At 46.6% G+C, this 136,256-nt stretch overlaps 13 protein-coding genes across 24 annotated transcripts in view; 6 read left to right on the top strand and 7 right to left on the bottom strand.

The window, feature by feature from the left end:
* LOC148334591 (galanin receptor 2a) overlaps window positions 1–46 on the bottom strand; it is a 2,563-nt gene extending 2,517 nt beyond the window's left edge. Inside the window, exon 1 of the mRNA XM_088299582.1 lies at window positions 1–46. This exon is cut by the window's left edge and continues 100 nt beyond it. The gene's annotated coding sequence lies outside the window, so the exon portion shown is untranslated.
* Window positions 47–2,935: 2,889 nt separating this feature from the next.
* LOC148334590 (parathyroid hormone-related protein-like) lies at window positions 2,936–5,766 on the bottom strand. Its single transcript, XM_088299189.1, has 3 exons — window positions 5,675–5,766; window positions 5,155–5,274; window positions 2,936–3,367 (listed from the first exon to the last, which is right to left on the bottom strand). The coding sequence occupies exons 2-3, from the start codon at window positions 5,256–5,258 to the stop codon at window positions 2,983–2,985; spliced, it is 489 nt and encodes a 162-aa protein (XP_088155315.1). The 5' UTR covers window positions 5,259–5,274; window positions 5,675–5,766; the 3' UTR covers window positions 2,936–2,982.
* Window positions 5,767–42,237: 36,471 nt separating this feature from the next.
* Window positions 42,238–49,324, top strand: tmpob (thymopoietin b). The gene is made up of 6 exons (XM_088298380.1): window positions 42,238–42,839; window positions 42,926–43,040; window positions 44,440–44,598; window positions 45,005–45,114; window positions 45,203–45,306; window positions 45,809–49,324. Exons 1-6 carry the CDS (start codon window positions 42,606–42,608, stop codon window positions 46,170–46,172), a joined length of 1,086 nt encoding a protein of 361 aa, XP_088154506.1. The 5' UTR covers window positions 42,238–42,605; the 3' UTR covers window positions 46,173–49,324.
* A 701-nt stretch (window positions 49,325–50,025) lies between these two features.
* On the top strand, window positions 50,026–54,991 carry ldhbb (lactate dehydrogenase Bb). 4 transcript variants are annotated; one of them, XM_088298377.1, is made up of 11 exons: window positions 50,026–50,275; window positions 50,428–50,558; window positions 50,650–50,814; window positions 50,890–50,998; window positions 51,708–51,816; window positions 52,106–52,238; window positions 52,307–52,424; window positions 52,734–52,907; window positions 53,499–53,790; window positions 54,273–54,396; window positions 54,535–54,991. In XM_088298377.1, exons 1-11 carry the CDS (start codon window positions 50,218–50,220, stop codon window positions 54,700–54,702), a joined length of 1,581 nt encoding a protein of 526 aa, XP_088154503.1. In that variant the 5' UTR covers window positions 50,026–50,217; the 3' UTR covers window positions 54,703–54,991. The 4 variants fall into 4 exon arrangements, with proteins under 4 accessions (XP_088154503.1, XP_088154502.1, XP_088154504.1 ...); XM_088298376.1 differs by having other exon boundaries at window positions 50,371–50,558; XM_088298378.1 differs by lacking the exon at window positions 50,026–50,275 and having other exon boundaries at window positions 50,512–50,558; window positions 50,650–50,737; window positions 50,808–50,998; window positions 52,101–52,238.
* On the top strand, window positions 54,274–76,090 carry LOC148334586 (plasma membrane calcium-transporting ATPase 1-like). Of its 2 annotated transcripts, none has more exons than XM_088298370.1 (20): window positions 54,274–54,396; window positions 63,497–63,751; window positions 64,830–65,027; window positions 65,238–65,495; window positions 65,844–65,969; window positions 66,030–66,221; window positions 67,580–67,726; window positions 68,589–68,803; window positions 68,886–69,128; window positions 69,435–69,676; window positions 69,883–70,117; window positions 70,802–70,981; window positions 71,044–71,131; window positions 71,501–71,607; window positions 72,121–72,312; window positions 72,394–72,607; window positions 73,351–73,562; window positions 73,782–73,889; window positions 73,957–74,145; window positions 75,192–76,090. In XM_088298370.1, exons 2-20 carry the CDS (start codon window positions 63,577–63,579, stop codon window positions 75,558–75,560), a joined length of 3,690 nt encoding a protein of 1,229 aa, XP_088154496.1. In that variant the 5' UTR covers window positions 54,274–54,396; window positions 63,497–63,576; the 3' UTR covers window positions 75,561–76,090. The 2 variants fall into 2 exon arrangements, with proteins under 2 accessions (XP_088154496.1, XP_088154495.1); XM_088298369.1 differs by lacking the exon at window positions 54,274–54,396 and adding an exon at window positions 61,335–61,594.
* On the bottom strand, window positions 55,529–60,018 carry gtse1 (G-2 and S-phase expressed 1). 4 transcript variants are annotated; one of them, XM_088298371.1, is made up of 12 exons: window positions 59,797–60,018; window positions 59,645–59,695; window positions 59,490–59,547; window positions 58,205–58,820; window positions 57,970–58,134; window positions 57,777–57,903; window positions 57,176–57,559; window positions 57,033–57,102; window positions 56,553–56,771; window positions 56,305–56,482; window positions 56,122–56,238; window positions 55,529–55,749 (listed from the first exon to the last, which is right to left on the bottom strand). In XM_088298371.1, exons 2-12 carry the CDS (start codon window positions 59,664–59,666, stop codon window positions 55,660–55,662), a joined length of 2,046 nt encoding a protein of 681 aa, XP_088154497.1. In that variant the 5' UTR covers window positions 59,667–59,695; window positions 59,797–60,018; the 3' UTR covers window positions 55,529–55,659. The 4 variants fall into 4 exon arrangements, with proteins under 4 accessions (XP_088154497.1, XP_088154499.1, XP_088154500.1 ...); XM_088298373.1 differs by having other exon boundaries at window positions 55,529–55,746; XM_088298374.1 differs by having other exon boundaries at window positions 58,006–58,134.
* An 812-nt stretch (window positions 76,091–76,902) lies between the features above and the next one.
* Window positions 76,903–78,867, top strand: bet1l (Bet1 golgi vesicular membrane trafficking protein like). Of its 2 annotated transcripts, none has more exons than XM_088298524.1 (4): window positions 76,903–77,003; window positions 77,308–77,393; window positions 78,158–78,214; window positions 78,286–78,867. In XM_088298524.1, the coding sequence occupies exons 1-4, from the start codon at window positions 76,982–76,984 to the stop codon at window positions 78,451–78,453; spliced, it is 333 nt and encodes a 110-aa protein (XP_088154650.1). In that variant the 5' UTR covers window positions 76,903–76,981; the 3' UTR covers window positions 78,454–78,867. The 2 variants fall into 2 exon arrangements, with proteins under 2 accessions (XP_088154650.1, XP_088154652.1); XM_088298526.1 differs by having other exon boundaries at window positions 76,961–77,003; window positions 77,282–77,393.
* Window positions 78,868–79,778: 911 nt separating this feature from the next.
* deaf1 (DEAF1 transcription factor) lies at window positions 79,779–89,888 on the top strand. 2 transcript variants are annotated; one of them, XM_088298523.1, is made up of 13 exons: window positions 79,779–80,230; window positions 81,654–81,748; window positions 81,810–81,936; window positions 82,330–82,479; window positions 83,200–83,339; window positions 83,410–83,475; window positions 83,656–83,691; window positions 83,786–83,909; window positions 83,993–84,124; window positions 86,258–86,478; window positions 86,707–86,808; window positions 87,109–87,195; window positions 88,414–89,888. In XM_088298523.1, the coding sequence occupies exons 1-13, from the start codon at window positions 80,050–80,052 to the stop codon at window positions 88,585–88,587; spliced, it is 1,635 nt and encodes a 544-aa protein (XP_088154649.1). In that variant the 5' UTR covers window positions 79,779–80,049; the 3' UTR covers window positions 88,588–89,888. The 2 variants fall into 2 exon arrangements, with proteins under 2 accessions (XP_088154649.1, XP_088154648.1); XM_088298522.1 differs by having other exon boundaries at window positions 87,106–87,195.
* Window positions 89,889–90,245: 357 nt separating this feature from the next.
* On the bottom strand, window positions 90,246–95,825 carry LOC148334583 (dopamine receptor D4-like). Its single transcript, XM_088298738.1, has 4 exons — window positions 95,144–95,825; window positions 94,384–94,496; window positions 92,538–93,115; window positions 90,246–90,603 (listed from the first exon to the last, which is right to left on the bottom strand). The coding sequence occupies exons 1-4, from the start codon at window positions 95,387–95,389 to the stop codon at window positions 90,380–90,382; spliced, it is 1,161 nt and encodes a 386-aa protein (XP_088154864.1). The 5' UTR covers window positions 95,390–95,825; the 3' UTR covers window positions 90,246–90,379.
* A 1,268-nt stretch (window positions 95,826–97,093) lies between these two features.
* Window positions 97,094–100,244, bottom strand: LOC148334582 (cytosolic 5'-nucleotidase 1A-like). Of its 2 annotated transcripts, none has more exons than XM_088298739.1 (6): window positions 100,042–100,244; window positions 99,349–99,456; window positions 99,107–99,242; window positions 98,875–98,997; window positions 98,523–98,632; window positions 97,094–97,771 (listed from the first exon to the last, which is right to left on the bottom strand). In XM_088298739.1, the coding sequence occupies exons 1-6, from the start codon at window positions 100,075–100,077 to the stop codon at window positions 97,478–97,480; spliced, it is 807 nt and encodes a 268-aa protein (XP_088154865.1). In that variant the 5' UTR covers window positions 100,078–100,244; the 3' UTR covers window positions 97,094–97,477. The 2 variants fall into 2 exon arrangements, with proteins under 2 accessions (XP_088154865.1, XP_088154866.1); XM_088298740.1 differs by having other exon boundaries at window positions 97,094–97,714.
* Window positions 100,245–100,508: 264 nt separating this feature from the next.
* On the top strand, window positions 100,509–109,937 carry LOC148334581 (GRAM domain-containing protein 4-like). 2 transcript variants are annotated; one of them, XM_088299585.1, is made up of 19 exons: window positions 100,509–100,719; window positions 101,287–101,475; window positions 101,969–102,071; window positions 102,152–102,287; window positions 102,809–102,997; window positions 103,079–103,104; window positions 103,393–103,484; window positions 104,312–104,403; window positions 104,501–104,549; window positions 104,885–104,956; window positions 105,025–105,068; window positions 105,147–105,256; window positions 105,377–105,531; window positions 105,971–106,079; window positions 106,179–106,272; window positions 107,762–107,846; window positions 107,966–108,034; window positions 108,370–108,438; window positions 109,652–109,937. In XM_088299585.1, exons 2-19 carry the CDS (start codon window positions 101,371–101,373, stop codon window positions 109,811–109,813), a joined length of 1,761 nt encoding a protein of 586 aa, XP_088155711.1. In that variant the 5' UTR covers window positions 100,509–100,719; window positions 101,287–101,370; the 3' UTR covers window positions 109,814–109,937. The 2 variants fall into 2 exon arrangements, with proteins under 2 accessions (XP_088155711.1, XP_088155712.1); XM_088299586.1 differs by lacking the exon at window positions 109,652–109,937 and having other exon boundaries at window positions 108,370–109,240.
* On the bottom strand, window positions 109,751–119,684 carry cdhr5b (cadherin-related family member 5b). The gene is made up of 15 exons (XM_088299589.1): window positions 119,606–119,684; window positions 118,632–118,801; window positions 118,497–118,550; window positions 117,554–117,643; window positions 117,397–117,486; window positions 117,212–117,313; window positions 116,414–116,599; window positions 116,156–116,246; window positions 115,982–116,079; window positions 115,186–115,389; window positions 114,878–114,988; window positions 114,734–114,800; window positions 112,739–113,044; window positions 111,591–111,766; window positions 109,751–110,628 (listed from the first exon to the last, which is right to left on the bottom strand). The coding sequence occupies exons 1-15, from the start codon at window positions 119,682–119,684 to the stop codon at window positions 110,134–110,136; spliced, it is 2,319 nt and encodes a 772-aa protein (XP_088155715.1). The 3' UTR covers window positions 109,751–110,133.
* A 1,665-nt stretch (window positions 119,685–121,349) lies between these two features.
* On the bottom strand, window positions 121,350–134,035 carry LOC148334579 (ceramide kinase-like). Its single transcript, XM_088299587.1, has 12 exons — window positions 133,698–134,035; window positions 128,931–129,080; window positions 128,433–128,555; window positions 128,237–128,362; window positions 127,417–127,483; window positions 127,209–127,354; window positions 127,008–127,082; window positions 126,671–126,929; window positions 126,362–126,441; window positions 125,291–125,511; window positions 125,000–125,217; window positions 121,350–123,904 (listed from the first exon to the last, which is right to left on the bottom strand). Exons 1-12 carry the CDS (start codon window positions 133,831–133,833, stop codon window positions 123,817–123,819), a joined length of 1,689 nt encoding a protein of 562 aa, XP_088155713.1. The 5' UTR covers window positions 133,834–134,035; the 3' UTR covers window positions 121,350–123,816.
* Window positions 134,036–136,256: the final 2,221 nt, after the last annotated feature.

Raw genomic sequence — 136,256 nt, 5'->3', positions numbered from 1 at the left:
GCGGCCTCTCGGCCCCTCGCTCGTCTCGTCTCGTCTCCGCGTGCGATTGCTTAAAAGGCGGAAGAGCAAACATGACTTGGCTGGCGTTGCTTCTGGATGAGCGACTTTAAAGAGGACTGGCCAAAGAGCAGCTGGCGGAAGCAAAGACAAACACCTCCTCCTTCGCCGTGCTTGTCGCATCGCACGGGTCGTTTCGTAAGACGATAAGATTGCGCGGTCTCGTCCATCTCAACTCCATTTCGAGACATCCCGTCCTATCGTATGGTAAAGGTGGCCACGTCTACTCTTGTTCCCGTTCCCTGAGAACCTTTTGGGATCGTTTGTACTTCCTGCAACAAACATCCTTTTGGCCCCCGTCCGAAATCGCCACTCCAGCGTGTCATGCGTCCTGATCCACACCGCTTATCCTGTTCAGGGCCGCAGGAGGGTTCTGGAGCCGATCCCAGCTGACAACGGGCGAAAGGCTCACTACACCCTGAACGGGTCGCCAGCCCGTCACAGGGCAGACGTAGACACCGTCACTGAGTGGGAACTGAACCCAACTCGGGCGGGTGTACCACTACACCATCAGTGACCCACTCCAGCGTCTAAAATTATTTTCTTGATGATCGCTCTAGACCTCAGCGGAGCCGTCGCTGCAACTTCTCCGTCAATATTTCACTTAGACCCAATCGGGGAAGAGCATCGTTGGCATTACACGGGCCGGCAGTGCCGATTGGGAAGAGCCTTGCCCGATTTGAGTGACACACGGGCTGACATCCGATTGGACGACTGCATCAGCAAACGCTAACTTGAACCTCCTCGTGCAGCGAGAGAATGGTGACAGCGGCCTGTTGGGAATAAATGCAAACCATCTTATTGAAGAAATGTTTGAATTTTTCATCGACAAAGAGTTTTTGCACCGACCAGTCATTGAATTTCATTGACGGCCTGGTGCGTCCATTCTTGTGAAACTCGCATGCACTTCCTCCAGCGGCCTTCATTGATTGTCGCTTTTATTCCCTCCCCCTCATTATGGTGTTTGACTGATTGATTTTTTTCCCCCTTCTTCCGTTTTGCAAAAGCACTGTCGAATGAGCAATGAACCAAACGTTGACTGAGTCAACTTAAAAGAAAAAGTTGACACATTTTGCCCCGACGCATTTCTGGCGTTGCCCCCTGTTAAATACTCGAGTAATCGACGGACTAATCGATGGAATATTCAAACAAAGAAAAAAAAACCATACAATGTGCAAGGCATTCCCAACCAACCTTTGCAAACTGAAGAAGAAAAGCACAAGAAAGTCTTACGGAGTACATATTTAATGCTTGATGAATAACTGGACACATGACGCTCTCAGTGCAAGTCAAGAACATGAAACCACAGTGCGTGGCACACTTGTTCTATAAAAAATAAACTATAGCGCCATGAGAGTGGCTTGGACGAGTTACATCCAATAAGTTACATCCACGAGGAATATTTGGGCGGCCGACAAAAAGAGAGAGAGAGAGAGAGAGAGAAAGCAGGACCATGGAAATGACCTCATCGGCCACAAAAGAACATGTCCTCGATTCGGCTAAAGTGCATTATGGGATTCAGTCAGCAGCACGGCAATACATTCACCACAATAAATATACACTTTCAAGATGAAATAAATGATGGCAGCGCAGTTGGAGCCCGTGCTTTCGGTCAGGTCGGCAGTTTGTGGAGATGCTCCCAATAAATATGGAACTGCGAGGTGTTTCCGGATGCCAGTTTGCCATCGAACGCTCAAATACAAAAACAAGGCCAAAGTCTTACAGCGACTCACGAGGAGCCCTGCTTTGTGTCTTGCAGGTGGAGCCCGCATCCAATCGCACAGACCCTGGCCCAACACACAATTGGAAATATTGAACTCGTTTCATATTTACCAGCATCGGCCCTGACTGTTTTCCAAGCGGATCAGGGGGAGGGGGGAATTGGGCCAGTTAATAACTCACTCAACACACACCGCACCACATCGTTCTGACTTAGGATAAGCGTTTAGAGCAGGGGTCCTCAGTCCTGTTCCTCGAGGGACGCCGTGGCCGTCTGTTTTCCATCTCTCCCTGCTGCAGCACACCTGATTCAAACGAACGGATTGATGAAAATCCTGATCATTTGCGGCTAGAGCAGATGGAAAACAGGCAGGACAGAGTCCCTCGAGGAACAGGATTGAGGAGTCCTGTTTTGGAGACACGGACACCAGGAAAAAAAACACGCTTAACCTCTAAAGCCCAAGACAGAGCAGGAGACACGAGACGTTGGAGTTGCTCTTTTGTTTTCCGAAGGGAGGCAAAACGCTCAAATTCGACCCGATTGTCAGAATGCATACTCTCAAAATGCGAAAAAAGGGCACACTCATCTGATGAGGTCGTAAAATATATAACAGGCTTAACATTTACCGTTATCGGCCCAAAGCATTTTCTGACAAGATCAGGGTGGAGGGGGAAAAAAACCTCTTCACACCACATCATTATCGCTCACGATAATTTCGATCTTTTAGAGAAATACGACAGTCGGAATGAAAAATGCCCGATTATCATGAAGGGTGCATCCCGCTTTAGTCGTTAGGTATACTCAAAATAGGAAAATAAACTTTCATTCTTTGATATTGTAAATATTTCTCACGTTTAACATTAACGATTGACCATTTTCCAAAACAGCACGCTTTGGGGTCATTGTTTGAAAGGGAGGAGACATATGCAAATCAGGCCTGAGTATCGGTACACGCGTCGCCCGAGTTAAACATCAGATTTGTAAAACTGAATTTGCGTGAACACACAAAATGAAATTGTGACTACTGAACAGGTATCATCCCCGACACCACAGGACTCGGGGTCATCTTTCATAGACACCTCATAATCGGGCCTTTGGCATGATTGATGGCAAGAGGGAAATGAGTGAAATTGGGCCCGATTGCGGGTCAGCGTGTACTACGCCTTAGAGTGCAGCGTCGCGCCGGCCGACGCGTCCAGAGTCCGTCAGTCTCGAGTTTGGGTGGAGCGGGTCCTCCTCCGCTTCTTGTCACCCTCTCTGCGCCGACCCAGCCTGGCCTTTTTTTTCCTCTTGGTGGCCACCTTGAGTGGTTGGTCCTTGTAGGCCAGCGCCTTGTTGGTCTCCTGCGGCAGCACGGGGCCCTCGCGCTCCGGCCCGAACCTGTGGGGCAGGTCCTTGGTGGCCTCCGGGGGCTTTTGGTGGAGGTCGTTGCCGCTGAAGTCGAGCGAAGTCCTGCCGTGCGCCGGCGGCGCCGGCTGCTCGGCCGTGTGCACCTCCTGCAGGAGCTCCTGCAGCCACAGGCGACGCTTCAGCTCCTGCATGCTGCGGCCTTTGTCGTGCATCAGCTGGGCGTGACTCACTGACCGCCGCCTGCCGGCAGAGGGCGACATTGGACAAAACGGTCACAGAGGAGACTTTGATGCCTGCTGACGTGTTTTAACCTTGCGTCTTTGTCAAAATGTACGCTCCGATGTCCGTCTGCAGGTTTGACAGCGACAGTCAAGTGGCACTTGGTGGCAAAGTGAGCGTGACGAGGCTCAAGTCATTGATCACCACACCAAGTTCAGGCACGGTTTGCTCATGCAATCAAGCCAAGAGTCAACCAATGTGTGAAATAAACCCTTCTGCAAAGCAACGGGCACACAACAAACAACTGCCCAATACCAAAGCAATAATGGGGGAACCATTTGAAGCACGAAGCTTTATGGAATGAGGTCATCTACGCCCTTTCGCCTGACGGTATTGTCGCGTTGTTCTTGAAGGATTCGTTCAAAATGAAATCAAATGAATGAATGGAGGCGTGGGGGGCCTGGCGGAAGCGGTATGATTCGCTGAACGAATCTTTTTACCGATTGTTTTTGTTGACCTGATTTTAATGAATCGGTTCGCTTCAAAGTACTGTCGTGCCCATCACTATCTTGCAGGGAGCGTCAAGTCACATTTTCGATGGGGAAAGTCACTAAGTTACCTTTGAAATCAAGTCAGCGGTCAGGTAACCAAGTTACTTTTTCAAGGTCACTGTGGCAATGCTGCGAACGTGGGCAGAGGCGGCAAAAGACACAAGACAGAAACGTCAACAAAAGAGTCCTTAAAGTGGAAATAAACGTGTATTGTAAGAATTCAAAGAAGGGTTTTGTTGACAAAATTAGAAAAAAAAATTATATATATATATATATATATATATATAAAAATCAAATGTGCTGTCACTTTTTTACCTACAGTACTCACAGCGCTTCGCGCTATTAAGACTGACCAGCAAAAATCTCATCTACACGCAGGCTGTTGCGAGAGACTTTTAAAAAAATGTTTTGCCTCACCCCTTTGGCATCTTTTTGCACTCACTGACAACGATGACCGACTCGAACGTTTCCATGACAGCCCGAATCCTCCCTCAACACGCCGGCTGTCAAGTCAAACTTGCAAAAAAAAATCATTTGAAAAATAATTCAATCCTCTTTGCTCTTCCCTCTTTCTGTGATTTGCGCGCACTCACGGTCAACAATGAGGCGCTCTAAAGCAGCCACTGCAGTCCAAAAACTGACATTTGAAAAAACTGTATAACACGAAATTTCCTCAAGTGAGCACAATAACTCTCATCATGTTCCCTTAACTTCTCTGCTCTGTGTTCCTTCATGTCGTTCTTGCTACTGTCCTTGTTCAAATATTTGTACTTGGTCAAATAATAACGGACCCCGGCAAAGTTCCTACTCGCTAATCTCCATTGCTACTTTTCTATGGTGGACAATATATTTCACAAAAAGGCACTCTCTAATGGACTATTACGAATGCGGGGGTCATTTGCAGAGCTTTAAAAAAAAATGCAAATAAAGTGTGAAGGATGAAGCACACATCGGTTTACAAGAGTAGGGAGTAAAAGTGTCTGAAAAATAAATGCTCAAGTCATGTACCGATTCCAGGAATTCGACTTAAGTGCGCTTCCCACCAACAAAGTTATTGGTGGTAAAGTTCGGTTGAGTACAGCAGAGGGCAGCAATAACCACTTTGTGCTTGAGCCCGTGACCACCAAACAGTGTGGGAATACTTTTGCCTTTTCGGAATCAATTCCAAAAGCGAGTAAAGGAAAATCACGTTTTGTGTCAAGCGGAACGACTCGACCTGAGCGAGCGACAGGCAACTTTCAACACTGACAAACTCACATTCTGCCACTGAGGGCGTCCACTGGCCTCCCGTAAGGCGTCACAGGAGAACACAGCAAGAACACAGCCAGACTCCACTGATGAAGTAGCACCACGGAGCACATCCTTCCACACGAACAACTGCAAAACACACCGTTTTTGTTAGGTAGTCAGATCGTTGATTTCCAAAAAAAGATCTGCATGTTGTCACTGGCTTTTCAGTTCAGACAAGTGAGAGAACAACCAACTGCTACTTACATGATACTTTTGTCAGTGACCCCCCCCCCCCCCTTCAAAAGATCCAGCCGGGAGCTCCTAAAGATGAGCCCCTTGTTCATAAAACAATGTGAAATTATTTGGGCCAATACAAAGCAGCCCGGTTAAAAGTTCTGTGCAGATCCATTGACGTGAAGGCAGCCTGGGGAAATCCCCCGCCAGTCTTTTCCATTCATTTGCCTCCCAACAGCGTGAGCAGGGCTATTTATTTCTGCCCGATGCCCCAATTAAAAAACAAAACAAAAAGCAGGATAAAGATAGTCACCCTGCAGCAGAAGCAGTTGAAACGGCAGCACTGGCTCGCAGCCCACCAACTGCACTCCAACTTGAGGTGGTCTCACGAAGACTGGAGCATCTTCTGTGGTGGTCCGCACTGTGGCTTCTGAGAGGCTGCTTCACTCTGAGTCAGCCTGTGTGGCTGGGAAAAGGTGGGGAGGGGGGTGGCTGAAGATGCAGGCACCACCTCGGCTCCGACCCGCACAGTTCAGTCCTTAGCACCCTCCCCGCCCTCAAAAGCCCACCACCCCTTCCCCCAGTTTGCACTCACCTGCACTGACAAGAAGGTGGCGTCCGTGAAATTCTCGCAGCGTACGACTTGTTTGGTCCACAGTCTTGACACAGGTTGCAAAGTCAAAGATTGAAGTCTTTTTGTGGCCTTTGTTACGACAGGTTTCCTCCGGCCCAAAAGTCAAACGCAATCGACCGTCTCAGAATTGTAAGCAACAGATAGTTTTCATTCCCGTCATTGCTTTTGAAACTGAGACACTCGATCGACGTCATTCTCCATTCTTGACGCTAGCGATTACATTTCTCAAGATGCACCAGAAGAAAACAATGCGACTGCCGCACTGTTGTGACGTCACGGCAAAACTATCGCTCGCTGTCAGGGCACCGACACGGGTGACGACCATTGACCTGAACTGAACCAGGACAAACATTGCATTTGGGTCGCTCTAAAGACACCTTAAAAAGCTTTTCTCAAGGGAACCAAAAGTCTCATCCTCGGGATTTGAGGCATTTTCTCACAGGTATATGTAAAAAAAAATGACAAACTTGTCCTTCTACGGTGCGCTTTCCATTTCATTGTCAAAAGCCATTCATCCAAGAAACAGAAAAGCCAGACCCCTGCTGAGCATTTGCGAATATCTCAAGGGGTCTACAGTTTAGTCAATGGTGTTTGGTGCCAGTAGCCCTTCGACAGGTCCACCACCACTGACGTCTTGTCTAAAGCCAGCGGTCTCGAACTTGGCTTTGAAATCGGACCAGCAAATCTGTGCGGTTGTCCGATCCGACTTCATCTTCACCTTCAGGAGCCGTCTTAAGCGAGACCCTTTCTTTCTCAGCAGCACTTCGAAGTAGTCGGTTACATCTCGGCTAGATTCCTGTCATGCACTTGACTTTGGAGTCAGCCAGCCCTCCAACCACCGAGCACCTGCCCGCTGCCTCAGGTCTGCGGACCAAAACCAAACGTCTTCTGTTGCTGGTCCTTCTCTCTGAAATGACCTTCCGTTAAATGTCAGGCAAGCCCCGCCCGCTATCGCCCCCTTTTTTTTTTTCAACTTGTTTTTGACCCAGCATGAAAACTGTTCACTCCTCTGCTGTTTTCTGGTGTCTACTGCATTTGTGTTTGCATTCTTAAGTTGTGCTTTCATTGGCAGCTTTCACTGTGTTTGTTGTTGAATTCTTGCGATTTATGTTGTCCTGTCTGTGAGGTGCTTTGTTAGAAATGTGCCACTTGTGAAATGCGCAATATAAATCAGGTTGCATTGTATTATATATTGGATTGGGTGTTCTTCTCGGGCGGGGCGGGTTACTTAAAAATCAAAGTTCTTTTTTTTTTTGTACTACAGGTCGTCATTTTCTCGACAGATTTAACAAATCTGGCAAAGAGAAAATTGGGAAAAATGCACACCTCCTAACTGCAATAAAGTGTCCGATGAAAAAGGAGGTCAGGAGTGACAGGTGCGCGCGCGACCACCACGGTGGTCATGTGTTACCGTACAAGTCAGCGGGGGAGGGGCCGCTTTGGTCCAAAGTACACAGCAAGGTCCTAACCACTTGCCCAGGGGAGAATGACCAGAACCTCAGAGAAACCCAAACCACAGCCTCTCAGTGTGCACCATTCAGTGGATTGCACCCCCCCCCTCCTACCTGCAACATCCCCGCCTCTTGTCGCCAATCCTTACCTTAGCAAAGAAGCTCACCGCCGCTTGGTTACGGCGGCTTCTGAGGCCGCTTTCCACCCGGGCTGGGCAGGAAAGTGTGGCATTGGGCAAGAAAGGGCAAGAGTTGAATTGGAAGAACTCAGAAGCCCCAACCAAATGGTGGACTTTCCTCTCGTCAGGATCTACCGGATTACAGGCAACCTCTGTTCCGTTTTAGCGCGGGGTTGAGGGGGGAATGTTTCAGACCCTTGTTGCGGCAAACCCACAAGCCGTACAGTATGTACACGAAAACACAACCGGAGCACTGAGCAATTACATTCTCTCTTTTCTAATCTCCTTCCATTTAGATGCCTATAAAAGATTAAAAATAAGAGCTATACGACAGAAGGAAAAAAAATCAAACATTATTTTTGTCCAGACAGTTCCAAAAGAAAAATGGATATCGCTTGCGAGGAAAATATTAATTTTGACCGACTATTTTTCAGATCAGAATTGAGTTGATTGAAGTCAATTTTTAATGAAGGGGGGGGGGGATGTAATGACATGGGATAGTTAAACGTTTATGAACATTTTAAATATGAAATAGGATATTTAATGGAATCGTTTGTCCGGGCGGTCGTGGTGACGACGCCTGCCTAGCACATCCGCCTACAGTGCGGAGGTTGTGGGATCAATTTCGTCTCTGGCCTTCTTGTGCGCGAGTTTGCATGTTCTCCCCTTGCCTGCGTGGCTTTTCTTCGGGTACTCCAGTTTCCTCCCACATTCCAATAACATGCACGGCGTCTTGATTGGACACTCGAAATTGGCCCACGGTGTGATTGTGAGCGCGGATTGGTCGTTTGCCTTTGCGTGCCCTGCGATTGGCTGGCAACCATTTCAGGGTGTAGCCCCGCCTACTGCCCGAAGACAGCTGGGAAGGGCGCCGGCGACCCTCACGAGGACAAGCGAAACAAATCATTGACGTCGGGATGATTTGTCTAGTTGGGTGGATTTCCTTCAACGCGAGGGCCAACTTTCTCATTGTTTTATGCGTGGTGGAGGTTTGACGTGGAGGACCCAAATGCAGGGAAGCGAGGGGAACTTTCAGGGTATTTGATTTAAGGAAACGGAAAAAGGCAAACAAGGCACTGGCAACATAAAAAAAATAATGAAGTTGAAAATAACCCAAGAAGTCGACTTGACAATTGACATCCAACACTGAACCGACAAGGACTGAACGAAAAGACGGAACTAAATACACACGAATGACAGAGACAACAAGGAACATCCGGTCAAGGCTTGGAGGGAGCCGATTGGCGAACACAAGCGACCGCACGGGCGGACACGAGACAAAGAAACCTGCAACTAAATACGAAACCAAAAGAGATTTTTTTAAAAAAGTAAACATTTCTGCTCTGTTTTTTGCAGACTACGAAATGCCGAAAATTCCCGTTTGATTCCTCCAAATAAAAGCGAGCGGCATGCCAATGATGACGTGAATCTTGATTTATGATGGCGGCCACTCCCATAAGTGCAAAATTGCGACGTTGACATCAGCTCCCATCGGCGAGCGCCACGCTCGCACTGGGCGTCCACCGGCAGCATTTGCTGGAAAACAGCCCACAAATAAATAAATATAAAAAGAATACAGTGACCTTTTGTAAGCTCAGCCGTCCCGGTCACCTCCTGTGCAAATGAGCTTCGGACCGCCTAACGGGCGGAAAATTGAACAAGACGAAGAGGAGAAAAAGTTTGTGGGCCGGTTGGCTTTCACGCCGCGTGCCAAGTGATGTGTTGTTTTGTTTGGTGCGTCATGGCGACCGCCCGCCACCTACTTTGCGCTTCTTCGCATGAATGCGCCCAACACGCATTTGACTAAAGTCACTCGACACTCGTCGCACGTTTTACTTTGGGAAGGTTACTTGGCGACATTTGCATTCTGACACTTGCGGCCAAACGAAAAGTCAGCAAAGTACTGCTTAGTGCCGCATTTCACTTTCTGGCGGTCAGCGACGATGAGATAACATCACTTGAAGGTGAGGAAAAGAAGATTCTGGCTTGTACGCTTCCCTGAATAAGATGAAAATTTGTCACTCCCAATTGAAATTTACCGTCGGAGAAAATAGGTCGATAGGCTTAACATAGTCGTCATATTAAAGACACCTTTGTTTTTTGGTTTGTTTTATTTTTATCTTTTTTTTAGAAAAAAAAATCCAAAAATCAAGAATCTTTTTGAGATTAAAAGATGAATTTTTTAGGGAAAAAAACTTTACAGTTATAGTTTTATGGGAATTAAAAGAGATTTAGCCCCCACAAATATATCATCTTGCAAGCGTTTATGAAAAACCAAAGTTTGCTTTCAAAAAGAAAAAGATTCATTTGCAACACTTTGTAAAATTAAAATGGATTTTTGCTTGCAAGCACAAAGAAATTGTGAAATTGAGCAAGGGCGCTTGTGAGCCTCTTCCCTGAAATGCAAATTGGCAGCAGGTGCGACACATGAAAATGAAGCCAGCTGCACTCAAACGCTCCAGCAACTTATTTGGCGCTCAAAGAAAATCAAAAGCGAGGAAAGGAAAAGAAATCAAATACGCTCGACACATCTCATGAAATTCGAAGCTAGATTCATTTCGTGACAAAAAAAAAAAGTTTAGCGCCTCCTTCGCGCTTTGGAGATTGAAAGGAATGGAAGGGGAAAAACAAATAATTGCTTGCGTTAAAATCAATAATTACCAGAACAGTTAAAAAAGAGTTGAATTCTTGTCAAAAGGAAAAATGTTGTGAAATAAAAAGGACAAACTTGACAAACAACGTGACATGAAGAAGATGGCAGATATTGGGATCATATATATATATATATATATATATATATATATATATATATATATATATATATGCAGTGAACCCTCGGTTATCGCGGTTAATGGGGACCGAGACCACCTGCGAAAACTGAAATTCCGCAAAGTAGCGGCGCCCCTTCAAAAATGCTTAAAAAAAACGAAACAGGTATACAGTATACCATATAGAATATGGGTAGAGAGAGAGAGAGAGAGAATGAAATTCATGTTATAACAAAAAAAAAAAATTATTATTAAAACTTATTATTTTTTTATTCCCCAGCCATTATTTTTGTATTTATTCAATTACTTCTTTTTGTATTTATTCAATTACTTCGACTTTTACCTGCTGGTACGCCGTCCGGTGTGCCCTGTGAAATGAAAGGTGGCATTTTTCATTTATTTATTTATTCATTTATTCATTCATAACTGACTGCGCTCGTGCCCGGGCGGAAGAGGTGCTCCTCTCCGGCTTAATTGTCACGCACGCCGGACCTGCTCCCCCGAAGCGTGTCTCCGTTCGGTTGAACTCGGTTTCATTCCGCCCCGCTCGTGCCCGGGCGGAAGGTGCTCCTCTTTGGCGTAATTGCCACGCACGCCGGCCGGAGCTCTGGTACGGTCCCGAACCGCGCGAAAAGTCGCCCCCGATCGTGCCCGGCGGAACGTGCTCTTCTTCGTCCACTCTCCTCTTCGCCCACGCTCTTCTTCGGCGCACGGCGGCCGTCTAACCGCTCCAGCGCCCCGTCGTGCCACTCGGCGAAACTACAATGCCCCCGCGGAGCGGAGCGAATGGAGAGCCCCGATCGTGCCCGGGCAAAAAAGTTTTTAATTTTTGAATATTTTTTTTAGACCCGCGAAGCACTGAACCCGCGAAAGGTGAACCGCGAAGTAGCGGGGTTTCACTGTATATATATATATATATATAGTGTGTGTGTGTGTCTTTTGGATGTATTTCAGGTGTGACGCTTTTTTTGTCCCCTCAGCAATGATGAATGCAATATTTGAGGCCTCGTTCATCCATTTCCATCATAAGACATGACGCGCACGTTGAGTTTGCCGGCATTTTTTCTCGGTTACGTCGTCGACGGTTGGAAATGAGCACATCCTGCACATGACCTAACTCGTGTTCAGGGTCGGCCAAAGCTTTTTCGGCATTCCTTTAATCCGAGAGCACCTCCAACATTGGTCTGCCCGACTGCGTGTCATATCATCATTCTTCTCCTCCTCCTCCTCAAAACGGCTTCTGGGCCCACTTCCTTATTTACAACTAAGCGTTTTTTTCTTTTTTTTTTTTTTCTTTCCACGTTAACCATAAATGTCAGGCTCCTGGAGACAGAGAGTCGGGGAGGTCCGAAGTGGGACAAAAGCGTGTTGTCCAAACTCAGTCTAGAGTTCAGGTACATTAAATGATTATTTTTCAGACAGGAAATATCTGCCAATGCACATTTTGCCGGTGAAATATGTTTCGAAGATGAATTGATTCCAGCTTGGCAGAGTTGTGCTCACATCTCAACAGGAGAGTGCTTTCAATTCCGTTCCGCTTCGTTTTAAGCAAACGCTGAAGCGCAAAAAAAGAATTTTTACCTCCATGTCATTCCACCTCTCGCACGGACTTGGAAGTTCGAAAGTGCAATACTCGCTTACTCTTCGGGAGTATTTGCTTTGCTTGATTATTCATTTCAGTCTTTACGTTCCAAAACAGACATCTGCTTTCACGACTCCTTACTAGTCTCGTTTCCAAAGAGGTCACAATGCAGAAAGGACCTCAATAGCGAAATCCTCCGTCTTTATGGGAAGGGGCAAATATTTTCTCCGTGCGCGTGTGCGTGTGTGCATGAATAGTCCCAAATCGGAAAGCGTCCTCCAGAGTGGACAAGTGGAATACGCCCTGCCGTTACGTTCACATTGACATGGCCCGAAACTCGAAATTCTGCTCAGCTCTGCTGGCGTCACACACATGGTCGTGTTCAATGAACAAGGTTCGTATATCGGCGCGTTTTGTTTGGCAAAACCCCCATGCGGTCAATGTCGGTTTAGGTTTTGTTGACTTTATAGTCTGAAGGCTCTCGTAAAAGTAAGTCAACTTGTCTCGTCTTTTGTTTTTTTGCGGCACCGATCACTGACGTAAGAACGCAGATGAGAGACGAAGGGAGACTTTGCGCATGTGCGCGGACATGGCGGCGTGACGTCACCGCGCCATCTCGCCGCCTGGCATGCATACACGGTAGAATTGCGTCACCGTACACACACGGGATGCGTATGGGATGCTGAAAAATTGAACATGGATGTCGCTCCAAACTGAGTAAGAAGGTTGTGGGTAAGCGCAAGCTCCACATCTTGAAATTAGCTCTACACATGAATGGAACGCGCGTATTCATTTTGAACAACAATTTTGGATTATGCAGCCATATGAATTAGTGCCGGGTTCTGATTTCCGCAATCGATTTGATACAACAAGGTCCTGATTCAATTAGATTTTCGATTCACTCGCCGATTTCTCGCCGTACCAATTTCACTTTGGTTTGGAAGGCATTCTCAGAAGAAGGCACGCTGCAATCTGCACAAACTGTTTGCCGTAACCAGGTGCGTTTGTGAAAATAGGAATATTTACATTCTGCATTGAAGCCAATGCCGTTCCACGAATCATGTGTGTTCTCTTGAACATAACTTGATCAAAACAATAAATATGTCTGCCTTCATGCGCGTTGGCGCTGACTTGACTGCTTCCGCCATTTTGTTTTGAGACGCTACTTTCGTGATCTGGCGTGAAGTCATGTCCATTTATGGGGAAAAAGTATCAATATATAGTTGTATGAATGAAAATAGGAAAATGTCATCAAATCCATGTAGATTTTATTATTTTTTTTTTAATCCCAGCCCTAACGTGAATGGTCGTGCAGACGTTTGGCGCCGCATTTTTATGAAACGACATTCTCATGATGTCTAAAACCAATCCATCACTGTCAAATTATTTGTCATCGGTGCCGCAGAAAATACTCAATGTCAATGTTCTACAGAACCATCGATTATGTGAGCCGCTTATCTTTACGACGGTCGTGGGCGTGCTGAAGGCGGGGCTACACCGTGGACTGGTTGCCAGCCAATCGCAGGGCGCGCAAAGACACACAACAATCCGCCCTCACAGACATGCCTCGGGGCAATTCAGAGCGTCCAATCGACTTGCCGTGCATGTTTTTGGAATGTGGGAGGAAACCGGAGTACCCGGAAAAAAGCCCACGCGGGCACGGGGAGAACTTGCACACCCCACACTGGAAGGTTGCAATCAAACTCTGCGCCTCTAAATTGTGAGGCGGGCTTGCTAACCATTGCACCACCGTGCCGCTTTTTCAGACAAGGAGCGGCACGGCTCAGTGGTAGAGTGGTCGTTTCCCAACCAAGAGGTTGTGGGTTCGATCCCTGGCCATTGTGCCTGTGTTGAAGTATCCTTGGGAAAGATACCGAATGTTGTTCCCGATGGCATGTCATCAGGAGGTAGGTGAGGAAATGCTGTGAAGCGCTTTGCGTACCGTGGGTAAAAAAAAAAAGTGACAACCCGTTTACAAGAAGAAAATGGGCTAGTCTGATGCACCTCTTCTTTTCATGCCCTCAAAGGCAGCTCGGTGTCTGCAGAAAACCCCCAGGCAGCCGCGCATCACCGCGTTCTGCCCGCGACCCGTCACCCAAAACATTTGCATAAACCTCAGACGGCCTGCCAAGCTACACACGCTCACACACACTCACAGCCGAGCTTCTCGTCCCACTGCAAAGGCAGCTCTGTCTGAAGGTGGTGCGGCTGGGGGTTGCGCGGATTGCGGGTGCGGGTGCCGGGGGGGGTTGTCATGGCATTTTTACGCGAGACGTAAAACCCTACTGTGGTATTTTCTGGCTTGCGGCGATGCCATGGCATGGCCGCTGGAACACTTTTCTTCCGCCTGCTGCAACTCGCACGCTGTCCACCCAGAAAGAAGACTCCCCCCCCCCCCACAAAAAAAGGAGGTATCCGTCAATGTGCATTATTTCAAATGTGCCACACGGCCATCTTTTATGTTACACCACATTTGACATTTAGCCGCCACCGAAAGCAAAGGCCTACTTCCTCTTTCTTACCCGGTGGGTTGCTTCTTCTCATTTTGGCAGAAAATACGGAGCAAAGTTGCAATTGTGGTGCGCTCTTTACCGATACTTTTTCTTGTGGCTTGCTAGCCAGCTAATAGCCAAGCCGGAGACGGAACAGTCAAGCCGGACGGGAGCAACTTTTAAAAAAGGGTTTGATTACCAAAGGTTCCATTTTAGTCCCGCCCACGAATCCTTTCTCGTGCGGGTGATGTGTTCTTCCCGCCATCATAAGGGAAGCCGATTTGAATTGTAAACTAGCCAGCTAATGATATTTATAGGGTTTGCGGCATTGCCCCCCACCCCCGCCTTCGCCTCTTGTAATGGAATGTCTCAATAGCAGGTGGGCGGCGCGGGTTCCGTGATGTCAGAATAAGGAAATACAGTCTCACTGGAACGCACACTGCTGTCTCCCGTCTCCGCATACGCAAACCCCTCTGCCGTTAGCATCTCTCCTGCAGCGACATCATGCACGGACGCTTTTTTTTGGGGGGGGGCGGAGGCAGACCATTTTTATGAATAAGTTCGGAGGGTCGAGGTCGGAACGGTACCGAGATCGCGGCCGGAGGGCCGGGGGACTGACTGGCAAAAAAGGGTCAAGTGCCCATCTCTGCTAAATAAGCCGTCGCTAGCTGTCTGTTCTGGGTTGTTGCTATTTTCACTGACTGGATTGATGGTTTTTGGGGTTAAAAATCCACACAAAAATGACATGCCGGGGGAGTTGTATATTTGCAAATCATATGCTGAGGGGATTTTGACATTTGTGCCTTTCACTGTCCAGGCGGCGCTCTGAGGAAAAGCAGAAGTACGCTAAAATGGAGTCGGAGACCACTGCCGCCTTACACACGTGAGAGCTGCTCGAGGGATATTTCACACGCTCGTAGCGGAGATCCGCTTCATGTATTCTTTTCTAACTGCATCGAAGCTGTCAAATGAGGAGACCACACGCGTGCGTCGTTATGGTAATGGCGGCCGCAGCGCTCTGTTTGTTGACACGAGCTAAGAGCGGGCTCAAATCGTTAATGAGTGCCTTGCGTCCAGCGTGTAACCACAGCTAAGCCGGTGGGTCAACAAGGTTGGCCAGACGAACCACGTCTGCGTGACGGTCCGACGGAAAAAGATGTCAAGTCAGACTGTAGAATGCAACTTGTGTCGACATTGCATGTTGAACACGGAGCGGAAACTTTGTGGAATGATTTGACACACTATTCAAATGAATTGGTTCACAAAGGGGGGAGCAAATCTGTCTTCTTTCACAAATGTGATCAATAGTTGCCAAGCTCCACACGTTGGAATGGTGAGCGTTTGACTACATTTTGCCCATCCGTCATTCATGGCTTCTCATTTTTTGGGGTGACGAAACAAAGTTTGTCAGTCCTTCCGCGAGCGAAATCCAACCTGCATGAAAATGGGAAGCCAAAAGAAAAATGTATTCAAATATTTTGCTTCCATTCTGCTTCTGAAGTTCTTGGTCTCGTCTTTGTTTGTACCGATGACCGCTAATGCTGATCGAAGGCTTTCCCGACTTCTACTCATTTATTTTTTTTGCTGTTCAGCATCGGCACAAAGCTCGTCATTTCCCTTGTTTTCTTCAAGGCCGTCTTCATGACACGAGCCATAAACACGTTCTATATTTAACGGCGCGCTATATATTCGGACGAGTGAGTGTGTTTCCTTTCCACCTCGCCGGATACCTGCTGAGACCTTTCGACTCGACTGGGACTTTCCAAAGGCTCCTAAATGCGCGTGTGTGCGTTGGAAATGAGCTGCTCTCTGCCGCTTTGCTGGCCAATTACGGCACAGTCAACTTGGTTGCTCTGTTGATTTCTCCGTTGCTTCTTTTCAATTGAGTGCAGTCGGCGCAGCAGAAACCTTGTTGAGCGCCCTCGTCGTCCGCGGGACACCTGAATTTTGGACGCATTGATGCCGCGTGGGCCACCCGCTTGCTGCTGGAAAGTGGCGCGTCCAAAGCGTGCTTTTTTTTTGGTTGTTTTGTTTTTTGTTTTTTTCAATCATCCGTTTTTGCAGTACAGCATACCTCAGCAACGGTGTTCTGAAATTCCTTCCTGCCCGTCGGGATGTCCTCCCGATGCCTAATGCGTTTTGCGCACGCCTACGTAGCGAGTTCTCGGAAACTTTTAGTCGTACTTGATATTTTCCTTGTTTGACTTTTTCATTTGATGATTTTCGTGTCTTTCTGTTGACCGCATTCACTTGACAGCGCCACTAAAAGTTGCGCTTGTAAGCCAGCGGCGGGCGGCCTTTTCTCCTGGCCTTGTGTTATTTCATTTTCCATCACATTCTTCACATTCATGTCGTATGATGTTCTATTTTTAGGTGGGACTTTTTAGCTTGTGTTGCCAGGCAGATTTCTTAGTACGCCTTCAGAATGAATGGCGCTGGCGTCTGTCCTGTACGAGCGAACGGGCTCTTCGAGTAGATGGACACTTGCGATCGCGACTTGATGTCAGGAAGGCCTTCTCGCAGGGCTTACGTCTGCATGTCACCCGTGAACAAATATTTCCGCCAGTCAGGAAGTAATTGCGAACGTCTATTTTTAAATAGTCTTTGACTTGAGATGCCGTCGCCTCCATCTTACGGCGTGTACGCCCTTATGCTAGCGGTGTACTATTTTTTTTATTTATTTGTCTGATTTTCACTTGACGTACGACAGTTTGTTTGCAGCTGCGGTCGTTTTGAAAGTGTTCCACAAATAATGATGAGTTGACTTGAGTCGGTATGTCAGGACCGAAGGAAGTGTGCGGGCAAAATACAAAAAATAAGCATGGAAACAAGTCAGTCAGTTGCTGTGTACGTAAGTCAGAAAGTAAGTAAGTGTGGATGTAAAGAAGCACAAAAATAAATAAGTCAACGAGTCAAAAAGTGTGCAAGTCAGTAAGTACACTCTGTGAGTGAAAAACACGTCTTTGTGTGAGTGAGTGAGTAATTGTGTATCAAAGTGTGAAAGTCAACAAGTATCGCTAAGTATTGAAACATTTTTTACGACCTTAGTGAGCAAGCACCTGTAAGTCAGTACGTGAACGAGCGAGTGAGTATGTACTTTTTCATTTTTTTTATTTTGATATCGTCCTTTTATATCGCGAGGACGGACGAAATGCTTCTCATGGCTGGAGAATAGACTCAGGTCTGATACGCGGAAAAATGACCAAAACGGCTTAAAAACCTCAAACAATGGAAAATACTGAAGCAAATGTTGACAAACAAAGTAAAAAAAAATGAAAACCGTGTTGCCTTTCTGGAATAATTGCCTGAACAAACATGTTTTAAAAACAACCTTTTTTGACGCTTCATCCGCCGTCATCATCAACAGAGCGTCTGCCAGCCTGCATGCGTGCCCCCGTAAATCAAGACATTTCTAATCCGTTACACGGTCGGGTCGTGTTTATCCAAAGTGTCCTGTTGAGTTGCCTCCAAATTGATGGCAATTTGAGAGCGCTGAAGGAGGAGGGCAGCGAAAAGCGGCTTTCCAAACCACCGCCGCCTTTCCAGGCGGGAGATGCGCGGCGGCCACGGCCATAATCGGCTGCGACGGCGCCCTCCGCCGTGTTCCCACGCTGACCCCGGCTTGCCCAAAACAGCTGGCGTAACACCATCCTATTTGTCAGCGCAAAATATCCCCACCCTATGAGCGCAACGCTAAAATAAGCTTGGCATTCGCCAATTGAAAACACATGCCGGGGCCTCCATGATGTAAAAGTTCAAACGTGTGAATTCACTCATGAACAGTGAGTCCATTAGACATTGGATTACACACTCCGGGCAGGAGATAAATCAACACTGAGTGTAAGTCAAACACGGTGCCGGGGCCGGGGCCGGGGCCGGGGCCGGGCGGCTTGTTTTCTGTCCGCCTGCGGTTTTCCAACGGTTGCCGCGCCTCCGCCGCCCGGCGAAGCCTGTTTTGCCCGCGACGGCCAACGTGCGTCTCCCATCCGCATCTCCTTGGGAAAGGCGGCCCGTCGAGGCCAGCGTTTGCTTTGTGCCGCATGTGCGCCGCTCACGGGCCTGGCTTTCATTGCCAGGACGGCCCGGGAAAAGTAACCCAGTCCAAATACTTCCGCAGTCCATTCAAGTAAAACACTCACAGGTAGTCAAGTCAATTCAATTTTATTTGTATAGCCCTTAATCACAGACAGTCTCAAAGGGCTTTCCATAGCCACAATCGACATCCCCGATCTTAACCCCCAGGAGGGCGAGGAAAAACCTCACAAAACCTCATTAGGGGAAAAGTGAGAAACCTTGAGAAGGGACCACAGATGGGGGAATCCCCCTTCCAGGATGACCAGGCTGCAATGGATGCCAACTGGGCAACATTTGACACATACAATGATGCTATGCAATAATAGATAAGATAATATAAGAGTCAATTGAATGAAGTGCTGCAGGAAGATGACTTCAGTGGAGCGGGTCCTCATCCAGGGCCGTAATATCCATGGCAGCATATCCGAAGATGAGCCTTCGATCTTGTACCGGTCAGTTGGTGTAAATTCAGTACAGCCACTTCCAAGTGAATCGCCATCACCTAATTCGGGGAATTGGGAACAGAAAAGAAAGAACAGAAATAGCAAACAGGCATGTAGCATGGATTTTTTACACAATCGGCGAGGGGGGGGTCTAGCAATACACAGAAAAGTAAAAAAAAAAAAAGAATGCCGTGCCTTTGGTCTAGTACCGGCAGCACTGAGCTCCAGTGGAAGAGAAGCTGCAAAATTAACAAGATGAGGAAGAAACAAGCCAATGTGGTTAGAATGTCACTATTAATGATATTCTACTTTAGAAAAACATAAAGCGAGAACAATCAAATAGTTTGTGCATCATATTAATTAATTCACCCCTGCTCTCTATGATGTGCACGATTTGGCCACCGGGAGCAGTATAGTGCAGTCATGTCAGCAAAAAATGAAGAAGAGTTTCATGGCTACTGTCGGTGACTCAGAATGTAAGTAGCGTCCATGCTAATTTGTTGGCCTGTCAATGTTAATTTGCATTATATTAGCTTTAGGCTTGTGGATTCTAGTTAACACTGTATATTGTTGCGTTTGTCATTTTGGTGTTGAAATATAAATAAATCAATAAATTCTCTTTTGTTTGACAGTACGCGTCCGTTTATACAAAAATAAAGCAGAGTTGTCCACATGCCGTTATTAGCATAAACTTTGTCGTCATAATCCACGTGACGAAAAGCATGCGTTGTGTCATGATTTGTATTTGTTATTTTTGGTTTCGTATTTGGTTTCATGTTCCTGTGTCTCGTCTTGTCTATTGTGTCCACCTGTGTTCGTTCCACCAATCCGGTCCTTCCAACCCTCCGTGTCTTGTCCAGGTGCTCCTCGTTGTCTCGTCAATTTTTCCCTGGTTGCTTTCACTTCTTGTTGGTTCACTGTCATTTTCACCGTCATTGTCCCTGTCGTTGGTTTCCCGTCGTTGTCCAGTTTTTCCAATCCCTCGTTTGCCTTTTGTTTTCTGTTATTAAATGCCCTTTAAGTTACCCCTGCCTGGCTTCCCTGCGTTTGGGTCCTCACCTACCTCAACCCGGACCGTGACACGTTGTTTCTTATTTAAAGAAGGGCAAGATGAAGAAACTTCATTTCAGTACTTGAGAATAAATTAAAAGGTGTGTTTTAATGGAGGGGACAAATTGCAAATATTGTCTTTTATGTGCTCCCAGTTTGGCAGGTTTTTCACTTTACTGCTACGTGAGCAAAAAATACCCCCCCCGTAAAAAAAAAAGAAAAACAAGAAGGAAAGGATGAACCTTTTGCAGTTTTTGTGAGTTGCAAATCAAGCAAGCGTCTGCGATTCAGACGGCAGATCTCGTTTCGCGCTTGCTGGTGTGGGTGGGTGGCTTCTGGAAACGATGAGGCACGCACGCTGACTATGTTTATGTTACACTGTCCCCAAGGAGAGAGGAGCCTTGTGGTTCGGTTGGATTACGGGGTGCGGGCACGGGGTTGGGACGCGGCGAGAGTGTGTGTGTGTGCGCTGGTTGCAGAGCTGCTTTCAAGTTCCGTGTTAATGGCGGGAGAAAAGTGGTGGCGTCGGTGTGACGTGTTTGCTTTGTGTGCGCTGGCAAGCTTGAAGGCCAAAAGAAGGCATTTTCCGCGCAATGTATCACGGCATTCATCGGAACTATCGTGTCGAGCTGACAGACGGGCAGATGCTTCAATCAAATGCGTGTGTGAACGGACAGACGCCGATGGCACGCGCACATTTGTGGCCCACGTGCGAATGTCATTTCTCGTCCAGGGGCGAGGAAAGCGTCCGTCCGTGTTGCCGCTTCCTCTTCCTTGGCCGGCCAAACGGTTCCGATGGAAAAGTCAAGCGTAGCGGCCGAGCTGACCGTCGCCAACGTGCAAAAAAGACAAATGGCAAAGAACAGAGCCACACACGCTGAAGCACGCCCACGCACGGCGGCCGATGACCGTAAAACACGTCCACACATTTAGTGGACAAGATCGACCGTGACAAATTGGAGTCCTTCTCCCAAAATAAAGTGACTGTGTATTGTTTGCGCCGTTGTGCTCGACGTTCACGAGGACTTCCTTCCTGGCAGACGGAGGCAAACACCTGATGACTTAGCAGGGGGGGGCGGGAGGACTCCAATAAAAAGGATTTGTGTGTTCTTTCAAGCTTCAAAGCATTTGCTGTCAAAGTACAAACAGGCCCAAGCTCACCAAAAGCTACTTGCGCAAACCCCCCAAAAAGAATCCCAACTTTTGAAGCTCACTCGTGCGTTTGCATGTTTAAAGTGTCACTTTTATCGGTAAACAACGCAGCGCCACGGCAACGGCGTTCCAGGAAAATCAAGATTTCAAATTCAAGTTCACCGTCAACCGCTTGAGCCCGTTTGAAGTCCGTCGGAGGCCAAAAAAATGGGCGCCGATTTGAAAGTAAATCACATATTTTAAAATGGCATTACGAAATGTTTCAAACAAAGTAGACGTGTTTCAACACTTTTAAAGTACATTAAGCCTCTGAATTCTCGCTGCATGCTGTATATATATATATATATATATATATATTGGGGCTGCCAAAATGAAAGCGTTAACTCCGGTGATGAATCCAAAATATTTTAACTCAGTTTGGGTGACTTCCAAAATAATTTGCATGCTTTGCAAATATTGTGCCGCCATATTCGCTGTTGATCTTTCGCGCCTCTCAGAACAAAACACCGCGTTCAAGTTACCACTGGGCCTTGCAAAAAAAAAGTGTGGCGCTTGTGGGCACTTTTGAGAAATGTTTCGGAGAAAGCAAGCCTGTAAAGCATTTAGATCGTATTTGAGAATCAAAGAACGCGATTAGAACTTCTTTGAATGAAATGGACGTCATCTTTGGTGAGTTTGCTTCGATCCCACGATATTGGAACGCGCTCGTCTGCTAAAAGGAACAAGAATAATCGACGAGCGTGTTCCACGGTCTGCATTTGAGAGTTGGACAGCAAAGAGAATGCTTGAGTTCAAAGCGTCAACGAGTTTGGTCTGAAATTGGGAAGGCTTACTGGGGCAGGTAAAATCGGAGAAAAGAAAGATTTCCGAGGAGCGCTGTCAAACGAAATGATATGAAGACGACACCTCGCAGATGACGGCTTGCGATCGCGTGTTAAGATGAAGCTCAAATAATCGGAGAGAAGACTATGCCCATCGCGCGTCGACGACGTTTTTGGTCGTCCGCAGGTGGTCATTGCCAGTTTGGCTTTGATTTCGCTTCAGCTCCCGCGTTTTCTTTTGTTTTTTGCGGGTGACGCGGTCCAAATGGCTCTTTGAGTCTTTCAGGTGGCCGACGGCCGGGCTCGCTCGGCTCATTTGGATTTATTAGGCTAAGCGAAGTAAGCAAAGCCGAGCAAACGAGACAAGTGAAGCTCCGGCGCGGGCCTCCTCGTCGGCTTTGTGACACATCGGAGGGGGAAAAAAAAAAATGGAGCACACGAGTATCAGGTGTCGTTTAATAAAAGGCTGTGCTTAAATATTAAATTAAGTTCACTTAAATCACTTGTGCGTGTTATTAACTCAACAGCCCGACTTTATTTGCTTTGTGGGTGAAAAAAAAAAAAAAGGCTCAATGCAAAAGTGGAGCTGCACCAAGGGCCACTTTTCATTTTCACCACCGCAGACTGTCTGCTCTTCTCCACCTACAAAAATTGAATGTCGGAATTCAACAAGGGGGAATTTGGGATTTTTTTTTTCCCCCTTTTCCAGCGAGTGAGAGAGACGCTCCCATTTTATTTGGCACATCGCATCACGTCGGCAACGCGGCGTCACGGATGATAAAAGTGTCGGCTGAATTACGAGGCCTCGGCGTCACATGATTTCCATCGCGTTGGCAAATCTTCACTTCCATCTTATGAGTCGTATCCTTCTGCACCGATTGCAAAAGTACTCACACCCTGTGCTTGAGGATAGGGTAGGGTAACTCCAACTCAAGTTTTCTTTTCTCTTTTATCTGCCATTCCCCACTTATTCACTATTTTTTTTTTTTTGGATCTAATCCCGTGTAAATGACTCTTTTTAGTTTTATTTTCATTTCTTTCCCCCATTTAAGTTCTAAGCTTGCTCAGTCAAGGTACACGATTGATCGTGAACTGCTCCCGATGATGTTTGAGTTTGCTGCTTGCATTCTGAAAAGTCGTGTTGGGAGGTGGATGAAGTCACCACTCAAAGCCCAGGTAGCAAGCGCACGGCCTGCCGCCACCGCGTGAGCGAGCGTGCGTGCGAGAGAGAGAGGGTTTTCCACGGTTCCTCAGTTTGATTGGGCCGGCGCACACAGGAGGTCCACTGCGCTGCCACACTGTTTTCTTTCCCTGCACCCATAACTCTTAAAAACACACAAACACTTGGGTTGTAAATGACCTGTTCATCACACTGTGACAGCAGAGGTGATTCTGGAGTCTTGGTGGGCCAGGTGCGCGGGTCGGGACGGCGGCGGCATGCCAAAAACCCGTTGGCATGGCGACACAGCACCGTGGAAACTTCTGGAATCTGTCGCCGCCTGGCAGGGCCCCGAGGCTCTCCGAGCCGGGCCGCTGTTGGCTTTGCCTCCGGCTGTTTCTTTACAGACGGCGGCGGGCCGCGGCCAAGATCAGCCCACACGCGCGTACGCGCACACACGCACACACGCACGCGCAATCATGCTGAGCCAGGGTTACACATGCAAACAAAAATACAAGCATTTTCTGTAATCGTTTCGTCTCTGCCAGGGCCTCCAAAAATAAGTTCACACGTCTGTTTTCCTCACACGTCCATATTTCTAATTATCCAACTTGTATGAGAAAATATGGTTTTATTTTATTTGTTATGGTTCACCTCTCTGTGTTTTTTTTTCACTCCCCGTCCATTTAACGCTGTTTGCTTTTGTGTTTATAAATGTAACATTTGTTCTTTTAATTCCGACTTTGGCTACACCGTCCGGACTCACCGCAGCGGAGGCTCTCAGTAGATGGCGCTGTTTCTTACCACATTTGCCGAGTGCATTCGCGACATGATTGTGGAGAAATAATTGGATCGTTTTAGGCTTCGCTAAGTAAGCTCACAGCGCTAAGCGAACGCAAGTTTGCTCGACCAGAACCTAAACGAGCTAGGCTAAGATAAGTCATAAGTCTTGTCTGGCTGCTGGGCTAATGTAAGCTAAGCTAGCTCGGCTACATCCAAGCTCATGGTTTGATTTCATGAAGACTTAAATGTAAGCTAAGCTAGCTCGGCTACATCCAAGCTCATGGTTTGATTTCATGAAGACTTAAATGTAAGCTAAGCTAGCTCGGCTACATCCAAGCTCATGGTTTGATTTCATGAAGACTTAAATGTAAGCTAAGCTAGCTCGGCTACATCCAAGCTCATGGTTTGATTTCATGAAGACTTAAATGTAAGCTAAGCTAGCTCGGCTACATCCAAGCTCATGGTTTGTTTTCATGAAGACTTAGTGTTGTGATTCTTTGGCAATTCACTCGCGAACATCTGTGAGGCATTCCAGAACCATTTTGATCCACTTACGTTATAAATATGCTTCTAAGTAGGGTTGACTTTTAGATTTTCTTTTTTTTTTTTTTTAAACCAAGGCGGCGATGGCGTCCGAACAATGCTACTTTCTATGACTGTTTATTTTCGCCTGGCCATGCGATCATTTCTGCACGCTCCGCCGACGTCACCCGTTTTCACTTCACGGCCGAGGCAAACGCGGGTGCCGGGGAACCAGGTGTCCCCCATCTCATCTTATCAGCGATCTCACAATGCTTCTTTTGTGCCCGTGTGACGACGTGGGGAAAAAAGTAGAACGCGCGGTGCCGCCGTTACGTTGCGCTTGAGGTCACCTGATGAAACGCGAGACGACACGGCCGCTGAGCTTTCAATTCTCTTACTGCATGTCAATAAATGAAACATTTGGAAGGATTATCTTATGATCACACTTAAAAATGACATCCACGTTTAGCACATTTGTATTCATTTGGTTCAGAAATGTGTTTATAAGTCACTAAATTGTTGGGAACCAATCAAAAATGGCAAAAGACATCGATGGTTAAAATGAAAATGAATTTGACAGAACATGAAGTTTTGACCTTACTTATTTGGTTCCGCCTTTCGCACATTTGTATTCCTTTTGTTCAAAAGTTACTGAAATATAATTCGATCAAGGTTCATTTCCACAATTTTGATGAGGAAAATAACCGTGTTGACATATTAGACATTTGAAGTGGATCGGATTTGACGTCTTGTCCAGAATGCCCCTCTGTCGGTCTCTTGTAAAACTCTCGGACTTGATTGAGGCCCGTTTGAAGGCTGGCAGCGTGCGTGAATAATCACCGCGTTGAAACGGGCCCGCCGCAGGAAAATAAACGAGCCATCTTTTGTTTTCCTTGCGTGGTCGCGGCTGGGTCATTCATTGGCCTGAAGAGGAATGGCTGGCAATTCTTTCTAGGCCTTTTTTGCAAATTCATGATCATCTCTGGACATAAAGAAAGTGCCTGCGGAAATTCAAATCTATTTCGGCGGTAAAAGCGACTGTGATTGTTGGAGCGAAGGGGCAACTGTGCCCAATGAGGCGGTGAGCTGCTTATTGTGGCTGCCGTGCGGGGGCGGACACGTTTGCCACAGCCATGTAAGAAAAGGTGCAAAGGGCAAGTCAAGTTTCAAACACCGCGCCGGTGGTGTGGCACCAAAACGCAACCGCCACGCTCTCATTTGTCGCTGGGCCAAGTTGAAAAAGGGGCGATCCTGGTTCTGGTACCAACCCTGATTGAAAAGCGCTGTGAACTCCCTTCATTCTCGTCACTTTAAGTCAAGGAATAAGGTCGGCGGGTCGAGGCCTTCTGACTGCCAAAAAAAAAGGCTCAAGGGCCCAGCTCTGGCCATTTGTCATTGCAGTCATTGAACGCGTTTAGAACGATCCAATAAACCCACCTTTTACGACGTCTGAATAATGCTCCAATTTGGTCCCGACGATGGGTGCAGATGTGCACTTCCCCCCGATATTATTATCTTTGACTCTTGAGTAGGAATGAAGAGACTTTGGTGTGGCCTCCGCCCTCCCGGTTGGCTTTGTGTAGTGGCGAGTTGCACTTGGGAGCACGCAAGCCCCCGGCCCCCTCCTCAAGTGGGCCGGTCGGACGACAAGCGACGACTTCTTGAATGCACGTCTCTTCGGGAGTCGCCGCTTCCTCGTCGTTAGGCACTTTGTCACTTCGGCTCTGGTTTTGACGGAAGCACGCGGTCGCGGCCCGCTTAGCGAGCCAGCCACCCTGAACGCTCCAGTCACACAAGTACGCCCTTCGGCCGATAGAACGCGCTTTTTCCACGTGCTCTTTTTTTACGTTTGCTTTTATGGTGGCTCTAAAGTGCAAAACGCAAAAGCATTTAAAAAACATACACTCATCAATCACAAAGCAAAGCCACAAAAAAGCCAAATGCAAATGATAAATCGCATATGCTTAATATAAATTAGCGGGGAATTAGAACACATTTACAGCGACAATCTCATGTTGAGTTGAATTATTTCAGTATTTCGTCTTGGTTTGTTTGTTTTTTTACTTTATAGAAAATGACTGAATGTCATCTGCTTTTTACGGCCTCAGGAAGTGACGGCTGTCGATTAATTTTATTCCACATTGTAAGAGCCATTTTTTATGTTAACGTATGTTTGCTTTAAACCTCCCACCACTTGGGTGCAGTGTGGTGTCCATTGGCCACAGGGCTATTTAATCAATGGGCTAACAAGACCCAGGTGGTTACTATTGGGGAGGCAAAAAGTTTTAGACCGTGACCGTGACAAGGTGGGAAGAATGGTGTGAGCTGACTGGACGGACAATTGGATGACTTTACTTTGGAAAAAGCGGAACGGACACGCGTCAAAACAACCCAGGCCAGTAGCAAGCATAGTGACCCGTTTGATAGGGAAAAGGGTCACTACACACATTATTATTCGTGAGATGATACAATCAGTTTGTTTGGAGTCATATTTCAGATGGTTGTGTACGTCATCCACGGGGGTTGATTGCCCCCCACCCCCCCCCCGCCTCAATCTTAAGAGCGCCATTCTGTCTTGAGAGCGGCGCGAACATCCGTTTTAGGCTTGAAGCTTTCATGCTGCCTCTCTCGCAGCACAAACACCCGCCCCCCCTCCCGCTTTGAGGTTGCGTGGGATTCCTGAAGCAGTGATTTGAAAAACATCCTCAATTTCAACATTAGGACAGGAATGATGAGTAAATTGATCCATTCTGCTCCTCGTCGTATGTCAAATGCATCAGGGCAATTTTTTGCCATCTGGTTTGATCATCGAACCCCACTCAGGGTTTTTTTTTTTGTTGACTAATTAGCAGGGGGCATGTGCAAGACGCTCTGTGTCGTCTCAATATTTATATATTTATAGAGAGAGAGAGAGAACAATGTATGTAGAATGAAAAATGACAACTGGCTTTTTAATTCCTTCACCTTTCTCTTCCTCGGCTCGCTTTTCGGCGGAAAGTCGCTCTCGTATTTTCCATGAGCGGTCCGAAAATGCCGCTCCATATTTCCCTTCTTTGGTATTGCGATGGTCGACCGGCAGATGAGGCAAACGCACTTCGAAAATGTCATTGTAAAAAAACAACTCCTCCTCCCATTCCGTATTCAAGTGATACGTTTTTGTCTTCTGACTTGGTCCAGCACCCCCACTCGTGTTTATACCCCCCCTTGAGTTCAAGACAATAAAACGAGGGCTTCAAATTGAAGGGAACCAACTCGCTAGCTTGTTGTGCTGCACTTAGCACCATTGTGTGTTCGCTTCGCCATCTGCTCAAAGTACAGACGCCGCATGACCGATTATTTGATTTGAAACGATATTCCGAGTGAGGAACGATCGATAGGCATTCTCCAGTCGCGCCTTTTCAAGTCGCATCTTTGAAAAGTCCTTTTCATCCGACTATTCTATGGGAATATCATCCAAACGTTAACAAATGCGTTACTCCGTAACCCGTTAGCGGCGTGAAGGCAGCATTCGCCCTTGACAACGCGCCCCTGAAGGTCGCCCGTTGACGGCGTCCGCCGGTTCTCTCGGCGCTCAGGTTGAGTCGCTTTGATGCTCGGCCAGCGACAATATCGGAGCCGTGCCAAGCGGTGAGCGCCTGCCCGAGCGTTACGGTAAATCCGCAGCCGGGCTTTTTGGGCCTGGCGTGTGGTCCGCGCAGGTCGCCGCTCACATGTTGAGCCTCTCCACGCGTAGCGGCGGACACATGAGCTCAGCGGGAGAGGGAACCCGCTGGCCTTCATTCTCCTCGGCGGACTTTTCCTCAGCCTTGATGAATTTGGAATTTTATTGGACGTGATCCTGATGATTAATGGTATATTATCCTAAAAAAGCTTGGCTGGCTGATAAAACATCCCGCTTTCACTTATTTCCTGGCCCAACTTGATATTTTTGGCCATTTCTTCCTCGCGCAGCCCCGTGTGATAAATGCATACTTTCTCGCGCCTGATGAATCATTTCCACAGGCCATAAAGCGCCCCTTTCAAGCGGCCAGGAACACGGCGGCGCAGTCACGCCTTGTCATTGCGTGTAAACTGCGCAGAGACGTCGGCGGGGAGAGAAAAAAAAAACAAGACAGGCAGCTCGTCAAAAAGTCGGCACTCTCTCGTCACACAAAACGGCAACCTTGGCAAAAATCACGCCCCGACCTTTTCTGTTTTTTTTTTTGTTTTTGTTTTTATTTTGCATGACCTCATCTCAAGTGGGCTGGACTTGTCGTCATGCTCCGCATCCATTGGTCCGTTTTTAGACAGTGATCGGGGTGGCGGCGACTTTATGAGCTGCCAGCTCACTTCAGGCAAAAATCAGTCGCTAGTCAATCGCCGGCCACGTTGGAAAGCTGCCAAACAAACCCATCCCACCCGTTTTGTCAACTTAGCTTAGTTAGTGCGAGAGAAAGTACAAGAAAACTTGAAACATCGGCGACACAAAAGAATGCAACTTTATTGTGATGGCGCATTTCACAACAGCTGGAGATGAGGTCCATCGTCCGTCCTCGTTCTCCGACCGCGACCGGGCCTACCTTCCGTCCTTATTCAGCAAATAATCGGCCGGCGTCCTTTTAAAGCGCTTCCGTCCTTGCATTTCACCAAACTAATGTCCGCAGTCCCCAAATTGAGGAGGGAGCGGACTCCTCCGTCGCTGGGATGAAATGCCCATCTCTGCCAACAGGCGAGTCGTCGCATGACCAAACCATTTTTTTTTTTTTTTTGGCTCTGGTTTAGAGGTGATCCGCTGATAAAAATCTCACAAAAATCCACTCACTCAAAATTTGAATATCATCCAGGTAGGCTCCAATGTTTGGTGTCGCTTTTTTGGGGGGGGGCCAGCTAAGCGCTGCTGCCCACCTGCCTCTTTTGAATGATCCACCTGAAGTCCAACATCGTTCCCCGGAGGGTTACGAGATCACACACTGAGGTCTGTTGCTGGCCCGAGCCAGACTTCAGTTGGGGGGGGGGGGGGCGTGTTTGGTGTTGGGGCTGCTCGGTGTGCGAGTGGGTCTGCGGAGACAACACACCACGGCTGTGTGTTAGCGCACAGTGGCTCCTTTCGCTGCTTGCCACGCCGAAGCGGACCGCAGGATTGCAGTATTTACACAAGAGCCGGTGCATAAGAGAAAGGCGGACCACCGACACGCCGCCGGGTGCTGGGCCCCGACCCGGCGGCTCATCTTTGTTGAAAATGGCTCTCGGATCCGCCGGCTCCCATCGGGCAGGGCTATATTTAGCAACAAACCTCTTCATTCTGAAAAAGATGTTTGACTTTCCATTGAGATGGTGGTGTTGGGGGGGGGGGGGGGTCAGTCTGGGGGGTCTCCGCTCTGCCCTACGCTCACCTGTGCTAGCTGTGTGTTTATATTTGCAACTTTCCGCACGCTCCTTCTGTGAAGGATGGCCAACAGATGTGGAGTGAGAAGCTGACGATTCCTGGAAAGGGAAACACTGAGATGGCGACCCTCAAACACGGACATGGATAAATAGAAACACCCCCACGGGGCCGGCTCTGGCCAATGAGGCGACATTGGGATATGATAATAATTGCTTTGAATATAATTGCAGTCTATTGAAGAGGAATTTTCACTCAAGTTTTGGCGCCCCCTGGAGTCCACGACACGTTGCCCTCAATATCGGGCGGGCCTGAGCACAGACTTGCTCATGTGAGGCGGAGCTAACGAGGGTAGCCCTGCTCGAAGGAAAACCGCTTTTTGGGCGTGAACGTCGCACGTCGGCAGCCGAAGTCACGGCGCACGCGAAAGAAGAGACTTTATTCAACTCAACTCTAAATAACCAAAAAGGGATTGTCACGAAACCCAGCAGCTGGCGGCATTTATTTCAAAAGAAAAAGATCCCCCCCACCCCTCGATGTTACGTGCGCTCTTGGCCGATTGGATCATTCCGCCTCGTCTGTTTGATCAAGTTTGCCCCGCTTTAGGATGTCATCCTCATGATTTGTTCATCTTTTAGCGTTTGACATTAATTATCATATCAAACAAGTCGTCAATAACGAGCGCTTGTTTCCTTACTGCAGTTTGGCGCCCCGTCCAGCATGTGGCGCTGTAGGCAACCTCTTGCTTCGTCTATGCCCAGGGCCGCCCTGCACTCGCAAATTAATCGGCATTGAGACGTTTAAATCTGGGTTTAAAAAAATGGAGCGTAAACATCTTTTTTCCGCCCATAGATGTGATGAAGGTATTTTAAAGACTTTCAAGACTCAATTTGTCCTAAATCTTGTTGTGTTTATTTCTTGACTTTGCTTTTTTAGTTATTTTGTTTTGTAAACGATTTTTAATGCCATACTTTGAGTTATGTGAACGCCTTATAAATGAAGCTACCTCGCCCTGCCGATTGTAATAAAGCATCTCAGAACGTAATCAAAGAGAATGTAAAGCCCACGCCATCGCAGGTTCGGGATAGGCGGTCCTGCTATTTTGATGATTTGATTTTTGCACCGTTGACACTATTTTGGTCTAATGCTTATTTGGGTGTAGTTCCACCGTTGACCACTAGGTGACGGGACACTTATTTGGTTTGCGATGGTGTCAATCCGAAAGAAGAAGAAAGAAACGCGACGTCCCGTATTTCAGCTCAGCCTCTTTTTTTGTTGAACGTGACTGAACGTCATCCACAGCCATCCTGCATTTTATGCCTACAGAAAGCAAACGCCGTGGGTTGGCTTTATAGCGTGCATTTTTTGCACGATGATTGATGTATTCTGCATTGTGAGATGAAGAGTTTGTTGCTTTGATAATGAGAGATCAGGATTTGTTTGCTGTGATGATTTTATTTTGGGGGGGCTTTTGTTCTCTCTCAACACACATGACATGCTAAATGTGTTTGTATTATTTGAAACAGCCCTTTCAAAAAAAAAAAATTGCTCTTAATGAGGCCTTTCTATATGGTGGATTTGACTTATTGACGAGTGTTCTGGAACGCAAACCCCTTTAACTGTGTTATGATCCTGAACGAATGAAACTTGAAAGTCGAGGCAGCGCTGAACAAGAAGAAGAAGAAAAAAAATCCAATCTAGGCATGAAATCGTAACTGTAAATCCAGCCGCATCTATTCCCGGTGAGCTACAGCAAAAGCCCATCAAGATGTTTTTCCACAGCGCGTTCTGGTTTTCCTCAGGGGATCTTTTGCGTGGCCACATCTGTTCCTCACAAGTCTCGCTCTCACAAGCACTTGGGGGTCCCGCTATCTGCCGGAAAAATCAAGAAAGCTGCCTTGCATGTTGCCGCTAATGACGTTCGGCGGACTGCGCCTTCCCCTGCCTCCTCTTCCTCTTACTCAAAGTGCCATTGAAGTGCAACGCCAGGACATGCGTGTTACATGTTTTCTTTTGCAGTCATGTATGAGCCGCTGCTGAAACAATCGCTCTTTTCATGGCCGCCAGTGGGTGGCGAGAGCGCTGCGCGTGATTGGGGATGAGGGAGAGAGTGAGAGAGGTTTTTTTTTTCCAAGGTGAGCGCCTCATGGGAGATGACTGCTCGCTGCCATTAGTTTAAGTGCAGGAGTGTCAGTTAACCCGACACTGGCACCGGTGATACTTAATGCCAGATGGAGCCAGCTGTCCTTGAAGTCTTAACAAGCCGGTGAACAGAAACAAGTCTTTATTCACAGCGCGGGGGGGGGCGGGAAAACTTAGCAAGGTTACCACAAAGTGTATGTTAAATCCCACATAGGGAGGCCGAGCGGAGATTGAACGTCTTGGGGAGGGGGCCAAAGTGGATGAAAACACGGTGTGCGATGTTGCTGACGGCCATTTTTTTATTGCGCGCAGAACACGGCGGGAATCGAAAACAAAGTGCTGCTTGTCGCGCCAAAAGGCTCCGGCTGCTTAAGAGGTGTCAAATTATTGTAGCTCAGCTGGATACGCCAGGGGGCGAGCGTGCGGCCAAAACCAGCTGACTTTGGCACATTTGTCCTCCACCGCCGGCCCAGCCGCGCCACCGTGCGTAGGCCCCGACCAGCCAAAACCAGGAGAACGCCTTCACGGACCGACCGCCTCCTCTCAAGGACAGTCAACACCACGACGAGTGCCTTTTCCCACACGCGCCGCGAGAACGTCGGATTGGCCAAGTCGCCCGCGCCAGGCCGACAAAGTAATGAAGTGTTGGACGGACGATAACATCAGCTGAGCGAGGACTTTTCGCCGACTGCGGGAGAAGAGGAGCTGAAAGCTCCCAAATGCGTCAAATAACTTAACTCCGGTTGGCTTCCACCGGCGTGCATGCAAACGACGCAGGGATGACCAAGAGTGCAGTGGAGGAGATGAGCGGATATGCTGCAGTGGAAAGGAAATGTTGAAGAGTGTATAAAAATAAAGCGAGTCGAAGCAGAAACGGATAACAGTCGCATTTTAATGCATTTTAACGTGTAAAATACAAAAACCGTGAATCCAATCGTAATCGCAATATTGGTCTGAATAATCGCAATTAGTTTTTTTTTTTGTTTTTTTCTCGCTCTCCGAATCGTGCGGCCCCATTTCCCGCTAATTTCTGACACCACATGGAAAGCGCTTTGTTCCTGCTCCAGCTGTTGTGAATTGGGCTAAATCAATGAAGTTGCCTCCTATTGAATTGTAACTCTTTCAAGTCGTCAATCCACGCTATCGCTTATCGCTGGAGCCCATCTCGTCCCCTCCAGGTCTTCTTCATGGACATTACACTTGTCTTCTGTTTCACTTTCCAGTACATGGCCCCACCTTTCGAAATGTTTCTCCACCGGCTACCTACAATGTCATTTGAAAGCATCACGCTCCATCGAAGTTCCAGTCTGCGCCGTTCCATCACTATTGCCAAAAGGAAGGGGCTTCGGACGGATCCCCGATGCAGTCCCACCTCCACCTTCGACCCTCCTGGCACACCGACGGCACACCTCACTATCGCTCCTCATGTGCCGGACTATTCCAACGTACTTCTCCGGATAGCGTCTTTTTCAAGATCGACAAGGACGCAATGCAGCTCGGCAAACTTCAACTCGTAATGCAAAATGTAAAATCATTGTGACGCTTCTTTTTGAACAATTGCTCAACATGTGCCAAATTGCTGCTTATCGTGGCGCTCGCTGCTGCCTTCCAGCGCTCGGATTCCAAGCCGCTGAATTTTTGATGGAGTTCTTACGTTGGACTGATTTCCTTACATTGTGCAGGTGCGCCAAATGTTCCGGTTGCTTGTTTGAAAAGGCAGCACTTAAAAGTGGAATGCACCGAGCTGCGGGAACACTCTGCGGCGTGTCGCTGCTTAGTCTCTCTCCGATTGTCGTACTTCCCGCCGATGACGTCCGCTCCCGGGTGGCGACTGGCTCGCTAGGAGCTCAGAACGCGGTCGCCCGCTCGCCACAGGAAGGAAACAACGGAGGGCCGCGAGGTGTCGCGCCAACGCATGACGGGGGCCTTAGAGGAGGCTTTTGGCCGTCCCGGTCGGCTACCGACGTTGGACCGCACGGACAGAAAAGCTAAGCGGGGGCAGGTCTGCTTGTCCAAAGCGGCGGCCAAGCCAAGCACGGAAATGTTTCTTCCCTGTCAACTCAAAACGCTGGCACAGGCCGGGGCGAGGTGGCCCTCCGCTTTGAGGACCGGTCTTGCTGAACTTACCTTGAAAAGTTCCTCGCTTACTTGACCGATAAAGGAATATAAGAGTTTGAGCTTAACATAGTTCATTAGATGTTGCTGCATCCTGTGTATGAAAGTGTGAGACTGTAAAGTGCTGAGCGTGAGACTGGTGGAGCGGAACAGGGTATGTGGTGCAAGAATGTGCAAGAATGGAATGTTTTAGGACAGACGGGGCGGAGACAAGATGACTCAAGCTCAACCAGGAGGAGCCACCACGTGATTCTTCAGGGGAAGAAAGACCAATAAGAGCAAGCTAAAGTTAGCTGCAGGATACGCGTAGCCAATAGAATCATGCCAGGATGCCTTTGTTGCTGTGCCATTTGCATATTGTATAGTATGAATCGTTACTGGGCAACTCGGATGCAGAGAACGTCTGCTGGTGGCAAGAGAGGCGTACAGAGTTGTATTGAGAGGGACCCGAGACCCAAGTGCACATGTAATCAATAATAATCTGCGTATTAGGAATAAATCCACTCGTGTGTGAAAATGCCGGCTTCCTGATACCTTTCTATTGCAGAACGAGCGCGCATAATGTTGGATGAGTGAGAGTTGGGTAAGGTCGCAAATTGGAGTCAGATTACTAATTGGAGTTTACGTTAAATTCCAACACAGATCAAAGTTATCTTTTGTGACTTTCCTTTGTTCTGGATTTGAAACGGAACAAAGCTAACAAGTGACTTTTTCCTGATTCCTTGATTTTTGACAGTAATGGATGGTAATGTCAATGTGCTTGTTTGCACCAAAACAATGACATTTCTTCATATGAGCTCAGCTTCACTTCTGGACAGCCTTTGTGGACTTCATTTAACATAAAAACAAATTGAAATCCCATTATTTATTTATTTTTTTGGACCTTACTGTTGAGGATTTGACCTCTAAACCGGTCATGCGGATGTATCGACCTCTACAGCGGCTCCGGTAAGAGAGCACAGAGTCTTCCGTTGAACTCAACACTTGAATCAGGTGAACTGCGCAGATGTGCGGACATGTATACACACAATTATCTGACAGAATGAGAGGAAGAAAAAAAACAGCAAACTACAATTAGAATAAGAGCTTCGACGATGCAACAGCCAGCGACACTCTCAACACAAGTAGACGTTGAAATGTCGTTTACAATCAACGCACTTCCTTTGCAGTCTTACATGAATGAGCAAGTTAGCTAAACACGATTGACTACCGAATGCAAACGTGAGAATCAAAACGGGTGTATAAACACACGCATTATTTTGCTGAGGAAGGCGAGAAGAATTGCGATCAATATTCTTCCGAATGAATTAGAACAAGTCAAGTCATGACATCGTCATTGACGACGGCACGGAAAAAGCTAAGCAGGAAACCGGAGTATGAAGCGACCCTTCGAAATGAAAGACACGCCTTCCAGCAGAAGACAATTAAACCTCACACATTAAACGACTTGAAGAATTCCGAATGCTTACTTTGAATTTAATGTTGTTCTGGGAAAATGTATATTGTTCAGAAATGCAACTCTCTCTTTTTTTTTTATAAATGTCCAACCAGTTGTTTATAGTAAAAGAGCAGCATGGAATGTTTTTCCATGCCTTATATTCTTCATCCTCACACGTCCGCCTCCAAGTTAGCGGCGTTCACTTTATCGACAGTACTCGGCCTCTTTCAGCTTCTGTGTTCCTCCCAACTAAAGTCCAATTGGTTTCACCACACTTTGTATACGCTTTGGATCTCTGCATGGCGGCCTGTTGTACTGCCACACCCCCTTTCTCTCTTGCTTTGTGAACTGCGGATCCGGGAAGATCTTGGAGACCCTTTTGTTATTAAGAGGCGGAGAAATCAATTTGACTCGAGTGGGAAATCGACTTGATTTGTGTGATTTTCACCACAGTGAGTTGGGACTCGCTCCTCACGAGCTCCCGCCTGCGCTTCAACGCTCCGAAGAGGCCCTTTTAGTTGGCGCGAAGGACCGTTTTGCCTTCGCCCCAATAAGTGACGTTTGGACAAGATGGATGACCGACATGAAATTTTCCCCCGCGATCATCCAACATGGCAACCCATCCGCTACGTCTGCGTGGTCCGAGTAGAAATGTTTCATTGGCTGCATGAAAGCTGACACGCCGTTCGTTCTGTTTGCCTCAGGTTCAGCGAGGACATGAGAACGTGTGCGTCTGTAGTCAAAGGCCAAATAAAACGGGAGAGGTCCAAATTGTAATGGTTTCACAAACACGCGGAGGAACGCTTACGATACAAACGGGCCACGGTCCAAATGGGCATCGGCGAGGGCCGGCGAGCGAGTCTCATTTTTCTTCTGACGGACGTGTCTACAACTCGCCGTGCGTCCTTTCAACTCAATTCACGTGAAAATATTTGGTGCAAAATGCCTCTTTCAAGGCCAGGACACACACACAGCAGCAGCAGTCTGAAATTGCTCAGGTGCTAACCGACTTTCTCCACAGGAAACGACTCAGGACTCGTCTTAATTAGTTTGGCAATTTAACCGAGCGGAATGATTCAATGTTATTGTGACATATTAGTGCAAGAAAGTGGAGCTTGGTGTTAAGGCGGAGGGTTGGATTGCTTCGCACATGAGCCTTCAAATTTAATTTCATCGTGGAACTTGTGCAGACAGCCAAATCATCTGTTCCTGGGTCACACGCTTTTGTGCCTTCATAAAATACGATGAACTGTACGCTCCATTTTAAGGCTGTCGTGTTGAGCCGCAAGGAGGCCGGAAAGTTTCCAGTAAACGGCGGGGTCTTGAGATACGCCTTTCATTCTTTCCTTTCCTGGACCACGCTCAGAAATCAAAGCACTCATATCTCAAATCATCTTTCCCCATTGAAATGAATGGAAATGCCATGAATCCGTTCCAACCTCCCCATATAAAAAAAAAAGAAAATAGTAAAAAATGTTCTTGTGAAAAAGGAATTGGATGGTTTCTGCTGTATGGAGCAGTTAGTTTTCAGGTTTATCGCAAAGTTCACGTGACGCTTGGAAATGGGCTGTGGCATGCGGTCAATACTCTGGGCCTTCCCTTTGTTCCGAGCACAAAGCTCAGTGTGACGCCGCATGCTTTCTTTTGGTATTTTGCCGCACCTTGCGCAGGTACACGGGGCATTTGCGCCTCATTTGCATTCTAATCACGGTGGTTGCAAAAGCAGTACTCCCGCGCACGCTGTGTTTGACCTTGCCGGAAAAAAACCCAAAAGAATTCTAGACTCGCCGGAGTCCGTGCTTGACGTTGGCGGCTAAACTGCAAGATCTCCCCTTGCGGATGATGTAGCCAGCTGTGCAAATGGCGTGGGCAATGGGAGACCGCCTTGCACCCACGACCGTGCATTCGTGACCACTTGAAAAATTGGAAACCAACTTGGAGAATTGATCGCCCATTGGCTCCATGGAGCGCGTCCGTGAAAGGCTCGCTCCAATGATTGTTCCCAAAGCAAAATGATGATTTGGCACTCTCGTGTCGTGGATGTGGATGCAGCGTGACGCTTACCTCCTCATTCTCCTGTGCTTTGTGTCACTGTTCAGGAGACCAGGTCATCTCCGTGGCAACCAGACCATGTGTCTTGGCGTGCTGACGGTGAACTAAGGACCCAGTCCGGTGCAAACGCGCTCGTTTTGAGCTTCACCGAAGCAAGCTCGCTCTCGCGAGGCCCGCGCGCTGACGGCATCTTATTTCGCCCGAAATGGATTATTATTATTTTTTTGTTTGGATCGACGCTCGTGTGCTTGCACCGCCAAGGTCGTGATCGTAGGGGAAATGTTCTAAGCGGAGTGAGACGGGGTGAGAAGTTGTAACGGCTGACTGCTGCGGTTTATTGCAACTCTCCAAGATCAACTCAATTGAGGAGTCTGACTTCATCGCTTGATCGGGGCGTTGCTCTTACACCTTTTTCATGAAAACCATCAACGTAAGCTTCTCACTAGCAACCTCGCGGCCGTGTTTGTCTGGGTCCTGCCGGGCATTTAATTTGTTCTCCTGGTTTATTTTGCACTTATCTGTCACAAAACATCAGATCAAACCCACTGCCGGCGTCCATTTGCTTTAATAAAGCTCATTTATTCTGAAAACATTCTGGAGCCAACTTTGATCATTTTTTTTTTTTTTTTTCAGAGGCCACGACTGTGATGCTTAAAGAGGCGCTTGCTATGATTCTTGGCCCGCACGTTGTTTTCTGTATAAATTACACACAAAGAAAGCTTAAGAGGTGTTTCTCAAGGGCTCCGCATTTGCAGCCTCCCGCTACACTGGCAGGTCGGCTGCTGGAAAAGCTGAACTACGCTTCAAGTGCTGTATTAAGTGTGGTTTTTTAGCTTTGGTGTGCGTGGGTGTGGTGCAGAAGCATCCCGGAGCATTCTGAGGGTTTGCGGGGGCTGCTGTTTGAAGGACAAGCGGTGAGCCACAATGCCGACTCAACCCGCCGCCGTCCCCGCAGCCGCAAACCACACCACACGGCCCGGCGTTTGCCCGGCGCAAGGGGCTGCTCGGTTTTGTCCGCGGTTAGGCCACTGAGGCTGCCGTCCGTAAACACCACCAGAAGCACAACCTCAATTTGTTGAATTGCATTTATTTATTGCCGGTCTATTGCCTTCATTTGCTCATGTTTCTCGAAGCTGCGCTGCTTCCGGTGCAGTGGTGTCTTGTACCTCAAATCAGCTTTGCCACCATTGAAATGAATGGAAACGCCAATAATCTGTTCCAACCTCCAACCCCCCCCCCCAAAAAAAAATCTATTTTGTAATGGGCTCGTTCATGAGGGAAAAAAAGATGACGCTTTACACAAAATCATGTAGTAATGAGATAATTAAATCAATTTAGAGACAATTAAAAAAAATTTTGTCACACTGTGCTCATTCTGTTGGCCACATGGGGGCCTTGTAAGAAAGACAGACCGACAGACAGCATAGTATACAATAACCCGCACTCCATCACAGTTCTGGCTTTGCGTCTGCTATTTCACTTTTTTGTTTTTTTTCGTACCATCTTGAACTCAATTTTGATCTGCCTGCCATTTCTTGTGGATGTAATTCCACTGTTGGCCACGAGGTGGTGGAAGGAAGTGGGCCTATAGTATTTCAAGGTCAGTCTAGAACAGGGGTGGGCCAACTTTTGGATTGGCGGGCCACAATGGGTTCTAAAATTTGACCGAGGGGCAGGACCATGCAGATGGATGGAGTGTTTTGCTAACCTCACCTCATCGGAGAAAAAAAAAAAAAAAACATTTGATTTGAAATGAAAGTGTGAGGTTTCGTCATACGGCGAGCAGGAGGTGGACCCAAAATGCGAGGAGGCAGGGATAAGGGTAACTTAAAGGGAATTTATTAAATCAAACAATGAACTAGGGGGAACGAACGTAACGAAGGGCCAAAACAATGAGAATGAACAAAACGTGACTAACAGAGCTAAACCTGACGGGGAAACAGGAACAGTGACAAATTACTATGAACGTGAACGAGAGCAAGAACGAGATGATGGCGCGGTCGTGACAGTCCGAACTGGAGCAACACGGGACAATGACCTGACACTGGGTTGATGGAATGGGAAGCTTAAATAGTCCGGTAATCAGGGGAGCAGATGGGGATCAGGTGTGTGATCGTTAACCATGAGCAGGTGCGTGACTGGTGAGGGTGAGGCGCTGAGGGGAAATGCCCCTACTCAGCTGATCAAAATAACAACACGACCGCGTGCACACAAAACAATAACAAAAGCCTGTCATGCCCGACGCGGATCATGACAGAAAGTGAACAAAAGCATTACAACAATATATATATGTCTTTGAAAAAACACAGTATTTAGAAAATAAAACATGAACGAGGTTTATTCATTTAATTTTTTTCAATTTCGGCGGGCCGGATTAAAATGTTGATTGGGCCGCGTGTGGCCCCCAGGCCGTAGTTTGCCCACACCTGGTCTAGTTCCAAAAATGAGTCAACGCCGAAGCCGCTGTAATGCTGCTTTTTTCCACTGACACAAAGCAAAGGCTGCGTGCTAATTTCTTAACGAGAGAGTATTTAAAGAGGCTGTTTTCCAGAGGTGGCCATGCTGTCCTTCCGACATTATTTCAAGGTGACCCAGTCCGTTGTCGTCGCAGAGTACGTACTTACTGTGTCACAAAAACAACAACACAAAGCGTGGTGTTTGGTGGAATAAAAACAGTAAGGGACAATGATTGACTGTCGCCGACGACGATGGATGAACTGGGCCTTCCTGAAATGGTGACGGAAGGATGACTGACCTTTGGTATTTCTAATTTGTGGATTTCATTTATTGCTGGGTTGGTGTGTAACGTAATCCCACCATGGAGGGTGGATTACCTTGCTTGTACAAGAGGCTCAGCTCTTCTCTTGGCTTTTCAGTACACCAGTAATGTTAGTCATTCTTCAGAGAGGATAAAGAATAAGATGCCTGTGACTATTCCGATATGGTGTGTCTACATTGGGGTTTTTTTCGGGGAGGTTGTAATGGATTAATTCAATGTATTATTTATTTGTATTTAATTGATTTGATTACATTTATCATTTCAATGGGGATGGATGATTTATGATAAAACTGTTTTGAGTTATGAGCGTGGTCCCCAAATTTGCATGTTAGCTGACTTCTCCTAAAGTGACCTCAAATCCACTTCAATGAAACAATTTTAAAATGGCACTCTAATGCATAAGTGTAACAGAGTTTGGATTCAGCATAATGAGTTTGTTTGGTCATAAATATGAATGAAATATACTAAAATGGATTTTAGACTTGCTGTAATGGTGGGAATGTTAAAAACTGTGCATGTGTGTATTATTTTAATGTGAGAGTGGTAGCAGTATTCAAGGAGCTTGAGACAGTCCTGAGAACTGTATGTGTCTCCACCAAATTTGCATAGGCAGTTGTTTTTTTGTTTTTATTGTTTTACTTTGGAGTCAGCCAGTCCACCTTTATGCGCCTCCAACTGGCCCAAAATGCTGCTGCTTGTCTTTTAACTGGAGCTCGGAAGAGGGAGCACGTAATCCCAATCTTGGCTTCTCTTCACTGGCTCCCCGCGCACTTTGGATATATTACGATACTTTTGTTCGTCTTCAAAGCTTTAAATGGCCTTGCCCCAGCGTACCTCTCTGAGCTCCTCCACCCCGAAACGCACCTGCCCGCTGCCTCAGGTCTGCCGACCAAATGCGGCTGGAGGTGCCGAGGACGAAGCGCAGCCTCAGGGGGGGATTGTGCCTTTTCTGTTGCCAGTTCTGCTGTTCTTCTGGTTTCTACTTTACATGTGTTTAAATTTGTGTACTAATTTATATGACACCGTATGGAAAGTGCTTTGTTACAGATGCAGTTGTTGTGAAATGTGCTATATATTGTAATGTATTTTTAGGATTCATGGGTGGGGGTTGTAACGGAAAATGAATGCACACCAGTGATCCTACATACATAAAATAAGGAACACGTCTTATTAATTTGAATTCAGTTTCCAATAAAATTAAGTGGAATTGAACAAAAACTACACATGCCCCTTTCTCTAAACAGAATTTGTCATCGATAATAATGCCAGGCACAGGCGATGAATACATACAGACAATATCTGCAATTCTTGACTTCATTTAGTCAACTATTATGAAAATAAATGCAAATAAAAGCAGAAGGCAAGCAAGCGTGCGAGGTGGCCGCCATTTTAATAACGTGACTCGTACTGCTCTCTTCTGGCGAAAAGAAACGACTACAACTACAGCACAGCTCAACATATTGCCAAGAGAAAACCACAAGTGGCTGTTTAGGGGTTTGGTTGGTTTTATTCAACTTCCACGGTTCAGGTTTTGAAATTAGAACCCTCTGGATAAACAACATTGTTCCAAATAAAACGACTGAAACTTGCCGGCGCAAACAAAAGGGCTGATCGAGCAGCCATTTACACTCTTGGGCCAAGTCACGAATACGTCGATCGTGGTTATTTTAGCGTTTGTGGGGTATTTCGAAACAAGAACCCCAAGCCGAAACCCCGAACTTGGTCATCATTAGTTGTAATAACCAAACGTGTGTGTCAAAGACTCGAGTCTGCACTTTTGTTTTCTTTCTTTCTTTCTTTGTGGTGGCGGAGGACCGGAGCGTTTCATTCATAGCGAGCCAATCAGCGTCGCGCTTACTGGCGGCTCTCGGCCAATGACGTAGCGACGTGCTTCCCGGTATCGCTCCGACCGCGGAGAGACCAGAAGCGAGCGGGCCGGTTGGAAGCTAACTGCTAACATCCTTTCAATTGCATCTTTTGTCTAAAGCGACATTTTTTTCACGGGAGCAAACGCGACGAGTCGCCTTGGAAAAATCCAAAGTACCTGACAATATTGAGTCGAGCAAGCTAAAAGGTCAACGCGCGGCTCGATTCGGCTGAATTAGCGTGTCTCCTGCTAGCGTAGGCGGCTAGGCGCCAGTCCCGTCTGTTTGACAACAACGCGGTCCTTTGCGTTACTCCCCTCCGCTGCGGTTCCGTTATCCGTTCAACATATTCAAAACACGCTTCAAACTCGAGGGGCAAACATGGCAGAGTTTCTGGAAGACCCGTCGGTGCTCACGAAAGACAAGCTGAAGAACGAGCTGGCGGCCAATAACGTGGCGATGCCGAGCGGCGAGCATAAGAAAGAAGTGTACGTGCAGCTCTATTTGAAGAACTTGACGGTGCAGAACAACAAGAGGAGCCCGGCTGCCGACACCTTCTCCAGCGACGACGAGCTGTCCGCCCCCGTCGTCTCCAACAAAAGCCGATCCGGCAGAGTGAGTTTCCCCAAAGTTGATCGCGTGCCACGGTCGTCTTTGTGCTCTGTTTGTAATCACACGCGCGTTTTGAACACGCTGTGCAGAAAGCCACCAGAAAGACGGACAAGCCTCGCATAGAGGTGGAGGTGACGGAACTCACCGATGATGACCTGAGACTGCAACTGGCCAAGTATGGCGTGGACGCTGGACCCATCGTGGGTAAGTTGCTGCTCTCATTGCATTCTCGACATTGTATGTGCCCTAAAACGACCTTGCTTGTTTTGCCACTCTTAGTTTTTGAACGAATTAATGATTTGGCTCCAGCATAAATCACAAGTCAAACTACGGAGGCGTATTGCTGACACGCACAAAATCAAGTTCAAAGTCACGTAATAACATTTTAGCGTAAAGAAGTTTTCCCATTATGAAGCCTTTTCACACGGCGGCACTGCTGAGCCACCTTGTGGTGTTCTTGTTCAAATGGCACTGACCTCACATAATATGTCATGATGTCATTCAAGTGTATATTTACTTACGAAAAGGGCTCAAGGTTATTTCCTCAATCTAAACGGCAGCCGAATGTGTAAATCAAATGGATCACGTTTTAATAGGATAATTTCTGTTAGCACGTGAAACATAACATAATAGTATGGCAAGTACTGACGCCACGTATCAGGCCGATACCAGCATTTTTCAAGGTACAGTGGCACCTCGGTTCTCGAACGACTCTGAGTTCGAACAAATCGGAGCCCGAACAAAAAAAATAGAGAAATTCTTGCTTCGCAGTTGGAACAAACATCGGAGTTCGAACGCCGGTATGACACGTGAGTGCGTACGCGAGGGTGGGATGCTGAGCGGCGTACGGGTGTAGATCACTCTCTTGCTCTCTTTGTGACCAACTGTTGTCGCGTGCGGACGTGCTGCGTTTTGCTCTCGCGTTTTATATAGGTGTACGAAGTGTTTTCGCCCCTAATCATGCCTCCAAAGAAAGTCAGTGCAAGCAGCAAAGGAATGGTTTCGGTGTTCGAACAATTCGCTTTTCGAACAGGGTTCAGGAACGGATTATGATCGAGAACCGAGGTTCCGCTGTATTTCCAGGTATGGAGTTCTGCCAAGCCTGCCCATCGCGGTCACCGGTGCCCTCTGGTGGCCGTTCTATTGTCAGCAAGTAAAGGATTTACAGGGCTGACAAAACGTTTTTCGAAGAGAACTGCGTCAATGTCAATCTCGTCAAACGTCCATTAAGATGCAATTTCTCTAACTAAATGTATGTATGTTTTAATGTGCATTATTAGTATGTTGTAGCGACATAGGTCTATGTTTATTTGCTAACTCAATTCAGGTGCTATGATGACTAGCGACTTTATATTTCATGCATGTAATTATTTTACACATTTATCTGCCTCCATCGACTGAGAAAATAGAATGTTTTTATTATTTAGTGCAGTTCATTTTCTTTTTCTTGACACAAAACACGTGTTGGCGGGAGAGGGTTCTTCTAAGAGAGCGTCTCTGCAAAAATGTACACCGTTTGAAATGGTGACACAAACTATGAAGATTTTTTGGGGGGCGTTTCCATAATGAGCCTTGGTGGTTTTGTCTTTTTGTGCGTTTGCAGCCACATCGCGCAAGGTGTACGAGAAGAAGCTGCAGAAGCTTCTGGAAGAGCCGGCGTCCGAAGCCGAGCCCCCCGCCGCCGACGTCACCGTCCTTCCTAAAGCTGACGCCAACCAGAACGGAAACACTAACTCCGACCAGTACAGCGACAAGGAAGATGGTGACTATTGATCTTGGAGGGATGGATTGGTACTTTGCTCACGGAGTGAAATGCGCTTGCATTGAGCTCTTTATTTCTCAATCCCATTTCCTGTCAAACTGACACTCAAAACAGAAAATTAAAAGCCTTTTTTAATCACATTCAACCAAGTCATGTTAATTTCACTTTATGAAAGGACACTTTGTTGAATGCACAACTCTGCTTGGTTTATGGAGTGCTTTAAAAAAAAATGCAGTAACAATAAAAATTCAACATAAAAAAACTCACTGATCAATGAAGAAAATGTAATTTTGTAATTAAAATATATTTGTTAAAAAAAAAAAACTCTAGCAGTGCCACTTCAGTGTTAGACCAAACTAACATAATGTAAAACTCTAATTATTTATTTATTTTGTTTGCGTTTCAGAGGAAATTACCAGCACTGAGCCAGAGCCCGTCCCTGTGGTGGAAAAGCCCGTACGCAGCAGAGGGAAAACTCCGGTCACCGCGCGGACCAGCAGCAGACGGCAAACCAAGGTGAATGCGGCAACTGTTGCGGCGTCCGTCCAACATGTTCATGTTTTGTTGCGGGTGGCATCAACTGGTTCCAAATGTACACTGGCAGCTGGTGGAGGAGGTGGTGGTCACTGAAGGCGCCCCCGTCAAGATGAGCGAGAGTGTGGTGGAAGATATTCTGGCCAATGAAATCAGCACGCCAATGGGCATCAGGTAGTTTTTTTGCTTTATTTAAAATGTAAACGACAAACAATTAAGAAAGAAAATGCGTGTTTTCAGCTTTTATTTCATATATAACTATTTTTTTCAACCAAAAAAAATGTTTTTTTTTTTACATGCGTGTTTTAGTGATTCAGACAAAACCTGTGGTATTCTCTTTGGCAAATTACAAATTTGTTTAAAATAAATGCTATCGTCTAGACTTAGAAGTAAGAAAAGAGATGTTTATTTATTCTTCACTCTTTAAAAGTTATTTTTGCATCTAGAGAACAAATGGAAGAAATCAAAATTTGTGTGGAAAAAGGCCCAAAAAATAGTACTTTTTTTTTTTTCTGTATTTCTAACCTTTTTACTGTTCTCTTTTTTTTCCCCGATGACTTTATTTTTTGACACTCGCGACCACTGCCCCAACAGTCACAAGGTCGCTTGACAGATAGTGACGACTTGAAGTGTGAGCTGATATTTGGATGCTGACTTGCGTTTGTGCGGCCCACAGCGCCACCTGCAGGCGTCCCATCCGAGGAGCGGCGGGCCGACCGCTCAAACCCAGTGACTACTGGCTGGACGAGTCCCGGGTGCGCCATAGTGTCCACACCGAGAACCGCTCCTACTCGGAGTCGTTCTCCCGAGGGGTCGGCGCCGCCCCCTGCTGCCCCGCGGTGGGCAAAGTCCCGGTGCGGCGCGGCCTCCTCTCCCTCCTGCTCAAGCTTGCTCTCCTGGTGGCACTCTGCGGCTCGCTTTACCTGGCCTACAGGCATTTGGAGGCGGCTGACTTAGAGGGACTCCTGGGCGACATTGTGGTCAGTCTACGGGACGTCGCCCAGAACGCCACCGCCTACCTAGGCCTGGGTGACAAGTGAAAAGTGTAAGATCTCTCTTGCCTCGGCCACTCGCCCCTGCCCTGCTGCACTCAACAGAACTGCGTTCAAACCACACTGAACAAAAACTGGCTTCACACCACTTTCCACACAAAATGTCTTCAAACTGCACTCAACTGAAGTGGTTTTCAAACCACGTTCACCAAAACTGCATTTGGACCACATTCAACAAAAGTAGATTAATAGAACACACGGTTGAAGTAGATTCAAACCACATTGAAGAAAACTGGCTTCAAACCGCTTCATATCAGGTTCCGCATTAACAGTGGCCCGGCCGGCTGGCTTCAACTGCAGGAATGATTAGAGATGGCTGACTGGACGAAAACGCCCTTTCTGGTGTGGTTTTGGTGAGGAATTGGCATTTTAACATGGCTAAAAGCTCAGAAAAGTTGAATTTTGCATGATTGGCCCTTTAAAAGGACGCTTCACTGACGTAAATATTGGCACTTCTAAAATCGGCTTGCATGTCAAAATGACATCAGAACTAAAATGTAGTGATTTAGTTGATTTTTATTTTAGTTTTTTCTGATGGGATTTACGACAAATTGGCGCACCCCTTTTGGAGCTCGGCTTTTCTATTTTTTATTTATTTTTTTTTTTTTAACTGGTTTCTGCGTCTACACAGCAACTAGGCAAGCGAGGAAATATTGCTTGCTTGGTCAGTTGTGTACTCTAAAAGAGCGACCGATCGTCACCAAAATGCAAATGTGTTCTGCACAATAGTTTGGATTTATTGACATCCAACGTGAGCTCAAGTGATCACCTCCACAAAATTCATGAACGTGCACACCAACCCCGACTGGTTATATTGCAGACATTTAACTATGCTAATCTTTTGTTAAATGTGAGGCGGCAGCCAGGCATTGACGTTTACACCTTGCAACCCCCACGGGTTTGTTCTTCAAAGGTGTTCAAGTGAACAGCCCTGCTCAGGGCCACAATTAGATTTGGTTAGCACAAGAAAATTAGCTGCTTACCTACCGGTGATTTGGTGCCGGGGATGCCGGGCTGTGTCCCCTCATGCACGTTCGCCCGCCGCCGATTCACGAAGCTGTCAGCGTCGCTGCGCGAGTCTGCGTGTATTTCGAATTAACTCATCATGGATGAACCCTAAATATCCCTGACTGGTGCTTTTATACCGTGATCAGCAAAGAAGCAGAATGTGAGTGGGCGTCCCAACAGAATCTTCTGTAGCTCTGCTCACTTCCGCAGTTCCTCGGTCTCATCTAAATCATCCACGGAGACGTTGATCCTTTTGATATGTTGAAGTGGTCATAACTAGGGATGTCCACATGAATTTTGGAGCTAATTGATCACCGTTTTTTTTGGGGGGGGGGATGTTCTAAGCGATAAAAGTTCAATAATTGGGGGGGGGGCACGCCACAAAACTGGATTCAAATAACTTTTTTGTCTTCAAGCTACTTTTGTCTAAAGTAGCCACAAAGTTAACACTTTACACAAAAGTGAGTTTGAACTAAAAAAATTAAAAAAAATCAGTTAAGCCGAACAAAAAATTGGTTGACAAACATTTCTGCCTCCAAAATATAATGAATCATTTCCAAACCAAATTAGCAACACCAGCAAACATTTTTGGGCCACTTCGATGTTTACTGCACAAACATTTGTTACTGGTGGATGGAGCGATTGGCAAAAATTAGAAAGATGCCAGTTGCCTGAGTAATCGATTCTGAAAAGATTCGATCGAGACTTCAACCCACTTCAGGTGCAAAGCCAACAAAAGTGGATTGAAATCACTTTTGGCAAAAGTGGCTTCAATCGACTCTGTGCAAAAGCTTGTTTTAACCCACTTTTGAACAATCGTCTGCCCCCCGTTGCAACTCGGTTGCTCGGACATGCCATCACCGAGATCGCAGATTGCAGCGCAACAGGCAGGTGGCGCCACCAGAGACTGATTTCTAATGTCCTTTTGCTTTTCATTTTTTTAAACCTGTGAATTGTGTTCTTTCCATGTAAGTAGAATTCAGTGGAGAGGGCAAGTTAACCCCTATGCATGGTTGTAGTTTAATTTAAAAAAAAAAAAGAAATTTATGGCCATATTTGTAGTTATGTGACCGCGCGAGTGACAAAAGCCGCCGTTCTGACAGTGAGGTGCCCCGTACAAAATGTCTGCCCTAGCTCGCCCGCTACCTGCTAAGGTTGCCAATTGCCAGTGGAACTGCATTTTAAAAAAGGTCATTCGAGTTCCCATGGAACATGTCTCACTTTGCAAATTTCCAGAGTTTTCCCATCCCACTGTTAAGCGACCTGTATTGAGCCCTGGTGCGCATCTTACATGAGAAAACTGTCAAAAAACTGATACCTTGACCTGCAGTCGGTTCAGGGCACGGAAAATAGGAAGTATTATTGTAAACAACGCGACATTATGAGAGTGAAACTTCGCTTTTCGCTTGCAGAAAGTCAAATAGACTCATTCTCACAGAAAGCAACATTTTTGCAGACGTGACCAAGAAAAATATTTGAAAGTAACTTTAGTTTCAAATTTGGGGAAATAAATATAAATAGCTCACACAGTGTATAAATGATCATTTAACTTTATTTATACTTTTTAAAGAGGGCGGAGGGGCCGTGAACGCGTTTCTGCCATGTTGCCGAGCGTTTCGGAAAAACCTGCTCGCCGTCTGTTGATGCCTTTTTGTGCAGCTTACAGAATGCTTTGGATCGATGTGCATCGATTTCTAAGGCGGGAATAATTGCGTTCTCTTCTACAAAGATCAAACGCATGTGCAAAAACTGGGGCAACATCGTATGGCTACGAGGCCATACGGAAACTGAGGTTGGCTGTGGTGTGAGCCATGACGAGTTTGCTCATCTGCCACCTAGTGGAAGAACATTGAATTGTTTTAGCCTGCCACTGGCTTGGATAGCAACTCACTTGTGGGACATCAAAGGTATCTTTCGGACCAGTCGAGCGGAATGGGATCAATTTCGAAGACTGTCAGTGGGAACGGCTGGTCTTCACGGCGCTGACGAAATTGGGCGCCGACGCTGCCACTTCATCAAAGTGGCGCTTTTCGCGAGACTCATCTCGGTTAACGTCCGATGGCAGTCTCGTTTCACGGCTCGACCGGCGTGTCTTTTTGTCATTTGCCAGAGTTTACATGTTGGGCTTTTTTGTTTTGGGCCGTTTTGAATTTGCTTTGCGACTCTTGACTTCCTCCCACAAATTCGTCACGCCTCTGCAGACATGTGCCACCGCGATGTCACGAATTCCTAGCGGAGTCTTTTGAATCTATCCCCAGCACGAAGCATGAGCAAATTGGCCCATTTTGATGCGCCAGACAGGATGTGGGCGCAACCGCCCCCCCTCCATTTTGATATTTTTCTAAAAATTGGTGCATTACGACTTTTTCTTTCCTTCTTTTTTTTTCCTTGCACCCTCCGAGCTTACCTTAAAAAGGTAATCTGGAAAAGTCGTATGCGTGACTCTGTATCTTCTGAATTAGACTTTTGACCATATTAGCGAGCGATTTCTTCTCCGGGCAGCTTCCCCACAATGGACACAAGTAAGAATCAAGTCAAGTGGGTATGGATTTTTAATCGTATTTATGATCAAGTAGGCAATGTATCATAAAATAAATGTCATCCTTAGAACATGCGTCCTTCTGTTGTCGTCTTTTATTTTGTTCCAATCATCAAAGCGAGCATCAATGAAAAGGACTCTTGTCACTTGAGGCCAAATTCCCGGCACACTTTTAGTGGTCCGCATGTGATGGTTTGAATGGAGAACATGTCCGGTGGCGGTGGTGTCGGCAACGGAGGCCTGTAGGGAGCGCTAGTGAGAAGGATAGCGCTGAGAGATGTTGATATTGCCCTGTAGGTGGGGCTAGTGCACCTCGCAGACGTCCGTCCCCGGCCGCGAGGACGCGCTAATGGGAACAAGAGAATCATCTGGCAAAGCGGAAAATGGATTTTCCAGGACCTGTTGTGTGGCCGTCAGTGGAGCCTGGTTTATCTTCACCGTTGTCATGATCCAAATAGTTCGGGGAGACGAGTCGACAAGCAGGAAATGAGGGAGTCTCTTTTCTCCGCAGTTCCTCTGACAGACGACGGACATCCTTTCCCAGGTCAGACATTGTTTTAGTTTTGTTTTTATTTGCCTTCCTCAACATTTTTTTCCCTGTCCATCACTATATGCCCGGCCATCCGTGGTGCGCGACAGACATCAATTCAAATTGTATTGGTGGCCCGTCACTTTTTCTCTCCACACGCATGTCAGAATTTGGGCCGTCCGTCCTCTCGGCTGGCCTTGGGGGCGTTCGCCTCAGGATCCGCCGAGAAGAGCCGAACAAAGTGGCCGGGGCAGAGGAAAGTCTTCAATCTGCTGACGTTGGACGAGCTCAACAAAAAGTTGAGAAAATTGATCTTGACCTTCAATTTCTCGCCGTTACCTTGTTTGACCTTGTGTGAACATTCGTCTTGCTCTCTGTGACTCTTGCAGCCTAATGACGACGCTCAGCTGAGTGGCCGCTCCTGTCTGGAAGACATCGTTCCAGAATGTAGACAAAAAAGAAAAGAAACATTCCAAAGTACAAACGTCGTTCATCAGTGCGGTTGTCGTGCATTTCACCCCAGACTCAATATCCCGTCTCTCGTTAGGTATCAGGTGAGCCCGCCTAGTGGAGGCAAAGCGATACCTCGGGAGGGAGTGGAGAGGCTTACGGAGAATTAATTCTGACAGGCTTGCGGTTGGTACAAACAGCGGCGGACAAAAGCAGCAGCAGCAGCAGAGCGAGCGAGAAAACAACAAGGTTGCGTCCGTCTTTCAGCCGCTGACCGCCGTCGTCCAGGTGAGCTGAACGCGCGTCTTCCGCTCGGTAGCACGCTGCAATCGTTTTGAGTCCGCCTCAATGAAATCCCCCAATCGGGTTTGAAGAGGGTCAGCTGCGTTGCTGGACGGCGACAAGACCGTCTTGTGTGTTCAGTGGCAAGTGCAAGGGTGACTTTCCCTCCTGTTATCCCTTCAAATGGTTGTTGGCGCACGGACGAATGCTTCGGCTCACTAATCCACTTTGCCCCGCAAACCCATATTTGGTTGCTGTCTTTCTTTCATTCATTTAGTCGACGGTGTTAAAATGATTCCATATGCGTGTTTTCTTGACTTGGTTTGAATAATTCGTTTTAGTATTTAATCACTTAGATGTATTTTTTTGTTTGCTTTTGATTAAAAGAGACACAAAAAGCACAAAAGTTAGGAAATAAACTACTTTTTCCCCACATAACTACAAAAAATAAAATACATCCTGAGGTCAAACCGAATGAATAAAAAATGTTTTCATCTATTTACTTTTATTAGTGGTTGTTTATTTATTTTTGTAGTCATTTAGTTTCGATTAAAACAAGTCTCACAATGTTTCGATGGGCCTTTTTTTGTGTTCCAATAGAAGTCGTGCAACTAAATGTTTTGAAATCACGTGAGCCGATGTATTGACTTGTTTACTGCCGCACGTGTATTCAATCGACAAGTTGTCAATTTTGATTGTTGGTTGAAATCCAAAGAATCAAGACGACAGCAGGCGAAGGCTCGGAAAGGGATTAGACGACTGCAAACCCTCGAGCACTTTGAGGCCACTCGGTCAAGTTTGGCAGGCATCCCATTCGAGTACAGGTGAGGTTGGTGATATATAAGGAAGACAAAAAAACAAAAAGAAAACACACAGACGTGACGAGGGGAACTTGCCAACACCTGTCAGTGGGAGAAAGCAACGAAGAACAAAAACCTGATGACTGGACTGAGGTTGCTTTTCCCCCGGGCCATTTTTGACTCTTCAGCCCGGCAACTGAAAATGGATGCATCCTTTCGTCTGCTCGTTGACTGGATGACATGATTTAAAAAAAAAAAAAAGAAAAACAATCACGGTAGAAAATTGTTTGATATTTCCTTGTTGTCAGATCAGCTCCATGTCGTCCACGCTGCAGCAGCTCATCATCCCGACGTGCGTCGGCGCGCCCCAGCCGCCCCGCAACAAAGTAACGGTGGTGGGGGTGGGCCAGGTGGGAATGGCGTGCGCCGTCAGCATCCTGCTCAGGGTGAGTGATCGAGCGGCATGATGGGATGCCGGCCGCCCGTGGATCAGCGTGCGTGCGTGCGTGCGCAGGAGCTGGCGGACGAGCTGGCCCTGGTGGACGTGATGGAGGACAAGTTGAAGGGCGAGATGATGGACCTGCAGCACGCAAGCCTCTTCCTCAAAACTGCCAAAATTGTGGCCGATAAAGGTAAGCTTGCGATCGTGCTTTCTTTTTGTTTGTTTTTTTTTGGGGGGGGGGGGGGGGGGGGGATGCTCAAGTAGCAGGTTGCCCCATTTGCAGGCGACTTTTAACAGGAAGATCCACTCAAGAATTTCAACGCGTCTTTAATGTCCGGAGCAGTAAACGCATTCAGCGGAAGCCCTGTTTAGTAAAATGGATCCTTGACGTCTGCCGCCGTCAATGGCAGCGATTGGCTCAAGTGAGCATGCGAATGGAGTTTGTGCTGTGGCTGTCGGACCTGCTGAGCTTGTTGTGTGCGGCGCGTGCACGTGTCAGACTACTCAGTGACGGCCAACTCGCGCGTGGTGGTGCTGACGGCGGGCGTTCGGCAGCAGGAGGGCGAGAGCAGGCTCGACCTGGTGCAGAGGAACGTCGACATCTTCAAGCGCGTCGTCCCGCAGATCGTCACCTACAGCCCCGACTGCGTCATCCTGGTTGTGTCCAACCCAGGTAAAACACTTGCACTTCTTCCGTTTTAGCTTGGGAGCGTGTACACGCACACACTTTTATACTAACCGTATACGTATTTTTTGTTTTTACGTTTTTTTTGCTTTTTGTATTTTTGCTTTTACATACATTTATTGGGTTTCTTTGTACATTTGTTTTATGTCTGACAAAATGTCATTTTAATTATTTATATTTTTAGAATAATTGTTTTACTTTTTCATGTTTTTGGTATTTGCATTTGATTTTGTTTGTTGTTTGTGTTCTTTTTAATTTTGACTTTTTTTTTTACATTTTTCATTTATTTTTTGGTTTCTTTCTTTTTAAAATATATTCTTGCTTTTTTGTGGTACTTTTTCACATGCATTTTGTTTATATTTAATTATTTCTGTATCTGAAAATATTGTCTCCTTTTTCTTCCTTTTTTGCATGTAATCTCAGTATTTCATTTAGCGTTTTTTCATTTTATTTTTGGAATGAATTCATTTCTTTGAACTTGAGACTCAACACGATTGTTTGTCCCAGTGTGACTGCGTTTTTGTCGACAGTTGTCTTTGGAAGTGGCCTTGCGAATGGTGTCGTTTGTTTGCCGTCTAGTGGACGTGCTGACGTACGTGACGTGGAAGCTGAGCGGGCTCCCGAGGCAGCGCGTGCTTGGCAGCGGCACCAACTTGGACTCTGCTCGTTTCCGCTTCCTGATGGCCGAGCGGCTGGGCGTGCACCCGAGCGGCTTCCACGGCTGGATCCTGGGCGAGCACGGTGACACCTCGGTGCCCGTGTGGAGCGGCGCCAACGTGGCGGGCGTTGGCCTGCGGGCGCTCAACCCTAACGCCGGCACCGACGCCGACCCGGAGAACTGGAAGGAGATGCACAAGATGGTGGTGGACAGGTGAGACCAATCCGATTATTTTTTTTGACAATGACAATGACTGCCGCTTACTGAGCTGTTGTGACCATCTTAAAAACGTGGCAGAGACTGTTGAATTCTTCACAATGTAAATCATGTGTTTTGCATTTTGGGACTGTATCTTAAGGAAAAACATGACCTTTTTTGATATATGGTTTTTTAAATAATTGTTATTTTCTTTTTTTTAAGGGTGGGGCTTCACTGCCCCCCCCCTCATTTCCCCATCTTATGAATTTTTTTTCCCAATGCATTTCAATCATCTCCGTCAATTAAACGCTGAAATTTGCTATTGTGGGCTTGCCCGGTCCCTTTTGGCGCCGAATAGCGGGCGTCCACTGCGATGCATTTCCATTCATTTCAATGGAGAAAGCTGATATGAGTATTTGAGTCAGGGAACGACAAGAAATTCCAGACTTAACCGTTTGTACACAAGCCACGAAAAAGCCGAATTTTCTACCTGTCAGCGCCTACGAGGTGATCAAACTGAAGGGTTACACCAACTGGGCTATCGGGCTGAGCGTGGCCGATCTGACTGAGAGCATCGTGAAGAACTTGAACAGGATTCATCCCGTGTCCACCATGGTGCAGGTCAGTATATCGATTTCTTTTTCCTCCCTCAGAATTCCGAAAGTCAAGCGCTGCGAAAAGGTTTTCAAAGCGCTTCCACATTTTGATCGTTCTTCCGAAAGGGATGAAATCATGAAATGACGGTGTCGTGTGCGGCAGGGCATGTATGGGATCACGGACGAGGTGTACCTGAGTCTGCCATGTGTGTTAAATGGCGGCGGCGTGGCCAGCTTGGTCCACGTGAGCCTGTCAGAAGATGAAGTGGCGCAGCTGCAGGCCAGCGGTGGCGCGCTGTGGGACATCCACAAAGAGTTGCACAACCTCTGAGTGGCCTGCGGGGGGCAGTGGCGGGCATGCTTAAAACATAACCCCAAAAAAACAAAACAAAACGTAGTTCCAAACCTATTTGAAAACTTAAATACAATCAAGCGTCACATGTAGCGCAAATAATGTATGCATTAGTGTTTCTGTGTTAGATACGTGGCTTTAAGTGGTGAGGCCTGGTGTTGGGCTGCACGTGAGTGCCGAGGCGTGAGCTGTGGCTGACAGTAGCTGTCGTGAGTGTGCCTCTGGTATTTTATAGTTCCCCTGAAGTTCAATAAAGAGGTGAAAAGTGCATTGGTGACTGCGTGTGTGTGTGTGTGTGTATATATATGTATATATATATATATATATGCATACTTTGCAAAGCCAAATTCAAATTGAGTACCATATTAGCTGTGCATCATTATTACATAATTTCCCAACAAAACAGCGTGCAAAAATGACAACTGGGCCTTGCAAAGCAACACTGCTGAAGTGTGCTGCTTGTGATCACAACTAAATGGACTGTAGAAGTTTGGAAAATTGTTTCTAAGAAAATGCCTGTAAAAATAATTCTGCTTAGATTGTATTCAAGGATCAAAGAAATTTATTAGAACAGTGTCTGAATTGAAATATACTTCCTATTTGGTGGATTCCAACATATTATCCAATCTGTTATAAGCTTGACAAAAAATAGTTGAAGAATGTGATTAATCACAATTTCAGATTTTTTTGCAATTAGGTAAAAATGTAATCAATTGACAGCAGTTTCTTGGAAAGAAATGCAGGCATGTACATAATATGTATAAATATTAAAAATATGAAAATATGACCATTTGTTCCAACATCATTTAAAGAAGGACAACAAATTGTACATTTATTTAGATTTGCATTCTTAAGAGCAGAAACAAAATCAAATCAAGATGAACAGGAAACATTCATTGTTTTCAAAACGTCTCACAGAGTGAGTGCGTGTGAATTTCAAAAGGACAAGTTGATGAGGGGGGCGCTGTTTTCCTTCTTGACTTCCGGACTCCACTTGATGAGCGGCGAACTTAAGTCAATCAGCTGCTGCAACACAAAACAAAAACTCCACATCACGTCCTGGCTGTGGGGCTACAAACAGGAAAGAGCACCTAATCCCAAATAATATTGCGTGAATACGAACAGGAAGTAAAAAACTTTGTCTCCATGACAACAAATGTTCGATTCGATTTAGTCGGCATTTTTTTTTTTTTAATTATGCGGACAAAACAGCAACCGCGTGATTCTCGCATCATGTTGCATAACAGACTTCAGTGGTTCCATCGAACCACCGAGCATACTCGCGCTAACACACTCACACAAATAAATAAATAAAAAGGCAAATTTCCAAATATTGAACTGTAAAGATGCGAGGATGTCACTTTAGTTGGGACCTGGACCCGCTACAGTCGTTTGTACCTGCATGGCGGCACAGTTTTTGCTGCTGTTGCGGATCAAGTCTGGGGTGTTGCTCAGGTCGATGAGCAGTTTTTCATGCGTTGCGGGCGTCGGAGCGGGAAGGTCCAGCAGAAGAACCTGAAAGAAAGAGGCACAGTCATTCGCCACGTCAGGTCAGCCGGTGCCGGGCGGTCCGAGGCTGACCTCCTGTTTGGTGCTCTCTGGCTGGATGAGGTCTTTGCTGGGTTCTGATTGACCCGAACTGGACGGCCCCTCGCTCTGCGGGCTCTCTGATCGGCTGGGCTCGGCAGGAGGTTCCTCTTCCAGGCAGAAGGGCTGCACGTCTGCAGGCTCTGCGCCATTAGAATCAGCCGGGACGGGACTACGTATCGCCAAAACAACGGTTAGCGCGATTTGCAACCAGTTCTCCGGCGCTGCTGTCTGCCACTCACCTGAGGCAAATCCTGTGCCCGCAGTCTGAGTCCGAGACAGCCAGCGTTCTGTCGGGTCCGGAAGTTCTGCTGTGGCTGCCGGGCGTCGGCGTGGGGATGGCCGAGGCCCGGCGTTTTCGTGGCGTGGGCAGACCGGAGGGACGCAGCGAACGCACCTGCAGAGGCTTGCTGACTCCAGCAGAGGGCGTCAGCGGGCCACTCGACACCTTTTGTTGAAGGCTAACCGGGAAGGAGCAGATGGGTGCCGTCTTAAGTACGCGCAATGGCGGCGGACAACAGTTGGAGCGCACTGATGTGCAAACATTTTGGGCCACGTGTGTGCTTTACTGACTGCTAATAGTTAGCCATTAACACCAATATGCTAACAGTTAGCCATAGCAACCAAGTGCTAATTGCTAGCTAGCTATTAGTTCCAATACAAACAGTTTGCATTTCCAGCATTCGGTCATTAGCAATGACATCCATGTGCTAGCAACTCACCTGTCCATACTGGCCACCGACCTAAGTGACTTTGATTTGAGCACCTTGGAAACATCGGGAGAACAAAAACCTTCGCAAGTGAAAAGAAAATGATGAAACGTTTGAGCAAAAAGTGTCAAAAGTTTCTTCATGCAGTTCCTGACCTGCAAGTGTGACTCCCCTGCTCGGTGTTTGTGTCTGGCCTAGCGCTGCAGGTTTATATTTTGCCGTCGGTCCGTTTGAATTCCGAGCTGTGGCGGCTGATGTCTTGTCCGAGGTACTTTTTGCAGGCGTGGCCTGTCGTTGCGGCGTGGTCCTGGCAGCTTTCACCGTCTCGGACAACTTCCCGGCTTGGCTGGCTAGCGTGCTGCTGCCGCTGCGGCGGCGGCCGGCGGTGGGGGACGATAACGATGACGACTGCGCCGTCGTCATGACAACACCCATACCAGAGCGGCGTTTGTTTTGATTGGCAGGTCGGCTGACGTTGCCAGGGACGACGGGGCCGGTGGAGGAGTTCAGGTTGCGCTTCTGCGAGGAGTTCAGCTTACCTGAGACAAGCAAAACGTAAACAAGACCGCTAACTGATAGCGCTTGGCCACTTCCTCTCACTCGGGTCATTTTGGTTGCTTAGCCACTTGCTGCCAAGATGTACTTTCCTCGATGATTAGCATTAGATACGATGTGCTAACCTTTGCCTTGCGGTTGTGTTTCGAGCCTAACGCGTCCCAGTATTCATGGACTTTATTGTGTTAGCAATGAGCACACCTGTGGCTGGGGACAAGGACAGGCTGGAGTTGAAGCTGGACACCGAGGACGAGGATGACGACGTGTTGCGTCTTTCTGTGGGCTTCCTGCTCTGATGAGGCATCGCCTTCATGCCGGACCGCACCACCTTCGTGCAAGAGACAAAAAAAAGGATGATTTTGGATTGCGTCAACCAATCAGAACAGAGCTTTACCTTGGTGGGTGGAGCCAACGTGCGATTCTTCCCCACCATGCTGGAGTTGAGCGACGAGTCGCTGACGTCGGAAGCCACGCTGGCGGAATCCGACAGAATATCCTCGCAGGACTTGGCCCGGCGGGCGAGATCAGGACTCGGACTCGGTTTACAAGCCGATGCCACCTGGAGCGGAGAAAACAACGTTGGTGACGTCACCTCCTGAGCAGCAGGCGGGAAAATTCCAAGAACCAACTTTGCCAGGCGGTTGAAGTCTAGCTTTCTGGACGGCGGCGCCCCTGCCAACTGAAGCGGAGGTCCTCGGGCCGGCCGGTTTGCTGGGCAGGAGGGCACCCAACCCGGCTTTCCCCCGGAGCGCCGCCCTGGTTTTCACGCCGCCTGCCGGGCTGGAAGTGCTGAGCCGAGCGGAAAGACGAGTCACAGGGGCGGCGCGGGCTCCCGGATCCGTGGCGGTGTTTCCCTGCTGCAAGCGATGCCGGATAGCTGGCGGCAGGTCCTTCAAGGGACTGTCCTGCACCAAGAAGGTCTGACGTTTGATGGGGCTGCACAGGCTGGGGGGCGTCGCCAGCGTATCCAGTTTGGCGGCGTTCTCCTGGATGAAGTGCTCCGCGTCTTCAGGGACCGGGGCGGCGGTGTCAGCCTCATTCTCGCCCCGAGGCTGCTTGCCACGCTGCAGCTGTTGGGCCAGTCGCTTGGCTTCCTGGCACACCACGTCCAGCTGGTCTCCCGAGAGCGGACTCCAGCTGGTCTGCGCTCCGTCATCCACTCCCTCCAGGCGGGATACAAAGTTAGCGGGCGCACATTTGGCCTGATGGCGGTGTGGGTCCACAAAGACATCATCTTCGTCGGAGCTGCAGACAGAAAAGCTTGGTCAAACTGCTGCAAGGTAGCACCAATGACTGGCATGATTAGCAGATTTTTTTATTCATTAATTTTTATTATTATATTGTATCTGTTGCTGAATCGGGCAGCATTCTTTGTAAGTACCGAATGCCGTGACTAAAGGTGAATCCGATACCTGTTAACGACATTCGTTTTACAATATTAAATTGAGCTAGATTCTTTTTTTTTTTTTTATATTATTGCTTGTGTGATCAATTTGTTTTGATTTGTCAGGGAGAATTGTGTCATCTGACTCAATTTAACGTAATCTTTGACTGCATTTCACTCATTGGCCTTAAATTCAATCTCACTACAAGAATTTGTGTCTGCCTTAAAAAAAATCAAATAAAACTCAGCCTTAGAAGAACTCCACTTGGTTCCATTTCATCTGAGCCTATTGTACTATTTCGCAAATCTAAGTAATCAATTTAAGACCTTGTGACGGAATTTACATGTATTCGTTTACATTACATTTGAGAAGATTTGTTGTTTCTCTTAAGTGCTGTTGTCCAATCTCGGAATTTGAACATTCCAATTTTATATTAGCAATCAGTAAATTTTGTAAAGAAAAAAAAGTATGGTAACGGTTTAATGTTTAATTTTTCATAAAGCGGACACGTGGATGCGAAAGTTACTACCTGTCAGGTGACAGAGAAACATCGAAGTCGAACTTCTCGTCCAGCAGATAAATCACATCTGTGGTGACACACAAGCGTCAAACCTTGAATGATTCGCAAAGGAGAGAAGGAAGAAAAAAAAAAAACACTGTGGTTGTTCGGACTGGCTGACTGACCGCTGCCTGCTCGACGCGCCATCTCGCTGCTCCTTCTTCTCTTCTCTCCACCTGCAGGTACAATCACAATAACCGTTTCAATTAACTTGTCAGGATGTCAGGAACTCGATACTTGAATAAGAAATCAAATCAGCACGAATTGAAAGCTCAACTCAACAAAGCCGTTAGCTTGTTCGCGACGTCTTCCTGCAAAAACCGACACGGAACTCGAGCGTCGTTTGTCGTGTTGATCAAGTCATCAATGACAAATCTTTTCAAAAGTTTTCTTTTGACGACAACCACCAAAAATTATTTTCTGCTCGCGATGCAACACACAACAATTCAAATGTGCTACGCTGCCAGTCACGTTACTCTCGCGCTCTGTCATTGGTCGGAATGGCGTGACGTCATCGCGGTATGAATTGTGGGGAATGTAGTCGATGTCGGCTTTTTTTTTTTTTTTTACGGGAAACGAGAAGAATAAAACTACAATCTGGAATCAAGTACCATTGTTTATTAAAATCTTGAGGGGGTTTGAGTATTGATTGTGTGATAATGAATGTTATTAAACATATCGTTTAGTCTTAATTTTTTATTAAAGGAGGAGACCGGTTAAATTTAATCTCCCATGCAGCAATTGATTAGTGTAGAAGGAATAAAAGGCAAAACAAATTTGTTTGTGTAGCAGATTTGATGCAGTCACTGATGGTCCTTCTTGTTGGGGTAACGCATTACAAAAGTAACGCGGTACAGCCATACAATACATTTCGGCAGTTACCAGGTTAAGAAAACGAGTTCCTCTCAGGTTTTTTTTTTTTTTGCAATATCATTACAGTGATAAGGGTAACAAGTTACATATTTCGCAATCTTGACACAACTTTAATTCAACACTTTGAAAGAAATTGCAGCGTGTTTCCTCACTTATGGAGGACTGAAAGTGCAAAACATATATAAATCAATAAAATAAATACTCCATTTAGTTAAAATTGTAATGGATAAATTAATTGTTTCATTTGTTCATTAAATATGGAATTAAGTAAATCAGATAAATAAATAAAAAAATGCTAAATGAAATAATTTAAGGATCATGAATCAAATGATTCATTTATCAATTAATTATGGAATCAAATAAATCAATGTGACATTTATTTACTTGATAAAATATCCGTTCCAACAGTTATAATAAAAAATAAAATGTATTGATCAAAGGCGGTAATAGAGTCGAAGCATTTAATATAGCCAACACGATAGATCACATTTTCAGACCTGATTCAAATGAAGTGAGAGTTTGAGCAGATGATGTCAGGACGTATTCGGGGACAGGTGAGCAGCAAAACAACACAATGCTGCTTCACTTTGTTTGCTTCTGGTTCTGAGAACAACACGCGGAGATGTAGATCGGTATCCCAAGTATCTTTCGACCAGGATCCAGCAGACCTGAACCCTGTGGCCCTGCCGCATGGAACTCTTGATCCTTTCAGACATTGGTCCTTAATCCTCAATACTCGGAGACCAGGAAACTTGGTATCCCTGGTCCCCGTGATTGTGATCCCTGTAGACCAAGTCCACCTGGTTTCTATAGCCCTGACTTGTGCGCGCGTGCGTGTGCGTGTGCGTGTGTGTGTGGGCATGTGGGCGTTTCTCCTGCTGCGGTTGGGCGGCGCCTGAGCGTCAGTATTGACTGAGGCCACAGATTGTCTAATTAGATTACGCGAGGCTTTCGTCAGATAATCATTTAGCCTCCTGCAGCTCCAGTTTTTGTCCCGCCATGGAGAGCAGCTCGCGGGGAGCTCGCTGAAGGTCAAATTGCTGTTGCTGCCGCCAACTTGAGCACTTGGGACGCTCCGCCGTGTGTATGTGTGTGTATGTGAGGAGCGCTGGCCGGGTTATGGGCACTTGTGGGACGCTGCTCAGTCTAATCGAAACATCGCTAATTCTCGCTGCTCACCCGAGGCCATGGGGGAGGTTTGTGTAAGTATGACTGCCTTCAGTGCTATCAATTCTTAGTCATTAGGAGATAAGCATTACTGTGTCATTGTGAAGCTGCTCACTTGTGGGCACTATTCCAGGCAAGTTTTTATTTTTTATTTTTAATCCTATACTGCACATGGTGACATTTATTATACACGGACATCGACGACTAGTGCAGAGAAATGCTTTCACGGTTTCCCCTTTTTTTTTTTTTTAATCATTCCAGTTCAGACGTGAGTGAAATTGACCATTGAAAACTAGAAAAAATGAGAATAATACGTAACGTAATTTGGATTTATTAGGATTATTTCCATGGTGTTAAATATTCATATCATATTTTTTTTTTTTCATTTTTATCTTGGTATTGTAGATATATTGCCATCCTACTACGTGCTGGGTCAATTCTATATTTAGATATTTATTTATGTATTGCTGGCGTCAGGCCAAAACCTCCTAAGTCAAATTTTGATGATTTGTTTTTTCCCCGAAATCTATATTGTTGGTCAGTCCACACGTGTTGTGTTATTTTGTCGCATGACTGAGCAATATGAAGTGTTGAAAATGGCTTGCTCTCTTTCACGAAGCAATGCTCATGGTTGAACAAACTTGCCATTTTTTTTAGAATTAGAATTAGAAATCCCTTTATTGTCATTGTACTCAAGTGTGCAACGAGATTAGAGGGCTCCCCTCTCCAGTGCAATACAACAATAATACAGACAAATATATCAATTAGATAAATACATTTTGGGCGTTTTGGAGTTCCAAGGTTTTGGCCCGACGTGGGCGATATATGAAACCGATTGGCCCCTTGACCATTTTTGAAGGTTACAAGACGGCAAAAATGGAGGAACTCGTCAACAAGCGCATTTGATGACTTTTGGGCCGCCTCCTCGTTGCGCGTGAATGCTTTTAAGACGCCTGTAGCGTAAGTGAGCAAGTGTCGGCCATCGCGGCCATTTGGCCGCGGCGTCGCCTCGCGCCGTGACTTCCACCTTCCCTCTTTTTTCTTTGCGTCCCTCCGTTTGTGCCGGCTCAGATTAACGCTGACTGATTGACACAGATTACGCTGCGGGTCACAGGCGGCAACCCAACACGGACGGATTCAAGTGTGAAATGATGCTCACCGTGGCAGATGTGGCGCGTCCTAAGAAGTTTGGCGAAATTAGCAATGCGTAACAGTTTTGGACGTTCAATACAATGGAAGCATGAAAAGAAGTGAATGGAGGAGAAATTGTCACGAAGGTTCCTGGCGCAGCTTCTATTTTGCATTCTCAGCTATTTTACAAGTGCAAAAACGTGCTCGCGGCACAAAATGGTGCACGGCTGATGTGACATCATCGTGTCATGTAAGTGGAAAAAGACGGCACGTTACACAAACGTGGCTCATGCTCATTTTTTGTCAGTATAAATTGTCATACAAGTGGGAAAAGAAGCCAACCGTAGGACGTCGGTCAATATGTGCTCAACACATTCCTTTTTTGAACAAAGAAGTTCGGTGCGGCGTTGTGCCCGCGGTTGAAGCGCATCTTTTTCAGACACGAACCAACATTCAAGCAAGCATTAAAGGAAGTTGACCGCGTTGACTCGTAACCGCGGGCATATTTTTTGACAAAATGTCAATGAAATGTTTAAAAAATCAAATCAAAGATCGCATCAATTTATCGATTTAATCGGCCAGAAAGTATCATATTCAATGACATGAAATTAAATGGAATGAGGTTGAAGAGTAGAAAATGAAATAAATCAAGTGAACTGAACTGTTTGTACAATTGAAAATGCATTTCAATTGATTGATTTATTTTTTATTTTTTTTTAATGGATTGGAATGTCTGAAATCCAATCAAATGCTGCAAGTCAACCGATCAAAGCGCGGATGTCATAATTTGCGACATGCGTCCACAGTCGCAGAGTCCTCGTCGCCAGGCCGACCTCTGAGCGCGACCTCTGAGTTTGACCTCTGAGAAGGCCGTCGGCGAGGCGACATGGCCAACAGCTCTTTCCGCGGTCGCCGCGGCTCCGCCTACCTGTTCAGCTGCTCGCTTCAGGAGCTGCGCTCGCTCATGGAGCTGCGCGGTGACGACGCCCGCGAACGCATCCGACACAGCTACCAGGACGTCGACGGACTCTGCGCCAGACTAAGAACCTCTGCTCTCGAAGGTCAATACTTGCTAAGCGTGCGTGTGAGGCCTCGTGACTGTCTTTTGCGTGATGCGCTTGAACGCAACGTTCGCCACAGTCGGCAGAGGTGATTCAATGCAATCAAATGGGGGAAATATTTGCTCCTAAACTTTGGTGGAATACAAATCAGTTTTTAAGCATTTAATAAATAAAATCTTAATGCTACTTGTTGGCAAAATCTAAACGGATGGGCTATAGTAATGAAATAAAACAAAGTCAAAAGACGTTCATTGAAAAAGAATCGTCATTTAACTAACCTCAATGGAATCCATTCAATTCAACTCCAAGTCAAGATTTTCGTCGTGATACTTGTTGGGAAAACAAAATCGGGTTGATTGCGGAATATAAAAGGGAAGAACTAAATTCAGGATGATGCTGACTTGTCAACGAGGCACGCCCGCAGAGGGAAAAAAAATATCAAATAGTTTTTTTTTATTAATTATGATTTATTAAGTGGACTTATTACATTCTGCAAGGACCCAAAAGACTCTTGAGAAGCTTTTCAAAGGCTGATCGGGATGCCGAATGATATCGAATGCCATAGAATTCCGCTCTCATTTCCATCTTTGAAATTTCAAACAAGAGGCCAGCCGGTGTCCACGTAGAGAACGCGTGTCGTGTGTCACGTCATCTTGCCTTGTGACATTTGCCTGCCGGCCGGCCGCCATCATTAATTCATGGGCGAGAATCTTGCGCATGCTCGGTGAGCGCCGCAAGTCGCTGGAAAATGTCAGCGACAGCTTGAAGAAATCCATCCAAGCTGCCTCCCTTCCTCTGTGTGAGCGCGCGCACCATCAATCAGACGAGAAAAAGGCCTTTTGTGCAACACGTTGATGGCATAGGCAGACATTTTGAGGACGGCGCTCGCCTATTCAGCTCTGCCACTCGACAAAAGAACAAAGGTCCAAATCAAATGAACTCGCAAACCAAACTAACTTGGCAGCACGTGCCACTGCTCGTACGGGGCATTCGACGCGACTCCAATTTGGCCTCGGTGGACTTGACCAGGCGAAAAGTGTTGTAACGTGCACGTGTGTGTGTGTGTGCGCACGTTGAGGTCTGGACGGTTCGTGGGAGGACCTGGAGCGTCGGCGGCAGGCATTCGGCCCCAACGTGATCCCGCCCAAGAAGCCAAAAACCTTTGTGCAGTTAGTGTGGGAGGCGCTGCAGGATGTGACGCTCATCATCCTGGAAGTGGCCGCCATCGTTTCGCTCGGCCTTTCTTTCTACCGACCGCCGCTCGCCGACAGGGACAGTGAGTTCACTTTCATTTGCTCTCGCTGTCACCCGCGTCCCACGACGCTCGGAATGCACCGCGGAAAGAAAGCCGCGACACTGACATTTTCAATTTGAACGCCGCTTGAAAAATGAAGTCGCGCGTTCGACGACTCAAGCATCTCACGCTTCGTTGAAATTGCAATGATGGAACGTGCGCGTGCGCGCGTGTGTGTGTGTGTGCGTGTAGGTTGCGGGAGTGCGGCGGGCAGCGTGGGCGACGAGGGCGAGGCGGAGACGGGCTGGATCGAGGGTGCGGCCATCCTGCTGTCGGTGGCGTGCGTGGTGCTGGTGACTGCCTTCAACGACTGGAGCAAAGAGAAACAATTCCGAGGCCTGCAGAGTCGCATCGAGCAGGAGCAAAAGTTCAGCGTGCTGCGCGCGGGGCAGCTGGCGCACGTCAAAGTGTCCGACATCGTCGTGGGCGACGTCGCGCACGTCAAATATGGTCAGTTTGGGGTGACTCGCTGAGAGCCAGCCGACGACAAACGAAAACTCATTTGAAATAAAACAAACTCACGACCTGACACATTTCACGGCGAACGAAGCTCGCCTTTGCGCTCCGGCGACTCCCAAATAAAGACCGACTAAAAACTCGACGGAGACGCCAAGCGACCGACAACGTCTCCCGGAAACTAACTGACCAGGAAAGCGACTCCCAAACTGACTGAGCGACAGATGAACCGATCATGCGAAGACAACTGCGAGCGCCAGCAGTCACGTGAAACGAATAAGAAAGAAAAACAAACAAACAAGCGACGCGCATGACCGACTCGAAACACTCCCGCTTCCCCAGGCGACCTCCTCCCCGCCGACGGCGTCCTCATCCAAGGCAACGACCTGAAGATCGACGAGAGCTCTCTGACGGGGGAGTCGGACCACGTCAAGAAGAGCGCCGACAAAGATCCCATGTTGCTCTCAGGTGCTCCGCTTTCATTGGATGCCGTCTTTGCGCTCTCGGCCAATCGTGTCGCCGTTGCAGGCACTCACGTGATGGAAGGCTCGGGCAAGATGGTGGTGACGGCGGTCGGCGTGAACTCTCAGACGGGCATCATCTTTGCGCTGCTGGGCGCCGGCGAGGAAGGCGGCGACGGCGACGACGACAAGGCCGAGAAGAAGAAGAAGAAGAAGAGGAAGGAGGAGCGCAGGAAGCGGGAGAAGAAGGAGAAGAAAAGTACGTTCTGCCGTCACAATTGTATTTACAAACAGCACCTTCTTGTTTTCCAGGTAAAAAGGCCGAAAAAGGCGAGAAAGGCGAGCGTTACCTGCTCGGAACCAGATCCGACCGCGTCGGTCCGGTTCTGTCCTGTTACTCTGTCACCTTCTTCTGCTTCTGTCTTCTTTCATCTGCCTCAAACTGATTTTGTCTCTCTTCGCGTCTAACTCCGGGCAGCTCAATCCTGTTCCTGGAGGTCCGCCGTCCTGTCCGTTCGCCATCTCTGCCTGCTGCGACACGCCTGCTTCAAGTTGATGGCCATCCTGAACATTTGAATCAGGCGTCTCGCAGCAGGCAGAGATGGCGAACGGACAGGACGGCGGACCTCCAAGGAACAGGGTTGAAGAACTTGGGAATTGAACTTCTTCTCGTATCAGCGTCTAACTCCTTCTTTCTGCTTTCAAGCCGGTCCCGTTTCACGTATGTGTCGTGTCTCTGTCCTGTTCTGACGGCTGCAGCGTTTTGCTGACAAAAACAATCTTTTTTTTTCTTTTGTTCACCCACCTGCTCCTTCTTCTGTGGTGATGGCCGCTGCCCGCCCGTTTTGCTGCCGCAACGCGCCTGCTTCAACTTGGTCATGCTCCCGCTGAGCTCGCTGATCTTTTGAATCGGGCGTGTTGAGTTGTAACACCTGACAAACGGGGCCAGGATCGCTGGATCCGAATGATCGGCAACCGTCCAATCAAGATGTCAATCCATCGGCCTTTGGCTTCTTCGACCAACTTTCAAGCATTTTTGCTTCATCGACATCAACAGTTTCCAAATATCGAGGCCTTCTTTGCTGCCCTGCAACCAAACTACGAGATGGTCGATTGTGAACCGGGTCACGGACAGGTTCTCGGTCAGGTTCCTGGATGCGAGCGAACCACGTGGCACGGGTTGACCCCCGTCGACCAAGAAACCCCAACCCCCCCCGGCGGCAGGTGCTCCTGACTCCGTTGATGGTGATTAGGAGCAAGCAGATTAGCTCGCTTAAGCTCAGCGGCTTCTTTCTTGACGACGGAATGGGCCGCTCCCGCTGCCGCTTCTTCTTCTTGTCCACTAATAACCCATTGGGATCAACACACACACACACACACACACACGAGCTTTTGCTGTCACACCTGGTTAGCCCCCGTTCAAATAGCTCAGATCGGAACACGTCTAATGTCATCCCGTCGAAAATCCCGCTGAGCTGCAGTCTTTCTAATATTTGGATCCGTTTGTGCTTCAACGTGAACGGAACGTGACGACTGTCCGTCAGTCAGTTGGGTCTGAAACGTGAGGAAGCGAGTCGCCAAATGTCATCTGAACCCAACGTGACGTTTTGTCGACAGGGAAGAGCAAAGAAGGCGCGGCGGTGGAGATGGAACCGCTCAACGAAGATGCCGAACCCGACAAGAAGAAGAGCAACCTGAGGAAGAAGGAGAAGTCGGTCCTTCAAGGGAAGCTGACCAAGCTCGCCGTGCAGATCGGCAAAGCAGGTACGAAGGATGCAAAATGCGACCATTTTTGGAATCCTTAAAAAGCAAACTTCTCCATCGATGGGAAGCTTCGAAAAATTCAGTTTCCCTGAGCGACGTGAAATTTGCTCGTTTTGTCTACGGCGAGCGGACTGACAAAAAAGGCTCAAGAGGCCGTGCTCCAAAAGACACCGGAAGTCAAATAGACAGACGTCGCAGGGAGCATTTCCAAAATTGTCGTCTTTGTCGTCATCGCTGCAATTTAAAAAAATTCAGCCTTCGAAAGCAGTTTCACTTGACAAGAAGAATCAAGTAGGAAGAGGTCACGCCTGAAAAGACAAAAAAAAAAAAACATTCAACCCTGAAGCTAATTGCCATGAAATTTGGCGGCTTATCTCGTAGGAGTAGACCCTCCCAAAAAATCAAGGAAGTCTCCCGACTATTTGGTTGGAAGCAGCCATTTTTTCAGCTCACAAACTCAATTTCTTTTGGCTGCCAGCGCAAGTTTGCCATTTTGGCAAGAAGTCTCCATTTTTGGTCATTTACAGGAAGCGTCCAAAGATGAGCTCTAGAGCGCCACCTAGAAATGCTTTGAAAATTCCGCCCCTGAAGCCCGTTTCATTGAGTAGCTTAACATTTGCGCCATCGTGAGTAGACCCACACACAAAAAAGAAAGAAAAAAAAAGTCCGCAGAAGCCTTCATGAGAATTTTGGACATTTTGGCTCGGTCACCATTTGAGGACGAACTCGGTAGCAGCGTCCAGAAATGCTTTGAAAATTCCGCCTTTGAGGCCACGTTGACTCGGCGACTTGATATTTGGGAAGCGCGTTGAGTATATCCCAAAAAGTCCCGTTTGACAAGCCAAACCTGCTCCACCGCCAGGCCTCTTCATGTCAACGCTGACCGTCATCATCCTGGTGGTTCGCTTCCTGGTCGACACCTTTTGCATTCAGGCCATTCCCTGGACCTCCGAGTGCGTGCCCGTCTACATGAAATTCTTGGTCAAGTTCTTCATCATCGGCGTTACCGTGCTGGTGGTCGCTGTGCCCGAAGGTCTTCCTCTGGCGGTCACCATCTCGCTGGCTTACTCTGTCAAGGTCGGTCACGTCCCAAATCTCCATGTCAAAGGAGCTCCTCAGGGAAGTGTCGGAGGTCCCTTTTTGTTTTTTTGTTTTTTAGAAAATGATGAAGGACAACAACCTGGTGCGCCACCTGGACGCCTGCGAGACGATGGGCAACGCCACCGCCATCTGCTCCGACAAGACCGGCACGCTGACCATGAACCGCATGACGGTGGTCCAGGCCTACGTGGCCGGCTGCTACCACAAGAAGGTGCCCGAGCCCGACCTGATACCCGCCAAGATCCTAGACCTGCTGGCGCTTGGGATTGGGGTCAACTGCGCCTACACCACAAAGATTATGGTGAGATGATAAAAATAGGCTTTCCGTTCAAGACCTTGAGCCGAGTCGTTGTGGGATGGATGCCAGCGAAGTTGGAAGCCACGCCGATCTCAGATCAGTCCAGAGGCTGCCGGGCCGTGCTTTGGTGTGGTGCTGTGAGCTCCTGCTATTATTCCAATGCTATGATGTCACACTCGGGTGGTGCACCGTGACGTCGTTGGAAAGCCGCCGTACCGCGATGCTCCGATGTCACACTATGCTGAAGTGACAAAGATTGAACCACACGGGTCACCTCCTTTTTTCTTGATTTCCTTTTGTTTCGCGCAGCCCCCCGACAAGGAGGGCGGTCTTCCTCGCCAGGTGGGCAACAAGACAGAATGTGCCTTACTGGGACTGAGCTTGGACCTGCGACGGGACTACCAGAGCATTCGCAACGACATCCCAGAGGAGAAGCTCTTCAAGGTGTACACCTTCAACTCGGTCAGGAAGTCCATGAGCACCGTGCTCAAGAACCACGATGGCAGCTACCGCATGTTTAGCAAGGGAGCCTCCGAGATCCTGCTCCGGAAGTAGGTCCCAAATGTGCAAATACGTCACGCGACTTTGCTTCACCCACGTCTTGACTCGTTTGATTTCTGCCGCCGTAACTTGCGACTTGCTCGAAACTTGGACGGTCTTGAGACTGACTTGCGCTTGTGACTTCATCCCTCAATCGGCCTCGCCCTGACTCCGCTTCCGACATCCCTGTGACCGCCCGTCCCGTCCGTCCTCGCAGATGCTGCAAGATCCTGGCGGAGAACGGCGCGGCCAAAGCTTTCAAGCCTCGCGACCGAGAGAAATTGATGAAGATGGTGATCGAGCCCATGGCGTCCGAGGGCCTGAGGACCATCTGCCTCGCTTATCGGGACTTTGCGGCCGCCGACCAGCCCGACTGGGACGACGAGTCCGACGTCCTCGCCGGACTCACCTGCATCGCCGTGGTCGGCATAGAGGACCCTGTCAGACCTGAGGTATCTGCAAATAAAATTCCACGCTTTCAGAGATTTAGGATCAGAACGGCGAGGGGGGGCGTGGTGGACGGCCGGTTAGCACGATGGCCTCGCCATACGAAGGCCGTGGGTTCGATTCTGGCTTCGACCTCTCCGTGTGGACTTTGCATGTTCTCCCCGTGCCTGCGTGGCTTTTCTCCGGGTACTCCGCTTTCCTCCCCATTCCAAAGACATGCACGGCAGGTCAATTGGACACACTAAATTGTCCCCCAGCTCGGATGGTTGTTTGTCTGTGTGTGCCCTGCGATTGGCGTTGTGACCCCGCCGACCGCAACCCTGGTCAGGAGAAGCGGATAATGAGTGAAAAAAAAAAAAGGAACCCAAGGGGACATTGTGTCGCATTTTTTTGCCATCGAGGCACTTAGTTAGCTTGAGTGTCATGGCAGCGCCCGACAGGCAAGCGACTTTTCGTCGGACAACCCGAAGCATACATTTCCCAGAAAACATCTCGCACAATTTGTGTTACGGCAGCTCGCTGAAGCGCGCGCGTGTCCTAAAAGCGGACAAAGTCCAACAATGGTTTGGTCGCGTGAACAAACATTTTGGGCCGATGGAGCCGTTGAGGTGGTATCCGCTCCGTAACGCTCAATGAAAGTTTTGGTGTCATCTGCGCGTGAATGTCTGAACTTCCTGTGATGTCACGAGGTGCCGGACGCCATCAAGAAGTGCCAGCGCGCCGGCATCACGGTGCGCATGGTGACGGGAGACAACATCAACACGGCGCGCGCCATCGCCAGCAAGTGCGGCATCCTGCAGCCCGGCGACGACTTCCTGTGCCTGGAGGGGAAAGAGTTCAACAGACGCATACGCAACCAGCTGGGCGAGGTGCGCATGCGAGCCGTCCGACAATGCCGGACGTCCGTCGACTTTTGCCGTTGTCGCCGCAGATCGAGCAGGAGCGAATTGACAAGATCTGGCCCAAACTGCGAGTCCTGGCCCGCTCGTCGCCCACCGACAAGCACACCCTCGTCAAAGGTCAGGAAAGGCACCTTTGTGCTTCTTTTGGACTCGATGAGCGAGCGTGAGTTTTGTCCTCCGTGATATGACGTCACTCCTTCTCGTGACGGCCCCTCCCATCAGCGAGGAGCCATAATTTTTATTAGCACTGGACCCCCACAAGTGTGTGGTTCGACACCCGTGAATTTGCCTATTGTGGATTTATTTGACATTTTTTTGTGTGTGTGTGGGGGGGGGGGGGGGGGCGGGGGGGTGCAAACCTCTTTTGCACGCCGCTGCTGCTTTCATATTTGATGAATGAATGGTTGCCCCCCGTCAACGCTGAGGATTCGAGCACTCGTCAGCGGCTTTTCATGCAGTCTGTCACCGCGTCTCGATCGTCATCAGGCATCATCGACAGCTCGGTGCTGGAACAGAGGCAAGTCGTCGCGGTCACCGGAGACGGCACGAACGACGGGCCCGCCCTCAAGAAGGCCGACGTCGGCTTTGCCATGGTGAGCGATGGCGGTCGTCCAAAATACGCAAATTGCTTCCACGACTTTCACGACAAAGAATACGAGATCAAGGAAAATCGGCAAATAAAATCACATTTGAAAATGAATACAATGATAACAAAATGGAAATCATGAACATAAAATGAAATAAAATAAATCAAAAAACAAAAACAATTGAATACCATGAAATCATTTACTACCATTGATAGCTGAAGACGACAAAAGATCCATTTTCTTCCCCCCTTGGCTGGGAGTCAATTAGTAGTTAAAGTCAAAGAAGAATCCAAATAGATACACCTACAAAAGTCAAAAATGAAACTGACTGAAACCAGAAAACGTGAGATCAAAATAAAAGCAATCCATCAAATGGACGACCACAAAAGTTGAACAAACAAACGAAAATCCAAAAGAAAAGCTGAGGGAAAGTCAAATGAAAGCGACGTCATGGAGACGGCATCCAATGCGAGACATTGAAATGAGACGAGATGAGGTGACATGTCGCTTGCGTGGCAGGGCATCGCCGGGACGGACGTGGCCAAGGAGGCGTCGGACATCATCCTGACGGACGACAACTTCAGCAGCATCGTCAAGGCGGTCGTGTGGGGACGCAACGTCTACGACAGCATCTCCAAGTTCTTGCAGTTCCAGCTCACCGTCAACGCGGTGGCCGTCATCGTGGCCTTCACCGGCGCTTGCGTCACGCAGGTGGGTCGCCGGCTCGCTGGCTTTCACTTGGTGTCCTCTCATCCCATCCATCGCGCCCCGCCCCCTCCCCCTTCGTCTCAGGACTCGCCCCTGAAAGCGGTGCAGATGCTGTGGGTCAACCTGATCATGGACACGTTCGCCTCGCTGGCGCTGGCCACCGAGCCGCCCACCGAGGCGCTGCTGCTGCGAAGCCCGTACGGTCGCAGCAAGCCGCTCATCTCGCGCACCATGATGAAGAACATCTTGGGGCACGCCGTCTACCAGCTCGCCGTCATCTTCACGCTGCTCTTTGTCGGTCAGTCCCGGGCGGCGCTGAGAAGCAAAAATCAAGAGGAAAAAAAGAAAAGCCGGAAAGTCACCAAGTCCGAGTCAAATCAGAATCCAAATAAAAACAACAAAAATGCAAAGAAATGCGGGGGAAAAATAAGAAAAACTATTTGTAAAAGTTCCACGGAAATTCAAATTCAAACTTAAAGGAAAACTCAAATCAAAAGGAGCGAGACACTAAAAAAACGGAGTCAAAAATAAATTGTTTTTAAAAAAAATGCAGAAAATGTAAAAGTGCAAGTAAAATGGAAGAAAGCACAAATGAAATCAAACAGAAACTCAAAAGCTATAAATATACGTAAAACTTACAGATAGCCTTGAAAAAACAAAAGCAAAATGACATCAAAAACGGAATATTGATGGACATAAAATTCAAGGTAAAAAAAAAAAAACGAAACGAAAAACAAAACAGGACAATTAAAATGACAAATTCAACAAAACAACAAAAAAAAGTCAAAATGTGGAAAAAAAAAAAAAACAACAATATCTAGGAATAACATTCAAAAATCAAATGTGAAATAAGTCAAACTATACAAGTCAATGTATTTCAATCAAACCAAAAGCTAAGATTAAAAGTGAGACTAGACTTTAAAATGACAAAAAAAAAAAAAATTCAACAGATATGAAAAGTAAATCTAAAAACTTTGCCGAAAAGTGAAAGCGCCTCCCCCTAATTGTGTAAGTGTTGTCAAGCAATTGTTTTGTGCGCAGGCGAGCTGCTACTGGACATGGACTGCGGCCGCAACGCGCCGCTGCACGCGCCGCCGTCGGAGCACTACACCATCGTGTTCAACACCTTCGTGCTGATGCAGCTCTTCAACGAGCTCAACGCACGCAAGATCCACGGCGAGAGGAACGTCTTTGACGGCGTCTTGAACAATCCCATCTTCTGCTCCATCGTCCTCGGCACCTTTCTCATGCAGGTATCGGATTCGGGAGTCAAAGCGTCGTTGAAACGCAACCTTGCCCGCGTTGCCCCGTAAAACTGGGCCAGGTTTTTGCCCACTTTTCCAGCCCTTTGCAAACGGCGCGTTGCCACGGCAACAGCAGCCGACGAATCAATGCGGACGTCCTCCAAAATGCCGCTCGTTCCCCAGAATCCGATGGCAGCGAATTGTTTGGGTGTGCTTGCGTGGCGGCAGGTGCTGATCGTGCAATTTGGCGGCAAGCCCTTCAGCTGCGTGAGCCTGAGCGTGGAGCAGTGGCTCTGGTGCGTCTTCCTGGGCTTCGGCAGCCTGCTGTGGGGACAGGTGAGACCGCTCGGATCGGGACGGGCGCCGGCGGCTTTACGACCTTTGGCCTCTTGCTCGCACCCAGCTGGTGTCCAGCGTGCCCACGCGCTGGCTCAAGTTCCTGAAGACGGCGGGCCACGGCACCAAGCAGGAGGAGATCCCCGAGGAGGAGCTGGAGGAGATGAAGGACCCCGACGAGATCGACCACGCCGAGATGGAGCTCAGGAGGGGCCAGGTGCTCTGGTGCCGAGGCCTGCAGCGCATACAGACGCAGGTCGCCTTCCTTCTTTCCTAGCTCGCTTCAAAACAACCCGGCGCACTCGCTTGAATGTCCTGGCAACATTTTTGGCAAACGCATTCAAAAAAACAAGAGGAGTCCAGTTGGAGGATCAACATGACCTCGATGACCTCGTTGCGACTCAACTCTTCAACACACAAAACAAAATTGTTCCAAAACTCTTTTTTTTTTTTTTGTTTCTTTCCTCTTTGGACTGTAAGGTCAAAATGAACTTTTTTCCCCCAATTAGACTCATGAAATGTCGCCTTCAAATGTCCTTGAAAACTTTCAAGCTAAGAGGACTCTTGCCTCGGTCCTTCTTTTGAACGCGTTCGGAAAACGAGAAAAAAAAAAGCACGACAGATTCACCAAACGAGGAGAGTCCAGTGTGCATTCAAGTCTCTAAAAAAAACAAAAACAAAAACACAATTTTTAGCCAACATGTTTTTTTTTAATTCATTCTAAATATTTTGTCACGGTAGAAATGACATTGGCAAGTATGCTATTAGGGTAAAACAATGTCAGTCAAATCATTTCACCAAAACAAAATTGTTAACCTAAGTCAGTCATTTTAAAACGCTTTCACGAAAAAAAGCAGGAAAATTTTAACAACATTCATTTCAAAGTGACTCGTGATTGACAAGAGCTTGCAAGTTGAGGATTTGGGTTTTTTTTCGTACAGTTCCAACTCGCCCACTTTTAAATTATTTCCAGTGTAATTCCACTGTCTGCCACTAGATGGTGGTCAAATTTCCCCATTGTGGGACTAATAAAGGACATCTTAACATGTGACAGACACTGTGTACATTTAAAAGAAGAGTGAAAACAGGAAGTACAAAGTTGTACTTCCAGCCCAGCCTAGTTTTGATTGAGGACAGTCCTCTTGAGTCCTGCTTTTTAAGGTTCATTTTAGAACGGGCAGCACAAAAAAAAATAAAATAAAATCAACCAATAAAATCAAATCAAGCCGCCAGTTTAGTCACGCCTCTGTAATCAATCTAAATGTGATGGATGACGCTGCCTTGGTTTTTCCTGTTTTCCAGATCCGCGTGGTGAACGCCTTCCGCGACAGCGTGTCCCCATACGAGAACCTGGAGACCCCCGAGTCGCGCAGCTCCATCCACAACTTCATGAGCCACCCCGAGTTCCGCATCGACGATTCGGAGCCTCACATCCCGCTCATCGACGAGCTGGAGGGCGAGGACGACGCCCCCACCAAGCGCAACTCTGTGGCGGTCCCCAACAACAACGCCGCCGCCCCCCCGGAGGGAGAGCGCCCCCTGCTGCCAACCACGCTCCTCAGGAATCAGCCAGCCCCTCAGGCCAGGGCCGCCGGTATGATCTCCGCCAATTCCGGGGGGGTGCCGCCCTGTCCCGGAAGCCCGCTGCACAGCCTGGAAACCTCGCTCTGAAGCAAAAAAGAAAACAGCCGCCTGATTGGTTGAGAACCAGGAAGTAACATTCTTTGCGTTACTAGACTCTTGCAGGTGTGCTTTAGTGGAAGGTGATTTGTTAATCAATAATCACTTAGATATTAACGTGATGAATCTGTGACTTTGTGTTTGTAGACAGCCAGGTTGGTTGGTGGCTTAATTGTATGTTTCGTGTTTTTGAAAAGAAGGAAAAAGGGTTTTAGGTCATGGCTTTCACAATCAAAAAGAGGGAAAATGTTCCAATATTTTCTTCTTATTGAAATTCAAAATTTGGATGTAAAACAGAAAAACAAATGTATTTTGTCATTATTCACGGTCATTCATGGTTTCATTTTTATATATGGAATATAAAATGCCCAGATAACATAGAAATGATACATTTATTGTCATTTTTTTAGTCATTAAAAAATGGATTTGAATTGAATATTTACAATGCATTTTTATGCATACATTTTTTTTATTCACTCGATGTTTTGTTTTTAAATAAATAGCTGTCTGTTTTACACACACATTCTTGAGTTTTCATTACATGTGATTTGAATATGTGTGTCATGTGTCATTAGCCACAGCGCTTCTCCTGTACAGGGTCGCGGGAGATGTGCCGGAGCCGATCCCAGCTGACTACGGGCGAAAGGCGCACTACACCCTGAACTGGTCGCCAGCCAGTCTCGGGGCAGATGATGTGAATATAGTAGTAATAAATTATTATTATTATATGATGTTGATATTTGTCAAAAAGATTTTTAGAGTCCCCCAGTCTGAAGGAGTGTGGCTTTGCACTCATGGGCCTCATTTCATTTTTTAAATAACCAAATGGACAGATCATTTGTAAATTATGTTAAATTAAAAATAAGAATCCCACAATAAAAATGTCAACATTTGGTAGGAATTAATTTTAAAAGATCAAATACATTATTTCAATTTTAGAATCATTCATTCTAGTTTTCATTGCAATTACATTATACATTTTTTTTATGTAACGTGTATCTCACTATTTTACTTTTAATCGTTCACAATCAAAAAACATTCACCCCATGACCTCTGCAGACCTCGAACCACTCGAGTCACATTTTTAAATAAAGTTGCCGCGATTAGGCGACGCGGATTCATACGAAGCATTTGTTGGACTTGCACGCATCTCAAATTTATTCAGTGAAAAAAATAAAGCTTAATAATGAGGTAAAAATATGAGGAAAATCGGCGCTAAAGTGTACCCAGCAAATAAAGTGTTGGAAAACTGTTAACAAAAGAATTTAATGTTAAAAAATTAAATAAGAACACCGGGAACGCCAAACGGAAATCACGATCGGCATTTCCTGTTGGTGGCGTGACGTCATACTGTCTTTGTCCAATCAGGTTTGTTTCCCAGGCTGCATCCGCCTGTGACGTCATTCTTCAACATGGCGGCAGACTGGAACAGAGGTAGAGTGTTTGTTTTGACACGTCCGAGTCCGACAAAGAACCACGTTAACTTCACTTTCGTGTGTTTTTAATTTTCCTTTTACGTTGATTTTAATTAAAAAAAAAAAACACAGAGCTGCTGCGTAGGTAGTCGTATACTAAGACTCGAAATTGACGCGGGGAGGCTACTTGACGCGTTTTGTCTTCGTGGTACTTTAAATGAACGAGTTTTCCTTTCAATGAAACGCAGGACGGTCAGCGCGGTTGCTTGTGTCATAAAATGAGGTGCTGTGTCATAGATAGTGGAACGTGTTTGTCCTGCCAGGGCATGGCTCGGTGGAGGACATGTTGGACGCCGAGAACAAGCGTCTGGCTGACAACTTGGCAACTAAAGTTTCCCGACTCAAATCTGTAAGTAAATAAATCAGCAACTCGTTGCCATCGCAGGTAGGTAGACACGTTCTTGTCAGATCAGACAACTGCTACTCAAAGTACTTTTCCAAATAATTACTCTATTATTGAGTGGGAAATAATCCATTAGAAAGTGCAGTGTAATTTAGGATTTATTGTTTTGTTTACAATCAGAACATACACATTAAATAGAAAATATATATATAAAATAGGACATTCTGATATTGGCCAACCCTATCACTTTGAACTAATAAAATAAAAATTAAATCTTTAAAGCAACTTAAATAAAATTGGTCGGCATGAAATAGACTAAAATCATTTGTTTACACTGGTCAAACGGCAAAGTATGTTCACGGGCGGTGATAATCCAATCTAACTTTATTTCAATGGCGCATTCCACAGCAGCGGGAGCTGTAACAAAGCGCTTTCCATATGCCGTCGTATAAATTAGCAGGTAATTAGAATACAAATTAAAGCATTTCAGTAATTTTTACATGCAGTGTCCCTTGAATGAATATTGAACCATATGTTGCTCCCTGGTGAAAGTGCTTCATGAGAAATGTTGCAGGACGCGTTTCAAATGTAAAAATGGAGAAGTATTCAGTTCATTTCTTCGTGGCTTAAAATTTGATCAATTGCGAAGCATCAGCGCAATGGCTCTCATTTTAATCTCGATCATTGCAATATGAAATGTTCACATTGTTACTTCCAGAGTAAGTATCATAGTGGCGGCCGTTTTAAGCGAGTGCAACCTTCTCTGACAGCTGGCGTACGACATTGACAGAGAGGCCGACGATCAGAACGACTACTTGGACAGCATGGTGAGTTCAAATGTCGCCCGAGGCGTCGCTGTGCGGCTGCAACTTGACGACGTTCTTGCTTCTCGCGCCAGGACTCCAACTTCCTGAGCACTTCGGGCCTGCTGGGGGGCAGCGTCAAGCGCTTCTCCAACATGATGCGCTCTGGACGCGACAACCGCCGCATCATGTGCTACGTCACCATCGGCCTGGTGGTCTTCTTCTTCCTGGTCTACTACGCCGTCACCAGGATGCAACGCTGAGCCGCTCGGCGTCTCTCACACGCTCCTGCTGCTGCTGCTCGCAACCACAAGACTGCTTCGGAAGGTTTTGAGGGGAGAAAAAAAAATCGCGAGCCATGGAAGCAATCTGCAGGGGACGGCAAAGAGCGCGTGAACAGCAGCTGGGAACCAAATGACTTTTTTTTTTTTTTTTGTCCGTTCAGTTTGAAGAAATGCGGATTAAATTGGAGAGGTTGTGTACAGTTAAATTTCTTAATATTACAGTTGAAGATATAGTTTGTTATATACATAGTGACGTATTAAATGTATTAAAGGACATCTTATCTTATCTTATTTGTAAATGATATTTTTTGTTTATATCTTGCCACATGGCTTTTCAGTTCCATTCCGCTCTTATGACTAATATTTTGCAAATAAATGTTTTTAAATACTGAATTATTTATTTAAAATAGGCCTAGTGCCCAGCAGCTTGTAAGCGACTCGGATAATGGATGGATAGTCATTTAAAATCGTAGTTGTATTGTTCATACAAGAGCAAGATCTCGCATGCTAGTGGCCGAAACCAGTTTCCAATGCTGGGTGTCTCCCTTCGAGAGTGGGTGAGTCGCGCGGTTATCGGGGAGGACCGAGTCGAGCCGCTGCTCCTCCGCGTTGAGGTGGCTCCTGGACCGGACATGTCCCACCGGCAGGAGGCACCGAGGGTGACCCGGACACGCTGAAGTGGTGTCTGTCTCCCGGCTGGCCTGCCAACGGTTGGGGATCCCTCCGGAAGAACTGGAAGACGTGGCTGGGGAGAGGGAAGTTTGGGCTTCCTTGCTGAAGCCGCTGCCTCCGGGACCTGATCCCAGATAAGCGGCTGATAACAGATGTAGTGATAATAATAATAATAATGCCTTTATTAGTCCCACAATGGGGAAATTCGAGATTCAAACCCAGGCCTCCTGGGGAGACTGGGTCCTGAACGCGGCGCCTTAGACCACTCGGCCATCCTGGCAGCCACGAGATTCGAACCCAGGCCTCCTGGGGAGACTGGGTCCGGAACGCGGCGCCTTAGACCACTCGGCCATCCTGGCAGCCAATGTTTTCATTAAATGCTAACTGGTATTGATTTAGATAAATCAATGGACCTACAATGAATAATATGCACCGAGAAGTGAAAAATGTATATTGTACTACTGGAATGTCCCAAAATTAAAATGTGAACTGTTTCTTAGTTTGTAAAATAAGCAATGACCCACGTGTAAAATATACACATTTGTTGTTATGACATAATTTACATTCTAATACAGTTGTATTTTTTCACAGAGATTTGGGCAATTAAACACGTAACCTGTGACGTCGTCACTCGGGAAGCGATGCACCCTATTCGGCTCCGCTCGTCTTTTTCCGGCGACTCGTTGAGTGGACTTGTGGAAAAACAAACCGCAAGGAGGCGTTTTCTCTCTGCGGCGACATTCTCATTGTTTCGAAGAGAACATAATCGTCCTTCCTTTTATTTGTAGATTGAGTGAAATCTTTACATCGTGGGTCTTGTACCGACTCCGAGCGAGTGTCTCCTTGGCGTTCCCCGTGGCTCTTCGGTTAAATTCGGCTCTCGTCGTGTCTTTCGCCGGAGGAATGAACGAAGCGGAGTCGGCGACGAAGGAGCTCGGGTTGGACGAACCCCGCCGGCGGGCGGGCTCGGATACCGAGTCGGAAGCCGAAGTCTCCACGATGGCTGTGATGGCGGCGCCGGGCAACATCGACATGGGAGCCGAAGCGATGCCGAACCCCGACGACGCCGAGTCGGCTTTCGCAGGCAAGGCGACGAGTTCCGAGCGAGCCGAGCGAACGTGGCACAGCAGGCCGCAACTCGACGCCGTCGAGTGGCGCTAAAAGTCAAATGTTGGCCCACTTCCTGAATCTTTACGCCTTCTTTCAAAAACTCAGAAGAAAACTGACGGCATTGCTTTTAAAGTGATTTGGAGTTTTTGTTGCTTCGTCGTTTACAAGCAACATAAGCGAAGTGTCTCCAGACCTCGTTTACGTTCGCCGTAATTTCAAGTGTCTTACGCTAATTGTACGCCGCCCGATAGTTTAGAGTTTAGAAGTGCACTTCTATTTTGATTTCGTGATGTCTTGAGTTCATCGGCACGAATAGTAAAGCGATTGAATGTAGAGTTTGCTTGAACAACATCCCGCGTGCTCGCCAACATGTTGCCCAACAAAACACTCTTTATTTATTTGGTCATATTAACTTTACAGTAACTTTGTCTCCCCAAATCGTCAAGCAATCCCAAGGAAATGTTTCACATGATTATTTCCTGATATCTGCGATTCATCGGCATCATGAGCAAATAGTTGCTGAACCGAAATGTTTAGTCGTTCGGTAATTTGGACTCTGGAGTGATTGCGTTCTAAACTGCAGTCGTCAACCACGGTGTAGATGTTGATTGATTTATTTATTTACAATCCGCGATATCTGCAATTCATCGACAAAATCTGTAAATGTGTTCAATCAAATTTTACCATAAGGAAGTGCTTTTCTGATGAGTACTCATCTAAATTGCCCAAGGCAAATCGTAAAGTAATCTTGTAAACTGAAATCCTCAAATCGTATTTGGACGTGTCGTCATATTGTCCTAAATGTGAACTGTGACTCAGTCCGGATTCCAAATGGGAAACAAAGGGGGGGGGGACCTCAGTCAGGATTCATGCATAAACAAGTGTGGAAAAAGAACTTATTCAATAATGTTTACTTTGCAGTCACTCTGATGCATAATGAATACTAAGAGAAGGAATTAATATGGGCAGATATTTGTGCCACCAGAAACTAAATATTTGAATTGAAAACTGAATTATTGAATTACAACAATTGTATATTTATTGTTTAATTTTAATCAGAATCTTCCATTTACAATTCATGTAATTCAATAATTCAGCTTTCAATTCAACAATTCAGTTTAAAATTCAAATATTCAGTTTCTAGTGGCACAAATCTCAGGCCACAGGGGTGCCTCGAGGATGAGCAATGGATCCCAGATACATAGATCTCCTCGTCGGCCAAGCTGGCACAAATGTCCGGCCTGCGCCGAGCTTGCTGATGAGCTGCTCATTTGAATCGGGTGTGTCGGAGGAGGGCGACATCCAAAACAGGCCGGGTAGGCGTCCCTCGAGGACCCGAGTTGGAGAGCCCTCTTTTTTGGACCGCCGCGACATGCTTCTGATGTGTCCTGGTGCAGAGGTGTCCACGGTGGCGGTGGAGGACGTTCAGGCTGCAGACAACGTTTTCAGCGCCCCGGTGGAGGCGGTGGAAAACCTTCCGGAACACGTGTTTGTGCGACACCACACACACATTCGGTGCGTGCGTGCGTGTGTTTGAATTTGTCTTTGCGTAGAGCGCAAGGAGCCCCCTGGAGCTGACCGAGGGCCTGAGCAGCCAGAAGACCACCCTCATCGTGGTCCACACCGACTCGACGATCGGACAGCAAAACACGCTCAAGTCGGCGGGCGCCGTCTCGACGGGTACGTTTGTGGCGTTGTGTGCGTCTGTTGGAATGCGTGTCGTGTCGTTTCTCTGACCGTGTCTGCGTTTGTGTGTTTGGGGTGTGTGTTCCCGTTTGCATGTTTTGTGTGCGTCCTTGTCTGTTTGTGTCTGCATTCCTTTGCGTGGCTTTGCGTGCGTGCCATTGTGCTATGTTCTGTGTTTGTGTGTCTGGATTCCTGCCTGCGTGTCTTTGTGTGTCATTGTGTCTTGGAGAATGTGTGTGTGTGCGTGTGTATGCAAGTGTGCGCCATTCTCTGCGTGTTTCTTTGTGTCTCTTTGAGTGTGTGTCATGCATGCATTTCCAATGTTTGTGTGCGTGTCTTTGTGACGGCGCGAGTGCGTGTTTTGAGCTCCCCTGTTTGCACGCACAGTTCTGGCGACTCCGCCCACCTCGCTGACTCCTCCCCAGGACAAAGAGCCCGCCTCCAAGTACAACTGGGACCCGTCGGTGTACAACAGCGAGCTGCCGGTGCGCTGCCGCAACAGCAGCGGCGTCCTCTACAAAAATCGCCTGGGCTCAGGTGGGCGTGTGCCAAATGCGTTCCGACGCAACGTCGCTGGGAAGTGAAAACAAAACGACGGGGCAATGCGCACACTTTGTGGCTCAGAAACGCCACATTGAGGGCGGGCTGTTTGGGGGCAAAACCCCAAATTGTGGCCGCGTGCGTACGAGCCTTCATCTCGATCGAGAACGTTGCGGGAACGTTTGTTGTGTCATGTTCCTCAAATGCGATGTGCCGTCGCCACAATGTTGTTGTCTCAAATAGCCGCAATGCGGCGTGATTATCGCACAATACGCTCGCCAGTGTGTCGTTTGTGGCAAAATGAAAATTCCTGAAACACAACAACAACAACGTGGCTTAAAATTCAAACGATGAGGTTTGGTCCCACTTTTTTTCCGTCTGATCCCAATACGACTACTCAAGTCTCGGGAATTCGCCGATACCAAGTCATCGAGAGCGCTCGTACTTTTGCCGGAAGAGTCGATCTACGATGCGGAATTGAAGTGCAAATTAAAACACAAACAAGCGATCTTGTCTTTGTTCAAAAGGAATTGAAGGGCAATTTTAATTTTTAAACGTTAGGAAATTGATCGCAAAGTATATCACGTCACCCCAGATAAATATTTTGTTTGTCACATGGTCCCGAAAATCTGTATCGATATCTCCTAATGTTGTCCTGCATATCCACCAGGTTGCGTTTTCAACTTTGAATGTTGCGTTGATGTTTTGTGTGTTGAGGCGGTAAAGGCCGTTGCATCAAACACGATCAGCGCTGGTTGACGCCCACCGAGTTTGAGGCGCTGGCCGGCCGCGCCAGCAGCAAAGATTGGAAGAGGAGCATCCGCTACGGAGGACGGCCTCTGCTCTGCCTCATCCAGGTCTCGTTCGGTGTCCCGCCCGTTTCCGCCGCTCGCGTCTAATCGTTGGCTCTGGCGTGTCTGCGTCCAGGACCGCATCCTGATACCGCACGCCGCCTCGTGCACGTGCGCGGCCTGTTGCGACGACGTGCTCTTGGTGAGTGGCCGGCCATTCCGTGCTGACGCTTGATGTCGCTCGGCTCGGCGGGCCAATTATCGGCAAAATGCCAAATATCGGCGCCGATAATCGGTCTGTCACTGCCGTTGACTCCTTAGTTTGACACCCTGCTTGCTGTTATTCTTAATCACGTATTTGTTGTTGTGTTTCGTTGGCAAGGATGGAGACGCTCTGGAAGTTGAGAACATCACGATGGTACTGCACATCTTGACATTTATTTCTGTTTTCATTTGAATTTCAAATACGTGGCATCGTGTGGGTGTTTTCGACAACTCCCTGTCGTCTTCAGAACGGCCCGGTGCGCCTCTTCGTCCCTTACAAGCGGAGGCGGAAGGAGACGGACCCGCCGCCCGTTTGCGTAAAAAAGGAAGTCCCGCAGAGCAAAAACATCACGCTGAGTCCGGGAGCCACGTGTGAGTCACATGACTGATGTCCGCTTTTATGCAAAGATGGCGTGTTGCTTTGACGGTCCCCCCCCCCCCCCCCCCCCCTGCAGTCACAATGTCGCCCCTGGGCCAGATCACTCCATCGGGCACGCTGACCTTTGAGCGCTCGCCCAACAGTGACGCCGCCGCCGCCCTCATCTCGGACGCCTCAGCACAGAGCGGCGTCTACGCCGACGCAACAGGTGCTTTTACGGCCACGGCGGCGCACATTCGTGTTTCAACAAAAACACAATTGGCTCCAAATACGATGCGACGCATTACAATTGACTCCGATTGTGATACGAATCACTTGGATGATACGATTTGCCACAATTCCGGTGCCATTAACTCCAATTCCAACGTAATTCACTCCAGTTTCTGCACAATTCATTCGAATGACGATGCACTTCACTCCGAAGGCAATACTATTTCTTCCAGCGACAAGCCGATTCCCTCCAACTACAATTTGAGATGAGATGATTCACTCTTGAGTTCCGATTCGTTCATATTGTACAATTCACTCCGCTTCTGATACGATGAATTCCGATGACAATACGATTCAGTCCAACTCCCAATCCGTTCGATTCCCTCCATTTCCAATACGAATCCCTTATATTCTGATTTAAAATAATATAATTCACTACGTATTTACTCCACTTCCGATGAGTGCCTTCGTAAACGATATGATTGATAGCACTTCCGATGCGTTTGACTCCAATTGTGATACGATTCTCTCCGATCCCAATGCGGTTGACATTTTCGCTGTCATTTCAGGTACTATTTTAAACTACGACACAATTGAGTCATTTTCCCATTCTCTCTAATTTCAACGCAAGATATTACGATTCAGCGCAATTACAATTGCACTCACTCATTTGAGATGCGACCGAGTCTAATGATGACTCCGTTTACAACAATACCAATTCGTTACGATGTGCTTCATGCAAATGAGGAGATTCACTCCGGTTAGGAATCAACACAATGCGATTGACTCCACCATTATGATATGATTCACTGCAATTCCACACCAAAGGATTGTCTTAGATAAGAAATGATTCACAGCAATTTGTTTACACTCTAATTAATGAGCAAGATGATTGACTTTATTCCCTCAAATGAACATTGAGTGGTGGAGGTCCACGTTTTCACATGCTTAGCAGCTGTGCTGTGTTCGCGTGCACACCCTGAATCGCAAATTTCTCCGTCTTCCCGCGGGGGGAACTGGACAAAGTGGTCGGAGGAGGCGGAGTCGCTGGGAATTCCGACTTGGCCCTCCGCCCCAACGACCTAAACCCCGATAAGTGGAAGTAATCGGGTGGCCGTTCTCCTTAATGATCTGCCGAGGGGCCGCCTGCTCGTCCAATCGGGACGCGGCGCGGCGGCCTGATCGGCTGCCACCTCGTTGTAATGAGCTCTCGGGAGACGGCGGCTGGGATGGCGCGTGAATAATGAGACGCCGTCGTGATGTGGATGGCGGGAAAGAGGATGAGCCGCCCGCCACCGCCATTTGGAATGCTGTCCATTTCCAAATCTTTTGTCGTCCTCCCTCAAGTTGCCAGGAAGAAGGTCAGCGAGGCTTTGGCGCACTTCATGCGGCCTTTCTGCTAAATTGGCGAGCCTGCTTCCGCACAGCAACACGACATCCAACAATTGCATACTTTGCGTCTGGTGTGAGGTCGAATTTAGAAATGAGCCGTTTGAGAGGTGAATTTGGATATTTGTTCCGAAATAAAAATTGGACACGTTAGAAGATTAAAGCTAAGAGCTACAAAATTGTGCCAGTGCGGTTGGCGTTGGAGTCCAGCGTTGAGTGGTGAGATCATGCGACGTTCGCATCAAATCTGTTTGAATGTTGCGCTTGGCTAAATTTGCTGCTGCCGTTTCACCGCAGCTGCTCATTCGCGCTCACCGGGAGGGGGCGGGGCTTCGCTTTGGGACGACGACACACGTCGACATGGCCGACGCGATGCTAAAGCGAATGGAAACAATATTGCCGTCTTGGTAAAGTTCAACTGCTGGAAAAAAAAAAAAATATATATATTTATATATGAATTGTCTGGATAACTTTTTCAAAGTAAACCTGTCCAAATCATCCGAATTACAGCTTGTCAACCGTAAATATTCCGCAGTCTGTCAAACGACGATGAACATTTTTGCCGATTTTCCTCTCCAAGTTACCGTCCAAAACAGTAAATGCTGAATTATAAATCATCAATTTCAAATCAAAGTATGGAATTCTTTTATCCGTTAATTGACAGCTGAATGGATGATTCCAATCATGGTTTGTTATGTGTCGATGTGAGAAAGGTCTTACAATTCCTCTGGTGTGCCGTCAGTGTTGACGGCCTTGCCGGCGTTGGCGCTGTCTCCCCAGGCCAAGATGGCGGTGGCGTCCACCTCGGCCTCGTTGGCGGGCACACTGGAGGTGCGGCCCGTGGCGGGGGCCGCCTTGGCCAAAAACGCTTGGCCGGCCCTCGAGGACATGGCCAACACCCTCATGAGCAACGTGCAGCAGCTCAAAGTCTTGATCGAACAGGCCAATAAAGCAAACAAGGAGGTGAGGGGGGGACGCGCGCCACACCACAAGATAATCTCCCTTGCCAAACAACGGCGGATAATCACGAAAACATTCCAAACCACACGATTATCACCGACATCATCTCGCGCCGTCTGACAATCGGGCCTTTGATGACTTTGAGTTGATGGGAGCGAAGGCTCAAATGCGGCCCGATTGTTGCTGTGCGTGTCCTCGTCACGACCTCGCTGACCCCGTACGCGTGTGCAGTGTGCCCTCAGTCAGTCCTTCCAGAACCAGATGACGTATCAGACGCCGCCGGACGACTCGCAAGCCAAACGGAGCAGCGACATCGCCGAGGTCATCCTCAATGTGAGTTTTCCCCACAGAAAACAAAAATCATTTCAAACACACCACACCACATGAAAGGAAAGATTGCGTGCACTGCGACTCCGCACGACTTTTGACTTCCGCCAAATTGCACGCCCGCTCAAAGAATTCATTTCTTGCCCGCCTCACGTTTGCCCATTTCAACGGTTGTGGAGGCTGAAATTATTTGTATACAACGCACGTCATTATTATTTTTGTCTATTTTTTTTTTTTTGAAACGTTGCGATGCCGTATTTGAACGAAAAGTGAAATGACACGGTGGTGTTGTTGTCTATTCAGCAGATGTGTGAAAACTGCGGCCGCGTGGCCCTTAGCGAATGCACGGCCTGCCGCAAAGTCAACTACTGCTCCACTTTCTGCCAGAGGAAGGTGAGTACGCCAACCGCGGCGGCGAGCCACGTAGCGTCTTTCGCTATTGTTCGCCAACAGTCGGACGCCAGTCACTTCTCGTGGATTCTAATTCAACAAGTTCACAATTGAAGGGGAAAAAAAAAAAAAAACGCACAAATAACTAGGACAGCACAACATCCCGAAAAAATATCCAGACCACCATGACGGGCTCTGCTATATGCATTTTGCAGACATGCCTGAATTCGTCGCTCTCATCTGAATTTGAACCGTCCGATGGAAACTTTGATGCGCGTCAATGAACTTATTCACGGCCAGCCTCGGTCAAATCAACTTGACTTTTTGCCGTCCATATCCGTCAAGGGCTGCGAACGGGTTTGTGAGCAAAGAAGACGAGTTTGCTTATTTTGCTGCATGAAAAAAAAAATCTTCTTTCCATAGATAAGAAAAATGTCCTTTCATTCACTACTTGTTAAATATCGATTTCGTTCAGGTCAACGTGCATATTTTATGTTTTTCTAAGATGGTGCAAGCCTTCTAAAAATGTTTTTGGGGTATCAAATCGGATGTTTTCCATCACACGGACAAACATCGCAAGATAAACATGAAGAAAATTGTTTTTTAACAGTGGAAAAGTCCAGACGGACATTCAAAGTTGGAGCGCATGTTTATTATTTCTACATTTGAACATTGAAGACGACATATTATGTCAAATGACATTTTGAATGTCTTGTGTCGAGGACTGAAACGATTCATCAAAGATCTCCAACAGGGCGGCCGCAACGGATGGCCACGCGGACTGGCTGACGGGCCGCGAAGCCAAGCTAACAACAGCCGAACGAACTCTCGGGCACCCGTGTCACTCGCCGAGTCAGGCCTCGGCCTTTAAAGCCACACACGCTTGAAGTCACAGATACGACAGTGTAGAATTGAAATAAAAAAAAAACACAAAAAAAAGAACACGCACGAAAGCGAACAAAAGGCGACAAGATAAGAAAAAAGAGCAACTCATGTGTTGCAACTCCGAAAAGGACAAGAACACCTGCCTGCGCGTCACATGCACATTGATTGTTTAATTATGCTCGATCCATTTTTGACGGATGGAATACGACTCGATCAGCAAAGTATTCGCCGGCTGCAGCCTTCCTTGTGTCCCAAAAGTCGAGCGCCTCCCCGCTTGCCGGTCCAGCTATCAAGTGTGAATTATTTTTTTTTTTTTTTTTTTTTTGACACTTGCAGGATTGGAGGGATCATCAGAACGCCTGCTGCCAATCAGGAGGAGGCCTAGCTGACCCAGAAAACGAGCCAATGGCGTCCATCGGCATGGACAAAGGGAAGTTAGAGGGCGTGGCTGGAGCCGCCCACTTGACTCCTCAAGACAAAAAACGGAAAAGTTGGCTGGACGTTGAATGACAGAAGCAACACTTGGAGAATATTTCTTTATTTTGAGCACTTTCTAACATCTGGAAGCTTTTGCACTCCTGTTTTGCTCAGCATATTTGGTCATGAACGAAAAACTGGTTTTGAAATCTGTTTGGAGATTCCACTTCTTGCCAAAGTGACTTGGGGCCTCAAAATCATTTGGGCTTCTTCTCACACTGTCTGAGGATCGAAAAGCTTTGCTTGTTGTTGTTTGGCGCCAACATTGGATAGACACCAAGCCAATTTAAAAAAGGAATTGAGGCATTAAAACTACACGTTGTTCATGAAATTGTCCACAAATTCCTCATTCATTTAACCAACGGATTATTCATTTGATTGTTTTCTGTTTGTCTCACCCAGAATGTGTTGTTAAATAAATTGAAGGCGATTTGCCAGTGGGCGTGTGCCTCACTCGTGCGTGCGCATGGCAACACGTGCACGCGCCTGCGCAGGTGGATGCGAGTACAATGACGTCATTGGCAGAGCAAGCAGAAGCCCACAAGTTCGGCATTGGGCTCGAAATGTTGACACACGGGGAAAAGGAATGAGCGAAGAGGCCGCCGCTGCCATCTCAAATGTTTGCCGTCAACAAGTGGATGGCGATCGATAACACAAAAAGCACGCGCACGGACGGGTCGCCAGGTCAGTCTCGTTTCCTGTGTTACTTGCTCGCACATGCAAGGCTGGTTCTCCTCAAGTCACAGCGCTCTAGATGGCGGCTCCCGGTACTACACATGACGGCCGCCGCCGGGAAGCGAGTGTGCGTCTTTCGACCGCGCTGGACTGTTGGAAAAGGCGAAGGTTTCAATTGAATTCAGCACAATTTAGAGGAAAGGGATTGGCTAATCAGATTTTATTTATGCCTTCTATATGCGTGCTCCGTTTTGTGAATGCAAATCGTGATTTGAATGTAATACATTGTCGTTTGTATGCTTAAAGATTTTTCACCTTCCCGTTTCTGGTCAATAAAACCAAAACCGAGTGAAATCCTGACTCGGATGCCCAAATCCATTTTCACTTGCGGGAACCCATGCAAAAGTTACAACTTGCCGTCAATCGTTATTGAGTGAGTAATTCATAGCAAATGTCATTGAGGGAAATTAAATGAAGTCATGTTTGAATTGATTCTTATTTCAATTACTTTTTTTTCTCATTTAGTTCCTTTTCGACCCCCCCCCAAATATGACGCACAAAAAATTGAGAAGACGAGTTCAATGAATTCCAATGTCATCCAATATTTTTGAAAAACAAATTCTTTGAACTGTAAATAATTAAAAATGATCTTGACAATGTCATGAAATGGTGTTTGCATGTTTTCCCCCTGTGTGGTTTTTTTTTTCAGGATACACCAGTTTCCTCCCACCCACCGCCCCCCCTAAAAAAAAACAAACATGCATGGCAGGTTGATTGGACGCTCTAAATTGAAGTCATAAATAATGTCCAAATTCAAATGAGTTAAGTTGATGACATATGTAATCAGTCAGTAATACGAAATAGTCATTTTATTTTGCCCAAGCCCTAACCTAACCCTTGGATTTCAATTCTATTTTCCTATTTCCTATCTGATGTATTTTTCGTTTTGTCTCGTCGGACTTTTTGAAGCATCGCTTGACGCTTCTCAGCTGTGTACGAAGGAAACCAAAAGTGAGTTTGCGTTGAATACTTTTATTGTGAAAAAATTTAGAAAACAAGTTCCTGTCTGTGGCGCACGTCCGCTTTGGTTCTTCTGCAAAATCGGAAATCCCGATACGAAATGACAGGAAAAATAATCCACCAATGGGGTTTATGCGGCGCTGCAACGGAAGGAGCAGCAGCGGCGCAGGAAGTTTTTAAAAAAGCGTCGGAACTCGGCGTTGAAGACGGTGTAGATGACGGGATTGAGTGCGCTGTTGACGTAGCCGAGCCACGTGGCCACGCTCATGACGGCGGGCGGGATGTCGCACGCCTGGCAGCGAGCGCGCACGATGTGCAGCACGAAGAACGGCGTCCAGCACAACAGGAACACGCCTGCGACGACAAGCACCCAAAAAAAAAATGAAAGAAATCCATCAAAACAGCTCAACACGGGCACGCACAGAAGGGATCATCTTTCTCATTTGGACTTTTGAGCTCTGAAATGTCAACATTTCTTTGTGACGCCGTTGATGATTATTTTGCCGCAGAACAACTGCCAAGGAGGACTTCCTTGATATCACATTTCTTTCGGTGGCTGGTATCGGCAGCCGCCACGAGTAAGTCGCAGTTAAAATTCGGTCATTATCAGCCCGATAGCCATCCCGTAAAAATAATCTCATTAATTCGAGTGTAAACAAGTCAACATTTTGTGCTTCCTGATCATTCATTGGCCATCGGGTTGCTCCTTCTGATGTGCGCCTTGTCCACCAGAGGGCGCATCATATTACGACGGCCACCATCAGACATTTTTAAGTCATTCCATTGAATAACGGACAGATACAATTTCCTTTTGCATCAAAGTATCACAGAAGCATTTTTTTCTTTTGCCGATTTCCGTTTATGAACCGACGGCGGTGGTTCATTTGGAATTCGGATTTCGGGAGGAAACGAATCAAGCGATGTCCTTTTTGAAAAGGATTCAGTTTCGAGTTGGCTCATCGCTTGTAATCGGATTAAACCCCCCCAAAAATCCGACTGACTTCAGAATTCCCGTTGAGGGCTGAAATTGAAACATTCGGACCTTTTGGACTTCAACAACGGTTCTCAACGATGACCCGATTTATTCAGTTGGTTGTCGATTCATTTGATAACCAATTATTTGTCAGTTCATTCATTAATTTGGACACCTCCGCCGTTTTACAAATTATAAACAAAGACAGAATTTAGATAAATCATTTTTTACTATCGGTGTTCACAATTGAATATTATTTCAATTTGAAGTGTTCCGGATGTGGTTTTGGTGCCGACATCATCTGTTGCTCAACCAAATGAAGCAATTTGTACTTTCAACTTTGGGCTGTTACTCTTCGCACCTGACGGAATTTCGCTCCTGAAGAAAAAAGAAGCTGGAAATGGCCTCGTCAATTTTGCTGCTTTTTATCAAGATGATGGCAAAAAGACTGTGGCAGCGTGAAAGGGGCGTTGCACGCCAATGCCGTCGCGCCGCTACGGCAGCTTTGAGCCCAGCTCACAAACTGACAATTTGCCAAGTTAACTTCCTTTTTCCTTTTTGTCGTTTGCGTTGGGAAAATGGCGGCCAGTAGTGTGGAAGGAGTTCAGCCCCTTTCACACAGCTTGTAAAATGCAGAATCTCCCGGTAGCAGAACCGCCCAAAACATCTCGGCTCCGATAACACATTCAAAGACGGTATTTTGCCGGTTGGACTTTGTCCCCCTTCACCGTTTTTCACGCTGGCCTTCGCATCTCAGCAGCTTTGACGCAGTAATTGGCTTTCGGGGTTTAGGCGCTGCCGGATTAGCCGTCGCACTTCTCGCCGCTATTAATAGGCGCAAGTTTTCCCGCTGATTTCTTCTGGCACCTGAACACGCAGCGCTGCAAAAACACGGATGAGGTGCTCTCACCTTTGCAGGCCGCGTGAAAGGGGCTTTTCCACCTAAGCGCTCTCGCGCCTCCGATGCGACCGCCGCAGCTTGCTAACTGCCGGCTGGGCTTGATCATGACGCCGACATGAACCCTTGTTGGCACTGGGCCTGATTTCAAATCAATTTGGAATTATATATCTGTTGGCATCGGGAGGGGGGGGGTGCGTGATCCACTTAGCAAAGCTGTTGTTAATGTCGAACCCTGACTCTGCCAAAAGCTGTCCGGACTCCGTTACGGCTCTGAAACCAGAAAACGATGAGTTTGCCGTGTTGACTTTTACCGATGGCGTGAACGGTGGCAGACACGCTACGACCCGACCGACTCCGTGACGGCTCGCGACGTGAAAAGCCAGGAAACGCTCGGGTCGGCACGTCGGTGCATACCTACGACCACAGGCAGCACCTTCATGGCCTTCCTCTCGCGGGTGTTGATCTTGGCTCTGCTCCTGCGCCGAGGTTGGGGGGTGAACGTAACGTCGGCAAAGCTGACCGCCGGCGCGCGTCCCGAGGGCGGGGGAGCGGCGGCGGTGGCGGCGGCCGGAGGGTCGGTCGGCTCCCTCTCGATGACGGGCGGCAATAGCGGCGGCAGCCCGGCCAAGGGTGGGAGCGAGGCGGCGGCGGCGCCGGTGTCGGCCTGACGCAGCTGGCGGCAGGCCTGGATGCTGCTCCTCAACTTGGCCTTGCGCGCCTCCTCCCAGCGCCGCAGGCCGCGGAACATGCCGCAGTAGAGCAGCAGCATGACGGGACACGGGATGAAGAAGGAGCACACGGACGAGTAGAGCACGTAGTCGGCGTTCTCCAACTTGCACTCGCCGGGGCGCCGGCCCGCCACCTGGTTGACGCCCAGCATGACGGGGGAGGCCACCGCCAAGGCCAGCAGCCACGTGGCCGACAGCAGCGCGGCCTGCCGCAGGTCCACGTGCTTGCGGTTGTAGTTGAGCGGGATCAGCACCGCGATGAACCTGCCGACCAAACGCAAACAAAAGCTCACCGGCAGTGACAATGTTTTTGAATAAGGTCGGCCGGTGGAGGCCGGATGGGTACAGAGATCGCGACCGAATTTTGCAATCTCAAATGTTGATGGTTGGAATATTGCACAAGCTCAAAGACAAGATTGAAGGTTGCAACTGAAGGCAAAAGAATGCTCTCGACGTCGTTTCAGCTCTTGCTTTCTTAGCTTCCCTAAGCCAAAACCAAGGCCCGATTTTTTTTTTTTTTTTGCTCTGTTTCTTGCCTATTACATATAGCCACATGATCGACTGGTCGCCAGTCAATCGCAAAACACAAGACAACCCGACGCACGAACACCGGCGGACAATTTCGAGTCATCCATGACGTTAACATGCTAACCGGTTTTGCCGCGGCGGAGCATCGTGAGAAAACGTTTCGGCAGACATGAGCATTCGAACCCCGAACGTCGCCGATGTGAGGCGGACGTGCTGAGCGCTCTCCTGCGTCTGCTCCCGTCTCCTTAAATGCATCAAAGGGGCAAAAAAAGCTCGCGTGTCCTCGTTAGCTGTGCGGCCGCCATCCATTTGCGACCTAATCATATTTGGTGGCGCAAGCGCGGCCCACTTGGGTGCTTTTCCGAGCTTTTTTGCCCCCCCAAACGACGTCCCTCAACGCGCCGCTCATCTCATTGGGTGCTTGCTTTGTTTTTTTTACGGGAAAAACAAAACAGAATCAGAACTGATTCCACAAGTTCTGCCGGGGGCTTGTTTTCCATTTTTGGAGGCGAGGTATCCATTTTTGTTTTATTTGAGCAAGATATTTTTTTTATTGTATTGCATTTGAGTAAGGCATAGTTTTCATTGTATTTGAGACGGGCTGTTTCATGCAGGGCAAATAATAATGGTATGATATTTCGCACGGGGGGGGGGTGGAGTCCTTTTCATTTTTAGTTCCCTCAATCTTCACACACTTTTTCTTTGGCCTTTTTTGTTTGTGACGGCATCACCTATGCAATAGCAGGCAGCTTCTTTTTGCACTTGCATGGCAGCAGTCAGAACACTGCCACAGCAATGCTAGTTTTGTTAGCCCGTCTATGGCATTTCCTCTCATGTTCGCATTAAGTAAGTGGACATTTTAAATCGACAATTCCATTTTGTTTTATGTTGATTTTGAGAGCAAACTTGCAAGTCAGTGCCAAAAGGAAAATCGTGCAAACGATGGCTCGTATGTGCGTGCGCGTGTGGGAGGAAAAGCTCGCTCGTGTGTCAAGGCACCGCACCTGTCGACGCTGATGGCGCACAGGTTGAAGATGGAGGCGGTGCAAAGCATGACGTCCATGCTCATCAGGCCGTCGCACACTCCCGTGCTCAGCGTCCACACGCCGTCCTGGAACTGCAACACGCACACGCACGCGCACACGCACGGTGACGACACAACTCACACTGGTCACTACATTAGGCACACTGACAAAAAAAAAAATGCCTTCACAACATTGAACAAAATCCATCCATCCATCATCTGTACCGCTTCGCCTCACGCGGGTCGCGGATTGAACAAAATCAAGGAATGGAAATGAATTTTTTCCCTTTAGATTTTCTTTGCCATAGTTTAAATCGAAACACGAAACCGTTTTTTTATGAGACAAGACAACAAACCATTACGATTTGTCTGTCTGCAGAGGAAGGTTATGACTGTGAACGTCCCCAAAATATAATCGCACAAACAAACGTCCATGTTATTGCTTCTTCCTTTTCTCACATTTCCATTTGCTCGCGACAAATGGAAAGATAAGAATGAACTTTTTTTCCAAATGCAATTTCTTTGGTAACCAAAGCTGCTCGAAATGAAACAACAAGCAAGACGACTGAACAAACACTGGCGCAATTTCAGTGCACGTGCACAACAAAATCCTCTGCATCCAGACGACATTGTTTCGTGCCACCACTTCAAACTTTTTTTCTTTTTTTTTCAGTAGCATGCACAGTGAAATGGAAACTTCTCTGGGAGCGAAGGATGATGACGTGCATGCGTGCCGCGACCTCAGAATAGACGAAGAGGGGCAGCACGAGCACGGCCAGCAGCAGGTCGGCCACCGCCAGACTGACGATGAAGTAGTTTGTGGTGGTCTTGAGGGCTTTCTCGGTCAGCACGCTGACGCAGACCAGCGCGTTGCCGCCCACGATCACCACAATCAGCAACACGCCCAGCACCAGCGCCGCCACGTTGTGCCCCCGCAGCGACGGAGTGGGCGACCCCCCGGGGATGGCGGTGTCCGTCATCTCCATCCTCTGCACCAACCCCGCGTCGGCTCCTCAGCTGCAAGCCCCCCCTGGCCCCCCACCCCGGCCGGATTCTCATGAAGGACGGCGCCGGTGGTGCCGGAGCCCCATGTCGCGGGAAAAAAGGGCCTCAAACTGGTCTTCGTGGAGAAACCAAAAGTGTCCTTAAAGATCCGCCGGCGTTGTTGAAAAGGAACATTGTGAAGAGGGAAAACGAACGAACAAACCAAAAAGTTGAAGAAAAGCTCCGCAAGAGCCGCGGCGGTCGCTGCGCGGTGAAAGTGTCCGGTGGCGGTTGCGATGAATTTGCTCGCGTGTTTGACGGCACCGGGACCGAAGGAGACAATTAAAGCCGCTTAGGAGCTGCGCTTGAGCGCCGACTTGCCCTTCGTCATGCTTCAGCACGGACGCACGCAAACACGCGCGGGGGCACGCACGCGCACCCTGAGTGCATGCGCATGCGCCCTTGTGCGACTCATGTGACGTGCATGCGTTCCAACGAACTTCATGACCTTGTTTCAAACATCAAGTCGTGTGAAGGCATATTGGGCACATAAAATAAGCTCGTAATATCCGCTTACCGGGCCATTTCATTAGGAACACGCTGATGAGTTCTGCTATTAAGTGCCACAATGATTTATTGAGAGTTTCATGTCAATTCTGGAGTCAACATTTTTGTTTAAAAGGAGCAATCCGATGGGCGTGCGTGCGTGCGTGCGTGCGTGCGTGTGTGTTCAGCCTCGCGAAGCTGTTGAGTTGATTGCAACAGGTGCGTGCGTGCCTGCTGGGAGGAAAAGTTTTTGTCTTCCGCGGACTACGCGCTTTGATATATGAATGAATAAGTATTTTCCACGAGGATCAATTCACCCACAAAAAACACGAACCGTCTACGTCACATATGGACGCGCATGGCGAGGAAGTGACGTCATCACAAAGTTAAGTAAAGCCACTAAACTTGTGTAATTGCCAGTGATTGTTGACTGCGAGGCGGTTGTTTGTCGGCCTTCTTGTTTGGACTCCAATTGAGTTTACGTCGTGTTACTGAATCTGGATGCTGATGATTTTTGAACCACTCGATGAAAACCGAAGAGCAAATTCAACAACATTTGTGGCGGTGAAGCGAGTTGTCGCTTTCTTTGAAGTCATGTGACAAAAGCAAGTTGTGCGTCTGCATGGCGCTGTCATTTAAAGAAAAATAAGTGTATAAATCCTGTCACCAAGCGACTTGCGCGTCAGCAGCAGTTTTGTCCTTTTCATTCTAGTTTGAAAACGTGTTACAAGAGAATTGTGCCGACAGAATATGTGGCTGTCTTTTTCAAGTCGTGTGTCCGAAGGACTTTTGGGCGCCTGAGTCACTTTCTATGATGTTCCAAAGGAAATGTTGCATTTCAAATAGGGACGTGTGACCACAAGGAACTTAAATTCCGTACTGAAGGAACATGTAATTGCACATGTACTACAGTAGGTGGCAGTGGTGCTCTGATTGTCAGTGTGTGTAAGAGCGTGTTAGCTCTTAAGACAAGTTTTTTTTTTTTGCACACCGCAAAAAATCGGGAAATATCAAGTGCAGTGAACAAACCCTTAAGGACAAACATGGGAGATTTGGAAAAGGAAAAAAAAAAAAGTTTGGCACGTGTTCTTTTTCCCGGCACGGCACAAGAATGAGGCCCAGTTTGCCCGATTTAAAAAGATTACAAGTCAGAAGTAAAACACGTTTTATACTTTATTAGACGAGAACAGCGTAACACATTAAGAGCATTAAAATTAGCATTACTGCAAGCCATTTTAATATAATTTTTAAATATTTTCATGCGATAGTAGCGTTTGTTTGGCATAAGAATAATATTTTTGTGAGCGTGATTTCAACTCCAACTTTATCATGTTTTTATTTTTGATTCAAATCTATATTATTACTCCATTTACAACATTTAAAAAAAAATGACATTAAATTTCTTTGGACTTTATTACTTGAAAGCAACAATTGCAATCAATTAATTGAAGACACTCGACATCATCGCGTGCGCAATCCATTCACACAAAGGGCAAGCGCGTGTCAAAAAAGCAGCGACAGTGCGACGTCACATCGTGACGTCATCACGGCTGTCCGCCGTCACCGAGCAGGAAGTGAGGCCCGAGCAGCTCCAAAATGGGTGCACAGGGGGCGCCGGCGAGGCAGTGGGCCTCGTCTGCATTCAGGCCGTGCGAGCGAAGCATCGCCAGGGTGTCGCCAAAGTGTTGACGCCCGCCGTGCGCCGTCATCAGCACAACGCTGACGGGACTGTCCAGGACGCCGAAGCGTCCCCGCATGGCGCCGAGCTGCGACCACAAGCGCTGGGGGAGGTCCCAAAAAGGGTAGTGGGTACCCTCGGCAGGGGAACGCACGCCCTCCTGTTTTTGAATTCCTTGTTACATGTATATACAGTGAACCCTCGCTACTTTGCGCTTCAACTTTCGCGGCTTCTGTGCTTCGCGGGTCGAAAAAATATTCGGGGGCATTGTAGTTTCGCCGAGCGGCACGAGGGGGCGCTGGAGCGGTTAGACGGCCGGCGTGCGCCGAAGAGGAGAGTGGACAAAGAAGAGAGTGGACGAAGAAGAGCACGTTCCCCCGGGCACGATTTGGGGCGACGTTTCGCGCGGTTCGGACCGTACCAGAGCTCCGGAGGAGGCCGGCGTGCGTGGCAGTTAAGCCAAAGAGGAACAACTTCCGCCCGGGCACGAGCGGAGCGCGAGGCTGTCAGTTATGAATGAATAAATAAATAAATGAAGAATGCCACCTTTCATTTCACAGGGCACACCGGACGGCGTACCAGCAGGTAAAAGTCCAAGTAATTAAATAAATACAAAAAGAAGTAATTGAATAAATACAAAAATAATGGCTGGGGAATAAAAAAATAAGTTTTAATAATAATTTTTTTTTTGTTGTTATAACATGAATTTCACTCTCTCTCTCTACCCGTATATATATATATATATATATATATATATATATATATATTATTTTTTTTTTAAGCATTTTTGAAGGTGCGTTGCTACTTTGCGGATTTTCAGTTTTCGCGGGTGGTCTCGGTCCCCATTAACCGCGATAACCGAGGGTTCACTGTAATGTGCTTTTTAAAAAGAGAAGGTAGCACGTTGGTACCTGCGTGGACTTGGCGGCTGTTGTGATGATGTCATCGGCACACAGCAAAACTCTGAGTTGCTCCGACGGGCTCAACCAAGTTCGATGGCCCAACAGCGTTGACGGGACGCCTGCAACACGTGACCGACGATGGCCAATGTGCTTTTAAAATCAAAGTAGGTTTTCATTTTGAAAAATACAATTTGCCCAAAATGTGCTTTGTGTGCCATATTTTTTTTCAGATTAGATGCTAAAAAAAAACAACAACAAAAAAATCCTATATTCCCCATTTTATTTTTTTTCAAGGTGGTTTTGATGCAACAAGGTGGTATCGCTGGTGTGGCCCTCCGGCGCCACCAGCAGGACAACGTACCTCTTTGCCACGCCAGCGCCACTTCCTGTGGCTCCGTGGACAGGAAAAGCTGCACTTGATTTTCGAGTAAACTTTCTACAAAGTCCTCCCGGCCCGAAAAGCAGAAGCGGCTCACTTCCAGACCTGCGAGTGCAACGTGACCGCACAACAATAATCGCCGACATCGTCAAGCTCAATCGTTTTAATGTACTCGTCAGGATGCTTTTTTTTTTTTTTTTCCTCCAAGGCCTACCGTAATGTTTGGTGCTGCTTATTATGTGAGCACTCTGCTGCCGGCGTCGGTCGTCGGTGGTGACGAGAAGCACATCAAATAGCAACGACTCTGCAGAGTTTGCTGCCACTAGATGCCGATTCACACTTTGCAGAGCCTAAACAAATGAAAAAAAAGTTCAGGAACAAACGTTTAAAATATATTTTTCTTTTGCAAGCAGCCCATAAACGTTGCAAGATTCCTCTGGTTGTTTCTTCTTGCACCTGCAGCAGCGGGAAGGCCACACCCACACGGTGCACTTCGCCGTCTTCGTCGTCCTGCAGCACGGCCGAGCACGAGATGGCCACCACCAGCGCTTGCTCGCCATCTTTCTGCCAAAACACATTAGTTTGAATTTTGATAATATTCATAAAAAAAAAGTTTGTTTTGAAAGCACAAGAAACAAGAGTTCTTGTTTGTTTTTGTTTTGTTTGTTTTTTTAGCATGAATCATTTTGAAGAGGTCTTTTTTTTTTTTTTTTTAGATATATTTTACAGATATTTATTCATGTTACTTTTTAATGCTACAAGATTTGGGGGTAAATTGTCAGTAAATACAAGAGCACTTTTGAAATCATGGAGCTGGGAATAAAAATGATTTTATATGTGAAACGTACTTAATGGATTTCCTAAATAACCCTTTAAATGGCTAACATTTGAAAACACAAGAAAATGTTTTACTTTATTTCCTACAGGCTGACATCTGGAAATAAATCGTATCACTTGCCAAATATTGACTATCAATTCAACACTGCGACTAAAATTAACACCGGCTTGCTATAATTGCACGCCTAATGGTGGAATTCGGGCTTTTCCCTTCATATAAAGTGTCCTGTATAGGAATAATTACGGCTAAGACAAAAAGAAAATGTGAGTGTGGTCATGAGTTTTTTTTTGTTTGTTTGATTTTGTTTTTACCTGCTTCACGTCTACGTTCACGATGGTCGAAACCATCTTCGACTCCCTGTTGACTCTTTGCCGGCGAAGGCAAGTTGTAAAAAATTGAAATGGAAAAAGTTGTCACCCACTCACTTTTGATACCACCAGCTTGGACACGAATAAGAAAATTGTCAGAAAAGTTGCTCCAGAAAAAGTTCACTTCCGCCTTTACATCAAAGCTCGTCGTCTTCCTCCTCGTGATTGGTGGATAGCAATCACATTCAAGATTAAACACCGCCATCTATTGGCCGACAATAAAAACAAAAATAATAAAATAAAAAATAATCCTAACCTTGTTTTTAATTCGTTACTCGCCAATCGCATTATAACACTGCATTAGGAAAATTTAAAATGAAATAAAATAATATATATATATTCCTTAAGAATGTTACATGATGACGTCACCCCACATTGAAGAGCGTAGCCGCGCCTACGAGATGGCGTCATGGTTGACGACTAAACAAGTCAAACGGGAGTTTTGGTTCTTGGTCGCTAAACTTCTTCCACAACTGTTTGACCGCCTGGGACGAAGGAGTCGCCGGCTCGAGAGCGTCCCGGTCGCCTTGGCACTTCATCGGAGCGACGCTGCCGAGTTTTCTTCCAAGTTTGCTTTGCAGAAACAACTTGTTGGCTTTTGTGCAACATTCTTCAGTTCAGGTGTGTCCAGTCTTTGCGCGCTCGAACGTGACTAGGTGCCTGCCACAATATTAGTTACACTTTTGCTCATGTTTTGATTGACACTGTCAGGGACAGGGCAAATCAAGTTTGTTATTGTGCCACTGAGGGTCAAAATATTGGGAACAGCTACAACAACTAACGCTGATACCTGCTCAGTTTTGAAAATGATCACTGATGATGATCTGCGACTGTTTCTCCCACCCAGTTGTGGTGACTGTATTTGTAGTCAGACTGTTGACAGACTTTTTATGTAATACCTGAATGCTGTGTGCGTACACACGCGCACACACGCACGCACACGCGCGCGCACACACGCACAGTTGTAGCCACTACCCTCTTTTGTTAGTGTTTGTTTTGCAGAAAGCCGCTAAGCCAACAAGCAACCATCAGATGCTCATAACTTTTCAAGAAAGGCTTACATGCCTATAGTAAGCAAAATGCACAAAACGTGGATATGGTAGAGGCTCAAGTGTAGAACCCTGTGGAACACCTCACAGCAAACCTGACATTTAACGACAAAGCGATCACGTTTTCTTTCCGAAGCAGCACTCCTTTTCAGTGGGGTCCAGGTAGACAGAAAGTGGAGGGACAGGGTGTGGTTGGTCGGGCTGTGATCCACAAGGCTCAAACATGCGGAGGCGTCTGGACCGGATTCGGAATTGGAGCCACAAGCGGGATGAAATAGTGGACCTGTCGGAATCACCCGACATGTCAGATGCGGAATGCAGTGACGAGGTGCCAAATGGAACACACAACTCACACGGCTACACTAACGTTAAAAAAAGTGTCACTTGAAAGCGAATGAGAGTGAACTCTGAGGCAATAGGACGATGAAAATCAAAGTTGCTTTTGTTGTCTTACAAAAAAACATGCATTTCCAAAAAGTCCACTTTTTATAATTAGAAAATGGAAAAAAAAAATTCAAGATTGATATAAAAAGCAAATCATTTTCTGTTTTCCCCCTTCCTTCAATTTGTTTTAATATTTTTTCTTTTTTTACACGACCCAAAAACTACAAAATATATGGAAGATTGTTTCTGTGTCTTTCAGATAAAAATGAAACAGAATGTGTTTTTAGAGTATTTTAGAAAATGTAGTATAAAAAGTCAAAACCTTTTTTTTCAGGTGTAAATCCATGCTTGTTTTGGGGAGAGCGGAGTGATGCCAATAATATTTACCGCTTGTCATTTTTGGTGGAGTCTGATTTGACTTTCTTCTGCTTGCTCAGATTGTTTCCGAATCACTTTCTGCGTCTCAAGATGAGTCCAAAACGGATCTGAATGAGGTGAAAGGACACCTGGAGATCACCTTGTTAGAGAAACATTTCTTACGTGAGTTGCATGTTGAATTTATTTTTCTTTGATGTCATTGTTTTACTTTGTCATGTGATTTTGATCACGCCACCTTCCAGAGGAGGAGCTGAGGAAACTCCGAGAGGAAGAAAGTGGCGTGGAAGCGCTGCGACAGGAGCTGGAGCGGGAACGCTGCAGGAACGCGGAACTCGAACAAAAGCTCAACGACGTCAACAACGCCGGCTCGACTCACGTGTACGTTCCTCTCCCTTGAAATGAAATCAGAGTCACACTTCGTGTGGCTTTTTGCGCATTATTTTTTTTGGGGGGGGGGAGAGACATGCCTACCAAATTTCATCTTGCTTTACATTTTCAAACCAATTTCAATCCTGGGAAACAACTCGGAATTGGCCACTTCAAACCCAAGTGGAAGATTTCTTGTGTATTTACTGCCTTTTTTTTTGGTTGTTTTTTTTCGTGGGTCTACTACTGATCGAAAGTGAATATGGCTTCAGGAGGGGAATTTTCAAAAACATTGCTGGGGCATTAAATGATAGCTGGAAACAGCTGCTTCAAACAAAATGCCACTCTTTACGTGTCTTTTCAGGCACGTCTTTTTGAACTCAGTAAAAAAAAAAAAAACGATCTTTGACGGCTCAATGGGAGTAAATGAGTTAATCCTTTCCATTTTTTTGCAGGTCTCGTCTTAATAGACTTGCCTAGCAAATTTCATGTTGCTTCATCCAACATTTTGGGTTCGCCCATCACTTTGATAGGCTCGAAGAGCCGGCGTCTGTCACGCCAAAAGCCCCGCCCCCTCACGACATCACTCGCCCCGAAAAGGAAGACTTTTACAGGCGCATCCAAAGATTGCTTTGCAACCACGTGGGTGTCGACTTTGATGACTTCCACGTGCAGACGCGGGAGGAGACGCCCGAGCCGGACGAGCCGCTCAGCGCCAGGAGGTGAGACGGTGAAATTGTCAAAAGTCATTCAGAGTTCATATTCGTATATTTGTTATCAATTTCAGTTTCACTCCTCCACAGGCTGACGGAAAACATGAGGCGGGCCAGTGAGTCATTTGGACGTTTTATGCCAACTTTCTTTTGGGCGCAGTGTTGCAACAACGAAAGCGAGCGCGCTGACAACAGCGCTTCTTCGTTTCTGTTCGGACAATCGTGGTTTGAAGATTAGCGGCAAATTTTGGACAAAGGCAACGCAAGCCAATGAAATAGGATGCCAAATATAGAAATGTCCATATGGGTGAACCAGTTAGCCGTTTTGAATGTGGAAATCTTTGAAAAGCAAGCCATTTCTTGTCACGGGTTTGTTGAGTTTTGAGTTTTTTGCGTTTTTGCAGAGAGAGGACTACGGCCCATCACCAGCTTCCTGCGGGACCTCTCGGCCTTGTCCAGCTGGTACTCCGTCTACACCACGGCCATCGCCTTTACTGTGAGGCTAAATGCTAACGGCGAATGTTTAGATCAGGCGTGAGCAAACTCCGGCCCGGGGGCCACATGCGGCCCGTTCAACGTTTTAATCCGGCCCGCCGAACTTGAAAATAATTAAACGAATAAACCTTGTTAATCATTTATTTTCTAAATGCTGTGGTGCGTCAAAGACAGATATTTTGTTGTCATACTTTTGTTCACTTTCATTTCAAAGTAAAGTTTATTTTTTTCTCCGATGAGGGGAGGTGACCAAAACACTCCATCCATCTGCTCCTGGTCCGGCCCCTCCGTCCAATTTTTGAAGCCATTGTGACCCGCCGATCCAAAAGTTGGCCCACCCCTGCTCTAGTCGCTGCTAACGGCCCAACACAAACAGTTAATGCTACGTATTAACTGGATGCTAAACGCTAACCACGTACTGACCAGCGGAGACGACTCCAGGATTATTTTTTTTTCTCTCTCGGGGCTAAAGGGAAGCTCGATCGACACATAGGAGAACTGAGAAAATAATTTCGAAATAGATTTTAGAATCGCAAATGAGATGCCAGTGGAAACATAACTCCGCAGATATTTGACACGGTTATAGCACAACCTAGCCGCTCGGCGCCATCCCTGGCCTCAGGATGCTCGTTGCAAACTGGATGCCGTCTGGATCAGTACCTAGCACGCGCTGCTAAACGGTCCATGCTCGTTGCTATCTGCTAGACTAGCGCCTAGTGGCTACATGCGAATTGCTATAAACTCGAGGTTTCTCGACGCCAAATGCGAAATGCTTTCTGTCCAGACAACCGCTAAATGCTAACCGTTAGCCGCGTGTCTTGTTAACAGATCTACACGTACGCTACGTGGCGCGGCTGGACCGTCCCCATGTTCCTCTTCCTGGCCGTCCTGCGCCTTTCTTTGAACTATCTGATTGCCAGGTGTGCCCCGCCCACTCCGGCCCTGTGAGCCAATCGCAAGACGGCAATGAAGCATGGATGACGTCATGACCATGTTGCCTTCATTTCCTGCTTTCAGGGGCTGGAGGATCCAGTGGAGCATCGTTCCAGAAGTTTCGGAACCTGTGGTAAGAATGTGTGTGCGTGCGTGCGTGCGCATTTATGTCTATTTGGAGATGCATAAAAAAAAAAAAGAAAAGAAGGCGAGAGAGGCTCACGGCAGCGGCTTCCTACTTCCTGCGTGGGCTTCCGCTCTTGCCGGCATACGACACAGATGGGAGTTTTTTATGAGTGGAGCGACGTGTAAACTTTTTTATTGCAAGTGTTGCTCTTCTTATGGGCTCGAAGCAAAGTGAAGTCACTCCGTCCCGCATGCAAGCACAATGAACACGCACGTGATATTTGACACTCGACCCGACGAGATGATTGACAGGTGTCGTCACGCTCTCTCCGTCTTTGACAGGAGCCTCCCAGGGAAGACCTGACCGTGTCGGAGAAGTTCCAGCTGGTTCTGCACGTGGCCCAGAGAGCTCAGGTGACCTCGCTTCGGTACCGCTCTTTTGATTGGCGACGCGTATTCATTTTTGTTCTCCGCCTCCACAGAATATCTTTGGCAAGATGGCCGACATCCTGGAGAAGATAAAGAAGTAAGAGGGTCAAGGCGGCTTTTCCTTTGGTTAAGGAGACATTCGAATTGGCGTTTGTGTGTGCGTGTGTGTGCGTAGTCTCTTCATGTGGGTGGAGCCTCAGTTGACAAAGAAGCTGTACGTGGCTCTGTGGGTGTCCTTCATCGCCTCCTGCCTGCTGCCTTACAAGCTGCTGGGATTCATCATTGGTACGATATCTTTTCGATCACACGCACAAATGCAAATGTGAACGTTTCAAGCATGACACAACATTGTGGAGCGACCGCACGCTGAATTCCAAATTCCTCTGGCCCTCCTAACCGCCTCAGGTGTTTTTGTGGGCATCAAGTTCTTCGTCATCAACTTCATCTTCAAGAGTTGCCCCAAACTGCGTCAGCGCTACGACACGGCGCACATCGTGTGGACCGGCCTGCCCACGGACGTCCAGATGAGGGAGCGCGCCTGCAACGCGGCTGGCAGACGGGTCAGTACCTTTCGCCTTATTTTGCAGAGGATGAAGAAAATAAATAAATAAATAAAATCAAAGAAAAGAAGAACCAAGAAGGCGATCATCAAGTCCAGTCTTTCGACGCTCGAGTAGCCCAGCTGAAGTTTGTTGCTCGCTCGCTTGTTCTTGACCTTCGACTCCCCACAGTCGCTGACGTGAGCCCAGCGACGCTTTTTGGGATCCTCTCAGTGACTCATTCTCACTTTTGTGATTAAAATGTGTTTTGATTGGGCGCAAAACTGCAAATTTTGTGCCTCAGTCAGTCACGCTTGCACACGTTGGTCGTTCAGCTTTGGCTTTTTGCGGCAGAGCTGTCGCGAAACGTTCGAAAGGACACGCCTCGCCCGTTGTGTCATCATTGAAATGGGAATGAGTTGTACTCCTGAATTTCATTTCATCCCATTTTGTGTTTCAGGTTGCTTGCAGTGGCGACGATGGAGGCGGCGGAAGTCGATACTACAGCATCAAGCGAGGAGCCTTCCACGAGGTCTTCAACCTACCTGAGAGTGAGCGCCCCCTAGCAGGTAACCGCCAAGCAAACGCATTCTTGTGACGACGCACCTTGGATCATGCGCCACTTGTTGTTCTTGTTGGGGTGGGTGTGCGTGTGCGTGTGCGTGTAGTGTGTGAGGGCGGTTGGCGCTGCTGCCTCATCAACCGCGACAAGAAGACCCCCGCAGATTACATCCGCAACGGCGTCCTCTACGTCACTGACAAGTAAGTCGTCCGTCGGTCCGCCGAAATGCATTTCAAGCCAACAAACGGCGCATTGAGCTACTCCACGTTCTTTTTTGTGAAGTCACTGCATATTTGAGCAATTTCATTCGGTAAACTGTCTAGAAATATGGAGAAGACGGAAAATTTGAAAGTAGGCTGCGATCGTTGCATTTGTCAGATGAAAAAAATTTTGAGCAGTTTGAGTGAAGCTCATCTTTTGCATAGATTCACCACACAGAGTGACAAAGTTCATGATCATTTTATTTTGACGATAGCAAACGAAAACCCCAAATTGACGATCTCTCCAAAAAATGGAATATCTCTGTGCCGTCCTCGCGACATGTGCCAATGCGCGGCTCGACATTCAGCGAACGATGAAGAAAACTCCGAAGACAAGGTGTACTTTTCTTGCTTTTATGACGTTCTCTTGTCCTTACAGACAACAATTGTAAAGTATTCTCTTGGAAATCTAGTAACTGTAACAAAGAAGGAAAAAAAAACATGGAGTACATTTAATATAGTGCAGGTCTGCACATGAGCAGTTAGCTTGATGAAACAACACACTTCCATGCACCTGCGTTGAAAATAAAGTACACACTTGACCTAAAATGTTTGTTCATAAAATTAGAAACGATCACGAAGACAAAAGTCTTCCAAGGCTCAAGTGTTTAGGATTACGTTTACCACGTCATGAGCTACTCTTCTGCAAATACGATAGTGTCGTCTCTCTTTTTCTTCCGAGGTGAAATAGGTCAAAGATCCACTAATGAAAAAGATGCGCTAACATCAACGAATTTGAAAACGATCCACAAAAAGAAGAGCTCTTACTCTCACACTTTTATCAGTAGTTTTAACAGATGGCACTGAGGGGAAACGTGAATTTATTCAAAATCTTTGACGAACACAAACCTGCGAAATATTAATGTCACTTCAAGACACGACAATCTCCCAAAGCATCCAAATCATTTGAAATATCGAAATGAGGTGGAAATTGGGCTCCTTGAGGGTATTGTCCTGGTTAAGGAAGCTGAATAGATATGAGTTTGACAGTTTTGTCTTTCACTGAAATAAATGAACTTTTCCAGCATCTTCCAATTTACTGAGACGCATTTTTGCGAAACATGGATCGCCGCTGCGTTGTTTTGTAACATTTCATTCAGAATTTTTGATACACTTTGGCCCTTGATGCACACAAACACTTTTTTTCATCTTTATTTTGTGCATTATGACCATTTATACAAGCATAAACTTCAACATTAAGCTACTTAAAATTGAACAGGATTTATTTCTTTATTTGTATTCCGAACATGTGATCATGTTTTTCCATTTTCTGCACACACAAAGAACATTTTAAACCACTGTTATCCTTATTATTATTTTGGTGGAAACTATTGTTTGGAATAATTATTATTTGGAAAAAAATGTTGCCTTTTCCCCACTCACGACTTTCTTCTGATTGGCTCAAACAAATTTCCCTCTTCATCGTCAGCTACTTGTGCTTTGAGTGTTCGCGCTCCTCTTCATCCAAAAGAGACAAAGTCATCAAACTGCTGGACATCACCCACATCCAGAAGGTGCTCGCTCAACTTCTCTTCTCAAAACAACCGTTTTAAAATTATTATTATTATTATTATTATTTTTATTTTTATTTTTATTTTTATTTTTTAATAATGCATCTTCTTCTCCCTCACAGTACAAAGTGTTGTCCATGTTACCTGGTCTCGGGATGGGCATCTCCATAGCAACGCCGTTCACTCAGAAGGTGAGAAGCTTCAAAACAGAAACATTCCAACACAAACATTAATAGTTTTGTGTTATTGCATTCATTTGCCCTCCCTCCCTCAAAAATCAAAATGGTTATTTTTAAATAGTATTACCTATTATTAGTTTAAATATGAATAAATGAGCAAATATTTCATTTAGATGACAAAATCAATTAGGTCGTGTGTGCGTGTGTGTTAATGATAAATTAAGAAACTTTACTTTTAAATCACTTTTTAAATTAGAATATTAATATTTAGAATGAGTGTGTCAAGGTGTGGCCCTCGAGCTCAAACTTCTACTCTAATGCGGACTTTTTTTTTTTTTTTTGCTCAGCCGTTGGTGTTTGGAACCATGACCAACAGGGACGAAGTCTTCGACGCTATCTCGGCTCAGCGCAACCTGGTAATTGCCATGGAGACGGCCGCCAACCCGCAGACGTAGTAGCTCCTCCTCCAATTGTTCCTCTTTCAAACGTGACACTGAGACAATTTTTCAATGATTGGCAAGTCGCAATTTATGTGCTTGTCATTTCGTCGATGATATTTCACCAATAGTAAAGTCCCAAAACAATCATATGCGCACATCAGCTGATCATTGTTTTAATAGCCAACAAAACAATACAAAAGATAGAAGTGCAAACAAAAGTGTCACACATCAATATTGTGCTTTTTTTTTTTTTCACGGCCTCTTTAGTTTTTACTGCAGCTTCTTTTCACCATAATTGATATGTTTTGTCTCAAAGTGCCTGTTTAAAAAAATCTTCTCGGGGTTTTAAATTTTGAGGTTGTACAAATGGTGTAATTTATTTTTTTATATTTCTTGAATTGAGATGTCTATTTCCAAGTACAATGGATGTTTGAACAATTGGCTGGTTACTGTTTTTTGTGTTGGTGCGCTACCACTTTCGGCCTGTGAGTGTCAGTAGAGATTAAGAATCAAGCACAAGATTTTTTTGAACTCTTTTTTTTGGGCTGGTAATCGGGAAGGGGGCGCATTAGTCAGTGTTTTGCTCCTTCTGTGAGTTCTCGGCGGTATTTCTGGCTCTCTAAACGGCGTCGAGAATGGATTTACCGATACCACGTTACATGCAGGTGCCGCACTACTGATATTCACTCAAATAAATAAAAGAGTGCTCTGTATACGAAATGACGATCTCCACCTCTGCTGGTTCTGAATTAAAAAATATCCATAACCTCGAAAAAGACATTTTGGTGTTTGGTCAACTTTAATCAGTTTGTCTTCACCAACCCTGGCCGTTTTTGCCGAGTTACTTTTAGGGTTTAATCAATGCAAGCTAAGCAATTTTTATCAGCAAATCCAGACCTTGAAAATGTTTCTTTTGAATATGTTTTGGGTGACTTATGTTCTATGTGGGTTTTAACTTTTTAATATATGTTGTCGTGTTTAATCAGAAACAAATCAGGAATGTATTATTTCTGTATACGCGAGAATCTACTTTGGCATTCATTTCAATGTCAATTCAACTTCAAGGTGGAGACGATTTAAAGATGCACGCTTTTCGATCTTTTTCCGGTCTCTCATAGATTACATCTGGCGTTTTAATTGCAAAACTCAGTTCTGTGATTTTTTATTTTATTTTTTTTTTCTTGTCAAGGCTCACCATGAAGTTCCTCCTGGCATTATTTCAAAGTCCCCATACAGATGGAAATGGTTTGTACCTCAAATGTTTATTTTTCATAATTATTTAGCATGTATCTGCTCCTTTTTGATGATCAACAACGCAGTCATTTGTGATCTCGACAGACTGAAAATGTGAAACATTTGTACATCCATTTACATGAACTCAATTTGTCAAATGTGCTTTCATCATTGACTGTTTTCAACAAAGATTGCCGGTAGCGGGCCAGCTGTGAGAAAGTGCCCATAAATGGTAACCTCGCTTTCCGTTTCCTTGACGCTGAACTTTGCAGCCTCACATACAGAAAAACAAACTAGAGCTCGAGTCTGATTACACTCGACTTTTCGGCCACGTTATCTTTTCACCTGGCGGCTGTTAAAATGAGTCTGCTGACGATTATGTGATTTGACTGTCAGGCGTGGTTCGTTCAAGTTTTTATTGCTTCCCGCCGCGCCTTCTCAAAGGTCGACGTTTGGAACGTTGTCACCTTCCGAGTCCTCCGTCGGCTCCTCAATCCTCACCCCCAGTCCGCTGTCCAGGTCGGCCTCGGCGAAGCCCACCTTGGAGCGTTTAGCGGGACTGTCGTCATCTTCGTCCTCGCTGTCGTCCTCCCGGCTGTCCGGGATGATGACCACCTCTTCCTTGGCGTCGGGGTCGATGTCCTCCTTGAACCAAACGGCCTTGTAGCCTTCCTCCAGGCGCCGTTCTTTGGTCAGAATGGGCTTCACCTCCTTCTCCTTGTCTGAGCTCGTCTGGCTGACGTTGTCGGCATCCAGGAGGGTGCCCAGTGCCCTCACGCTGGACTTGAGGGCCGGGTTGTCTGCCGGCCCGTCTTCCGCGGTGATGACAAAGGGACCCCGGGATCCCACGCTGTCGCCGTCGTCGTCATCGTGTTGGAAAGCCTCGTTGGTGTACTGGACGCCCTGCTTCTCGCCACCTAAGCCCTGGCCCAGCTGCGGAGACACAACCATTTTCAGTGCCACGGTTCCGTATGTCCTGGGTAAACAAGATGGCAATATCCCCTTTCCCCTCTTTTTCTTTTTCCTTTTGCTGATCTGCGTAAAATGTACCAACAGGGTTCGTACTCGAAGCACAAAGTATCACATTTGGGACAGTGACCTGAGAGACAAAAGAGTGGCAAGGCAGGACCAGAAAATTGGGATTCCAAAATTGCACAAATATGACAATCTACCCGTTCTTGGTGTTCCGTGTGAACGATACTGACATTAAATGTGGGAATGTCAAAGACCAAATGGAAATTGAATTGAAAGCTTTAGAAGTCATGGCTAAAAGTATCAACGATGGCACGGTGCCTTTGGGAGGGCGATGATCAAAAAGCCACGACCAGGGTGTTGAGATGGACATCCAAGATCCCATGAGCGGAATTCCCAAAGCACATGTTGACCCGCCGTGTCCCTCTTTGTTGGGTTCTGTGTGGTCGGGACTGACGTCGCCTGAAGGGGTCAAACCACAAGTTTCCTGGCTGTCCTGGACTAGGTTGTGAAGTAGAACGCCCAGAATTCCAAAAGCACCGACAGTCCCACCTTGCTGGTTTCTTGTGAAATGAAGTCAAACCGGAAATTTCAGCTTTCAGAGGGAATATTTGACGGCAAGAGACAAGTGGTTCTAGCAAAAGGAAAAAACGGAAAGCCAGGACTTGGGCGTGAAGATTCCGAAATGAGCCCTTCAAACCTGATCTTATTATGTAGAAGAGCTTTTTTTTTAAAATTTGAAATGGCCGATATAAAAAGGACTAACGTGTGAATCATGCTAGTGTGTTTGTCTTCTGTACTTTTGCATTTCGTACCCCAACACAATCGTAGCGAAAACAGGACGGTAGTACCTGCCCAGTGGCAACGGTCCAAAACCAAAAGCAAAGAGTGCTCGGTGGACTCCGAGTGACGAGCAGACTTACGGAGCTTCGGAAGACGCTGGCTTCGTGGATCTTTCTCCAGTCGCCGTTTCCCCGCTGAAGTCGACAAACGAGCACGCCGATGATCACCACGCAGACGAAGACAAGAACGCCCAGAGTCGCCCCCAGCGCGGCCATGTCCCCCGGCCCGAAACCACCCGGCTGGATCGGCACCTTCTCTGGAAGAAATAAATGCCAACGGTCGATAACCATGTACATGTGGCCGCGGTCAGTGCTGGCCGATAAGTCGAGACAGATACGTTAAGCCGCCGCTGACGCGCAGGTCTCTGGTTTTCGATCCCTACTCAGGACTGCGTAACACGGAACATTACCGTCAGCTTTTTATCAATGTCCTATCGTCAGCTTACCAGCCTGGAAATCCTCAAGCCACGGAGGTCCCCGCCTCCTCCACATTTTCTGAGGTTTACGTTTTATATGTCCAACTATCCATGCTTGCGTATATTTTCAGTCATTCGGCTCTTGGTAAAGATGGAATGGAGGCAAGTGAACCCCTGTTGGTTGTTCAGTACGTCAACGCGTTAATCCGAAAGGCTTCTTCCGGTCTAAATTCTGTGCAGAGAGCACCGTTTATGTCTCTGTTGTTTTCCTGCAGACAGCTGAACGACAGATTGTTCTGCAAAAGGCTCATTCGCCAGCCATGCCTGGTGACGCCGCCATCCATGCGACAAACCCGCCAGAGACATAAACTGGGACACTCCACACGTAAAGTTTAAAACTGAAGAAGCTTTTCCAACCAAGAGCAGTCCAGTTGCTTTCATTCATCTTTTTCAGACCATCCATGCAAGTTTTTGGAATGCAAGATTCAAGTCTACACAGGAAGGCCCAGATTCAAACCCTCAAACGCCAGAACTGTGAGACCGACGTGGTACATCCATCCATCCATCCATTTCAATACTTTTTAGAAAGCAATTATCCTGTCCATGGACACGAGTTGCTGCCTTTGAACGAAATGCAGACGACACGTTGCCAAGTCCATCTCTGGGCACATATTGACAAACAACCAATCGCACTCGGATTCCCACAGTCACTGCGCGGAAAGTGAACCAATGGCGCCTGAAGCACTAATGGCCTGGGTGGCCAACCTCGATGTCTAAGAAGATGCCAACTAGCGAGACAAAATCCATGACCACCTGTGTGAGGGTCCGCAGGGCTGGTGGGTCCGTCGGTGGCCAGCGGCGTCACCGGCGATTCTGTTACGGCAGTAGAAATACTTTCTCTAGAGGGGGTGACGCCGGTCGAGACGCTGCTGTCGGTGGGAGTACCAGGGTTGGTGTTGGACTCTGTTGTTTCCGTGGTTCTGCTTTCGGTGGCGGTGTAAGGGTTGGTGGTACTGGGGTCGGTGGTGGACTCTGCGTGATGTGTCGTTCCGCCATCTGCGGTTGTGGGGCTGGTCACGCTGTCGGTCGTGCTCAAAGGCAAAGCGGTGGTGGTGAGACCTGAGAGGGGAGCAAATGTGAAGCTTACTGGGTGTCACCATCCTCAGCGAGTCACGATTCAAACAATCTTGGTTCGTAAAGAGGAGCGTCCGATTTCAAGTTGAGTCTTCTTTCTGGAAGCGCTGCGACTGACTGATGATCAAACTCCTCCTGAGTCAGCTGAATCAAACTCAAACAATTTGATTCTGTACTAGTTTTGTCCTTTGCTTGCTTCCTGTCCATGCTTCTCCTTCCAAAGAGAATCTGACAAACTATTTTTTTCTTGCTTTGAGATTGAATTTGTATAAGCGTGGTCCGAGTGTCCTCTTTTGTCGTCTACTTGTTTTTTCTTCCACTAGTTCCATCTTAGAGTCGTCTACGGGGCTTTGTCCTCTACTAATTTTGTTCCAATCTTTGCCGGCCTTCTGATGATCTCATTCCAGATCAGTTCCTTCCTAATCACTCCCAAAGAGAATCTCAACATGTTCACCTATGCCTTCTCCAGCCCCGTCTCCGTCTTTTGGTTATTTCTCCCGTCTTTCAACCAATTTATGACTTGTCTCGCTATCGTCCCGGGAACCTTCACTTTTGCTGCTGTTCTTTCTCCCGCCTATCCCACCATCCTGTCTGTACTCTCTTCCTCAGCCCTTTTCTATTTTGCCAAACAGTCGACCCCAAGTACTTGAACTTCTGCACCGTCTCCATGGGAACTCTCCATTCCGCCGTCCTCCCTTTCATTCTCAACTGTCTTTGACTGAGCTTCTCTTGCATACCGCCGCTTCGCTAGGTTCGCTTCCGCCGGGGTCCATACCCTCACCGCAGATCATAAGGCCATCGGCAAAGATTGTCTGTCACTCTGTCCATCACCTTAGCGAGCAAGAAAGGCCTCAGAGCAGATCCTGACTGTAAGTAACACAAAGAAAACTGATGCTTCGTCTAATAATCACAAAGAAAAACCTTCGTGAGAGTTGCCGTGTCAAAATGCTTTAAAAGCGCTCCGCCACGGTCATGGGAGGGCAAAAGAGGTGTCCCGCTAACTTTGAACCTGCGTTCTCGCAGCTTATTCCATTTGTGTGCAGCATCACTGCTGAATGCTGCTTCGCCACATTTGCTCCTCCAATTGACTTGAGAGTCCTACGGAGCTTGTGCGCCAATAGAATTTGTCCAAAGAATGCACGTCTAAAATAGTCAATGATTTCCAGACCAGAACGTCTCCTCCACAGCCGTTCCAGCCAGTGTCGAGTGTCTCGAGTATGTCGGTCTCGAAGGTTTAATATCAATTCTTTGCCTCACACGATGCCAGAGATGTTTGGCGGCTCTGCCTCATTTTTGAATGGGCGCTGGCCCGGGCCTTTGTCATCTGACCCTTTGTGTTCTCAAGACCGTTCTGATCATCTTTGAACCTAGTAACATTTTCTTTAATTCCCAAAAAGCTTTCTGGGTTCCCACAGATGAGGTGATCACGAGCCGCTTTACAAAACCTTCTCCGTATTCTCTACGACGTTATTGTCCTCTCAATCAAGCGCAGAACCAAAGGAAGCTTCGGTTAAAGTTGAGTTGCGTCTCATGAATACCAAGACCAAGTCAAGCCTTTCATGAGTTTAGGCCATGAAAGTCCCGAGTCCTAAAATGAACAATTTGCGTTTGAAGTCGCCCACCACTGCTGCTTTGACATATTTTGGTACCGCGTGTGGGAGGTTGTCATCTTACCAGATTTCACCTCCACAGAGAGCTGCGCTATTACATTGTCGTCATTGGACGTGTCCAGCGCCTCCACCTGCAGGGTGAGGTCAAGAGTTTAGTCAAAGCGCTCCTGCACTCGTTGCCTGTCTGGGCTTCGGTTGGGAAACTCACTTGCAGAGATAAAGTGGCCTCCGGGAGAGCCTTGGTCATGAACAAGTAGCCGTTAATGATAGAAAAGTCCTCGCTTCCAATGAGACGATAGACCATGTGAGGGTTTATGCCCTGGTGGGTACGAAACGGAAGGACATGACGACACATGACTTGGCAGGTCACAAAAGTACGACGGAGTCAAAGTGAAGAAAAAAGTTCCAAAATCAGATGTTCAAGTGATGAAATTGGATCTTTGGATCGTCCTCAACGGCTTCAAGAAGTCTCGATTTCGATCTGAAATGGTGGATGAAGAATCAACTCGGTTTTACCCCCACACTGGCGTAATCGTCGTCCAATGCGATGATCTGAAGCGGCTCGTCCTCGTTGGTCAGGTCTGTCGCCATGGCGCCCACGGAAGAGACCACGCCCTGGTACTCGGGTCTCTGGAATCGGGGTTTGTGGAGGCTCTTCACCTGGACACGGATGCTGAGGCTCGTGGTGGCAAACTGAGAACTGCTTGGTGTCTGGGCCGCCTGTCAGAGCAGATCATATCTCACAAGTTTTCACAATCAAATCCTGACTGGCCTTTCATAGGAGTTTTTATTTTATTTATTTATTTATTTTTTTATGAATTGATTGACCACGCGGTACAAAAAAACAAAGCAATGCAAAGCCCCGCTATAACAAGGTCCCCGAGCTTACCGTCTCCAGCAACAGCGTTCGGTACCACAAAGCAGCGCGAATATATATGCCCGTTCGTAATGTTTGATGCAGCTTGGATGTGTTGCTGCTCCATGTGTGTTCAATTCGCAGTTGGTTGAAGGTTTACATTTACTATAACATCGAATCTAATTTCTGTTCGCTGAGTACGGCGTTTCACCACAAGTGAGGCACCGGTCACTGACGGATGCCCGTTTCGTTGATAAAAAAAATGAATAAAATAAATGATGGATTAAGCATTGACAGAAGTGGATTTTCGTCCGGCAGAGTGATCCGGTCAAGGACTGACGGACGCCCCGTTTTGCTCGTTTGGTGGGTTGGAGTGGAGGGGACGAACTGACGGGCTGACAGACTTGAGATGGACCGACGCACAATGACAATTTGGTGTGTGTGCGTGTTCCTCACCAGGACTGTCAGACTGACGGTTCCCACCACGTCGACCGCCCTCAACATGCTGATGTTGCCCGTGTTTGGGTTGATGTCAAAATGTCCGTCATCATTTCCTGGCACAGACGAGCGTGAGTTACCCCGGCCGGTCTCTGCGGGTTGCAAAAGTCATTTGGATTGGACGCGTCTCACCGCTCAGGAAGGAGTAGATGATGGCCTCGTTGATCCCGACATCGCCGTCGACGGCATATAGCGGACCCGGCTTCAGTGTTAAGGGCTCGGCCTGGTTTGAGAAGAGGATACCAAACCAAATCAAACGAGGACAGCACTTCGGTCCGGATCTCGGACCGTCTAAACCAGAGGTGGGAACAAGACGAAACCCCGACCCCAATCGCAGCGCTTCCATCTCGATGGGACTTTTCGCTCGGCTTATTCGTGAGGGGAACTCACCGGCATTTCGTTGAGGTTCACGCGGCTGGTGTAGCCGGCGTTCTGGCAGATGACGGCGCCGGCCACCACGTGTTGCTTGCAGGGCTTGAACCAGGGTGGTCGATTGTCCACGTCCACCACGCTGACTTGGATGGTGGTGGTGGCAGTGAATGAGACGTCGCCGCCCGAACCAGACAACGGTGTGTCCTTGTAGGAACAAAACAAGTGGAGCGCTCTCCTGCTGACTTTTATCACACTCACAAGAAATGGTCTAGGAACTCGAGATCCTTTGTTCGCACGAGTGGTTATCTGGCACGATGGCAACATGCTGTTCGCTGCTCGCTAGCTCAGCCTACAGCCATTAATGTCATTTTCCTTTGGCTAATCTCTTTAGAGCACCTCGTTGTGTGCCGTGAGTGTGCGCATGCAGTTTTGCGTAAGTATAAGAACCATGTTAGACTAAGTCGCATCCATTTTCCAGGTCTCAGATGTGGCGTTTGCTTGACGATCGAAGGTACCGTAGCTTCAACGCATTCAGTGGCCACGCCCACAGCCAACCGGGGCAGAAAGAGCAACTTTATTTTCCACATACTTTTGTGCCGTTGTCAGTTTTGTCGCTATTTGCCACGTTATCGGCGGGTGGTCGTGCTGACCAGTTAATGGTCTTACATTTGTCTTCAACCGGTTGTTTGTAAATGGTATTGAGCGACATTGACGTGCCGGGAAAAGTGGGAAAGATAACTTGCAGAATTTGTTTTTGGTGCTGCCTGATCTGAGAGAATTCAATCGGAAGTGAAAAAAATTGGGTCCCATCCTCACCTGAGCGTACAAGACCATCTCAACACTTTTGACTTTGTCGTAGTCCAGAATGTTCTGGACGACCAGTTGCGGCTTTTGCGATGACGCCAGTCGAAAGTAATTCTGAAGAAATAGAAAATGAACCAAATCAAGCCAACGGGTTGATATGAAGAAGTAAGCTGATGAAGACTAACGGACGAACGCACTGATGCTGACGTCAGCGTGTAGTAGAGCGTCGTTTCCTGGTCCAAGTCGGTGGCGGGAAACTGGTCGAGGGTGGTCCCCACGCGTAAGAGCTGCGACGGCGAATGGAGGCCGGTCCGCGTTAATTTGCAAACATCAAGACTTCCGGAAAGCTCTTACCTCGTCCACTTTGATCGGGTACGTGTTCTTGTCAAAGACCGGCTTGTTGTCGTTCACGTTGAGCACAAGAACCACGATGATGATTGTCAACTGAGAAATCCCAAAAAGTTATTGAAGGATTTCATTTGATTGATTTCAAATTGTCACCGCCCACAAATGATACCCGTGATATTGTTTGTAACGTCTTGTTGAGGATTTTTTTTTTTTTTGTCCGTTGTATTTTTTGGACAGAAAGTCATGTTTGAAAAAATTGGCCTAATTTTGAGAAGTTTTTTTTAAATTTTTTTTTTAAGGAAAAGTTGGTCTGATAAGACAATATTAGATTTGAATAGCGTGTTAATGGTTTTTAAATTACAGCTCTAAAATCTTTATTTTTTTAAATATTTGGGTAAATTAAAGAAGTATTTTCTTATTGAAAACACAATTTAATTTTTAAACAAATGGTGGAATATTTGGTACATTCAGCAATATAATAATGATAATAATATTCCCTTTATTTAGTCCCACAATGGGAAAATTCGTGATTCGAACCCAGGCCTCCTGGGGAGACTGGGTCCTGAACGCGGCACCTTAGACCACTCGGCCATCCTGGCAGCCATATGTACCATGCTATGTTCAATAAAATCTTAACCTTCATCTTCTGCTTTTAATTCTTAGTCACATGCTCACATCACCGGTGAGCTATTTTTAGAACATACCTGGAGGCTACTCATGTTTATCCTTGGGGCTAACGAGAACCCACTGGCACCATTTACAGTTTACAAATCTCCTTAATCAACAGAACAAAAAGGCGTTTGTGTTTGCCCCCAATCTTCTTCTCCTCGGTGTGTAACTTCTCACCCCTCCCCTTCTCTGCTCATATTGTGCTTCTAAGTCCCCTCAGCTAATTACCCGTCACGTGGGCCCGTGCCTAACAGTGTATGCGCATGAGGCGAACGCTTACCTCAAGGCCCGTGCCCGCTCTGCACTTCACCGTCACGCTATGACTTTTGCTAGTCTGCAAGCAAGTGCAAAAAGTTTGAGCTGACGTCGAGCGACCCAAGCACTTGTTGGCTGCGCGGCGGTCGGCCGGGCCCACCTCGTAGTCCAGAACCTCAGCGGCCAGCAGCCGGTTCCCCTCCAGAGTGAAGAGCCCATCGGCGGAATTCTCCAGCGAAGGCGTGACTCCTTCCTCCACCACGATGGTCGCCACCAGCTCGCCCACCGCGTTGTTCTCGTTCACCTCCACCGTCGGGTTTGCGCTACAAACTGATGGTGGACGCGTTGAGAACAACACAATTTATCCCCCAAAATGTTCAAAGTAAAATAGGTTACTCAGAAAAAAAAGTGCATTTTCTTTTTTTTGCAAGTGCATGCCACATGGTGCCATATTTAGAAATTCTAAATCTCGGAATGGATGCATTTATAGTTTTGGATGCTCTCAAGTAGGGGAAAAAATCTGGAAAAAAAAAAAAAGCACGGAGAAAAATTTGAAAAGAAGAAAAAAATCATTCCGCCAAACAGATTATTCCCCCCAAATTACTCTGAAAAACACCAATAAGTCTTATAGAATAAATTAAAACCGCCCCCAAAAAATAAAACGTTCAAAAGATTTTTTTTTCTTTCCAAGCAAATGCAACATGCTTCGGTACTGCTATGTTATTGTTTTATTCTGAATTTGTTTGTTTTTTAACATTTTTTTTCTCCAATGTTGTCCCTTTAAATCATGTTTTTATCTGTGGAAAAAATAGATGACTGCTTGAAAAATCTTGATTTTATATATATATATAAAAAAAAAAAAAAGATCTGCCTGGACAACCAAGGAAAAAAAAAACAACAATCTGACCTTTTTTTCCCTCGAAAAAAATACAACTGATGGTGTAAAAACTCGACTTCATTTTCCCTGGAAAACTTTTTGTTTGATTTTTGTCATTTTCGAAAACATGATCACGACGAGAAGCCCGAACCTTGTAAAGATCTTTTGGGCCCAACAAGTCGATGGTGATATTCTCTTTGACTTTTTTATTTATTAATGTTTTTTGTGGTGTAGCAAACGCAATGAAGGTGACTCACTCTCCTGGGCCTCTGCGGTGGTCAGCAAGGCGAGCAAAAGCACCAAAAAGAAGAAGCAAAACTTCCTGCGAGCGTCCATGTCGGCTGCTGCGGTCGTCTTCTGGCGTTCGGGTGCTTATCGGCGGCGCTTTACGAGCCGGCTGGACTTTTCCCCGCCATAAACATGATTGTTTGCACAGTCAGATGAGACGTTTTATAGCATACGCATGGTTTTTTCCGCCGTGCCCGCTTGTGATGAAGTGGTGAGCAGGCGGGTGAGTTGTATTTTTTATTTTTTTTTACACTTAAAGTAGCCCACTGTAAACCCGCCACCATTGCGGGTTCTAGTTTTCGCTGTATCATGGATCTTTTTAATAACACTAGATAGGTCCAACTCGTGCCTATTTTGGGTGTAATTCCACTGTCAACCACTAGCTGGAGTCAGACTATTTTGTTTAAAACTGTAAAGGTGAAAGATAAGAATGAAAAGGGGAACTATTTCAGCTCTGCCTTGATTTTGCAGAAGATTATTGAACATCCTGCTTTTTACACCTACAAAAAGCAACGTCTGCAGTTCCATTTTCGAAAGTACATCTTTAGCGAGATGTGAGAAGTTTAATATGGAAAATGGGATTTGTATACCCATCAACACAATGAGGGATCGGGTCACTGATTGTCCGATATTTATCCATTTATTGTATCCATTGCTCTTGCTCTCTCCCAAGACATCAAATGTGGTTTTATTCTTTAAAGAGTTTTTTTTTAAAAGACTTTGGAAGAAATAAGCATCATCCATGCTTTTAAAAACATGTCTGGGAAGTTTTAAACAAGTTATTCCGATACGACTTATTGCAGAGGTGATGGAAAACGTAAGCACTGCAATGACTGTATTTTATATTATTTGTTTTTCTGTTGTTCCGGATCACAAAGTAGAAAGAACATCACAAGGTTTCAAAGAGGCCATGGCTGTCTAAATTGGCTTCTGTCTCCCCCTAGAGTGCAACTATGCATTACAACAAAATAATATTTTCATAATTAATTCCATACCCAATTTTGAAACACGAACCCTAATTTGGAACCCCACTCCTAATTTATCCCCCCCCCCCCCTCTTGTTTGCTCAAACTAAGACAAATGACTCACGCAAGACTACACAATTATTTAATTCTTTTTTTTTCTCGAAAGCCGATCGTTTGCTTGGTCAAGAAAGCACAATGCGACAGATGTACAGAAAGCCCATATTTGGTCATGGCGTCCATCGTTGTGCGACGGCCACATGACGTGACAAAATCGAGAATGGCGGTTCATTATTTTGTGTAATTACATCGAGGCAATTTTTAAACATTGCATGACAAAGGGTTTGAACACTTTATTTTTAATTTGCCATGAGTATGAATTAAAAAAAAAATACGGCATGTACTGTTTGTGATTTGTATTTATGAATTTATTTTAATTTGAAACGTAAATATGTCAATATGTGGATTTTTTTTTTACGGCAACTAATAGACTTTTCTACGACAAAATTCATTTACGCCATAATAAAATAATATAGAAAACTCTTCTGATGCACATTCAGTTTAGTATCTTTTTTTAAATTTACAAACATTTCAAAAATGTTTTCCTGCTTTTACAATAGGCTGATTTTTTTTGGTTTTTTTTCCTTTTAAAATAACACTGTAACATAGTATGTGGTACAAATGAATAACACTTTTCACAGCTTTTACAATTTGGAAATGAATTTCATTTGTTAATGAAATAACAAAAATGAACTTTTCAAACGTTTTATTTCTTCCATGTGACGCTACAGCTGTCAGGAGGGCATAGAGGTCCAAAACTTGCATACAATTCCAGTGGCTAGCATGCTAATGACAGTTAATTAGCATGCAAAGTGACGTCATTGCCATCATGTTTGCCATGGTAACATGTTCAAGCAAAACTTGACATCAGGCGGAACCTCTGGAGTGTCTTCATATGTTGTTGTGATCACGTTAGCTGTTACGCTACACTTGGCGGTGGCGCTACATGGACACAAACATCACAATGCTAACAGGCTAAAGGAGACGCCATTACTGCTACTCATCATCATCGTCGTCATCATCATCATCATCACCGTGAGTCCAGCTCAGGTCAACAGAGGACACGAGCGACCAATCAACAATCAAACCCAAGACGACGTGTAAAAGTGCTACTTTAACGGCGGCTACAAAAATGTCCATTGGCGAACGTTCCGCCATTGCATTTGCAGAATTGGGAACATTCGGGGAACGACAAAAGATGATTTTAATTCCCAAGACCACATTTAAGTCAAGGTTTAGATTTTGAGAAACATTCACTCATTGCTGACTAAAACATTTGAATATATATTAAAAAAAATTAAGAATGTTTGCTTTTGAAAAAACATTGTGGATTTGTAACAGATGCTAATAAATTAAAATAGTTGAGTTATGTTGAAAAAAAAACAAGAAAGAAGTTATGTTTTAAAAAAAAAAAATCGGAATCATACACAAAGTAAAAATATTTGGAACAAAACGTTTGCAAGATTTGGATTCAAATTTACGCACATGCAGTCCTATTTCTTCAATTTAAAAACATTTTAGTGGAAAAAAGTCTGTTTATGCAAACAAAAGCACTATTTTTACATATTTGGGGTGGGGGGGAGTATGACTGCAGTTGTTGTGAAATGTGCTAGATCAATAAAGTTGGATTGTATTTTACAGTTTATTTTGGGGGAAAAGTTGTTGGATTAGAGGAGATGACATTTTTTGGAGGACAAAATGTTTTTGAAAATAAAATTGTAACAATAACAGGCAAATAAGGAAGCGTTTTTTTGGGGGGTGGGGCTGGAACATTTCTTCAAGAATAATCTTATTTTCTCAATAACGTTGTGTTTTTTAAGAATAAGGTTTTTGGGTTTTTTTGTGCTAATGAGGTCACAATCTTATTAGAATCAAGTCGGCGCTTTCAACTTCAACCTTTTGACGTAAACGTCGCTCTTCAAGGCGAACATCTAGCGAGCGTCAACGTTTACCTTTGGAGAAACATCGTCAGCATCGTTGTGTAACGGACGCCGCAAACACATTTTAACATTCAGCCTTTTTTTTTTTTTTTTTTTAAATGTCACGCCTTTTGAAAAAAAAAAAAGATCACACTTCTCAGAAAAATTGTCATCTAAACGTAGAGAAAAAAAAAAATCGAATACAATTTTGCTATCCTTCGAGAACAAAAATTACACTGCATCTTCTCAACAATGTTGCAGCAGCTTCAAATAAATAAAAAGATTTCAAGATGAACAAGACAAACAAAAAAAAATAAAATTCTTTGGCTGAGTCGCAACAAGTCCAAAGTCAGAGCTGACTAAACCTAAACAATGTTGAGACTTGACTTGCTTTGGACACATCATTTGCACTGTATGCATTCCAGCAGGACTTCGACACGTGAGTCCAACCTAACTCGGCTCCAAAATAAACAGCAGTTCGACTCGCCATTCAGACTAAAAATGAGCAGGACTTCTACTCCAAAGGCAACAGACTTTATTCCGAGCTCAGACTCGATTAAATGTGGACCCAACACTGAGACTCGACTTGATTTGGATTTGTCACTCAGACTGGACTCTACCGGGAATTTAACTCGAACATTCAAGCAGTGAGACCTACCTCAACTCCAGCTTCAGACCCGACGAAACTTGGGAGTGACTACTGAGACTTGAGTTGGCCTCATCAGTCTGGAGTAGACTGTACTCTTGGATCAATTTGAAAGTCACACCCAACTACACTCCAAATTCAAACCCAATTATACTTGGGACTTGAACTTTGCATTTAGATGGGACTCGAGGAGGACTTTGACTTTTTAAAATCAACAGACTCAACTCTATTCCAAAATCAGACCCAACTATACAGACTCAACACTGAGACTTAACTGCAGTTGGGCTCATCATTCAGACTGGATTCTACGAGGACTAACGATTAGATCTACGGTAACTCGACTCTTGATTCAGAGCCGACTTAACGTGGGACTCGAGTTGGACTCGTCATTCAGACTTGACTCTCGCAAGATTTTGACATTTACATTTGACAGACATGACTCGACTCCAAATTCAGACCCGTCTAAAGACGGAACTCAACTCGATCAGACCTGCTGAACGGAAGACGACCAAGAGGAAGGGAAGTTGCGGCTTGTCCGGGCGCTCGAAGGTCAGAGGCAGTCGGTCGGTCAGCCGGCCGCTCGCTCGTTCGGCCTACACGGAGCAGGTGGGCACCAGCTCGTCAAACATGGCCGCCTCCTCGATGCCTCGGGCAAACAGTTGGATCAACTGGCAATGCACTCTGGCAAATGAGAATAGCACACACCACAAATGTTGCTGGATAATAAACGGGTGTGGGGCAAGGTCACATGTTTGGATTTCCAAAAAGGTTTATTTTTGGGGGGGGACAAATGTGAAGGTTTCAAAATAAAGGTCTTGTTTTTTCAGAATAAAGTTGTATGGAGGAGGTCTTAATCTTAATTGAGTAAACTACATTTTTCAGGTAAAATATTGTGATTTTGGGATTAAAAATCTTTAGTTTTTGAGGGATTTTTTTAAAAAATATATAATTTTGGAAGTTAAGTCATATTCATATATATATATATATATATATATATATATATATACACACATTCATCTTTCAGAATCAAGTCACACTTTGATTGTTTTAATTGCGATAATGCAAAAAAAATTGGTCAACAAGCTGAATTAATTATCGAAAAAGAGAAATAAGTCACTTTTTGACAAAGTTGTATTTTGAGGGAACTAATGACGTATTTTTTTTAAATAACGTTTTTTTTTTCACCAGAAGGGGTCAAAATAAGAGAAAATAAAATCTCTGATCTTGTAATTATAATAATTTTCTCAAAAGGTTTTTTTTTTTTAAGGTGTAGCTTTGCTTGATGAATGGCGCAGGTTTGTGTTATATTTTTGGGAAAGAAAAAAAAAACTTTCAAGAATAACCTCAAAAGGTTTTGTGGGGAAAAACAAATCCTTTTTTTTTAATTTAAAAACAATTTTAAAACCTACAAATATTTAAATGCTTCTGCGTTTTGTACTGAAAAGATTTGGGTGAACAAAAGACACAATACGAGAAGTTTCAAAAACTGACAATCGTTTTGTCTTCAATTCGTTGGGAAAAAAGTTATTTTATGAATAGTTATATTTTTGTGAGTAAAAAAGGATGTATTTTTGGAGAATGCAGTCACATAGTGTTGGGTAAATTAAAAAAAACTAAATAAAATAAAACAAATTTTATTATTATGATTATTTTAAAATACAGTATTTAAACATTTAAACCAGTGGTCCTTTGAAAACCGCAGTTGGACACCCATAATTGAAATATTTGAAGCAACAACTGAACTAAGACTGTGTTTTGCGTAAAGCTGCATGTCACCTGACATCGATGGCGGCGTGCGGCAGGATCTCGCCATCGCAGTTCCAGCTGCTGAAGGCGGGCGCGCAGCCGCAGGCCGGGTGGTCTCGGCAGATCTTTCCGAAGATCTGACGTTTGCCGTCCAGCGGGTCCAGTTCCGACTCAGAGTCGCTGCGGCAGTGTCGCGGCGTGAAGTGGAAACGCCGCACGCGGTGCACCTCCACGAAGGACAGATCGAACTGCCAAACGCACGCAGACGGACGTGAGGACGGACGTGAGGACGGACGGCGGCGACGAGATAGGCGCGCTCACCTGGTCGTCCTTGCTGGTGTGGCGCAGGAGGTGCCTGAGGAAGTTGAAGCGGGAGCACTTGCGCACCAGAATGAGGTCGGCGGTGCCGTCGGCCAGGTGGGCGGCGGGCGACAGGCCTTTGGGGCTGCGGGGGCACGCGCAGCTCATGCTGGCAGCGTTGATGGCCAAGAACTTGCCTCGGATCGTCCGCCAGCCGTAGTCGCCGTCGTCGTCGCCGCTTTCTGCATGAGAATTGCGAGTCATCGTTTGTTGGGCTATCAGAATCCGGTGCAGTTCTCATTTTGGGTGACACTCTTTTTCTTTAAAAAATACAATTAAAAATCCGGACAACAAAATACACTTTTCCTCCAAAATCCCTTTTCTTCCAAAAGTAAAATAGTAAAATAAAAATGACAATTTTCAAACCGTGTTTCCCTTCCAAAATGTTTTCCTTTTCAAGAGAAAATATTTCAAACACTTTAAATAAATCCAATTCCAAAAATGTTTTTTATTGACAAAAAAAAAATCCCCCAAAGTCAATTTTTAAACCAAATTTTCTTTCTTGATGAGATCATCTTTTTCTTATCCAAAATTTTTTTCTTGTTTCTTATGTTTTACCAAAATATGTCTTTATTAAGAAACATTTTATTCTTAAAATATGCCTGCCCTAACTAGGGAGGAAAATTTGCAGTACTTTTCATTGCAGTACTTTTATAATTACTGTATTTCCTATCATTGCGGTACTTTTACTATTACAGTACTTTTATCATTGCAGTATTTTCAATCATTCAGTAGTTTTTATCATGACAGTGTTTCCCCCTCTGTATAATGGACCGACATTAGGAGTGTTTCCTTACACTTAGATACGTTTATACTGTGTATATTTGCATGCCTTTTATGAATGTCTGCTGCTAATGTTACACATTAACGGCTACATTACGCCGCCGACTCTGTGTGATCTATATCTTTGCTGCTGTAACACTTCAAATTTCCCCATTGTGGGACTAATAAAGGACATCTTTATCTTTATCTTTTAAAACCCCCAAAAAAACAAAAACCCTTTCCAGTATGTGTTAGCAATGTGTGCTCTACCGCATTCTTCCTTTGGGTCAGTTTGGTAGACGCTGGCTCTCTCCGACAAGAGTTTCCTGTTGTCCTGACAAACCGTACAACTGCAAAAGAAAACCAAAACAATTTTGGTCATTTTGCGCAGGTTCCGGCACAACTCTCATTTTGGCTCGAAACCCCAAAGCCAATCAGTACCTTCGTTTCAAACCTTAACCCAAGACAGATCTGATGCCCTACTTCAAAACTATAGCCTTCATTTCAAAATGTACATCCTACTTCACACCCCAAGCCAGGTTCATCACACAGGCCACATGCGTGTGCGCGTGTCCTCACCCGGATCGACACCTGGACGCGTCCCGGGGCTCACCCATGCCGGCACCGGCCGGCAGGTACGACACGGTGCCCTCGTAGTGACGGTGCGAGAGGAACATCTTGAGGCCGGCCAGGTCGTACCGGGCGGGACCCATCCAGCGCTTCCTTTCGCTGTGCGTCAGCACGTCGCCGTAGAAGCCGTAGCCCAGCAGCGACACGCAGTAGCGCAGGAAGGTGTCGTCGTGGTGCACCGAGCACACGTCCATCGGCTGACTGTCGCCTGGCAAGTTTAGGCGCTTGTTACTTAGCCAGATGAGAATCAAATTGGTGTTTTTCTCCGGACGAACACTTGACTGACCCACGATGATGTGCAGGGCAGAGGTCACGGGGTCGTTGGTGCCCACTGTGGCGAAGCAAATACAATCCGTTGAACCTGAAGGACAGAAACTATCAATAAAAGAATCAAAAAGGGGCACACAACTAACTCGGGTCAACGGCGGCATCCAAAAAGAACCAAAAGGCGCGCATCGAACGCGAACAAAGCGGCACGGGTGGCGACCTGCTGGTATGATTCCGATGCGTAGCGAGCAGGCAATGAGCGTTTGCTCGGGTGGGTTGACGTCCACGCCGCCGTCCTTCTGCGTTCGCCACACCAAGCCGTGCACCATCTCGCTGAACATGCCATCGCCGCCCACGCACACCACGCTGGCGACGGGAATCGCACACGTTAGCGCTGCCGCACGGGCGCCGGCCGTCACGACACTCACCCGTCGTATTTCTTGAGCTCCGCCTCCTCCCTCAGGTGGTCCCGGGCATGGTTGGCGTACTCTGTCACTATGGTAACGTGCGCACACACAAGGAAACAAATTGAAAGGTAAGTGACAGTGACAGCCACTTTGGTTTGCAACTTTTTGATTTATTTTCACTGCGCTGTTCTTGTCTATATATTTGAGCTGTCAAGCTTTGACCACTTCATTTTTGTCTTTTGCCCCCCTCACATGTTATTTTCGTGTCTATCGAGGCGAGATTTCCCGCCCTTCACATATACTTCACTCAATTGGTATCTTTTAATCGACTATGTGTGTCTTGTCTGGCTAGATGGCACGGTGGAGCGCAAGATTCTTGTGGCTCGTTTACAGCACCAGGTGGGCATGAGTGGGATCCTATTGGATTGGCGGGACCGTTTTTGTGGGCCTCGGTTGCACTGAGTCCCACTCTGCGTCCCACAAGGTTCCGTTTTGAGGCTGAGGCTACATTACGCCGCCGACTCTGTGTGATCTATATCTTTGCTGCTGTAACACTTCAAATTTCCCCATTGTGGGACTAATAAAGGACATCTTTATCTTTATCTTTATCTTGTTTTGGGGCCCTGTCCTCCCTCAAGCGCCTCCAAAATGCTGCCGCTCGTCTTTTAACTGGAGCTCGGAATACGGACGACGTCAGCCCAATCGTGGCCTCTCGTCACTGGCTCCGTATAGGATTAGTTGTCAAATTGTTCGTGCGCGACTTGCGTAACCATGGAGGAAATTTGAAACCCTTTGAAGGGTGGGAGATGTTTGAGAGGAGTTGAGTGGACGGCCGGCGTACCGATGACGTCCGTGCTGATGCCGGCGAGGGCGAAGAGCGGCGCCACCTTCCGCCGGTACACGCGCCTGGCCTGACGCTTGCCGCCGTACGGGTTGATGTACACCAGCAGCTGTGCGGGTCTGCCGCCTGCAACGGCACGACAACACTCACAAGCTACCCGACAAGCGCCGGCGCGCTCGTGTGTGACGTTCCATACCGATGGCCGCCAGCTGCTCTCTGATGATGCTCACCCAGTGGCGACACAGCGCCACCTGCGGACAAGCGAAGGTGACATCGGCGCACCGCCAGCGGTGCTGCCGACACCTCTCCACGTACGACACTGCAACACAACACAAGTCAGATATATATCGATATCGACCGATGGGACGCACTCGCATCGCCATATGGTTTTCCAGCCGTATCGCCCCAGCCCTGCTAGCTAGCGAGCCAAGTACAGCGTACCTACCGAACTAACCAACCAACTAAACGAGGTACTAATTAGTCGGCAGACTCGCTGCATAACTTACCGGCAAACATTTGACAACTAAATGACTACATAGCAGCCTCGCTCGCTAGCTAGCTAGCAAGATATCAACACGGAAAACATTTCATGGAAACGTGCCAACAAAAACGGAGGGTGACAAATTGTCGACAAGTGCGAAACGAGCGAGAGCGATCCAATTGGACGGTCAACGTCCGAGTTGCGAGATGTCACCTGTGAAAGAACGCCGGCGCTCTTTCTCTGGGCTCTCTCTGATCTTCTTCCAGCTGCTCTCGTCTCTGCTGCTCTCCTCCTCGTCTTCCTCTTCGGCCTCCTCCTCTTGCACGCTAATGATCTCTGACACACACACGCTATGACACACACCTGACACACACACGGAAAAGTCATTAGTGCTCGGTGGCCGTTATTTCCTGGGAAAAAGATTCACATGACCAAGACGTGAGGCCCTCACTTCCTGATTGCAGAACAATGCGATGAATGAAAAGGCCCGCGTGACCTTGTGTACGCAACAAACTGACTTCAGCCCAAAAGTTGGAAAGCTCAAAAGGAAGCGAGGCCGTTCAAGAGGATTTTTCGGACACTAACGTCATTCATAAAGTCAAGAACACGAACAATCATCCAAATAGTGTAGGACAGACCAGGGCATTGCACGGCCCGCGGGCCACATCCGGCCCTCCGGGTGGCACTGACTGGCCCGTATGACAGACCTGGGCATTGTATGGCCCGGGCCACATACCTTTGGTTGACTCTGACCGCGAGTGTAAGGTTAATTGGAAATTTCAAAATAAACATACTTTTTAATTTCACCTCATTCATGGGCTAAAGCTGCACTGCTTTTATTCTGAAATTGTTTTTTTTTAATTCCCGCACAATGTGCGTCGCACATAATGACGTAATGCGTATATCAAGACATGCGCGCGATTGAATCACAAGAAGACGACCTTTGCCCTCAAAAATGTCCGCTCAGGCTAAAAAAAGAAAGGTAGATGCCGAATGTAGAATTTTCAACAAACAAAAATTGGACAGCGAAGTATTTATTTACTGAAGTTAGAGGTAAAGCTGTGTGTTTAGTTTGCGGGGAGCAGATCGCCGTGTTGAAGGACTACAATTTGAGTCGGCATTACCAGACGAAACATGCAGAGAAATATAAAAACCTAATTGATGCCGAAAGAGCGCAGACATCGGAAGCTTTGCTAGCTAAGCTGCAAACGCAGCAAGGCTTTTTTACCGGGCTTCATGCATCCAGGGATGCAGCAACCAAGACCAGCTTTGTGATATCCCACAAAATAGCCAAACACGGCAAGCCATTCTCAGAGGGGGAGTTCGTGAAAGAGTGCTTGGTAGACTCGGCAGCACTAATATGTCCTGAAAAAAAAGCGGCATTTGAGCAAGTCCCGCTGTCCAGGCGAACCGTGACGAGAAGGGTCGAGGACATTGCGGGGAATCTGGCGCTACAGCTGCAACGTGAAGTGCCAAGTTTTGATTTTTTCTCCTTGGCTCTGGACGAGAGTTGTGATGTCCGCGACACAGCCCAGCTACTCGTATTTGTCCGCGGGATAACGCCGGACTTCAGGATTACGGAGGAGCTGGCAGCAATGCGGTCGTTAAAAGGGACGACGACAGGGAGCGATCTCTTCACTGAGGTAAATGCTTGTATGGACACGTTGGGACTGAAATGGGACAGACTGGCAGGTGTCACCACGGACGGTTGTCCAAATCTTACCGGGAAAAATGTCAGACTTTTCAAAGGCATGCAGGATAAAGTGACTGAAATGGACCCTGATCAGAAATGAGTATTTTTACATTGTATTTTACACCAACATGTGTTGTGCAAATCAGTGCTAAAAATTAACCATGTTATCGATGTTGTTACTAAAATAGTTAACTTCATCAGGGCGCGGACATTTGTCACACTTCTGGAGGAGCATGAGAGTGAGCACAGTGACATTGGCTACCACACTTCTGTGAGATGGCTCAGCCTGGGCAAAGTGTTAAAAAGAGTCTGGGATCTGAAAGCAGAAATCCAGGAGTTTTGTGAGATAAAAGGCAAGGCCATCCCAGAGTTTGCAGATGAGGTTTGGATGGCAGATTTCGCATTTGCTGTTGATGTGACTGCACTGATGAATGAACTGAACACCAAGCTGCAAGGCAAGGGCCTTTTTGTACATGAAATGCACAGCTTGGTGAAGGCTTTCATGAGAAAGATACAGTTTCTTTAAAGACAACTGGAGAGCAACACTCTCACTCACATGCAAACCCTGAAAGAAGTCACACCATCAGCTGATAACCTCTGCAGGTACTCATCCATGTTAGGAGCATTGCATGGTGAGTTTGCAAGGCGATTTGAGGATCTAAGAACAATGGAGGATGAAATGCACATGATTTCCTCTCCCTTTACCTTCAGTGTGGATGATGCACCCAGTGATGTTCAGCTGGAACTCATTGACCTGCAATCTGATGGAGTACTGGCAGAGCACTTTAAGTCAGGATCTCTGCTGGATTTCTACTCTTCTCTCAAGGAGGAGAACTTTCCAAACATTAGGAGACATGCTCAGAAGATGTTTGTTCTCTTTGGCTCTACCTACATTTGTGAACAAACATTTTCAATGATGAAGTTTACAAAATCCAGGTACAGATCACTCTCACTGATGATCATCTGTCAGCTGTGCTTCGCATCTCCACTTCAGACATTCAGCCTGACTTTGATGCACTTGTTAAAGCCCAGCAGAGATTAGATTTCTCTCACTGAACAAGAAAAATGAACATTGAAACACCAAATGAGGCAGTTAGACCACAAATGTAGGCATGTTACTGTAAGGCACCAGATAACAATGAACTGGGACACTTTTTCTCAAAATCACAGTTCAGTGACAGTCAATATGTTGTATCTTGCTTAATGTTTGGTGCAAAAAGACAATATTGTGATGTCTTTAAAATGCTCAGAACCTTTACACAACTATCCAACAGTGTATGGAACTCAAAATGTGTTTTGAAATGAATGTGACAGAATATGTTTACTAATACGAGTCACAAATAGTAAAAAATGTTAATATTTTGTCTACCATTGTGTTGAGAAATTTGAATGAATACATTTTTGTAAGGCAACCTCATTTTTTCAGTTTATTTGGTATTTAGTTTCATTGCTTAACTTTAATATATACTCTTGCCAGCTTGTCAAAACAGTGCTATTTACTGCTTTTTTAAAAAGAAATACAATTAATATTATGCAGAATTGAGTTCAGCCTTTTGGCCCGGCCCTCCACAATATTTTATGTTTCTTATGTGGCCCCATGGAAAAAATAATTGCCCACCCCTGGTGTAGGAGCTCCGCATTTTATTTTTTGGAATGTATTTAATTCACCAGATTAAGAGGTGCTTTTTCCAGAGAGAGGCGGCAAAAGTGCAATTTCACAAAGAACAACATTTGAGGCAAGACCGTTTATGATTCCTCTGTAAGATTAAAACAATAATAATTGACATTGTATGGAAAGTGCTTGCATCTCTTTCGATTTCTGTCATTCAAGCGTGACTCAAGCGTGTTGCTGGAGCGCAACATAAGAGGAGAGCTGAGCCGCACACAGCAGGCGAACGAACGCTAAAGATTCACAAAGTGCTTTGGCAATTCCAGCTGTCGTCACGGCAACGTGACCGAGGCGCGCGGTCATGAAATCAATCACCTCCTGACGGCGTCCAGCCTCAACCTTAGTGACGTGATCATGTCACTAGTTGGCAACGGTAACAAACTTTTATTTTCAACTGGAGTTTGTTTTTTTTTTTTTTTACTCTCAATAAGCAGTTATGTCGCTTCAAGTGACGTTCCGCAGATGAACCGATCTTCATTGGATGCGGCGTTTCATCACCAAACCAGCAAAAGGCCAGCCGGTGTCAGGGCACGAATGGACAAACGAGAACAGGTCGCTGGTCACGGCTTTAACTAAACGTAACCCCAATCACGTCATTCTCAGTTAATCAGAATCAAGCTCATGTTTAAAAAGGGCTACAAAGCAACAAAATAATACACAGGTCGCCAGATATTTCCAAAGGAAATATAGATACACGTTGGATACTACATAACGTCGCAACCTAATTGGTAACCGAAGAATTAATGCAGCCAGTGCACACACAAAAAAATGCGATCGGGACATCCGTAAAATCATTTTCAACTTTTGTGCTGACGTGACACAACCAACAACCAATAGATGAGCGTCAACAAAACCAGAACCTTTGCAAACAACCGCAAAAGCCGCACGGACACGGACGTATAAAAGAACCTGGACGACTACTGCCGCTTACTCGCCGTAGCGAATTGGGACCAGTGCATAGTCTCCCCGTCGACTAGTTCGGCACTCCTGCATTAGGACGAAAAAAATGGACCGGTCACGTATCAATGACAGGACATAAACAGAAAGCGGAGTTGTCGCCAGCACATGTTGGAGCAAACAAACAAAGAATGGACTGGTCATCAGCCAGTGTCAGGCAAATTTGAACAAGAAACGGACTGGTCGTTTGTCAACGACAAAGCACAAACAAAAATAAATTGAATGCCACCTCCCCTGCTAATGATAAGTCGCAAAGAGCGAAAACACGAGCGCCACTCTCAGAAGGCATGGAATTACGAAAGAGGACAAATTCATGAACGTCTTTCCCGTTTACTGCAATTTGTTCTTTGTTTTTTCTGATTCATATTTTGACGAGGGACGGTGATTTTCTTTTGGTTTGAGGATGTCACGTGGCTTGTTACGTAAGCGGATGCAGTTTAAAACTTGTGTTATCTAATAAGTTGATTTTTTTTTTTCTATCTGCAAATCAAATTCATTTCAAATCTGCTCGCGTGACATTGACACGCCACAAATGCGCGAGCTCGTCGTCGTCTTTCTTGTGTTAGCCGGCCGCGCACGACGCTCCTCAATGTGTTCTTCAATGTGATCTGAGGGAACAAATGCCCGGACACGATTCAGTTCGGCTGTTTTCGATTCTTACTAGCTCTGAACGGGTGGTACACCAGGCTGGGGGTTCGCCTCTTCCAGGTGAGCAGTGACCGGCACAGGCTCACTTCGTGGCAGACGTTGCGGACGCGCAGCTCGGACAAGAGCAGCAGCCTCACCGGCCTCTCCATCGTACCGGTTCCGTCCGTCCTTCAGGCCCCGGTGAAAGGTTGCCTCGACTGGGCCATGTTGTCTCCGTCAGCCCCTTCCACCTCAGCCCGATTAAGGCCCGACAATGCAACGGGGAATCGGCCTAAATGGCCACCGAGTAGCGGATTGGATTTAGGTTGTTATTTTTTCCCGTGAGATAGCGGGCACTTACCGGAAGTGGAAGCGGCTTAATGCTACCTTCAAGTACTACCTTCAAACTCGGGGATTCATAAGTTTTTAGACTTTATTTTCACATTTAATTTTCTCTGACTTTTTGTAACGTATTAACAATTTGAATACAATTAAATATGAAGACAACTCCTCCAAATGTTTGAAAGTCTACGAGTAGAATTTATTAGTACACATGAAATAAGGAACATTGCAAATAATTACGTTTTCCTACAACACCTCAAAGCATCTCCACTCCGTTATTTTACTGGTGGACCGATGGGCTGATATTTGTGCCACTAAAAACGGAATCTGAATATCACCGATTTGAATGTGAATTGCTTAATTTGAATATTTGAATAAAAAACTGAATATTTGAATTGAAAATGAATTATTGAATTTAAAATTAAATTATTGGATTACATATATTGCATATATTTTTTTAATTTGAATCAGAATTTTTCCATCTACGATTTATGTAATCCAATAATTCTGTCGGCCCATCTGGCACAAATATTAGCCCATAGGAAGTCACCAAATAATTACAAATACTTTGCAACTGTGATGGAACATTTCATATTTTATTTTGCACGATTGTGTTTTGCATCTTCAATAATGTATCGCAACAGCTGCTTTAATTACAAAACACAAGAAGTGACTCCAGGCTGTCGTCTCAAGATCAAGAGCGAAAGGTGGAGGTGTGAATAAATTCCACGAGGAAGGACCCCCCCTCCCCCTCCCGCATACTTGCTGGGACCGCCCCCTTTTTTTTCTTTAATCTTTCTCCACCTGAGTGCGTCTGTGATATGCGTGTGTACTTTTACTCAAGTACAGTGTGAACACCTTAACCAACTCTGCAAGTGGGTAAAAAAAACCGCCATTGAACTCAATGACGCGTTTGGAGCGATGGAATGTGACACAAAGCCAAGAAAATTCGCCAAGTTGTCCTTTCGGAGCGGCGAAGACAAATTGAACTTTCTTCGCGTGTCGCATCGCGGCAGCCAATCAGGTCCGGGACGTATTATGTCACACTCAGCGTCCTGTACACTTGGCGGCTCGTTTGAATTGGGAAGAAAAAAATTATCCGACATCCAGAGCTTGAAAACATGGCCAGTGACCACAACAAGAGGGAGGGGAAAAAATGAACGTGACCAGGCTGGAGACAAGTGAGCGAGGAGCTTGGCGTACCTGCTGTTTTCCTTCTTTTTTTTCTTAACTTTACCAAGATGGCAATACTGTTTACATTTGCTTTAGCAACGTGTCGGCCACTTGAATGTGATGTCGAACCCATTTTTTTTCTTTGTTGGCTAGCGGAAACGCTGTCGTCGTCCCAAAGCAAAGCCCCTCCCCTTTTTTGTCGTCGTCCCAAAGCGAAGCCCCTCCCTCGCGAGCACGAATGAGCGGCTGCGTTGTGAAAATCTCTGCGGTGAAACGGCAGCAAATCAAACTGGTTTGGTGCGAACGTCGGTCGCATTCAGACTCAGATAATTCACCAGTGTCGGTTGGTTCCCTGACTCAACTCAATGATGCCGACGCCCCGACCTTCGATTAATTGAGGGCCAAGAGGCGAGGAAGCGCCCGGCTCCCGTCATCCTTTGCGCCTTATTAACGTTTCAGGTGACGCCGAGCAAGTAAACATGGTGACGCAACACAATTGCCTCAAAGACGCATCAGCGGCATCGCGCCAGTCGACGCCTCTCCCGGCAGGCGGCGGGGGCGCCGCACACTATTAAATATTGAGCCAGTTGAATATTTAGGAGGGAAAACAGGAAGTTCCCTCGGGCGCCATCAACTTGTTAGCGAGTGACATGAAAAACAACCGTTAGCTGCTAACAGCTAACGTGATAGCGCAATCGCTTGTATCTGTTCACTGACACGTCTTTGCGGACTCAGTTAAGTCAGCTGTGCGGGTTCATTGATTCGATTTAGTAGACCTGATAGAAACACCGCAAAGTTTGATGATTTGCTAAAGTGATTCGTTACCTGATTGTCCATAAACAGATGAATCGGTTGTATGGCTTCACAACGCAGAAGACTCAAATGTGTTGCTGAATTCACGGACTCATTAGCTGATGATGAACATCTCAGACAAATCGTATAATTGTTTTAGTTTACTGACTCAAGTTGGAAAAAATATCGTTGGTGTCATAGGCCTTTCATTAGACTCCCGAGAAATGGAAGTTGGAGATCTCACAAAAAGAAAGAAAGAAAGAAAAGAACCACACCAACTACTACG

The sequence above is a fragment of the Idiotropiscis lumnitzeri genome, chromosome 6 (assembly GCF_059441095.1).
Source record: "Idiotropiscis lumnitzeri isolate Australia: NSW breed Sydney's pygmy pipehorse chromosome 6, RoL_Ilum_1.0, whole genome shotgun sequence".
In the NCBI taxonomy this organism is placed as follows: domain Eukaryota; kingdom Metazoa; phylum Chordata; class Actinopteri; order Syngnathiformes; family Syngnathidae; genus Idiotropiscis; species Idiotropiscis lumnitzeri.
This window is presented reverse-complemented; position numbering and strand designations above follow the sequence as displayed.

What these genes read in the sequence shown, in the direction of transcription:
- LOC148334590 (XM_088299189.1), bottom strand. Translation starts at nt 5,258, where the DNA reads ATGTGCTCCGTGGTGCTACTTCATCAGTGGAGTCTGGCTGTGTTCTTG. An exon ending in GACGCCCTCAGTGGCAGAAT is followed by an intron (nt 3,368 to 5,154) that starts GTGAGTTTGTCA and finishes CTCTGCCGGCAG; the next exon opens with GCGGCGGTCAGTGAGTCACG.
- tmpob (XM_088298380.1), top strand. Translation starts at nt 42,606, where the DNA reads ATGGCAGAGTTTCTGGAAGACCCGTCGGTGCTCACGAAAGACAAGCTG. An exon ending in ACAAAAGCCGATCCGGCAGA is followed by an intron (nt 42,840 to 42,925) that starts GTGAGTTTCCCC and finishes CACGCTGTGCAG; the next exon opens with AAAGCCACCAGAAAGACGGA. An exon ending in GTACAGCGACAAGGAAGATG is followed by an intron (nt 44,599 to 45,004) that starts GTGACTATTGAT and finishes TTTGCGTTTCAG; the next exon opens with AGGAAATTACCAGCACTGAG.
- ldhbb (XM_088298376.1), top strand. Translation starts at nt 50,218, where the DNA reads ATGAGGGAGTCTCTTTTCTCCGCAGTTCCTCTGACAGACGACGGACAT. An exon ending in CCGTCAGCATCCTGCTCAGG is followed by an intron (nt 52,239 to 52,306) that starts GTGAGTGATCGA and finishes GTGCGTGCGCAG; the next exon opens with GAGCTGGCGGACGAGCTGGC. An exon ending in CACAAGATGGTGGTGGACAG is followed by an intron (nt 53,791 to 54,272) that starts GTGAGACCAATC and finishes TCTACCTGTCAG; the next exon opens with CGCCTACGAGGTGATCAAAC.
- gtse1 (XM_088298371.1), bottom strand. Translation starts at nt 59,666, where the DNA reads ATGGCGCGTCGAGCAGGCAGCG. An exon ending in GGGCACAGGATTTGCCTCAG is followed by an intron (nt 56,483 to 56,552) that starts GTGAGTGGCAGA and finishes GGCGATACGTAG; the next exon opens with TCCCGTCCCGGCTGATTCTA. An exon ending in CAGAGAGCACCAAACAGGAG is followed by an intron (nt 56,239 to 56,304) that starts GTCAGCCTCGGA and finishes TCTTTCTTTCAG; the next exon opens with GTTCTTCTGCTGGACCTTCC.
- LOC148334586 (XM_088298370.1), top strand. Translation starts at nt 63,577, where the DNA reads ATGGCCAACAGCTCTTTCCGCGGTCGCCGCGGCTCCGCCTACCTGTTC. An exon ending in TCCGAGATCCTGCTCCGGAA is followed by an intron (nt 69,677 to 69,882) that starts GTAGGTCCCAAA and finishes CCGTCCTCGCAG; the next exon opens with ATGCTGCAAGATCCTGGCGG. An exon ending in CCGACGTCGGCTTTGCCATG is followed by an intron (nt 71,608 to 72,120) that starts GTGAGCGATGGC and finishes CTTGCGTGGCAG; the next exon opens with GGCATCGCCGGGACGGACGT.
- bet1l (XM_088298524.1), top strand. Translation starts at nt 76,982, where the DNA reads ATGGCGGCAGACTGGAACAGAG. An exon ending in GGCGGCAGACTGGAACAGAG is followed by an intron (nt 77,004 to 77,307) that starts GTAGAGTGTTTG and finishes TTGTCCTGCCAG; the next exon opens with GGCATGGCTCGGTGGAGGAC. An exon ending in AAGTTTCCCGACTCAAATCT is followed by an intron (nt 77,394 to 78,157) that starts GTAAGTAAATAA and finishes CTTCTCTGACAG; the next exon opens with CTGGCGTACGACATTGACAG.
- deaf1 (XM_088298522.1), top strand. Translation starts at nt 80,050, where the DNA reads ATGAACGAAGCGGAGTCGGCGACGAAGGAGCTCGGGTTGGACGAACCC. An exon ending in GTTGCGACGACGTGCTCTTG is followed by an intron (nt 83,476 to 83,655) that starts GTGAGTGGCCGG and finishes TTCGTTGGCAAG; the next exon opens with GATGGAGACGCTCTGGAAGT. An exon ending in CCAATAAAGCAAACAAGGAG is followed by an intron (nt 86,479 to 86,706) that starts GTGAGGGGGGGA and finishes ACGCGTGTGCAG; the next exon opens with TGTGCCCTCAGTCAGTCCTT.
- LOC148334583 (XM_088298738.1), bottom strand. Translation starts at nt 95,389, where the DNA reads ATGGAGATGACGGACACCGCCATCCCCGGGGGGTCGCCCACTCCGTCG. An exon ending in CCCTCTTCGTCTATTCTGAG is followed by an intron (nt 94,497 to 95,143) that starts GTCGCGGCACGC and finishes TGCGTGTTGCAG; the next exon opens with TTCCAGGACGGCGTGTGGAC. An exon ending in GGTGCTGCCTGTGGTCGTAG is followed by an intron (nt 90,604 to 92,537) that starts GTATGCACCGAC and finishes TTGTCGTCGCAG; the next exon opens with GCGTGTTCCTGTTGTGCTGG.
- LOC148334582 (XM_088298739.1), bottom strand. Translation starts at nt 100,077, where the DNA reads ATGGTTTCGACCATCGTGAACGTAGACGTGAAGCAG. An exon ending in TGGCCTTCCCGCTGCTGCAG is followed by an intron (nt 99,243 to 99,348) that starts GTGCAAGAAGAA and finishes TCATTTGTTTAG; the next exon opens with GCTCTGCAAAGTGTGAATCG. An exon ending in CAGCCGCCAAGTCCACGCAG is followed by an intron (nt 97,772 to 98,522) that starts GTACCAACGTGC and finishes ATTCAAAAACAG; the next exon opens with GAGGGCGTGCGTTCCCCTGC.
- LOC148334581 (XM_088299585.1), top strand. Translation starts at nt 101,371, where the DNA reads ATGCGGAGGCGTCTGGACCGGATTCGGAATTGGAGCCACAAGCGGGAT. An exon ending in GTTAGAGAAACATTTCTTAC is followed by an intron (nt 102,072 to 102,151) that starts GTGAGTTGCATG and finishes GCCACCTTCCAG; the next exon opens with AGGAGGAGCTGAGGAAACTC. An exon ending in ACGTGGCCCAGAGAGCTCAG is followed by an intron (nt 104,957 to 105,024) that starts GTGACCTCGCTT and finishes CCGCCTCCACAG; the next exon opens with AATATCTTTGGCAAGATGGC.
- cdhr5b (XM_088299589.1), bottom strand. Translation starts at nt 119,684, where the DNA reads ATGGACGCTCGCAGGAAGTTTTGCTTCTTCTTTTTGGTGCTTTTGCTC. An exon ending in CTGAGGTTCTGGACTACGAG is followed by an intron (nt 118,551 to 118,631) that starts GTGGGCCCGGCC and finishes ACTTGCTTGCAG; the next exon opens with ACTAGCAAAAGTCATAGCGT. An exon ending in CCGTCAGTCTGACAGTCCTG is followed by an intron (nt 115,390 to 115,981) that starts GTGAGGAACACG and finishes CTGCTCTGACAG; the next exon opens with GCGGCCCAGACACCAAGCAG.
- LOC148334579 (XM_088299587.1), bottom strand. Translation starts at nt 133,833, where the DNA reads ATGGAGAGGCCGGTGAGGCTGCTGCTCTTGTCCGAGCTGCGCGTCCGC. An exon ending in GCGCCGGCGTTCTTTCACAG is followed by an intron (nt 128,556 to 128,930) that starts GTGACATCTCGC and finishes GTTGTGTTGCAG; the next exon opens with TGTCGTACGTGGAGAGGTGT. An exon ending in GCGTCCAGGTGTCGATCCGG is followed by an intron (nt 126,442 to 126,670) that starts GTGAGGACACGC and finishes TTTCTTTTGCAG; the next exon opens with TTGTACGGTTTGTCAGGACA.